The following is a 126,058-nucleotide window of genomic DNA, read 5'->3' as shown; positions in this document are numbered from 1 at the left end:
TTGATTGCAGAAGCCTATAGCTTATCGATGTAAAAGCAGCAGGAGAACACAGCAAGGACAGAAGGTAAAAGACGAGATTTAGTTTATTCAGAATGTGAAAAAGACTTAAATAAAGAAATGGTACGTTGTTTTTCGTGCTCTCCCGTCGAATTTCTCCGTGAAGCTTCTGGGCCTGAAGGGTGAATACGACAACGCGTATCTACATCGCCTACCTTTGGCCTTTATCAGTGAGGATGAATGAAGCATGACACACCACATGCTGATCAGACTCCAGCAAGGATTAAACGTGCAATACGTCTTGTATCTGCACAAGCTGTCACAAACGAAACGACTGGTGTGGGTCATGAGACGCTAAGGCATTTCCTCGAGCCCATCCTCACTTCTTGAAATAACTTGGATTATTTTCATCTTTTGCCAATGCTTTTTATTAATTTAACCAGGCTCGGACGTAGACGTAATACAAATGGACTTTGGATTACGTCAACCGGCATGTCAGAGATTGTTGGGAATCCATGAGCGCTTGGAGCGGAGCTAGCACAGCCTTGACTAGCATGCTTGTCAAAGTGAGCCATCCATGGGCATCATGCCACAGGTCTATTGCTGGAGACATGAACTCTTGGGAATGCCGGGATAAACAGTAGGTCACTGTACGATTACAGCATATGTCCCTTTTTTTCTCTGTCAGATAACGGTACCAAAAGAAGAATGGACTGAAGGAGAAGACCAGATTATGTTAAAGACTTTAAAATTGCTTCCATTTGGATTTATATTATGTTGCCAACAAACATAAATCAGTCATTTTTGTTTTCTGAAAATAAGAAGTCATGCCTTATGTGGGGAATATGGTTTTTATGCTACAATATTCAATAAACCTAATCTCCACAGATATGCTGTGGTAGGATTCATTCCGAAGCTTCACTGTCGTTAATCTGCTGATGCACTCCTGGCACTTTTACGCGTAGTTGAACAAAGTAGCCCTGTTCATTCTCCTCCCCCAAAATTAAATGTGAAGATAAATATCGGATCTGTTTGGAAAATGCACTCAGTTTGGGATTAAATCCGGAAATAAAGAAGCAGCAGAGCAGGGCTTGTTCGTTTCGGAGAAACATTGTACCTGATGCTAAGTCCCAAGTCAGTACAATCAAGGCTGTTTAAATTAATTTATGTGCTCAGTGGGATTATGTCATATTTCCTGGAACATTATAATAATTTTGTGGGGTGTTGTCTCAATGGGCTGCAGCTGAGCAGCCAACAGAGTTCAGCAAGTTTCTGCTCCCACCCTAAAAGTAGCTGTTGATAAAATAAAGAAAGGCCCATTCCAGTTTCTTTCCTTACAAAATATTCCAAGACTCACAGTTGGCAAATTTCATCTCAGTGTCATCTTGAGCTTGAACAGAGTTGAATTGTGTGCCGTCAACAAACAACATCTCAGGTCTGAACTCTGCTAAAGAGTTTGTGCCTCGGACCAGATTCATCTTTGAAGCACATGGACTATAAAACTCCTCGCCAGAATAACGAATGAGACACGGTTTTCCAGAAATAGTCAGAATAACTTCAAGTAATTTACCATAACAACAAAGAAATGTTGCACCGTGTGTGTCAGTGACGGTAACATTAGATACAAAGTTTCCACCCACCCTGCCTCCCTACAGTTACACCAACCGTGTCCACTAAATTTGAGGTTGATCTTCGCTAAACATTTTGATATTAAGTTACGTTGGTGTGTGAGTGTGTGTGTGAATGGGTGAATGTGATTAACGATCTAAAGGGATTGGGACTGCTCAAGCAGTTGAAAAGTGTTATTTACCATTTAGAATGTGGTATAAAACATCTGTTAGCATTTTTATTTTTTGATTTGCCTCAATGGACAAATTAATAGCTTTAGACAGTCATATTCCTGATTTATGTTTTGTCATAGATAGATAGATTTTAAAAGCTTAAGTTGTTCAGGTTATGTCATATTTTAAACCATTGCCTGTTTTTTTTTAGTAAACTATTGCTATGATGAGTCCTAAATTAATCACCTTAGTGTGCAGATGCTTACTTATCAGGGAGCTTCAATAAAAGACATTCGATAAGCTGCAGAGAGTTACACGTCTTTAGAGACCGTTCTGTGTGTTATGGTATCAGGATTTACCAGCAACATGTTCAGCTTTCAGCAGGCTCTTTTTATTATAAATGTGTCATTACAGGGCAGGAGGACGTGGCCTTTGGGGTGGGAAACGAGCCTCAAACACAAGGGAAAAGGCAGAAAAAGGGAAGGCCCACCACCACCTGCCTTTTAACTCAGCAGGTGTTTCTCTCCCTTGAATTTGAGGATGAATTTGCCCGTTTGTTCCTGTGATTGGCAAGGCAGAGGTGAGAGGTTTGACGGAGGCTGCGGGGCACACGCACGAGTTGGCTTGGACCCACTTGGTATGCTGCGGGCTCTCGGGGGGCAGCGAGAAAGGGACGGGGTTTCAGTCTCAGCTAATCTAGTTGGCAGATGACTGACGTCCCCCCGTCCATCAAAGTGTGACCTGGGGCATACTTTTAATGAGATCCATTCCACATGACAGGCGCCACCTCTCCCTGGGCTGTCTGTCTGATCGCCTCCTCTGTTCCAATCAGATGGCTGTCTACATGTGTTGCTGCTTTATGTACCGTCAGTGTGTCTACGTCTGTGTGTGTTTGTGTGTGTTGACGGTGTACTGTTGTCAAAGTGGAAGTGGAGACCTACGACAAAAAACTGAATTAACTTGTCAAAGTCAACTTCAACCTGTCAAGTGCTCCTGTTCACGTTTCAATTCAACACCGATTTCAGCAACGACTTACTCTTATGTCAGCTCTGTAAAACGGTGCATGCGCTCGTCATTGCAGTCAGTACAAAACTCTTACACTCGGGAGAGCTTTGAGCAATTTACATTGTGCTGCTAAAAAACGTGCCCTATGCTTTGGGGAGGCAAGTGCTTATTTTGCAGTTGAATCTGTCAGCCTTGCTTTAGAGATTGTTTTGCTAACGTGGAATTTACGTGCGCGGGCCAGCATCCATCATTCTCTCAGAGTGAAACGACTGGAAGATGCTCATTGGCCGGATTATTACTCTGCCTGTTGGTTTGCATCAGAAACACATCAAGCTGGGAGGTTGTGCAACCTCTGCCACACATCTTGAGAAAAAGAGAGGCTGAGAGGGAAAACAATGAAAAAGTACATATCTGCACAAGAGGAGAAACACATGGGGTCTGGGAGTTTGGCTCATCCAGTATTGCTCAATCGATTCCCTAACAATTATGCAGCTCACAAGCTGGTATCCATGTGGTCTGAAATAATGAAATAAATGCGTCTGTTCTGCGTGAGTTATGAGCAACAAAGGGATGAGACCTCCTTGTCTGTTAGTGACAGATATGCACAAGCTGCACGCAAATGCAGACTCAGCTATTTCCTTACAGCTGCGAACAGCAGCAAATCTGAAAACAAAAAGTCAAATTAACTGGCTGACATCTTAACGCAGAGAGGGCAATGAGGTTGGCTTACTTTGGCTCCCAACTGCTGGATAAACCTTCCGGACTGTGACTGTGGTTCTGCTTATCCAGACGTGCCCATTGCTGGCAGCCGTCTGAGGCTGCACACCGTCCCCAGTGATCCACAATAAAGCTGTCAAACACATCAGAGTTTAATAATTACAAAGAAAATGATCAAATATCTGAAATGTTTTACTGAAATTAAGAGATATTTTTTCCCAGTAGAAAATATAAGAAACGCAGTTGACTATTTTGTCTCTGGTTTGTGTCTAAAACTGAAGCAAACAAAGAAAGCTACAACCAGAGCGTAAATGACCAGTATTTTGGCATCAACTTTGCACAGAGAATATTTTGTGAAACATGTAAGAGAGACGAGTAACTTGAGTGTTTAGGGGAGTGAGCAGTATTGGGAAAGCAGACAGTGATAAGACTAAGTGACTTTCTTCTGGGATTGAGTGGGGAGCCACTGACAGTTGTGACATCCTTCCAAAAACATTTCCACAGCTAATTTAATTGCGGACTAAGCCACAGAGAAAGACACGGTTTGGAATATGCTCTTGATCTGCCACACTGTCTCCAGACAACATACTACGGGATCTTTTACATCACAACTGGTGCTGGAAATTCGTGGAACAGATGTCCAGACAGATTTGCTCTTTTTCAGCAGAGCTGGGAAAACTTCAATCTACTTCAATGTTCATTGTTCAAACACATTTTTTTATGCTTCTTATCATGACAAATTAGTGTAGTTTGAGGCACACAGTTGTGAATAATTCTCTCCTGCGTGAGCCTTCGCTGCTCCCAGCTCTTCAGTTTGGATTCTTTAGAGCCCGTGATTTGTATCAAGTTGGATTTAATTTAGTTTAATTTAATTTAGGCATGTTGTAAACAGGCGGACTGTCACGGTGGTGAGAAGAAGCAGTATGTTGTTTGCTATTCTGTTTATTTGGCCTCTCACTTTCATTGTCTGTCTTTCATGGAGATACATGCATGCATGCATGCATGCAAAAGAAAAAAAAAAGATTCGACCTCCCTGTTTTGCTCTCTCTCCCTTACTCACAACTGTTTGGTCTCCATCTCTCCTATGTCATTTTGAATTCTTGTGCCACCTGTTTCACAGCCTCATCAGAGCGAGTGATGACAGGAGGATGAGAAGGGGAGGGGTGGCAGAGGGAAGGGGTGAAGGACAAGGGACTCGCCATGGTCCAGCGAGATAAAATAAAGACAGGCATCGTAAATATATATTTAAAACTCTGTGTACGACCCTGCCTGGACACTCGCGCTCCTGTTGGCTTTCCATTCAAACGGGTAAAGGAGTCAACAGCCCTGCTTATCGCTCTATGAGGCTGGATATATTAGCTGCGAGCCAAATATTGTTTTAGCATGTTCACAACACTCAACGCAATAAAACTTGATGTGGATTTTCACCTTGATCTCTTTAGTTTAGGATGCTGAAATGGTTGATTAGATACTAGATAAATACGTTTTGACAGCGGATCCAATGCTTTTATTCTTGCAGCCCACCAGTGAAAGAAAGTCTGTGGATCCCCTTTTGTGGATTTTGGTCTTTCTGTGACGGAAGAGTCATGATTATATCTTTTGTCATGCCTTGAAAACAGTGTTCTATGTCATATACTGAGAGGGGTGTTCAGATTGTCATTGTCTTGGTCCTTCAATTAAGTAAATTCCTCGTATTTTCCAGTGATGGTTTTAGACAATTGACGACCACTGTCTTCATAAATCTCATAAGATGACTGCTGGAGCGACCGATACTAACCAAGGCTGTAGCATCAACACATCACTGGCACAAAACACATTATTATGGTTGTACAATGTCTACAATCTCAGAGCATACTGAGCAATTTTAAAGTACATAAATGCTACTGAAAAATGACTCTTGGTTACCTTCATTTATTTATCTCCAGACAACCCTGCCCGTGAAAGATATACAGAATATGCAGCATTCATGAATGTTGTTGCAGCCGTCAGCTCCAATTCCAGTGTGGCATGAAAAAAAACTCCATTTGGACTGCCTGTATTTTTTAATCCAGGTTTCGTGACTCGGTTTCTTGCCTGCCTGCAACTTGGCTAAACAGAAGACATGGAAGTAAATGGGTGAAGGAAGGGATGGCTTGGACATCCAGTACATGACAGGGCAAACACATGCACATGCTCACAATCACACAGACAATTCGCCATTTAACCTCAAATAAATGTTTCTGGACTGCAGGTGGAAATCGGACAAAAAGTACCCAGAGAAAACCCAGAAGGGGGGACATGCAAACTCCACACCAAAAAGCCTGGATTCAAATATCGTCACTGTGAGCCAAGAATGTCAACCACTACACCATCACACAGCCCCATATGTAATATCTTACATGCAAATATTTTTTGGCTTAACCTCTTTGAGATCCAGACAGTAGTGAATCAGCACTGGTGTGACTTCACTCGCACACAAGGAAGTACAACAGTAAACCTTCCATTTTAAAGGGATAAACCATGTTTTTTAATCCCTTGTAGCGTTGTAACCAAAGCGTGTTTCATTTTAAACTGCAAATGAGAACCACGTGCTCAGTCACCACAGTGTTAGATCATTCAGTAAACTGACATAAATTGAAGTTTTTAAGCTTATTAATTTAAGTTATTAAAAGAAGATTAAGGGCTAAAAAAAAATTGTTTCATGAATACTTCACGACTGCAGGCTATGCAAGGCTGACCAAAGTGACCACAGAGGAGTGTAAAACAAAAAGCATAGTCATTTCCTCAGCTTGTCTTCAGTCGCTGCCTCTGGCCAGAAACCTGTGGCTGGGTGCCGATGAGGAATAACACTGACAGACCAGACCCTCTGGACGCCCACCCCAACAGCGCAACATGGGAAAACGATTACACAATGCCCCGACAACTGACCGCAGGTGGCATGGCTGGGGCACCTTCATCCATAAAGTCATGCTAAATATAAAACCTAGTATTATTGTTTGCAGTGCTTTTTTTTTTTTTTCAAAAGAGTTGATGTAAAACAATTCATACTCTCGTATGGTTGATAGCGGCGGAGCGACTCCATCAGGAGTCCCTGTGGAGCCTGTAGAGCCTGTTAGGAAACAGCTTCAATTCATAGCAAATCATCCCACCACAGCTGCCCTCCTCCCTCTGTTCTCAAGCAGAAGACATGTGAGCCAGATACAATGAGACAAACTTGTGTCGTTTAAAAAAAGGCAGCTGTCCCATTTTTAGCCCGACAAAGCTCCAGCTGAGTCACAGTCAGCTTCACTGACAAAAGGCTGAGGAACAAATAAGAACAGAAAAATGACAATCAGCCAAACACAGCGAGATGTGCACGGGAAAAATGTGCAGGAAGAAAAGAGGGCCATCAATCTTGAGTTCAGCTCTAAAAGGATGTCATATCTGAGTTATCGAAGGGAGAAAAGTATATTTTAAACAGAACTTGCATTACAACACAGGCATCTAATTACAGATTCACCAACAAAACATAACATTATTCTCTATATTTACCAGATTTACACTGAGACTATTGTTCCAACATTCCTGACTCTTTAAATGCTTAGGTCAACATTTCAAGTCTCATGCCACACCAACAAAAATAGCAAAATTTGAAGTTATTTCTTTTTCTTTTTTTTAAAGTTTCAAGTTCACGGTTCTAGTTTTAGATCCACAAACACTCTGTGGTTTGAATGGGAGTCTTGAAACAGAAGCTGTCTCACTGGTAGGTATCGCTGTACAATAAAAATGCAAATAAAAAATAAGATATTGTTGTCTTCATTAGGAGAGAGAACAAAACGTCTGGAGCTGCTCCAAAGTCAAGAGCTTGACTTCAGAGAAGACATTTTTAGTTTGGTTTCTCAGGTTTACTTAACTTCTGTTATTGTCTCGCTGCCAAGTGCAGGAACAGAAAAAATAAGTCCTCTAATTGCCAGAAAATTACTTTTCCACTAAAGTGAAACTGAGACTTTTTACACGCTGCTGTTAGTGGCTCATGCTACTCGACTTCCACATATTACTGTCACATTATATAAATGTGGTTTTCTTGTGTAGGGTTGGGCGATACGGCCCGTTAATAATAACAAAATAATCCAGAATGTTTTTTCAATTAATATAAACACGATCCACTGCCGAAAAATTATGGAAATAAATGTGTTACTAATTTTAAAAACATGCAACTATCTCAAAATAGTTCTCACAGTATGATGGATGTGGATAAATGCTATAAAGTGAAGCTCTTTTGCTTTTAGTAGTGGAAAGATTATTCTACTGAAACCACAGCTGAATTTATCCTTCATTGTTTCACATGTAGAAGTAACGATGAAATGGTTATTTCCATACTTCACTCGGGGGATTACTTTCTACTTTAACTGACTACATTTAAAGATAAATACTGTATATGTAGTTTTTACTCTTACAATACAAAAAGGCAAAGTCAGCAGCTCTGACTTTGAAACATAACATTGGTTTAAATGGGAAAATCTCAATGCAACTATGGTAACTGTTTTCAATCAGAAAGTATAAGCAGTTCTGTATTGTTTACCTTAAGCTTGTCTTACATGTTACACTTTTTTGAACCCCACAACTTCACCTATTCCCTTTTCCATGAATCAGGTTGTGTTTTACTTACTCTAAGTTATTATGATGAAAGTTCAAACATTTTGTTATCACTCAATTCCCAAGACAACCAAACAGTTTTACAAACAATACTTATATTCTATATACATATGCAAACACACTTTTTTACTGGAAAGTAAATATAAACCACTTAATTATTATTTTTTTTGTACAATCCAGAACCCATGCGTTCTCGTTTTTATAGAAGTTTAGTAAGTTTGAAATAATATTTCTACTTTCATATGGTCTTTTTTATACTATAGTATCAATCAGTACTTATACTTGAGAGAAGAATGTGTTGACGTTGTCTGTGTCTCTGTACACATGTAACATGCATAAATAATTATATTTAACAGAATGTTGTTGGGATATCGCAGATTTTTTGTGAAATATATTATCAAAAATTGACACTTATATTTAATGATTTACGCAATAAACCGGTGATAACTGAAAAGGTTATAAGAGTAAGAATAAGAGTAAATCACAGAAAAAAACAGGCAATCACATAACTGTGTTGATGAAATGTTGCTGCGTCCTGGATGTTTATGAACAAGTTTTCAGGGTCTCGTTCAAGTTGTTCCTCTGTCTGCCAACTTAGTGACGGCGGTATAACTCTGCACACTCTCTCAGTGTTATCGTTTTCCCATTTAAATGCTAATGAGCACGCTGCCATACCAGTCAAAGTGCTGCAGAAACACTGTGAATTTTTAATATCTTATCACACCAAAAGGTAACAGCTCTCCCGGTGAGGTGGAGGGATGAGTACATGTTCCCTCATTAAATTCTACACAATCGACGTGTCCCTCGGAGAGCGCCGAGGGCCACACTGTGTGTCACGGCGCTCTCGGCTGTGCGTGTGTGTGTTGCATGAATAGTGTGCACGGTCAACTGTGTGAAGGTGTGTGTCCGTTCACATCTGTCCGTGTCATTCGGTTGTGTGCACACATGCAGATGTGCTCCGCAGTGAGCAGCCGCACTTGTTTCTTCACCCCATCAGTAATGAACAGCTGTTAATTGCCTCCCCATCATGTGGCAAAGCTGGAGGACAGAGGTTAAGGTTGTCGCAGCCTGTTAATAATTACTTTGCATCTATAATCGAGTCATTGGTGGCAAAAGGTTGGAGGGAAAGAAATGACTGAATGTAATAAAAGTCATATTAGAGAATGGCCTTTGCTCTCAAACTGTCTGGATTTGAATTCCCTACTGGCACCTGTTTCCATTAAAGTCACCTGTATAAATGTTAATGTCCTTGCAAATGATTTTCTCTCTCTTAATGCAGTATACTGCAGTGATGAAGCATTGCTATTCTATTCTTTGAACAATCCTCAGAGGCCCTGGTAAAAGCAATGACACTAATCTATGCAGCGTTGTCTTCATGTCCTCCAGGAAGAAATGTCAATATTTTAGAATAGATATGTTTAAATGGGAGTCAAACTCACTTGGCGTAGCTTTTCAAGTGCAGTTTGAATGCTTCGATAAAAACATTCAAAGTGAAAAAATTCAATAACTGTCTCTAAACTTCTCGGGGAGCGGGAGAACAAAGAGTCCCACCAACAGTGTTCAAATCCAGAGTTATAAACCTGGTTACCCTTGTACAGAACAAAAGGCTTTAACATCAGGTTTTAACAGAATCCCTCCAACAGTTTTCCTTCTGTGGTCTGGCACCCAATGGTGATCTTTGGTTTCAACATTATCTTCCGCACTTTCCTCCTCCAATGGCTGCTGCAGAACGCGAGTGGAAAAACTGGAAAGCGTGAGGGACTTTTATGAAAGCGTGCGCTCCTCAAAGCCAGGATTCAATAATTGCTTTCCTCTTGTCTCACGCTAGTGACAGATGGTGAGGCCACCGGAGGCCTGAAGATGGGAATAATATTGTTGATTAAAAAGAAATATAGGAAACAACATGCAGCTGTTGGCTACGAGACAGAGCGAGGGGAGAGAAAGAGAAAATAAGAATATATGGAGCCGGGAAACAGAGACAGGGAAGCCGTAATGACACAATTAAAGTTGGCAGGTCCGCACACACTTCTATTGGAGGCTGTTTGAACTGCTGATGGGTGAAGATTTGGGAAAGAAATTATTTCACAGATTCATTACTTGTAACTCCTGTGGGATTCGGACTTGTGTTCCAGATATTTATGAGAGATGTTATTTGTTTGGATGAGCACCGTCTGGTGCACAGACGAGGAAGCCCACCTGCATATGCCACATAGTGAGAATGTGGATTCAAGATTGTCCGAGATGCAGATGGATTGGAACGCAGCACTTTATCTGCTTTGTACTATGTGTGGGCCGTATTAGTTTCCCAGAGCCTTTTGCACGTATCCCTGGAAATTTAACACTTGGAATGGCGAATGACGACGCGTAGTACTCCTCCATTCGCTGCTATGGCAATCAAAGCACTATTTGGCCTCTTTTGCATAAACCAATGTCAAAGCTACATTCACTAAGACTTCAGAATATGAATAATCAAAAGATTTGGTATTTTATTTTTGTCTTTTTGTGATGAATCTGATGTATTCCTTTCAACAACATGACAAAAGACGTGTGTACGCGTTGCATGTGATATGATGCCCTCATGGGAATATTTCAGGTTTCAGTGAAATTATCACCAGCTTTACGCTTAGCCACTGTGTTAATGTTTTAACAATAAAGTATCAGATTCGAAACAGCGAATCGACATGATATCCAGGATTAAATGGCAATCCTTGTGTCTTTCAATTTGTTGTCTAATTTTATACAACTGTAAGGCAATTGTAATGTCACAAAGTCCACATGAAACCTAAGCTACTGTATTTATCATTTATGGAATAATAAGCATGCACATGGGGCGTCAGCTGCGTTGTGCGTTGACTGGATGAGAAGCAAAATAAGCCAGTGTGATTGGGGAGGGGATCAAGTGAGATTAAAAGATTTAAGGCTCCATTTGCCTATGAATATCTGATGCCTATCTGAGGCGAAAGCCAGTGATCCTCTATCAGGTCACCGAGGTGTCGCAGGAAATCTAGCTCATCTGAATCGGGCCATTTTTTGAACAGTTTCCTATGTGAATATACATATTCATCCTCTGTCTTCTCTCTCTAGGTCATAATGTAGTGAATGATTCATGTGTCACTCAGAAAGTCCACATGGTGAGATTTGCCAAGACAAGTAAAAAAGGAACAATCGTCTGGCTCCAAATGGACCATCGAAACCTTCTCAACACATTTTTATACTGACTCAACTAACTGGGTGTCGTATGGGAATTAAGTTGCAAAGTTCCCTCAGTCCAATTCTGATTCTTGAGTAACCATGTCGTTACAAAACAAAATAAAAAACTAAGGAAAAAAAACATATTTTGGAAAATCACAAGAATCACATCAACCATAGATAATCTATTGTGTTGGAATCTATTGCATTATGTTGGAAGGCATGTACACCCATGGGCAACTTAAGGCACACAATCAACCACAGAACAATGCTCCCACAAGCAGAACATGCAAACTCTGCACAGAAAGGCACCGAATCAAACTAGGGATCGCCCGACTGTGAGACAAGAGGGCTCGCCACTACACAGCAGTGCAGTCCAGTTGATGCAAATTCTGAAAGCAAATGTATCATCCATTTACTCTCAAGTAAAATTGGTATTATTAATAATTTGAGCACAGGAAAAAAACAGCTGTGTTTTGATAAAACAGTGAAACACTTTTCTCAACAGCATGAAATATGGAAAATGTGATATGATGATTACTCTAAATGGAAACAAAACCAGTCAGATTTGAACGGTTTCCACTTTAAAAAATTCCTAGAGTTACAGTAGAAATACACTGGAACATATCTCATGGATCGTCTGAGAAGACGACATCACCACATCCCCTTCTGCCGCTGACATGCTGTGTGCAGTTTGTCCCTTCTATTATGCAAGTTTACTTCTGAAGCCCCCTGGTGAGAGTGAAGACGCAGATCAGAATGGCATTGTGTTGAAATCTCAGGGAGGGACCGCACGCCCAGATGCAAAGGTAGGTTCCCTCCCCCATGGGTGTGTCCACCGCCGGAGACCTCAGCCTATCCACCTGCAGGAGCCGCGTCCCTGCGCTCCTCCTCACTTGAGCACCGCCGCGCAGAGCGCACTCAGCCTCCTCTCCGCCGCTCCTCTCCAGGAACAACTCTTTTGTCTGTCGCCTCCTTCTGTGGGAAATACAGAATCCGTTGATGCGATTTAGAGATCACTCCAAGTTAAAGCGGCTGCGTTGAAGTTAATGTAAATCCAAGCTTGCTTTGGGCTCTGGGATAATCGTGCGGGATCTGCGGCGGATACACTGATACTCCAGCCTGCGGACAGAGGAGCTCACAACAAATCTGTGGATGGTTTTAAATGTTGACCGGCTAAATCCCTGTGTTTTGCTGGACATAACGAGAAGGTGGGTCACAATTCAAATGATTTATCCATTTATTTAGTTATTTATTTTATATGTTTTTGCTTTGACCGATGTGTTAATAAATCAATAGAAAACCAAATATCTATCTGCGCTGCGTGTGCACGATAGAAACTGTAAGACATATTTTAAAAAAATAACAACAAAAGTTAAGTGTTTTTTGCTCTAAAAGATGGATTTTATTTATTTTTATCGACACAAGTAAGTTTGCGTCAGGATTTTCTTTATGGATTTTCAGTGCGTCTTTTACGCGCGCAAGAGGTTCGTTTTAATGAGCTGTACAGTCTCATACTGGAGGAACCAGGAGAGAAAGAGAGAGACAAAAAGAGAGCGAGAGAGAGTGTGTGTGTGTGTGTGTGTCACGGAAAGTTCGTGCGTGCGATGCCGCATCTTCACATCAGACGTCTGTCAAGTCCTCCGCTGATACTTTAAACAGTTTTAAATCCTACACGCTCTTATAAATGACACGTGGTTCATGTTCACGTCCTCATAACTCAAAGCCCGGTCCGGCTTTATTTTGGTTTACAGGCTGCTTTGGAGTTCTGCCTCCGGGGCTCAATGTGGAACTTGATCTTAAACCCGGACTGACAGTTTGACCTCAGACTCCGATCCACGTTTACAAGCGAGCGAGATCAGTGACATGCATGGATAATTGCAGCAATGCACCCTGGCTAAAACTGTTTTTTTCTAATTGTTTCCAAACCTAGTTACTTCAAGCGTCATTTATCACAGGTTGATTTTAATGCTGGGTTGTGCCACCTCGTCTCCACACTGATAACTTGGAGAGTCTCCAGATCCTTTTATTTATTTTTTTATATGAGGATATTATCTTCAGCTCTCTTTGTGGCAGATTACCGCATGTTGATGCGCCAGAGAGCTGCAAGTGTGACCAGGTTTAAGACGCAAACTCCTCCTTACTGCTGATGAAATTCAGCTCAAACTGTTAAGGAACAATCCTTAAACTAATCGTGCTTTGCAGCTTTTGCAATTGCATCTTAAATTATTGATATCATTGTGGCTTTATATTGACTGTCTTAGCTGGAAGGACACTGTCCACTCACACTGTTTCCTTTACAGCAGGCAGCAGCAAACAGCAGTAAGAACAATTGTGGGTGTTCACAACAGGCACTTCAAATGAAAGAAGAAAAAAATAAATAATGTCACCTGAATGTCCAAGATGAAAACACTTTTCTGCATTAACAGACTTTGGTCCATATTCTTCCATCTATTAGATTCGTTGGATATTGTGAGCCAGCTAAACTGATTTGATTCTCCTAAAGATATTCAAACTGTGTGTACAGAATAGAGACCATATTGGTTTCCTGTATTTTCAGCTCCCACTAACAAAAAGGCAAATATTGCACAATGTGACACTGTGTATGAAGAAACACACCGATCTATTGTAACGATTTGGTAACTGAGTGTTGGTTGCTGCAGTTGCTCTGTGAATGGAGAGGGTCTGATTACTGTTTCATGCTGGTCCCTGTGTGTCTCTCAGCTCCCGGACACTCTTTCTTCTCTAGTTAACAAACAGAGGGACAATGTGGAGGGACAAGCTGTGCTGGCTCCTGGCCCTGCTGGCCTTGTCGTCTGGGGCGCTGCCCCCTTCTAACGAGCCCCTGTCTGCTCCCAGGATCTTCTTGTCCTTTAAAGGTAAGACACTGAATGTAATACTGTGTCTTTGAGCCATGTTGTGTGGTTCTATGTCTTTCTCTTCAGACATGCAGATTTGCTTACAGGTGCAGGACTCATTTCTGTTATGACTCACAATGTCTTGGTCTTGTTTGATAACTGAAATGGGTTTACTATTAGTACCAGCTGAATACAGGTCCTGGCAGGCCTGGCATTTGTCCCCTTGGTGCTGTACAGAGTTTAATTGTGTGTTTGTGTTTGTGAGGCCTGATGAGAGGGATGAGGAGACGTGTTACTGATTGTCCTGACTATGCAGCGCTTGAAAATGTGTCTTCATGTGAAGGCCTGCCTGCTATTAGTTTTCCAAACAGGCCTTTGTGTGACCTCGGCTCCCTTCTGAAATCAAGTCAGATTTAACACTTGGCTGGGCGCGCACTCAGGGTGCAGATCCAGCATGTTATGAATGTTAGCCAGTGCCACATGAGACCCCGAGTGTGTTGAAGTGTCCTGTTAAAATAGGTCTCGGCGGTGCGGTCTCTAGTGCTTTGTCAGTTCACTGTTGGCACGGTCATTGTGCCCATGACTTTCGCTGACGTTTTACCTGTAACTAAAAAAGCTCTTGGATTCATGTTTTTTAATGAGATCATCACATGTCGGATCAAGTTAAGTCAAGCGTTAACATGTTTGAACACTAACTGGGTTCAGCAGTTTGTTTGTCATTTGAAGGATCTCACCGAGAAATAATCTATATACAACTGTAGAAAAGTTCACTTTCTGATGCCTGTTAAACAGAAAACATATAGTCGATACAGAAAATGCACAAAGACGAGAAATGCTGCGTTTGCTGGAGTTAAATGAATGTCATGCCCTTCATGCCACCCTTCAAACTGAAAATTGTTGTTGATTTGTTGTTTTATCTTTTTCCGTTTTGGATCTTTATTGTTTTTTGCTCATCTCTTTGTTTTCTGTCCTCCTGCTCTCTTCAATCCCATCTCCTCCTTTGTCTGTAATGGAGCTGGATTTCACACGCTAATGACCTCACATTTACTTGGTAGAAACCAGTTCATTTATTTTTCTACTTATTTTTAATTGAATCCCTTTTTTGTTTTAATTAGTTTTGGAGGTTACTTTATGCCTCGCAGAGCAACTTCAGATGGGTTCAGACTACAAATGCACATAAGCTGTGCATCCCCTAATTGTATTGGATTTGCAGTGTACCACTGGGAACGTTATTGTAATGTGCATTTATTTATTTAAATTGCCAAAGAACATGGATGTAGGTCCCATGCCAGTACAGTGCTGCATACAAATGTTGTTTGCAATAAAGAAACAATATCCATGTAATAAAGCTCATATTTATTAAGAATTACAATAGTGATGGAAAAAAAGAAGTGGACAAACTATAAATGAAGGTTCCCAACTGTAGGAGCAAAAACACTCGGTGGTTTTTTGCACTGTGCTGTTGAATGTGCCGTCTTTGACCCAGCGCCATGTTTATCCATAAAGGTTACACCATATCAGTTCCTGCAGATTATTAGCATTTTGAAGCTGCTCGAGAAGAATTTGCTACATCTGGCTGAAATCCAGGTTTGTTATGAATGAACCCCCACTTTCTCTTTGCCCTGCAAGCATTCGCTCTCTATCGAAGCAACAGACTCTGGGTCATATGCACATGTTTCTGTGAAGGAAATGAAACCTTATATCATGTATATAGTGTGCTCAAGATGCATGCAGAGATAGGATTGCATATTTGGATATTCCTACTTGCCTTCATACATACGCCAACAATTTATTCAACTCTTGCTCACTTCAGGAACAACCGAGGTCTCCGGTGGCTCCCACTACAACACCAATGTTAGTGTTTTAGGTTTTTTGGACTTATGACCTTACACCTAAATGACCAAACACATATTTGGTATCCTGAGTTGTTATTTAAGTAACACGAGTAAGGTTCATAAAGTAGTTACACTTAAACAAGAGATCATGTTTTATGTTAGGGTAACCACATTACCTCTGCAAATTACACATGCATCATAAACCTCCAACTCTTCTAGTGAACTTGTGCACAATATTCCCCCATTTGTTTTCATGTGGAATAGTAGCAGTTGCATTGTGGATGAGGGTGGCGGGTTTGATCCATTTACCCACCCCTGACTTTATCCTTGTGTTTTATTATACTCAACATGCTTCCTCATTTGCTCCTGTCATGATAACTGTGGCCACTAGAGGTCATCGTGGATGTAAATGTTAAGTTATGATAAACTACGCATGTGTGTGTGTCAAACTGCACAATTTAACATCACTGTGAAGTAGTGACTAAAGTTTAACTCCTGTGACGACGACTTAGAAATGCTTGTGACTCTTTGCACTATGTTGACACATTTTTGTATTTAAAGTATGAGAGAACCCAATCTTTTGCACCAATCGTGTTCAATTAAGTTTTATGCAACTTATCTTTTAAACAACAGTATACAATGTTCACCATGTCTTTTTACATGAGCTCGTCATTTAACCTAAAGCAGCTACTGAGCATGTTGTGCAGACTGATTTATGGACTGTGATAAGGACCAAGTGAGCAAAGCAGAGGCTAAGACCAAAGGAATGTCGTCTCTAAGCAGATCACGGACTCCAGTTTTTCAGCTTCAGAAAAGCTGAAAATCTGCACAGACACACTAATTTAAAAACCACCGCACGGCAATGCACCTCTCAAACTAAACTGTGTGTTTTCTAAAAAGAAGGATTAAGGCTCGTGCATTGTCCAATCCTCTGCACTATAACCAGTTTTGTTGTTAGTGCTTTGATTTAAAAATCCAGTCAAGGTGATGAAAATAAAGTTTGCATTAGTTGATCTGACGGATTTTCAGAAAAGGTCAGATCAGTGCAGTTTTGTAGCTTCATTTTATTTTTTTTCCCATGAAGACTGAACAGGACGGACTTGGATCAGTTGCTGAGAGCTCCTATATTTACTTTCAAACAAGGTCTATAATCACATGCTATTTTAGTGCGCAGGGCTCTGTAAGGTTGTGACCCTTCAAACAGAAGCTAGTTACACCCGAGGTTAACTGCCCTCAAACTGTGGGAGAATGGCCCCATATTAACAAGTAATAGCTTGTTAAGCTAATCCTCGGGCACATTTGAAAGTGGTTAACTTTGTTTTTTCTTGGGGATCTGTCCTCCACGGCGTAACACCTGGGTACAAGGTTAGTGCTGGGAAGAAAGCCTGGAGAGAAAAGACAAAGTCAGGCAGTCCTGTAATTGGACAAATTCTCGGGGACAATCTCGCGGCCGCTCCAGCCTTTTCTCCCTCCCACAGTCTTTTTGTCGCGTTTAATGGGTCGACGCTCGTCACACCTGAACAAAGACTTTGGCTATCTGCTCATCTCACCTGACAGTTTTCAGGGTTCACATCAGAAATGGTCACATCTACTTCCTCCCCATATTCTTTGAATAATTGGGAGCTGCTACTGAGTTTGAACTCTTCTACTGGTGCTATTCCTGAATCTACAACAATAGACGCCCTCCACAGATTATGTGCTATAGACAGATTTATAGTACATGAGAGGAGGCTTTTGTGTTCTACACATTATATCAGCGCGACATTCCTCTATGTAGGTGGTCCTGTGCTCTCGGCATCCTTTTGACTTCCCCGGTGAAAGAGAAAGCTTCATAGTAATAACCACCCATGAGATATCACACCTTTTCTCTGGATTATTAACGGCTCCTCACCCAACCTGCTCACTTCTTATGTAATTTTGACACTGGAGACCGAGCTAAGAGCCTCAGCCAAGCCTTGCCGGCAATCACGTCTTAGCAATCAATGATCCACTGAAAGCCTATTCACAGCTTGCACAAGATCCTCGGACACTCAGGGTGGATTTTAAGTCTGTCCAGGCAAGTCCTGACAAAACGGACAAACATGCTCACATCCCTTCCACAGACCTTCAAACCACACAGACTTCCACCACTCATTTAGACACACCTCAGCCGGCTCCTTCAATTACCCAGATGCGTCTCCTTCTGACAAAGCGGAGAGCCTGCATGATACTAACGTGTTCGATTGGTTAATCCCCAGGGTGGCTGCAAATGAATTCAGTCTGCAAGTGTGTAATTTTCATAACCCAGAAACCTTCTTGCTGTTCAGCTGCAAATCTAATGCCACTAATTAGTGGCATCATCAGATCGTATTACACATTACAGTGGATATTATTTTGTTTCATGCACCATTAGATATGTTCAATATGAAGCAACATGCAGAGAAACACATTTTGTAAATTGCTCTCTTGTTTTCCCAAGCGCTAATAGATTTCACTTTGAGCACCTTTTCAGCTTTTGACCTTCAGACACACACACACACACACACACACACACACACACACACACACACACACACACACACACACACACACACACACACACACACACACACACACACACACACACACTCAGCCTCCGTTGGGAGCAATTTGGGGGTCAGTGTCATGCTCAGGACCACTTTGACAAATGGTGAGGGTCGGCTGAGGGATCGAACCAGCAACCCTGTGATTGAATGACTCTCATACAAGATTTCGTTTTACATCTTTTATCTTTCATTAATTCTTTCTTTTTTTTTTAAATACATTGATAGTTCTCTTCCACTGCTGTCTTTACCTAATGGTTTCTTGAACTCCATTCGTTTCTTAATAATCCAAAACACGCTTTATGTTGTATATCATCAGTTTGAACAAGCAGACGTCTGGAAAGCTGTCAGAACTGTTTCTAGATTTTTGTTTATAGCCTCAAGCGATGCCAAGACTGTGTAGGATATGAATGCTTTTGGAAATAAATGGCATGCAGGAAAGGTTCTTTTTTTTTTTCCCTGTAAAAAAACAAAACACAAAACCCAAAGTGTTTATTTTGAGAGACGAGCAGGACGCCACAGAAGCTCGTCTGCTAGTTTTTCCACAGACGGAAATAATAATTGTTTTTTTGGGGGGGTCTAAAGTTTACTGTGCAGTATTTGAATTGCTCATATGCAATATTATCTAATTAATATCCTCAGCTCATACAACCGTTATGTACCCGGCAGATAAACGTCGTCGGTACTTGAGGTTAACAAGTTTGTCGCCGGACTGCCGTGACCAATGAAAACAAATCAAAACAAATTGTTAAGAGTGCAATGCTTTGAAAATGTCCTTTGGTCTTGCTCACTCATTCTATCCATTCATTCGTAGTACTTGCGTGCATAAAACTATATGGGTGCATCAACCGTGCAACATTGTACCTGTTGGCAGTTTGTCATCCCAAAATGTCTCATTTTGCTCTCGTCCCTTTTAGAGGATGCCACGACTCTGAAAATGTTTCCCGCAAACTAACGAGTGCATGGCGGCAGTCGCACGCAAGCCCCCAGCAATTTGTACAATAGTTTGCTCCTTTCTCTGATGGAGGAGGGGTGGGGTGGCGCATAACGGCAACCTATGCTCTGCAGGATGCATTCTGTCAAACTAAGAGTATTCAGGAGAGAAAAACAGAAGGCGACAGCTCCCGTGCTAAATATAGTGTCCTTCCTGGCTGTTTCTTTCTCTTTTTTATCCCCTCTGCCTCATCACCCTTCTTCTGCTCCTCTGCCTCTATGCTCACACCCTCTCTATTTGCCTGTTGGGGCGCCGGGATTGCCAGATTCAGCAGGGGTGTAGTGTTCCAACACACGCAAAAGACACAAGGGGAGGACATTCAATAAAAGGAAGGAAAATCAGTGATAACCTGTTGCCCATGTTACCTTTTTTTCTGTGGAGATTGTCCTTCCTGTGTCTGCCGATTTATTCAAGTTTCCTCCTACAATCCAACGACATGCACATTAGGTTAATTAGTGTCCCTAAATGGTTCATACTTGTCTGATGATTGTCTGTTTGTTTTCATCCTCTCAGGGCCTGGAAATAAACCCATGTTACACCCTTATCAGGTTGCCAATAATATGAATGAAGCATAGATTTAGCATCATTGAAGAAAAAATGTTTTGCTTAATATCCCAGCTGAAATGCAAGAAGTGAATGTGACTGCATTTTGTGTCACTATTTAGTCGTTGCACTGGTAATGTTTCTGCCTCTCCACTCCTAAATGTTGTCACAGTGAGCAAACCACATGTGGGTTGCTGCTACTAATAAAAGGAACAAGATTGAAAATATGTTTACTTAATTTTAATCCTTCTTGTGAGCTGGAGTGCAGACTTATTAATGCTGGAATCACCCCCCGTGGTGATAAAAATGCACAACATCCAAATGAAAATGTAATCACTCTGCTATTTATTATTCCAGCTATTAGGCATTTTAATCAAAGATTTAATTATTTTTGTGGGGGAGGAACAGATTTTATCATTATGCTTCATCAGAATGAGCCCATCTTCTCGAATAAGTTCAGACGCAGCAAAGCCCCAGATGAGCGTTCCACAGTGAAAGCAACCTGCATATTTATGGGGTGAGATTTTATGAAGATACGATGTGAACAAATCAACCACGTCTGATTAAAACAGTTCAGAACTGAAACATTTTGAGTCCGTTCCAGTCTGTCTTGGTTTTCCTGTGTGTGTGTGCACTCCACTTCTTTCTAAGTGTTTGAGCCTAAATCTAAGTCAGTTTTTGTGGTAATCTTTTTCACACTGGGATTTTGTTTGGGGGCCGTTGTGCCTTCATTACTCCCCGTCGTCCACGTGAATGGCACAGGGGCAGAATGGCAGAACAATTCGTTCCACCACTGATACACCTCTGTGTCGGCTTCAGTTGTAGCATCGAAGGAGCAACAGAAGCAAGAAGGGGCCTGTGTGAGCGGACAGGCGGCGCAACGGGTGTACACACACACACACACACACACACACACACACACACACACACACACACACACACACACACACACACACACACACACACACACACACACACACACACTAATGTGTTACACACTCTATTGCGGAAAGCGTCAAGCTGTTAAAAAAAACACACACTGGCCGATCTTGGCTTCGTTCTGTGTGAATCCGCAGAACCCAGGGACATTAAGGAAACTCTACATTGCAGTTGCAGCATCGTTATGTTATAAAGGCAAGTGGCAGTTTTAATATGACAACAAAACACATGTTTCAGACTTTTTCGTGCAGGTTACCCTCCAAGAATTTATTTCAAAGCAGAAAAATCTTCTAATTAAGGATGTTTAATCATAGTTTCTGTGATAATTTCCATGAACCATTACTGTCACTTGTTTCTCAATTATAAATACATTTTGGGGACGTATATAATAATACTAAATACGGTGGTTACTCTGTCTCTGTTTTAGCATATGTAGGGCCTGGTGATGGTGGTGGTGGTGGTGGTGGGGGGGGGCTTCGCTGTGTGGAGTTTGCATGTTCTCCCTTTGCATCTGTGTGGTTTCCCCATTTTTTTTTCTTACCGTCCAAAAGCATGTGTTTGCAGGTCATTAGTGACGGAATGGCCTGTCGGTGCTTATGTGTGTGATCTTCTATCTCTGTGTTTGCCCTGTGATGACCTGGTGACCTGTCCAGTGTGCCATTTGTAATTGTTTCTCACTGGTTTCTGAGTCAAAATATATTATCAAAATATTCAATATTTTTGTAAAAACGCTGAGTTTGATGGATGGACTGACTTAGGGTGTTTTTGCTGTGCTGCCTAGAAGCAGCTGGCTTCTCATAGGAAACAAAGCACTGAGCATTTTCTTTGCTCTCTAAGGATTTTACACACAAGCACAAAAGCTGAATTTTTCCACATTGATCAAGAAACCCAAAGTTAACTAGTCTGAAGTTTTCAACGTCAGCTTTTACTCCCCGTGTCTTCTGCATACCAACAAAACTTTGCAATTTAAATTAAAAACGCTCTCTTTGAGTTGTACTTGTTCTCCATAGGGGATGCTTTGACAGGTTCAATAAGCAGCTCTGTCAGCTCTCTGTCTGCCTTGTAAAGGGGGGCAACACTCAGCAGGGGCTGTGATGGATGTGGGTGCGTGAGTGCCGTTAAGTGAGAGACAGTGTGCACGTCCTGGTGTGTTTGCGTCTCTTGGTCCCTGCTGCAGCCAATTTTTTTTAGATCGAAGTGTGGCAGACAGGATAAAAATAGATGTGAGCCACAGCGGTGTGTCAGACCCACATCTCTTTATTCCCTCATGTTTGAGAAACATTGTTTGAGAAAAGTAGTTAGTGTTTCCTTTGTAATTGTTTTTGTTTGTGCCTCTGAGCACTAATGGAGTTCATAATTCTTGAGGCCTGATTTGAATTATTTCCAAAAGCAGGTTTTTATCCAGGCTTTGCTGAACTACTTACAGAATAGGGGCAGCTTGAGAGTTGTTGAGGTTAGAGACAGAGTAATGGCTTCTACCAGCAGTGGTTTTTTATTAAGATCCGAAGTGACATGGAGGGATGGGAGGGGGAGTCTTTCAATATTTATTTCAAGTCCATGTGGTTATGTCTGCATTGTTTGTTTGCGTGTGCATGTGCGTGTGTGGGTGCTCACATGCTTGCGGAGCTTCCTCTGTAAAGAGCTGCTATCTCTGACACTGCTTTGGTTCGGTTGCCATAGCAGCGTCTACCTGTCACTCCTCACAAACTGAATCGGGTTCAAATGACGCTCTCTGCAGAGAAGAGGCGCTGGATGCAATCACAGCTTTGTGATTATTTCCCCAGATGTCTGCTGTCTCGTCTTCTCAGAGGAAATCCTGAAGCGAGGCAGCATCGAGTCCTCTCGGCTCTGTTGACACATATTTGAAAAGGAAGTGGCTAAAACAATAGACTTTGATTAGGGTGCCGTGTGATCTTGTGAAGTTGGTGCAGAGGAATGGAGAGTACATGTACAGATTTCAGCGCAGAGCCCTCGCCCCGGTGGGTGTGCTCTCCAGATGTGATTGAGGTGTGGGAGTCCTCAGGGATTTGAAGCTCGAACTAAAATTAAGGAGGCACCAGGTCAAGGGCACATCTCTCCTTGTTTACCTTAGACAGCTATCATTCATTTTCATTCGTCTGTCAGTGCGGGGATCTTGTTACTGCAGTACCGTTGACCTCACTCGTATGTTTTGAACATTTGGTGTCTTACCTCTCTGGAAAAACGGCGTCCAAGATGGCTGTTTTTGGATGTGATTTTTTTCACATCCAGTAATTCGTCAATTTGTATGAAAACCTGAAAGCCACCTCGATCTGAAACTTGTTGATTTTAGCCTCACAGGTGTTCAAATTCTCTTATTAGGAAAAAAAATTATCTTCATATCAGCGGTTAATGATTACTTTAATGATGCATCCATTTAGTAAACAATAACATTAATCATGTACAGATACAAGCTTCTCAATTGTGACATTTTATTTCATACACAAACTGAATGATATTGACACAAACATAATGAAAATGTATTTTTCATATCCAGAAACATGAGATCCATTTGTTTGAGATATTTCTAAAGGGCGTTGTGAACTGTAATTCTACATGACGTATTCTGGCACAGATTTAGGAGTCAGCATGTGCTCTTTCAGGGATCACCTTGGGAGGTCAGCGAGCTCACCGTGGGACAAAGGTCACCGGTTTATGTTCTGTCTCCAGAGTCACAAGAACTGAGGCCGCTTTTAATAAATCTACACAATTAAACTCTGAAAATATTTTATCATTTATTAAAATGGTGAACACTAAATGGTCAATATTACAATTCCTCAATATATTAAATAAGCTATTTATTTAAAACTATTAAATAATAATAGAATATTTTTGGCATAGTACCAGGGGTGACTGGATTTTTCTTATTCAAAGATGCATTGTCTGGGTGTGACTCAATAACAAATGTTGTTTTCTTAACAAAGGTGACTGACTAACAAGTTTATTTTCCTATTGATAGGATTAAATTAAAACGGTGTTATTTGACGAGAGCTATGTGGCCCCAGGACAATACACAATAAACCAATCTTTAAAAGATAAGAAAGCAATTAAGATGAAAAAAGTGCAGGGCACGAAGGAGAGGAAAAAAGGAGAGAAGGCAAAGATACAGAAAGACAGGTCGTGTCTGATAAAGGAGTGAGAGAGAAATAAGGGTTGTCTGTAAGACACACTGAGAGGAGGAAAATGTGAAGGGAGCAATAGAGCACAGTCTGACGGGGCTCTGAGAGTACTAATGGACTGCAGGGCATCAGTGTCAGGTTTGCTATCTTAGCCAGAATGTGGATAAATGGAGGGATTTGAGAATGAAAAGGAGGAGAGGAGCGTGGGTGCGCAAAGGCACACTTGAGGGAGGGGGGGAATGAGTGTGTCTGCTCCCCATTAGTTCTGTGTAAGTGTTGGATAAGATGGTTTACTTCAGCTGGTGACTGCTGGGATGGCCTCCGCAGGTCAGTGCCGCGCCTCTGCCCTGGCAGTGACCTCACGCTGCAAGGCCCGACGTTGCACACAATGAAAAGTGCCGCCTTTATTCACACTTACATTTTGTCATACAAATTGTCCTCGAAGGAGTGTTGAGGTTTGGCACAGGGGAACATTTGGACTGAAGCCAAAACGGTTTTTTGCACTATACATCTATTCACTGACACAATGGGATGATGTGAAGCCAAATTATGAACTCGTACAAATATTTCTTTTTGCTGAGTGTTTACATGACCAAAATCTCACATGTTACCAATTTAGATGAGAAACAAATTATTTTCCTGAATGCCAGGTCAAAGTTGATTTACGGCAAGGATGGGCATGCTCAACAAACCGTTTCCTTTGTCTCAGATATTTTTCAAAGCCCTGTGTGATAATAAGGCCTAAGTATCTATCCAAGTGAGTCTTGTGTCAAATGAACCCTACAGTAGAGTCTGACCGTGATCCGAAGAGAAGTCGTAAAAGTGGTGTCCGGCTATCAGCTTGAGTAAACTTGAAGATTCCTCCCACTCCCCCTATCGGAGCTGTATTTCTTCATTTCATTACTACCTTCTCCCACCTACATATGCTCTGCATACATTCTCTGTACACGATGCACAGAGGGTGAAAACTGAGCCTCTGTCAGATACTAACATTATTATAGAAGCGGCTTTTAAAGTTTGAGCTGTGAATGCCTGGTTAAAATAGCAAAGGCTCTCTTGTCAGATTGATTTTGCCCGAATCAGATTTGTATTTCCCGTGTTCCATTAGCTGCTGTGGCTTCAGGCAAGTGATGCCTGAGTTTGAAGGTCAGACCTTGGAGTGAAATCATGCATGTGTGGGCGAGAACCCCCTGAACCCATCTCGTCCTGGAAGAACAGCAGAGGCAAGCGAGATGGAGGAGGAAGAGCAGAATGTGACGGAACATGAGGTTTCCAGGCCCTGTTTTCTGGGTTCATACACTGATGGGCTTCCTGATAATGTGATGATTGTGGCGGGGAGGAGATGGCCTCTCATCCCTAATCATTGTGGTGGTTGCATTGACGTGGTGCCAAGATTTTCTCCATGCCTGCCCAGTTCACGCCCCTTTGCCTCCGAGCTTTGTTAGTTGGTCCTGTTCTCAGGAGCCTTTTCTAGGTGTCCCTAATGGTATGTTGGCAGTCTTGCCCACCGTATCTGTGCCATATGTGTGTGTCTGTGGTAGTGCATGCATATGTATGAATGAAAAATGGGAGTAAGGGCCTCCTGTGTTGCTGTTTTTTATTGTTGTTGTTGGTGTCGACGCCTCACTCATCCCGGTGAATGGCCTGCTTGGTCTCAATAGGAGAGGGGCGTTTGTGTGGGCTGGGTCCATCATTCATTTACTTCATTCATGTCCCCGGGGAAGCGAAGGGGGAGTGGCATACAACATTGGCACGGCGTTAATGCTCAAAGCATCTTTTGCTGTCCTTTACCTCCCTCTGCTCACTCCCTCTCTGTCTCTCATCATTCTCGTCGCTCACTTTTTCTCCTCCTGGCACAAATGGAGCAGCAGTCATCACTCAAAGCTTGGCTATGATCCGGCCCTTTCATGTTCTGTTGGATTTCATGTTAGATGAATTGATGCTCCTCTGGACCTCATACTTCACCACACTACAATGATGGAAGACCACAGACAGCCTTTCAGGGGCCGTATAAGGAGCAGCACCTCTTGGCACAAACAGAGGCACAAACTTTTTCTTCATGGCTGACGGATCTCGTTTTAATGTGGTCGACTCAGCTGAGAATCGGGCAGAGGAAACAAAAAAAAGTGTCTTTTGACACTGGGAAGATCTCCAACCCAACTTAGTCTTTTTTCAGGCCTAATCACATTTGTTACATTTAAGATGCTTGGCATTCATTAGGCTATGGTTTCAATTATACCGTCATCATTAACATACAGGGTTGAGGCACACTGTGAAATGTACCTTTTCAAATCCCAAGGAGGATTACACTGTCCTATTAAACCATCTATTTATGGTTATATAGAGACAAATCTTTGAAACGGCTTGTGCATAAAAGAGACCACAAAAGCAACTGGAACTTCACATATAGTCAGTGCTCCCTTTGTGATTACGACCAATAAAGGGAGAAGATATAGCTTTTTACACAGTGCTTTTTAATTTAAATGAATACAGAGAAAACATCCTCAGACTAGTCTCACTATTTTACAGATGCAGCTCACACTGCTGTAGTTATCTGCACACATACTTGCACATTCGGATTAAGGTAAAGCTATGTCTTGATTCTCATGCGGTAAAGTTTGACTTGATCAATAAACCGTAAAAACTCAGAAAGATAATCTGGGAGGTTTTCTTTGTTTGTACTCTGAATTTAATATGTCTGCCCTATATTTATCAACTGAGAGAAAATGTCATCAGTCTGCTTAACAGCATAATCTGACACTCCTGTTGGAACTCTAGGCTTATTTAATCCAAGCAGGTCAGTCTTTTCCTTTATTATTCCTTTATATTTCACATGCAGTACATATTTGTTAATGCAGAACTGTTCCTGCAGATTCACTTAAAAAACTTTGTAACATATTTTCCATAGATAGACCTGTTTTTATGTGAAAATCAGAGAAAACCAACTATTTTGCATGTTATGTTGTCAATGATTCACTAGTTATTCAGATGATCATAACCAGACTGCTGGAAAAACTTAAAAGAAAAAAAACAATATGGCAAGCTGCAAACAAGCAAGCTCCAAGCAGAAAAAAAAAAAGAAAAAACTTGTCTCCTGTTCAGATCTGATGAATGAAAAACAGATAATGGAGATAGGAAAAGGGAGTGTGAGCAAGAGAGGCCACTCTTAAAAGAGAAAAGTCTTCCTCCATTCTTGGTGTTGAACAGTGTGTGTTTGGGCATCTTATCAGTGCAGAGCGGAGGGCTAAGCCCTGATTTATGACAAGGTATGACAGTGTGAGATAAGAGGGTTTTTAGCCTCCATGTGTCTGTGCAATCACTGGCCTCCTTCAGTGCCTCGTGTAAGGACGGATGGAGGGTGTCTGTGACCAAGATTTCCCACTGTCACGCACTTCCACCTGATAAGACTTCTACCTTCCTCTTATTTTGCTCCTTCTCTTTATGTGTCACTATCTCCTTGCCGGTCTCCAATCCAAACATGCATTTCTAGCTAATAGTTCTTTTGGTAAACGTTGATGTTTCAATGCAGACACGCAATGTGACGTGTGAGCTAAACCAAAATAACTGGATTTCGAAATGCAGAGTGGTATGCCGTTGGAGGTGTAAATGTGCTACATCAAGACAGTTTAACTGTTGGAAAGGTCACTTCAACATTTCTTATCTCGCTCCGCTGCATACTAAATCTCGCGGAGTGCCGTCGCCAACAATAACATACCGGTGAAATCATAATCATTTTCTGATTTGTTGCATCTGGAGTTTTTACTTTCACTCCGTGCACGTACTTGATAAAACCAGCAGTCTGAACAAGTGGCTTTCTCATTTGTCCATTTCATGCTGGGGTTGCAGTAATTGTCTCCCACTATTGACTTGATGGGTTTTTCTGTGAACCACAGGCTCTGGTGCGGTTTGTGGAGGTCAGATTATCTTGTGTAATGTTTTTATTGCTCAATCCATCTGTTAGCGATTCCTCACCCCAAGGAAGCTTTTCAGTTGTTACGTCTGCTTGTTTTTTATTTTTTTCTTTCTGGCAGAAGCTCACGTTTCCAAGTCACCATATCATTTTGGGAAACACATGAATATGAATTTGACACTAACTATAACTTCTCACTCATCCTCTCTCGACTGGCCCTGAGCAGACATCCTCTGCGTGCCGACCCGTATGGTCATGGGTGAGAAAAAGGCCACGGGGTCACGGAGTAGGATGTCCCGGCTGTCTATCAAACATGAAAGCCGCCAAATTAACAGGCGAGGGTGTTTTAAAAGTTAAGGGTGAGTGCGTCAGTCAGCGACAGAAGTTAAAAAAGGCCATGGATTACACAGACAGACAGTAATCTATAGGTCTGTCAGCCTGTCACTCAGCCTGACCTTGGGTAGCTTTGCTTTAATTGCAGGGTGGGATAAGAGAGTGGGGCCCACTTTCAGCAGACAATTCACATTATCCATTAAAGATGTAATGGCTGCCAACATGTTTCATCTTGAATGACATTTTTTTTGCTTTCAAAGCACATATTTATCCTATTGGAATGTAAATGATCCTTTTTCAGCCTGTAATTATTTGCTGTGAAGCCCCTTCATTTTTAAATAATTCAGCCCATTCATGTCGGGAACAATTATAACGTGCAACATTCCTCTGGTTTCATACCAAAATCTGTACCGGTTTGTCGGCGGATACTTCTAAATAAGAAATCTAGTGCTATCGCTGATGGAAATGCTGTGTTCTAACAATACTGCATATCTTTATTATGTTTCACTACAACATTGGAACTTGTGTTATGAATTAAATTAGCAAGCATCCAGTAAAATGATCATCTCATGAGTGGGCTTTAAATGAACAAAAAAAATGGCATCCTATGATCACAAAAAGATCAATCTCCAGACAATGTTGTATAGCACTTCCTGTCTGCAACCCCCTCCCCCTATTTCTGCCCCTTATCCCTTTTGCCACAATCCCCCCATTCCCACTACCACCACGTCCATCATACGACACAAAAAAAAAGAGAAATGAATGGCCTTGACTGATGGTCATCACCCCCTACTTCCTTTTCTCCCCTCGTCTCCTCCCAGTTTTGCCAAGCAGACAATCAAACAGCAAACAGGCGAGTTAACGCGGATGTTCTTTCCCTCACAGCAGCCAGTCGGCTAATTCTCACCAGTTGGTCGCCGTACTTTCTTTTCTTCCCACAGCTCTCACCAAACTTTCCTGCTGATTCTCATTGAATGTTCGTTCGAAATCCCCCTGTGCTTGCATGTATTCATGTGGCTCAGAGCCTGCATTAAACCCTTCTCATGATTGGAAATGTGCTGAAATTCAGAAAGAGATACTGCTCAAAGGGATACAAACAAAAGATGATTGATTCAAAGCAGCAGTGGTATGCTGGGCCTGCTGATAACTTCTGTAGTCTGCTGGCAAAAAAATCCGTTTGTCTGCCGTGTGCGCTCACACATACTGAGCTGTAAAACCCATCTCGCCATCAAGGAATCACTAAAGAAGCAGCTGCTGGAATTCATAAACACACAGCAAATGGATTTGAACACTCCCTGATATAGTTTGAGCCTCTGCTTTGCCTGATTGAGTGATAGAAGATACTCGTTTTAATTGGAACCCATGAAATAAAACACTAATGTAATTTTACTTGCGAGTCGCTCAACAAGACAACATAATATTGTTTCTGGGTTGTTCCCAAGTAACAGGAGCTCAGGTGTTACCTGTAATAACCTTTCATGGAATATCTGTGTGATTATTTGAGCATGTAGTCCTGAACTGTGCGAATATCCTGCTGGTTAATTTGTTATTCTTTGCCAGGCTCACAAGCCAACTTTGTTTCTCCAAGAGTAATTAGCTTCTGATTCCACTGCGGCGGTCAATGCCATATTGATTTGTTGGTTGTCCAGTGCACAGGCAGGCCACGAATGATTGTTTCTGTAAAGGAATGTCAGGTTTATCTATTTGCACAAGGAGAAAAGGTTTCTTCATGGACAGGTTTAAAAGGATTGATTACACATTTACATAGCGCTTTAGTATCTTGGTAGATGTTTGACTGAAAAAATCCATTAAGCAAGGGATGGAAAGTCCACTCAGTTTGTTCAGGTTGGACTGAGTAACGGCACATACGAGTGTGTTTTTGGAACAAATCCTTTTATCATTGGTGAGCATTCCTAAAATTTGGTTTGGTCATTTTTAACTGCTTTTTTCCCGACTAATGTGCTAACTTACTAAATGGTTGTCAGGATAAACTCACTCGACAATCAATAATGTGTTGCACCTACAAGGAGAAGGTGGTAAGGTAATAATCACTGATGTGGCAACTTTTAAAGCTTTCCAAGTCTGTTTCTGTCATTGAAGCAAATTTTGGGTCCTTTGTCTCTGGGCACAAAGACTGCTGGACAAATGAGGAAGTGCTTAAACACAACTACGCCACACTACTCAACAACCAGCTGCCTGAATGTCGAGCATTATCTGGTTGTCCCTTGCCTGTCATGTGGCATCAGTGCACAAGGCTTGACTGGGATCTGTGCTGACACGTACCTGGTTGGGGGGTGACCCTGTTATTGTCTGGTATTGACATGGGGTCAAGTGGGGGTGTGCTGCAGAAGGGTGTGCAGTATTATGTAGACAGAACAGAGGCAGATGGGCTTCTGGCACTCACCCATTAGTGGATTGTAGAACGATGAATTCACAGATGTTGGTGACCCTGGAGCTCAACTAGCTGCCTTCTCCTTATCCAACAGGGGACTGAGGAGAGGTTCATGTTCACATTACAAATCCCTAATTGACCGTCTCATTTCATACCTTGAATGGCCGAACAATGTCCTAAGAGATGCATTAATGGGGGTACTTCATTTTCCAGAGAGATTATTTAAGTGTTTTATGTGCCATCTCATCCTCTAGTTTTAGTGAACTGTTTGAATTCTATTCACAAATAATGGACAAAAAAGTTGCTGTTCCACAAGAAGCCATGTCGGACACACAGTGCTCTCCAGCCAGAGCCCTTTGTTGCTTTGCATCCGTTATTGTCCTTTTCTTCAGCATAGCTGACGAAAGCCCCACATGATGTGTTGGCATGTCATAGACACAGTCATGCATTAAGATATAAATGCCTTTGGTAGCAATAACATGCTGAAGCATGTTAAATATGTTTTGTCCTGTTGAATAGATAATCAAAAGAACATCCTGATGATGGACCCACGTTTCTTTTTCGGCACTTGCAAAGAGCTCCTCAATTCTTGCACAGCGATTGAAGAGAGATACAATCTAATTACACGTGGCATTGACGGCCCTCGTAATTCATCCGAGAGTTTGAATACTTTAATGGATGAAGAGCAATCCTGCGATTCATAGCACTATTCATTCTCACTGCTCGCACTTCCCGTATAGCCCTGCTCCTTCCACCTGTGGCATGCTGGGTGCCAAAGAAAGGAGTGAAGGAATCAGCAGAAAAAAGCCCGTTATCTCAGCGGGATGGTATGCAGACAGAATTGTGGATGCTGGCAGGACCAGACAAGCCAAGGAAAAGGAAAGGTGTCAGAGGAAGCTTGGCGATGAATGAAAATAGCATTAAACAGCCATGATTTAAGATAGGCCAGGATGTTAGAATTTTTTGGGACAAGCTCGATGCATGACCAGATCTTCAAAGAGTGAGGACGTTGATGCAGGACAGGTAAATAACCAATCAATCATCTGGAGATATTTGTTTCCTCATCACTCCTCACTGAGAGACGATTCAGTTTTATTTTGTGAAATAGAGGAGACATTTCTGAAATATTTTCTTAGTGTATGGTCCGTTTGAGTTTTTAAAAGAAAGAAAATGTTTTGGCCTGGTAAGATAGCGTTGGTCCTCCTCACGCTGTGGGGGATTGAACTGTTGCACACAAAAATGAAACTGTTTTCACCACATGTACTGTATCACCTTCTGGGAAAAGAAGAACACACTCCTGAACATACAGTTAAGTTCAGTTAATGCACACAAATGATGTATTGATGCTGCACAATTAGATGAATACAGCTTTGTGAGTCGAAAAGAGCAAAAGTGCATTGGTCTCCTGTGACCCCTCCAACACCCCCGACCTCCTTAGTCTGTGGACTTTGTGGCTTTTGAACACTGTCACTCTATTTTACTCTTCATTCCCCCAAGACGAGAGTCACAAACCCTTTAGCCACTAACCGACAAACATTTTTGTCACTTCAATGTAAACTTTGGGTCAACTACCAAAACAACAGATGCTTTTGTTTTCCTCAGGAGACAGTCTGTCCACTGTGTTGGTCATAAATGCTACATCAGCAGTCCTAATGTTTGGCCTCATTCCACTCAGGGAAATATGCCTCCAAAGTATTTGAATGAGTACCTTCAGGTTACGGTTTATTCCCTCTGAACATTCAAGTGTTCCACGCCATTAATTGTCATTTGAGCTGGATCCTAATAAGGTACATCTACACTGCACACACCAGACTATCTGTTTACAGTGTTTCATTAGTTCTGTTTTATACCATATATCATTGAACAAAGTGAAAGGTATTGCGTTCTTTGGTTCACATTTGCATGTGTGTGGGAGGGGGTCTTAATAAAAAATGGGAAAATGGTCAGCCTTTGTCGTGTTTTGGCTGGTCCCTTCCATGAAAACGACGTTGGGAGTTACTGGCAATGGCCCTTTTTGAAAGCCGGAAAATCATTCTTAGAATCTGTGTAAACAGTGAAAATGCAACTTTGCTGAAACACGTAGTACTGCACATACACACTACGGTGACAGTCAATAGTTTTTCTGCTCGTCTGCACATACATTAACAAGGATAACAATGGTAGATTCCCCAGTGTTTGTGCTGCTCACAATTTTGAATTTGATAGCACTTACTTTGTACAGCATCATCTGGTTTACATGCAGGGACTTTTTTTTTCTTACATACAGCAGATACTGAGTGGACCGATACGACTTGCATACATTAGGCCGTTCTGTGTGTGGATGCTTAACCTGACATGTAAACTACCTGAAACCAAAAAGCAAAAGCTATACAATTTTCAGATGATTGTTGTTGTGTAAACGGGGTCAAGCTGAACACTGTGCAACTTGCAACTCAACTGTTTGTCTCTGATCTTTTTCTCTAACAGCAGAGCTCTTCATCAGTATTTTTGTGTGTCTTTGGCAAGGCGTTAGTTCACCCTCGAGATTTGACTTGAGGAGCTTCATAGTGCCATTGTGAGCTTTGTTTCTTGCCGGGCAGTGAAAGGGATCTGTGCCCCTGTGGTGGCTCTACTGGGGAGCGCTCTAGAGCTCCAGGGAGAGTTTCCATGGCTCTCTCTTGCCTGCCTTGATGAATGGAAGTTCTTAGATTATCTGTCAGGCTCCTCCACCCTCTGGACTCCTGCCTCCTTTCTCACTCCTCCACCACATCATTTTGGGCCGTGGGTGAAAAATGACCACAGGGAATAGGGTTGATCCCCACTGCAGGACCGGAGAGTGGAACACCCAGAGAGGGTAGAGGTGGCTGTCGTCCCCAGTAGACCCTGAGTCAACACATGCTGTTAATGGTCTCGCCAAATTTACCTTCTAATTACCCCCTTTCTTATTGCCCCCAGCTAGCAGCACACTGGCCATGACCTTGAAACACAAGTAATCATGAAAATAGAAATATTTAATGTTCTTCTCTGGTTAAAAACTGCGAAGAGGGATGTATTGAAAACTCGTCTGTGGGAAGTTGCAGAAAGTTTCCGTGCTCCCAATAAATTCAAGAATTAGGTGAGATCTATAAATAGAAGCCGAGAGATTCCTTTGAGACAACAATGTACATCTGGCTCTGAGTTAGTGCAGCTGACAGAGTGAGAGTATTTGCATTAAGTGTCAGGTCAGAGGTCAGCCAGGGAGAGGAGGGTTTTTCACTCTTTCACACTCGCTCTGTCTCATTATTCAGCTCTTTCCATAATCCCCCACCCACCCCTCTCCAACTGCGTTGTCACCACTGACCACTGCCGCCACCCTGACCAGCCTGCTGTGAGCGACAGCACAGCTACAACAACAAACACAAACTCATCGTCATCATTACAGCGGATTGCCGCATCAGCAGAGACCCCACCCCACCTACGCATGCACACATAAACAGTTGTGAATACAATGGCCAGACAGAGCCTCAGGCTCAAGCCTTCAGCGAAGAACCAACCAGTTGTTTTTTGTTTTAATGTTCCTCAAACTCCATACATGAGTGTAGTAGAGGATAAGAGTGAAGCGGACCTGCTCACTGATCTCCCAAGAGACAGGCCTTTAAAGCGTGAACATGAATTTTTCATGTTTCTGGGCAGGAAGCAAGCAGTTTTGTTCCTGTGAAAGTTGAAGGTATGCTTGAAAATGGGCTGTATATATAGGATTTGCAATTGTGTAATAGAGTAGAATTGATTGTGAACACTTAGTGGGGTGTGAGCACTGAGAATTTCCTCACTTCAAATTGGTTTAGGTTGCAACTAATCATTATTTCACTGAGCTTTTATTACATGGATAGTTTCACATAGTGGCAAGAATTGTGCCTCTTAGTTTTCAAAAGGTAAAGACAGTGGATACAAATGTCACCTATAGACCAACTTTCCATCAGAGCTGTTTAAAATTCATACTGCAACACTAAAAACCTTTTAAATGGATTCAACACCAATAAATGGCTTCCCCAGCAGCTGTTATTATAATAATTATATTTATATATGTGTTGATTAAGTTATGTCTTAATTCAGAGTTACCATTTCTTCATCTCTCTGTGCTCCTTCTCTGTTCAAACATCCCAACATAATATCATTGTGACCACCCAGCCACGATAAGCTTTCACCTCAGACCTCTCATGTCCTTTGACCTTTCACCCCTGGCCCTGCAAGGCCGTGAAGGGCAGCTGTCCGAAGCTGCATGCACAGAGGAAAACTCGTATTCTGGTCTGAGAAATACCTCAAGCTTTCTAAATGGTGCATTGTACATTTATATTTATAATTATCCAAAACTGTGCAAAAATGCAGTTTTGTGAAAAAAGCAATTGTGGTAATCAAGAAAAACTAATAATGTTTCTATTCTGTATGAGTGCAGGAGAATAACCAGTAGAGTTACTATTGAAAGGCATATCAAAGTTTCTTCTCTGCATATAATCCTCCTGTTGCCTCTTCTGATTGCTGCATATAGCTGTAGTGGAACAAGAATATAATGAAGGTCAGATTTTCAGTCCCAAGACAGAGAATACAAGAAGTAAATGACCTTTGCTGTTATTGGAGCCAAACATCTTCTCCTTCTCTCTTGTGCTTTAATTAACCTTTCCTGTCATCTGAAGCAGCAGAAGTAGATTTGTCATAATCTCTCATTTCCACTCAGGAAGTGAACTCTCTACTTAAATCAATCTTTCCCCGCTTTCGATTCGTGCGGTGGGAGGCAGGTGTCCCTGATTTGATGTGAGGATCAGAGAGCTCTACTTCTATTTCCAACAGCACACAGACACATAAGCAGGCACACAAACACTGTGTATCAATGGCAGACAAGCGTGAAGAGCATCTGAGTGACAGCATCCGGAAGCTGAGAGATAAGACGTAATCTGGTGCCAATTATTTCTCCCTGACAGGCGCAGGTAAGCGGCAATCAGCTCCTCTGACATGTGTTCTGAGTCAATAGTCCAAAGCCCAATGGATGGTGAGGGGCTGATTACGGGGTGCTCAACGGAGGCAAATATGAAAGACAAACACTGTGACGGGTTAAGCTGATAAGGCCTCCCACCGCTGTTCAGCCCCTCTGATATCCGCAGTGACCTCTCATTCTGCAGCCTCAGATGTTTAATATTCACCAGGGAGTTGCACTCAGTAGCTTACTGACGCCTGGAGTCTTTGGTTTAACACAACCACAAAACTGAACAGATCGAACCTCTCCTGTTTCTCGTGAACAGTGATGCCCTAATAAATGCAGCTGAACATGGAGGTAGAATTTGGTCACTCAACAATGCGAGTTGGCCTCAAACTGAAAAACATAAAGCCAACTGTGTCATTCGACAAACTTATTTGGAGTTTTTAGCTTTCAGTCCTGCATAAAACATGCAAAGGTGTCCTCATATCATTCATTTCCAGTCTCATGCAATACCTATGCAACACAGTCTCAGGGGTTTGGTGGTCAGGGCATCTGATGTGTCTCTGGATGATAGGCAGTGGAGATGTAACACTTCAGATTCAACGCAGCTGAAACCCGAGAAAAGATGCCAAAGAGTCCATATTTATCTAGAATTAAAAGTTAAAATGAAAGAAAGAAAGGTTGGGTTAGAAGCCACAACTGTAACTGTACCTTTACTACTTTAACAAAAAAAAAATAAATGCAAGTGGAGCACAAAGCATGACACGTTTTGTAATCGTAAAGGTTTTATACAAATTGGGGGGAATGCCATACCTAAAATAGAGCTCTTATCCGCACACTAATCTGTTCAATCTGTGCACAAACATCAGTTTAAAAAAAAAAAAAATCAAGTTGTGGTTTTATCACTCATGTACTGTCCCATCAGCACTTTCTGCTTGTGCGCAGCAACAAGGAGCAATGAGATAATTGCATTTAATTCTAAAGTAGTTTGCGAGTTAGTTGTTTCGTCTGCTGTCAGTCGTCATTACCTGAAACTGGGGAAATCTTTGGTCATCCTCCGGAAAACATGTTGGAAAAGGTGAAGTTGTGTTGCATCTGAATCCGACTGTCCATTACACAAACAAAACATAGATGCTGATGGTGCCTTCAGTCAACATGGTGGTAATTTTAATATTAATCTGGAACTCCCTGTAAGAAAGTAAAAAAAAAACTTTTTTTCTAAGTTTTTGCAAGACCAAGGAAGAAAACAAACTATTTGTTGTTGGTGGATTGAACCAGTAAATTGTCATGATTGTCTTAATAAATAAAATGACTATCATGGACACTTCATTGCTGGCTGTGGTGCAGACAGGCTGCAGCAAGGTGGGACCGCACCTCTGCTTTATGAGAATGTGAACAAGACTAAATCCGGGAATTCAGACAACATGCCGGGGATGCCTGGGCAGGCATGTGGGATTTTCTGTTGCCTTCGCCCTCAAACCCCCTTTTCTTTCACTCGAGAGACACACACGGATTTTAACTAAGGAGCTAAGCTGATAGAGGCATGAATAGAAGTGGTAGTGACATCTTGGAGGCACATCTTTCTTCGTCTTTTTATAGATACAAAACAGGGGTCACTTAACGTTCCTTTGAGGGTGACCCGGGAAAACCACACCATGATACAAAGCCTGGCCAAAAGGGCTACATACCTTGGCTCCAGAACAGAGCTGAGAGTAGCCACAGTGCAGAGGGATCACATCATAGACTCCGGACTCAGTTTACCAGCAGATGTCATTCACATTCTTGGAGAGTTGATTGGATTTTGTTCAACAAAAAAATACCTTCAATTGACTGAAACCACTTTTACGTGGTCACATGTGAAATTAAAAAAAACAAAATAAAAAAACGAAAGATGGTTTTGCTCTGTTGACCTGCATGTGTCTGGTAATGATTAGAAAGACCTTGCTGGGAAATTGGGTGACAGACACCAGATCCTTGGTCCGTAAAGACAGACTCCGATGTCCTGTTTGTGCAGAATTTACCGGCTGGTTATAAAATTAGCCGATCATCAAGGGATCAAGGTCATGTTTTGTTTTGTGACACGAGAGCGTGGTTTCGGGCCATACGGCAACACCCAGGAATGCCTTCGAGAGGACGCATTTATGCTGACAATGGAGTGCGGTCATGCTTCGAAGTAGACTGTTATCATACTGGGTTCCTTATCTTAAAGCATTATTTTAAAGAAAGTCTTTTTTAGCAGGTCTCATCTTGTAGAGCTGTAATATTCATGTAAGAGCAAGACTGTCACATTTGCACAGATTCAATGGCAGCATATAGGCAGTAACTGTATAGGTATAGCTCTTATTTGTGATTTTATTTCAGCTGAGAATGCATGTGAAATAAAACACATGAACTAAATATGTCATCTGTTATGAATTCCGTGTAAGTGTTAGGTAGTCATATGTAATCCTGCTTGCTTTCTGAACTCTATTCCGTGAGTCATGTTTCCCCCTTTACAATCCCTACAGATCTTCTAATGCTGAGCAGTGAAACTTCTCCTGCGTACATGTGTAAACATGCATCACTCACTAATGGGCAACACACTCACAAAATACTTCCTCATTCTTTAAATCTTAAAATGCTTCTTATAAAATCGGGAAATTTGCTGTCAAACAGCCAAAATTCAGTGTGTCATTATATGGCTGCGAGAAGAAGAAAAATAGCTTTTGATTTGCTTTAAAAAAATAAAAAAAAACATTGACTAATATTCATATTGAATGGAGGACTGATGATCGTGGCTGGTAACACAGATAAGTTTACTTGTGATGCAGACATGCAGTAGGTTATCTGTCTTGTCTGGTTTGCAGTGACCTCACTGTGGGACTTGAGACGGGAGGTCACCACTTACACTCTCATTCTCAAGCCCCCGTGTGTGAATCTGAGTGTGGAGTTGATAAATGCGGGATATAAGCTGGTGAAATCTGATGTCCCGGAGGCTCCGGTGTCGCTCTGCCGCCGGGCCTGCCAGAGCAGATAGCCGGCTCAGCAGCTGGCTGAGTGTGTCGGCGACGAGCAGACAGGAACTGAAAATGAGACGGGATGTTCATTAAGAATACGTTTGTGTTGTATTCGGATGTCCTTTATTTGTGCGGGTGGGCTTATCACCTACCTGAGTATAGACGGCCAACGAGATATTCAGCAGATCAACCTCAGGCTGCACGCAGCCGTGCTGTGAGCAGACTGGCTGAAACCAGTGATATTTCAGTTACACACTGTAAGATTAAGCTGCAATTTAATAAACACGTCCGCAGTAAGCAAATTGTTGAGTAGCTGTTGATAAAGAGCAATGAAGTCAAACAACCAACATTGTTTATCATTTTAAAGTGTTGTTCCACACATTACATTGTATATGCGGCACACAATTGTTCCATAAATATTTAAGGTAACATTTTTTTTAAAAGAAGACAGAAAATGCCAGCTCTCATAGCTAATCAATTTAGTACTACTTCATGTTTTACCCGTTGGAAACTTTGTTAAATGAAACATGTCCACATGAGACCAGACAGTGAGGCTGGAATTGATGAGATAACGGCAGCGATTCCTGGAACTTCCCGAGCAAAACGAGCAGGAAATCAAAATTTCTGTACCAATTTAGTTTTTTCGTTAGGGCCTTCAAATGGAACTGAATTTCTGAGAATTAAACAGATAGTACCGTTTCACCAGAAACGATACGCTTCTACTGAACGGTTTATAATTTCCGTCCATCAGAGCAGCAACAGGGTATTAAAGCGTTTGTGTTACGAGGCAACTTACGAGAATTACGCGGCTGACAGCCATGTCTATTTCTGTTTACTACCTGCATGCCATGATGCTGCACCGTGACAGCAGCATTTTACAGCTTCTGACGGAGCTCAGCACAGCAGCAGCTGAGAAGCTTTCGAGTAGAGGATTCATGTCAGTATTTCAACATGTGCAGGTGGAGAACTTCATGCTGTCTTTCACTCTCCGTAAAGTAACTAGACTTTTTGCTTCTTTCTGGTGAAGGAACATTATTGTAGGGAGTCTTTCTCACCGCTGGTGACTCTGGGATTCAGCTACACAGAACAGAGGGGTCGTTTGTCTGGTCCCATTGAAGTGGAACATGAACAGGTCCTCCATGGGGTCCTCAAGGTTTTCCCCACAAACGGCAAACGGCACAAGTGCATGCTCAACTTTCTCAGTTTCCACTTTCCCAAGCACAGTTTGAAAGAAAGCAGGAGAAAGGGAGAAACCTTCTGTCAGACTCTCTAACAGCTCGGGAGGTAATAGGAGGTCTGGGAGAAAAGCAGATCTCCACTTATCTCCGCTCATGCCCCCAAATGTAACCTAAACCCACACATTATTGATGTGCACCCAGCAGAAAGAGAGACATTTTAGATCAGTTTAGCTTCAAAATAGCTCACATGGTGGTTCATGAGTAATACAGAGGAAAGTATGGGGCAGTGTTTTGTATTTGTAGACTAAGCTTGGGATTACACAGCATCATTTCTGCTCTTGACAGAGAATTCATGTGATTATAGTGAAGGCTACCAGCAGTCTCCTTCACAGCCTGATGGAATTGAACAAAAGGGGAATGAGTCCAAAGGTCAGGCTTCCGAACCTTTAATATTATTGGCTATACGGCTTTGTGTAATAGAAAACATGTTATGTGACTTCTTACTGCTGCCATAACCAGCACTTATGTCTGCCGCCGTTCAGTTTGGACTCCTCTGAGATTTTCTTTGAGACTCCTTGCTTTTGTCAAGCCTGTCATAATCAGATTTAGCCTGGCCATAACCTCGTAATGGTGGGGCGTAATGATGGTGCAGTGAGGGTTGGGGGGGTGGGGGGTGGGAAGGAGCAAGTAGTCTTCTGTAAATCAATTTGGAGAAGTCTGATAGTATGTTTGGCATCATTAGCATACTACCATGACATTAACATTAGCATACTCTGGGTGCTTCTGTGTGCGATCCAAAAACCAGCAGCCTACACACATTTCCTGTGACTCCGTCTGTGGGTTTGGGTTTTCCACTTCTATTGTTTTCTTTTCTACTACAGTAATTACAGGCACAGTATCAACAAACCCATTTATTTTCCTTTTCTGTTTTTGCCTCCGCGTAGAGTTAAAGTCTACTGGCACCGCTCACCACTTCTCCTTTCTGCTGAATTCGACCGACTATCGGATCCTTCGCATGGACGAGGACCACGACCGCATGTATGTGGGCAGCAAAGATTACATCCTCTCCCTGGATCTCCACGACATCAACAAGGAGCCACTCATAGTAAGAAAGGTTCCACACAAACATTAAACTGAATGAGCGCCGCAAGAGCTTTACGGCTAACCACAGGTTTGGTTGTTTTTTTCTCTGCCCCGTCAGATTCACTGGCCTGTTGCCCCCCAGAGGAAGACTGAATGTGTTTTGTCAGGAAAAGACACCAATGTAAGTATTCATAAAACAAACAAAACAAGTCTGATTATACCATAATGGTCTCGGCCTTTACAAGAACTTTTGCTTCTAGTTTCCTCAAAGATTTACTGCAGTTTGTATTCTGTTATAAGTTATTGCAATTGTAGTGTCACGTTATGCCCAAAAAGACTGTTGACATATTTTATTGACAGAACAACCGCCATATTCCGCCTGTTGAGTTCGGCATGATTATTCGTGCTGCTGCTCATATTAAAGCTTCTGCTGGTGTCTGTTGTTTCCAACAATCCATCAGTCATGAAGAAAAAAAACTACTGCTGAGCGCTGCGGGGACGCCATGGCTTCATTATTCAACACAAGTGCTGCCAGCTCACGTATTCCATCCTAAAAGAATCAAAGTTTTTCATTTGGATGATAAACTAGCTGTCTTCAAACACCCAGTTGATTGTAATCTGTGTGTTAATGAACATATAATGTGTGTGTGTGGATACATGTGTGCACCCTAGAAACACCCTAGAAAAAATAAAAAACCCTCATATCAAGCTGAGCTCCAAATTTGGCCGCCTTGTCTTATCTCGGGGTTTGTGTTACCCTGGTTTCCTTTGATAAAAAGGTCACGTGATTATTCTCTGGTGTTTTGGCACATCCTCCATAATGAAAAAAATATATATGCTGCTTACTGATTTCTGAAGCCTGTCTGCAAAAACAAAAGGGACAAATGCCAAGTGAAAAACAATACAAGAAGGAAACACTACAGTAAAATATGGCCTGCCAGCTCGCTTAAGTTTGGAGAAACAAATAAATCTAGTTTTTTGTACATATTGTACATGTACATGTACATAAAGTTTGAAAGCTGTACTAGTTTGTTTCTTGACTCGTTAGCAACAACCTACTGTATTTAGAGGATGACCTTCAAAAATATTGAATTGATGAAACTGATGTTGGTTTTGTCAACCACAAACCACTTTCAGGCATTTAACCCAAAATCCATTCATAAGAGCAGGATTGAGTGAAGGATTTTATTCAAAGTGAAAAAATGCTAAATCCCTTCTTTTTTTTTTTCTCCAGTTGTTCGTTGAAGTAACAGATGTCCACTCAGAAACAAAAACAAGGCTTTGAACCATAATCCGTTTTGGCATTTTTGGTGGTACCCCTGTGTGAAATGAAAAGCACACTTTCAGTGGGTGTTTTCTTTTTTTTTTTTGTGACACTTGCCATCTAAATGTTACACCAGGTTCAATGAGAGACTTTGTAAATCTATGAAGCTCTTACTTACTCGCGCTGCGTCCCTGATTACTGATTGCGTACAGCTGCCACCAATTAAGCCTTTAAACTTGAAACCTGCAACATTCAGTCAGGCTGGCGACATCGTACAGTATATTCCTCACGCATAAAAGTGGATATCTATTTATTTATTAATTTATTAGGGGAATCTAATTTCCTTTTCACTCAGTAATTATTTTACCCTTTGTTGTCCAGACAAGCAGACAAAATGAGCCAGCCACTGGAAGCTGTGTGAAGTGCTAATAAGATTCAGACATTCAAATGCTGCTTTCGCCTGTGCAGCCTCCTCCCACCAGGAAGAGATGGAAGCTCTTCATTGAAATTCATATTAAAAAAAAATCAAAAACAGATCTCTCTGTCTTTTGATTTTTGTTCACACATTGTGCACTCCCCTAAAACACACACACACACACACTTGCGCTGTCTCTGGCAGAGGTGAGCGCCGACAGAGTGATGAGGCTCTAGCTAATAAGCCGAGTCTCCCCTGCTGGTAGAGAGCGAAGGCTGCTGTTTATCCAACTGGAATGTTCATTTATGCGTGTATTTGGTGACCCGCGCCTCTCACCGCCTCCAGCTACATGGTATTGGCCCACGTATGTTCAATCCTGCATGTATGAGACTCTGTCTGTGTGTCAGTGTAAGAGGTGGGTTTGAAATTTCATCACCGGACTAAGAAATAAAATTGGCTACTGCGAGATATCTTGGCAGGCCGGGCCGCTCTTTAGTGAATGGCAGATGATGACAATTCAGCAGCAATTCAGAGGGGATGTCAGTTCAGGCAGGAGGTCAAAGGCAATCATCCCCACTGTGCTCTCAGTGGGGGAGCACAACTGTGTGCTGAATAAAACACACACACACACACACACACACACACACACACACACACACACACACACACATCCTCTGAAACCTCTGACTTGTGCATCTGTCGTGTTGCTAAGACCTGCCAAAATGGCTCATCCCCCATACATGTTGTTTTCTTTTCTTTTTTTGTAAATACGTGGTATATCCTTTCTTTTTCACCAGCTGTCACCAGCAGAAAACATGACAAATCCGAACAGATATCATCGGCCGGTACATTCTGTAGCTGCAGTTTTGATTTGGGTGGATTGAGACCAGGAAGGCAGACAGCTGGTCCGGCAAACAGAGATTAGAAAAGACCTGGAAAGCATAGAGCTGCTTTCATTTGCATCATGTGTTTAGTCTTGGGGGGGGAAAAAAGGAAAAAGAAACACATTAATAAATGAGATTATCATGTTAATCAGATAAACAACCCCCCCAAACAATTTATTATAAATTTGTTTTTATTTTTAATTTAATTGAAGATTTCATCCTAATTGTTTGATCTAACCGAAGCATGTTTCATTTGCCAGGACAGGACATTAAATTGAGTTTGACCTCAATCCCTGCTGAAAACACCCATCTGAACTCGGAGACATGGCCTTTCTTGGTTTCTGCCCCACAGTTAAAATGGTGTTTGGAAACATTTTGCCTCTGACAGTGTGGTCTGATCTGAATCCTGGGCCAGGCCGGTACACAGAGCCAGGCAACATGGCTGCCAAATGCAAGCCGGCCAAAAGAGGAAGTGATAGATGGGAAGATTTAAAACCAGGCAGAGGAGTTATTAACCACCAGTGGGGCATTATTTATTACGTAACATCCCACCCGGAAATTCTGTTTAACAGAAGTGTAATCTTATTGCATTTTGTTTTTTTGCCTCTCTCTCAGGGGGAATGTGGAAACTTCATCCGTCTGATCGAGCCCTGGAACCGGACCCACCTGTACGTGTGTGGAACAGGCGCATACAACCCCGTCTGCACTTACGTGGACCGAGGACGCAGGTCACAGGTAACCAAAGCCACAGCTGGGCATTTTGAGACACTCTGACCTTTCCTCTGCTTCCCCAAAGCACCATATCACTCAATCAATCTCAGGTCCAAGAACCTCTATTTGCTGCTGGCTCCTCAGTTTCATGGGCCTCTGCTTCGCTTCCATCATTTTCTGCCTCTTAGTTCCGATCGATTTGTGCTGTTTCACGCTCCGAGGGGCTTAGAGAGAAGAAAAAAAACAAAAAAGACTTGTGGCTGCTACTTCCTAGATCTTCATTGTTATTATAAAATTGCAGTTAGCTGAACTATCCGCCACTACCTGGAGATCATTGAGATCGTTTCAATCTTCTGGGAGTAGCGCATCGTCTCAATATCTATAGAAAATCGATCCGTCCGTCACCTGTTTATACACGGCAGAGCCTGCGGCCTGTCCCTCTGTCTGGCTGAGAGCCTCTGAAAGGCCATCATTACTGATGGAGCCTCTCATCCATCATCAGCCTTGTAGCTCACCCCTCCCTCCGTCGCTTCCTCCATCCCCGCCTCGCTCGCCGGCCACACAGAGCCGCGGCAGCTGCCCGCCCGGTTATAGCCGACACACTTACATTCAGCACCCGGCCTGTTTAGTCTCACCGTTCAAATGGAGGGTTCAGATTTCATTGTAAAGGTCAGTCCGCCTCTTGTCATTCAGCTTCTCCCTGAAGGCCCAAATGTTGTGTTACTTCACACTGTAAAGATTTTTTTTTGCCCACTAAGTGTTGATGTAAACAAAAACCAGTTGTTCAGAGATTCTTCACTCATTTCCGTCTCCATAGTTTCAAACTTCCTCCAACACGGAAAAACTATTTCTGTTCCTGCCCCAGTCTCGGTGCCTTTTTGATGCCGTTTCCTCTGCAGATTCTGTTTCATCTTGTGAAAATAAAGAAGATTGAGAAATTAAATGTATTAAATGTAATGTTATTCAATTTTACAATGGTGATTGCTTATAAAATAGCTGTGAAATGTTGTTTGTTTTAACTTTTCCCGCTGTCAGTTATGCTTCTATATCTAGCTTGTCCTCTATTATCAGTCATTCTACTTTTGTTTATTTGCGCTGCATGGTTTATGCATGGTGTTTACAGCTGTGTTTGCATGACACAGATTCTAATCCAACATGGTTACTGAATGAAGAATGTCACCCACTGGGCTCTCTTCTTTTTTGCCTTCCAATTGATCTCCACTTTGACAACCTTTCTTTTTGAAACGTCTTCATCTTTTTTTTTTCCAAGTCAACTTATTATTTTCAGTTTTTGCACCTACTTTCTTCTTCCTCTTCCCATTTCATGGTTATCGTCAGTTGAATTTCACTTTGATCTGGGCTGTCGAATGTCGGTAACGAGGTGGCCCACTGTGCCATGTCTCTTTTTGTAGGGGTCCCACTTCCTACAGGCACCCCAGTCAGGAGGAAGAACAAGTCGAGCTGCAGACTACAGCACTACATCAGAGCCTTTGGAGGCGAAGGTGGGCTGAAGCGAGTTTTGTAAAGTTTGGTGCCCACCTGGAGTACTTTCTTTGCGGCCATCTTGGGTCGCGGGGACATAAAGGCTCAAAATGAAGGATGGAAATGTTTTGACAGAGCTTACATTGAAAGGGCCAATCGCTGAACTCGTGAGAGTCCCAAAGAACGATCCTGAAACAATTTTTGTGTTATTTCAAGTCAGCAAAAAAAACAAAACGTCGCGACAAAGTGTTCTTGTCATGCCATCAAATGTTTTAATGTCTACAAAGATGGATGCTATTCACGTTTCACACGCAGAACCAATGAAGAAAAGAAATCTTGTGTATCATCATTAACTTGCATCCTCTAACAAGTGTCTAACGTACACACATAGAAATTACAGAAAATATTGCTTTTACATGTAAAGTTGACACACAATACCCGCAGAAACCACAATCTTAATTGAGGCTTAATTCTATTCTGTTTTGCCTCCCATATTTCTTTCCTCTCAGATGTCACTGACCAACTTTTTTTGTGCCCCTCCAGTCACAAGTAGTCACATACCCAGTGTTGACACAGATGTTCTACATGTCTTTTTGCCCCGTGGAATAATGAGGTCTTGTGAGAGCCACTAACAGTTCGACAGTGGATGAGTTGTGGATTGCTCGCCACATGTCCCGCCGTGTCTCCATGTCTTCGATAACTGCCTTTGTGTGCTTTTTGTGCCCCTCAGCAGAGCGTGTAGTCTTGGGAGACGCTCCGTTAATTCAGAGTCTATTTGTTCACTGCTCGCTTCGTTACCATCAACGTATTAGTCGACTGGTCACATTGTTAGTTTGATGTTTTCAGATTTTAACATGTAACAAATGTATTCAAGCAACAGGCCCAATTTTCTTCTAAATCCAATAATTGATGTTTTTCCAACTCTTTGCTGTTACAGGAATACATTTTCCGTCTTGAACCCGGTAAAGTGGATTCTGGGAAAGGAAAATGTCCGTATGACCCCAAACTCAACAGTGTCTCAGCTCTGATTAGTAGGTTCCTTTCTTTTTTCATCTCTTCATACGGCATGTACAGGCAACTTTGAAAACTTTGTCCTCTGGACTATAAGTCACACATTTTTCAGTTCTTTGGCTGGTCATGCAACTTATACAGTATTCACAAGCAACTTGTACGTCAATGTATACCAGTACATACCAACTGGAACACCTAGATGTCACTGTATGATAACAGAATGCTGCTATAGCGTCACCAAAAAACCATCATTCTGACTGACAGTGTGTCTTATATTCCGGAAAGTACCGTAAAAGTTATTTAATCGTAACAGTAACTTCATAACAGTGACAAACTCTTCTGTTTTGAACAATTAATTTTAAGTCTTAAGATGCTCTTTGGTTTGTTAATAGCCAAACGCAGTAAAAACTCAGTATTCAGAAATTCAGCACATGAATGGATTTGTTGACTCAGAGTGGATTTTTGGCAATTTTGCAGGTGAAAGTACAAAATTTCCCCAAGCATCATCGTATCAACAACTAAACATTTCAGCATTTAGGGTCAAGTAGCATTATTTGTTTTGTCAATAATTCACGTATTTGGTCAGGTGAGTGTGTGCTTGACAGTGGGTGTTTTTTTTTGTCGGCAGGAGTTGACAAGTGGTCAGACATGGCACACACTCACACACACACACACATACACACACACACACACTAGTGTTAGTGTGAGGAGAGACGAACAGAGAGAGCCTCTGTGTCAGCTGAGTTACAGCTGATTCAAGCAAAACATTAAAAAAATCATTAAGAAAATCGGCTTTATATTGTCTTATATTATTGACTGGCTAGTGAAATTCCACACAAAGGGAAATTGAATTTCCCTATTAGCTTTTCATCATTGCCTCTTTTTAATGAACCATCTCTCTCTTCCTACCGCAAAACAAGAATGTGCAGATTAAAAAAAAAAAAAACTCTGAGAACCCGCATTTCTTCCACGTACATATTCTTTATCTATGCGTCATGATACAGCGGAGCTTGACATGTACTGGAGTAATGATGGATTCCATTGACCTCTGACCTTCCCACCATGTTCCCAGCTGGCAAAAAAATTGCCTTTGTTGATCCAGCTGTGTTTTATATCTGCTCTGATTATATTAATGAGACTGAGTGTGATTGCAAAATGTGACGCACACACCTGTGAACTGCATTTTGGCTTAATAATGTAGAGTCGAGCAGTTCTATTCCACAGCTGCTTTATGTGTGATTGGTTGGATTTTGGGTGAACCTCCAGATAAGTGATGTAACTTTTTTCATGGAGATTCAATCAGCCTTGTTAGACAGCGTGTTTCTGTGTTTCAACCTGAAAATATTTTCATCCGCCATGACCTTGTCCATCTTTTTCCTCCGTGACTGACAGATGGAGAGCTGTATGCAGGAGTCTACATTGATTTCATGGGAACAGACTCTGCTATCTTCCGTACGCTGGGGAAGCAGACAGCCATGAGGACTGATCAGTACAACTCCAGATGGTTAAACGGTAATGTCTCCACTCACAGCTTGTTCCACGTCCAGCGTTGTTTCTTTTCACTCCCCTCTCTCTCACTGGAATATTTTTAATTTATTCCTCAGCGCCATATGAGTGTAGCTATAATGTTTCCCGCTGCCTCCCATGTGCCGCTTCAGCAGCACCCTGCACATTGTCTGCTCCTCGAGCGGCGTCTTCTAAGAATCTTGGATCTTTACCCAGTGGTCATTTGATTCAAAGCTTAAACTTCACTTTGCTAATTGCGAACTGCATGCCTGCAGAGTCTGACAGCAGGGTCGGTGGTGTAGTAGCAGGGGGGAAATGACCGAATGTCAATAATGACTTAGAGTGGCCTCCGCTCACTAATGAACCATGATTGTTATAGTGGTATAAAAGCTGGTTGGACGCTTTGGGTTGATGTTGCCAAATCAATCATGGCACCCCCCTCCCCAACCAAACCCAACCCCTCCCTCCTAGATTTTCCTCTGACCCTGTTGCCCTGACAACAGTCCCTCGGCACTGGTGCACTGAATCAGGACACCTGAGTCCTGCTAATCAGCCATGTGAAATCTGTCAGATAGTCTCCCTCCCCCATCACATAGCTTCTGGTTATCCCCGACCCCTCCTCTCGGTTTTGGTTTGTCCCCGTTTGGGACCCTGGTCTGTCACAATGGGGAGGGGCTCCCTGCGTAGCGTGCCCAGCGGTGACCCAGTGAATCAGCCAGTGGGAGCGCACTGTGATTCCATATTAAGCATTGTCACTGGGAAGAAATAAAGAGTTGAGTTTAGTGCGGTTCTGCGCCTCAGGCTGCTCGCTTAATGTAACCGAACGCTATTCAGTTCTTCTGTTTTTTTTGGGGTGCTTCCTATCATCACATCAAGTTTGTGAAGGGTTTTGTACTTGAATGCTTTGAAGCCCACGACAAAAAGATCTCTTGAGCGTTTCACTTCACGTCTGCTGCTTTCAGGGAAAATTAACTTATTTGCAATTGTCATATTAACAGAAACAACATGTTATTCCTTCCATTGACGTTTGCCAACACAAGATCCCATCCTGATTGTGTTAATACTGAAAATCAGAGCACTTGTTCGGTGCACATCTGTTTATATTCAATGGATATAATGTAGTGTTTCTGTTACAGTCACCCCACCACCACTCCTCACAGTAGACAAAGAATGCCAGAAAAGAGACATTCACCATAAACGCTGCAACTTCAAAAGATACCCATTCGATAGAGCTTAAAACACTCTTATCGATTCAGCATTACCCTTCAGTCCAAATATCACTTTTTACATACTGTCACACAATATTTACATATCGGAGACAAGCCTCTTAATGGCTAAAGTGAACAGAAGGGGTATGTATTCCTGCCAAAATGTGCTTTAATATGCAAAATTTGTGTGTGTGCTGTTGGTTGGACAATGACTTGTTGGTATTTAGAGTTAGAATTTCTTATATACCATAAAAAGCAATGGAGATTGTGGAACTTATATCAGCTATATTCCAAGCAACAATTTCGAATAATTTTTTATTTTGTTTGTTTGTTCACTCGTATGATTATATCTGCACTGACAGATTTAAGAGAGCCCAGGGGTCCACAGAAAGCCATAGCATGTCTGTCAGTGTTCATATTAACCTATGTTTAGACCAGAGATATTCAATGAGGTGTCTGCATTCATCTGGGAGCTTTAACCAGGACTTTTTGTGAGGAGCCGGCAGGTCTAAAAATAGTGGTCATTGCAAACGGCATGATTTACAACTGTAATTATTCCGAAAGAAAAAAAAAAAAAGGTGGCTTTGAATTACTTAGTACCCTTGAAGCAGCTCTCAGTTTCAAAGCGGTTGGTGACCCCTGGTCCAGACCAAAATTTGCCGCATGGCTCTTAACAAGCTCTTCATTTTCGCTCTTCTCTGCAGATCCCACATTTGTCCACGCACACCTCATCCCAGACAGCGCTGAGAAGAATGATGACAAACTCTACTTCTTCTTCCGCGAGAAAGCCTCGGAGATGGGCCAGAGTCCCATGACCCAGTCCAGGATAGGGCGGATCTGCCTTGTGAGTTATCGCACCAGCCAGCAAACCTCACGTTGACCATCAACCCGTGAAAGGTTTATATGTCTCCATAGTGGTGCCTGTTTCTGAGCCTCTTTGAGACCCAGAAGGGAAGTCTCCCATGATCGTCACCATAAACTTGCCAGGCACAAAACTATAACACACATCAATCACGAGTGAGAAAACAAAAATATTTGCTGCTTGACTCTCCAGCTACGTTTGGATCTCTTTCTGTTATTTTTGTTGCTCGGGGTGAAATGTTTGAGTGGCATAGTTTACTTTAATCCACGGCTGTATACACGCTCACGCATCGACGTCGACAGCAGAGCCAGAACTGTGTTTAATCAGTGCTGTAATAATACTGCAACGTTCAAAACGTTCAAAGCATCGCTGAATGGACTTCCAACAAAATGTCTCTCAGACCCCTGTGTTTGTAGTCCAAACAAGGTTAAAAAAGACTTCAGTTGCTGTGCTGGGAGCGCTGCGAGCTAAATGCTACCATGCATATGTTTGTGTGCGCAGGGTGGCTGATTGACATTTGTGTTGTTGCATCTTTACCTCTGGAACTGAGGAGGAAGACGTGAAAAAAGAAGAGGCCATAAGGAGCATTTCAACACACACATTTAGAGAAAAGAGGCGTCATTTCATCCCAAGTCATGTTTTCTGTGATGACAACATAACTAGACGAGCCTTTTAGCCTCCAGGTGTTGAGTGTTTTGGAGTTTGTGTTTGCACAGAAAATGTGATTCACTGTCCAGACGGGAGCCCGAGCGTCCACAGAGTGCTGCTTTCAGCAAGACGTCCTCCTGCAAGTGCAATAACATTTGACCAGTTTTGCGTCTCCTTGCAAAAAACATGGAAACAAATTGCCGGTGTGCACAACAAAGTCTTCAAACTAAATCTTTTGTGTACGGTGTTTTAACAAGATTCTAAAAGGAGGCACAAGCTTCATTTCCTCTCGTCCCACAAATCATTTGGACTTTAGAATGTGTTGCCCTGCAGGCCATGAATCATCTTCTTGGAGGATCTAGTCTCCTCTTCAGTAGTTGGAAGTTGGCTGACCTCTGGTGCAGATTAGACCAGATGAGACACAGAGCTCATCTCTATTCATGCAAATCCAGCGCAGTTGCTCTGGCCAGTTGTTTCACACAGCTGTTCGTCAGACCCTGGTCATATTCATCCTGCTGAAGGGTTCCTGGAGCAGCGTGAGGATGACTACTGTGTGTGTCTGCCTTACAGAACGATGACGGCGGACACTGCTGTCTGGTCAACAAGTGGAGCACGTTTCTGAAAGCTCGGCTCATCTGCTCAGTGCCTGGGGCGGACGGCATCGAGACACACTTTGATGAACTGAGTGAGTTGAATTATTGTTCCCTCTATGAGATTCGCCCTCCGTCCCCAACTCTTTAAAAGCATCTCGGTTGTTTCCTTTTATCTTTAGATGGTTTACACTTTGCACCAGTTACATCCTGTGTGTAACCCTTGATGTCCATTTACAGCACAAAAATTAAAATAGTGATTTCCTTTCTCTTTATACTGAGAAAAGGATATTTGGATGATGGATGGTGCTTTTTTTTTTCTTTCTTTTTTTTTTTTTTTACCAACACCACAGGAATGTCTTCACCACATTGAAAACATGAAAACATGTGTGGCCCCACAGAAACAAAACTGGCAGCGAGAAAGTGAGACTTGGTCAAACAACCACGAAAATTTCAAATTAAGATCTTGAAGATGAAAATTGTCTTTTTGTTTTTAAATTTACTCCGCATAGTTTTACAACAACGTGAATCCACATCAGCTCAGATGTTTGTGTACATTGTGTGGGGACCTGTGTGCGTTTACAGACTCGTCTCCTGGGAAGTTGTCATTCTATTAGGAACCTATATCACGTCTCCTCGAGACGAATGGTTACAACTTTAGGTGAAGACGTTTTTAGTGGTTCGCACTCTTGCCTTCACAGCAATAGTTCACGGTTCATGTTCAGGCTTCAGGGCCTTTCTCTCTCGCTACTCCGGTTTCCTGCCATAATACAAATGTGTTGTTTGAGGTTAATTTCCCATAGGGGTGAATCTCTGTGCCTCCCTCCCTCTCCCTCTCTCACTCTCTTACTCTTTGATCCTGAGTTGGATAAAGCAGCATAGAGGATGGATGGATGTTTAAGCATAAGCTTAAGAATCTAGTTACACTGAGGTTAGGGGAAAGGTTCAGCAAGTAGCAGTAATGGTTGAGTTTAGCAAAACTCTTTATGAAGATATAGGCGTGTGCGTGTGCGTGTGTCAGAGAGAGTCAGCAGCTTACCGCACAGTGGAAACGCAGGGCAGCGTTTAGCATGTGTCTTTCCTCTTATGCACGCAGAGGCTTCCCAGGAAAGCTGCAGCTTCAGATTAGTGTTTGACTTGCTCACACATGTTAATCCTGACATGTATATTCCTTTGAATGTTCTCATGTGTAAAGTAGTTACCATCCTGAAAAAAGGTTCCATCCTCCCACTGGGAGCACGTGATCGGCCAGCGTTTGAGCACCGTCAACGTTTTACATAAAATAGTAAATAAAGGCATGAGTATACAGCAATCAAAGTAATGAGCAGCTGGAATCAGTCGAACCCCCCCGTGGATCATCTTATCCTCCATTTTACATAAATGACAGGATTAAGACTAGATTTGTACTTTATTTAAAAAAAATAATAATGATAATAAAAAAAGAAAATATATATAGTTTTCATAAAGTAAGACACCATCTCTTTGGAGCTTACAGTTGAGGTGGCTTATATCACACATTCCTGCTCATTTAAATAAAACAACTGGCGCAAGATACTTAATACTTTAAAGTTGTGTACTCAAGAGCATAATCTGAAATGTACTTAAAGTAAACAGTATTACTTCAAAGGACATTTCTAATGACTGTTTTCATTCTTAAAGCCGACAACACATTTTAAAAGATGATTACTGGAATAGAGCATGCTGCAAATCTACTTTGTAATCATTGTTGTCTGGTTCTCCTGAAGCCAAAGAAGCTATCAAATATATGATATATTCAATCAGACCCTTTTGTTTGGTGCCCTGTGTGTATTGTGTATAAATAGTTTATTTTTGAGTAATTTTGATTATCTCATATTGCTGCAAAATGCTGATCATGTTCTGTCCTTTGATGAGGGGAAAGCTTCCAAGTATACAAGTTGTCAGTCCATCTTAGGACAACGAAAGACAGAGAGAGAGAAACCGATGATCAGTTTACTCAGCAGTATACCTAGTAGGTCTTGGAGTTTTTTGGGCTGTGGAAAAACACACTCACGTACATATGCGCAAAAGAGAAAATGCAAACACAACTAAGACGGGACTCAAAGTCCAACCCGGATTTAAACTGGGAACTATGTTGTTGTGAGGGAACAGTGCTGCCCACTACTCAACTCTGATGCCCACTGAGAAATAATCTGCATTCAGAAAACACATGAAACCGAATGCATTAAAGTGATTTCACACTTTCTGGTATTCCACTAATGAAATATCGCTAATAAAATATAACACCTAAATATTAAAAAGAGGCAGGTCATTCAAAGTGTTGGAAATTAACATAATTATAACATCATCATTTAGACACATTCACATAATGAAATGCAATATGTAAATTTAATCTGAGACACTTGGTATCTCCTTTAATTTCCTGTTAAAAGTTGTTCTCAGTCATAGACCCACATTTAAATTCTGCACGGGAAAGTTGTTATGTTATTTAATAATCCACCCGGCAACTGTGCATTTAAACGCAGCTGTAAGCTGAATCTATAGTAACATCGCTTATCTGTTCCGAGGAGAGGCTTTGCCAATGTTTGTTATGCATTAAGAGCCCTCGACGTGTGTGTGTGTGTGTGTGTGTGTGTGTGTGTGTGTGTGTGTGTGTGTGTGTGTGCGTGTGCGTGTGCGTGTGCGTGTGCGTGTGCGTGTGCGTGTGCGTGTGTGTGTGACAGCAAAGCACTCTTGTGTCAGCACCGTTGTACTTTCAGCCGTGTGCCCACAGAGCAGCAGGTCCGCTGCAGATGAGCGCTCGTGGTGAAGTCATTGTGAGTCCCGCGGTGGAGAGTAACATCCCACTGTGGTCGTCCTTCCCACAACCACAGACAGTCTGGTGGAAATGCTTTCTGTCTCCAGCCCCGCCGCTCCTGACGGAGCCCAGCGGAGGCATCGGAGTGGTTGCATGAGGGCCCGGGGGAGAGAGTGGAGGAGGTTCAGATGGCGAGGCGAACAGGAGAGAGAGTATTCAGCGTTTTGCCAAAGGGAAGAGGGGGAATACGAAGGCAGAGACACAGAGACGAGTGAGACATCAAAATGTCTGCCAGGGAGGAATTATTTTTACCTTTTCCGAAATGTAATGACTGGTTTTGTTATTTTTGTATTCGTGTGTCTCGTCGCCAAATCCTGAAACGTCGCCGCTCTCCATGAAGAGTCGGTGGTTCTTGTTTTTGTCATTTCAACTTCACATATTTCAGCCGCTCATCTGTTGGAGTGCATATCAAGGAGATAAATAGCATACACAGCATGTACTCATTTGACAGCCTTTCTTTTTTGTCTCCTCTGATTATTTACTGAATACATAATCCATCATCTGTTTTGTCTTTACTTTTAAAATAGCTTCTTTCTTTTCTTTTCTTTTTTTTTTTTTTTATCCCAAGTCTGCATTTTTCTCTGTGCTCGCAGCAGCTCGAGATGTTTCTCTGTCTCCACAAAGACGCCGTCTGATCTGACACATCAGAGACAAAAGTTAGAGTGATGCAACTTGTTCCAGTTCTCTGCTGATTTATTTCTTCTCTTTTTCATTGCGCTCCGTCTATAGCCAGGAGGTCTGTCAAACTGGCGTCAGATGGGTTATGAATTCCTTCTTTGTTTGCCAGAAGTTAATTTTTGCTTTTGTGAGCTGCCATTACCTGTCATTTTCATACCTTGGCATGCACGTTTTTTTTTTCTTTCTTTTTTTTTTTTTTTTTAATGCTGAAAAGATTTCAAAACTCATGATCAAAGGACATTTGTTTACTTTGCAACTCTGCAGAGTCAGGAAAGACATTTTTGTGCGATCCACGTGAAGTTAAGCTTCCTCGTGTTTGTCTAATGCATGTCGGAGACGAAGGATCAAAACTGCGTGCTGTTCCATTCACCTTCAGGTTCATTTGTATAAATGTGCTCCAGCATTTGTTGCTTCTCCATGTTGAGTCCGTGCATGCGGGTCCACGTCCCTATTACGTCTGGGATAAATGTCTGGCTTTTAGCCTCAAAGACAACCATGAAAAGGATTTCTATTTATAAAAGAAAGGGTTGGATTTCTTGTCTCGTCACTGAAATTGCCGAAGTCTGTGTTTTCTTAAGATTTTTGGACGATCTGGTCTTCATTGTCTTAACTTTTCGAGGTCGTTTCAAACAACTGATCATAGCGCCGCCCCCCCCCCCCCCCCCCCCCCCATCAGTCCAGAAGATTAAATGAAAATATATTGTAGGTGGAGTGTTATTCTGCTCACCTTGTCTACTGAGAACTAATTTCAGTTTGGTTCTTTTATTGTTTTTCTTTTCATTTTTGTCTCATTTAACTACCAGAGGATACGCAGGCCTCACAAATGCCTCAGCTCCATGGTCACTGGATCCATATGGCTCCTATTAAAGTCATGTTTTGACCATGATCTCTGTTTCACTGATATTCCCCGCTGAGACTCGGGAACTGTAGTTTGAGCTCTGGAAGCGTTTGGGTTTAGGATCTCATTGAGGCTCGAGTGACCACAATTCACGAGGAACTGACCCTTTAAATCCTCCGCAAGGGAAGCAAAAAGTCTCCATTTGTGACAATTACAATTATTCTGGTTTGGACCCAGGTGGGATCGAAATGTCCGACAATTATACAATGAAAATATATTCATTTCGTTTAAAATTTGACAACGATCTATAAGGCGAGGCCTTCCTACTTCTATCCAACTGAAGTGACGTTGGATATTCATAATCTTTTGTTGCCTGAACAGTTCAAATTTAATGTCATACAAAAATTATGATAAAAACACCAAACCATTTCATTAGAATAAAAATAAATATAATGTGTTAGTATTTCAGCATTAAAATCAAAGGGTTGGTAATAACTCTGAAATGACGAGAGTAAAATCAAGATGAGTTTAGTATTTCCAATGTTCAAGATTTTGACGCTTTTCTAACATTTTAATTTAATTCTTGGTAATTTGATGTTATTCTTTTTTTTTTGCCTAATAATGCTAAATGCTTATTTTTGTCCATAAAGAGACCCAAAAAGGAAGTTGGGGAGAGGAAAGAAGAAAGTGTACAGACTCATTCATCATCATGAGTTAACCGCTAACCGTTGAGTTTTAATCTTTTTCACCAACTTTCATTATTTTGACTCCAATAACCTGCATCTTCTAAACCGCTTCACCCTGTTGACGGCAGCGGGAGTCGATCCCAGCTAACTATAATGAGGGAATGATACACCTATGAGCTATTATATTGAATCTTTTGTGTATTTTTATGACTGAAGACGTGAAATAGAGAAAAAACTAAATGCAACTTCAGGAGAAATTATGAAGTAAATCAACCATTAGGCTGACGGCTCAGCTAAAATGTATTAAAATCTTAACTAAGAGACAATTAAAAATAATACTACAGTCCCATGATAAAGTACCTGCTTCTGACTGAAGTAATTAGTAACTGTGATCAAGAACAAAATTCTGTTGACTTCCGTTGTCAGTATTGAATGGTTCATGTGACTAATGACTATAAATATCTTTCAGGGGATGTTTACATCCAGCCAACTCAAGACACCAAGAATCCTGTCATCTATGGAGTCTTCTCCGTCTCGGGGTGAGTGACGGCTTAAAACGAGCTTCCTAACTTTGTTGCAGGATGTATTTTGGGTTCCTCCTGCAGTTCCTTCTCGTTTTCACTCAGCCTGAAGGTGTCGGCGCACTCTGATGTTGAAATGCCGCGTTGGCCCGTCACTTTCTGGTTACGCAGACAAAGACACAGAGTGAACGTGGAGCCCGGGGGGAGTCTCACTTCTCTCACAGGCTGACTGAGAATATAGTTGCACGTAGGTCAGCTTTGATAGCAGGTTGTCATTCACTGCACGGCATTAAAATTCAAGACAACCGAGCAGGGGGTGTAAACCGAGATCCCGACGGCACACGAGTAGGACGAGGTTCCCACAGAGTCATAATAAACGTGTCTTGATTAATGTATTTGAGAAACAAATGCCAGTATTGTTTCCATCGTCTCTCCGGGCTCCAGGTACGTTTAAACTCAGTTGATAAAAACACATGCAAGGCTAATGATAGGGGCCCGTGACAGGAGCTACAAACACTGCACACCCACCACACGGCAGCGAGAGCCTGTACACTGGCGATTCTCTGCAGTCCGTGGGTGTTTGTGTGTCAGTGTGTCAGACAGCTTGACTCTACTTGAGTCGGGTTTGTCAGACTGTGGATCACAGTGCTTCTGTGCGTTCCTGCAAAATACCGACCGAGTACGTGGGAAGGATGAATATCCTAGCGGTGTCGGAGGGCACTCGCAGTAATTATCTCTGGGAGTGAGTCGATCTGAATCCTCCAGCTTGCCTGTCTGTGTGGGTTCACCTTCCGTTTCTGCCCTGCTCTCCTCCAGAGCCGTCTTTAAAGGCTCGGCTGTGTGCGTCTACTCCATGGCCGACATCCGTATGGTGTTCAACGGTCCATTCGCCCACAAGGAAGGGCCCAACTACCAGTGGGTTGCGTACACAGGGAAGATCCCCTACCCTCGACCAGGCACTGTGAGTTAATGAAGAAAAATAAAAAAAAAACTAAAAATACTGACTATGTTTTCACCTCAGAATATTACTGCATGAAAACAGGCTTTGACATGCAGATTTTCATTCATCCACAGTGTCCTGGAGGAACTTTCACCCCAAACATGAAATCCACCAAGGATTACCCAGATGAGGTTATCAACTTCATGAGAAACCACCCCACCATGCACAACGCCGTATACCCAGTGCACAAGCGCCCCCTGGTGGTGAGAACCAACGTGGACTATGAATTCACTACTATTGCTGTGGACCAAGTGACGGCTGCTGATGGGAGCTATGAGGTGCTTTTCTTGGGCACAGGTCAGTATTGTGAATTTTGATACTCTGGAAGCTCTGCTGTTTGACGTTTTTCGTCAAATTTAAGTCAAACAAACTGACTTTCTCCACATGGATTCATCAGATTGTTGAATATTGTGATTTTGTTGATACTTAGAGTAACAATAAACTGAAAATCTACATATTAGGAAGCCAAGGGGAGTTTTTTTGTGGCTCAATAACTCAGCAGCTTGATTAAAGCCAAATATCTCTTGGATCTTTCAGATCGGGGAACAGTTCAGAAAGTGATTGTCCTGCCAAGAGATGACTTGCTGACGGAGGAGCTGGTGTTGGAGGAAGTGGAGGTTTTCAAGGTCAGTATTGCAGTTTTAGTAATATTTTCTGTCGCTTCTTCCGCCATCAATTTTCACTTTGTTTATCCTCTGAGGTACAAAGAGCTTTTGATAATCCTTATGATGCTCATTTAACATTGGTATTTTCTGTTTTATTGCAGGTTCCCACATCGATTACAACTATGAAGATTTCATCAAAACGGGTAAGAAAGCAATCAAAAAACACAATTTCTATATAATGAGGCACAACTCAAAATATGTAGTTTTTTTTTTTTTTATTTTACCAAAGGATCACTATATATCTGGAAAACAACAACATGACTTTTTTACCTTTACCTTTATATTTACCCGTCTTTGCTGTGTGGAAAGATTACAAGTTGAATCACTACTATCAAGAACTTAACTGAGGCAGAGCGAGAACATTAGTTTGTAAGATATTGTTTTTTATAGGGGATGTTAATTCGGTGTAGGGCTTGACATTTTACACCAGATCTAGATCTTAAAGTGCCTGCCACACATTGTCATGCTTCCATGCATCATTGCACACTCACCAAATTATTTTGATTTAAAAATGAAGCTAATCGTCCAGTCATAATTTATTTATCTTCTAACAGCAACAACTGTATGTGGGATCGGTCCTGGGTGTGACCCACCTGGCTCTGCATCGCTGCGATGTGTATGGTGAGGTCTGCGCCGACTGCTGTCTGGCCCGGGATCCGTACTGCGCCTGGGACGGCAAATCCTGCTCCAGATACTCCGCCTCACAGAAGAGGTGAGGCTCATGATAGTACAAGCAGGCCTACTTGGGTACAGCCAACAGAATCCTGTGGTTATCCTCCATGTTTTAAAGTTTGTTGGAAGCTAATCTTTTTATTTGCGGCTGTTGATCTGACCCCTTTAGACGGAGTCGCCGGCAGGATGTAAAGTATGGAAACCCAATCCGTCAATGCAGAGGCTATAACTCTAACAGTAAGTACACTTTACTGTGAAACCACATTGTTTGTGGTATTTGTTTTATGTATTTATTTTTTCCACAATGAGATTTTAAATCCAAAAAAGCAAATAGAAAAAAAATAAATAAATAAAAAATTTTAATCCATGTGGTGTAATGTTTCACAGCCAACAAGAACACTCTGGAGACCGTTCAATACGGCGTGGAAGGAAGCACCACTTTCTTGGAGTGCCAAGCCAGATCTCCTCATGTCTCTCTGAAGTGGCACCTGCAGAAGGAAAACAGCGACCGGAGGAAAGAGGTGAGCTGAGGTCCAACTGTCACACACTTGGTCAGTATTCTCACTTTCTAATCGTGGGATGAAGTCAAAAGTATAATTATAATTAAGTTGCGGAGGCAATAGAAGTAGATATTATTACCATCATCAGCTTGACCATTATGTTGAAAAAAAAACCCATCAATATCATAACTTTCATTCACTTTCATAACAAGTTTTGTTTATTGTGAACAATTCAATTTCTCATTCGCATCATGACATGGTCAAAGAGTCATGACAACATCACATGTATTTTTAGATACTTTTTAATCTATTAACCCCAAATGTCAAAGCTTTAACGGTTTCACGACAGAACTTTTCAAAATAAACCTTTGAGACAGAAGCAAAAACCTAAAAGCTTTGATTCATTTAAGTGATCCCTTTCACTGTCCTGTTCTTTCCAGATACGCTCAGAGGGACGCATCCTGAAAACGGATCAGGGTCTTCTAATCCGCTCGCTTCAGTCTTCAGACGGCGGCATCTACCAGTGTACGTCAACAGAGAAAAACTTCAAGCACACTCTTGTAAAACTGCAGCTAGTGGTCCTCTCCAGCCGCACCGTCAACAATGTGTTGGTGGAGACTGGCAGCCCGGCCCTCCCTCCGCTTCAGTCCAGTGCCTGGACTCCCAGCGCCGGTCAGTACAAGGACCTGCTGACCATCCTCAGCCAGCCGGAGATGGGGCTGATCAACCAGTACTGCCAGGATTACTGGCAGCTTGGAGACGGCAGCCTCGGAGACGGCAAAGCCAAGAGCCTGAAGGAGCTGAAAGAGCAGAAGAAGCCTCGCAACCGCCGGCATCACGATGAGCAGACAACCCCAGCCGAGACATGAGGAGCCGGACATGTACATCCCATCGTATTCAAAACACCCTCCTGTCCACCGTTTCACAGAACCTCTGAAAACACTGCAACCCTCGTTTTCGGGGAGTGACTCTACTCAGATTCTATAAATATGAAATTATCACAAGGAACAATACAGACAGTGCAACAGCATCAAACAGTTTCTACTGTTGGGGGGGGAAAAATACACAATATTTATTGTAGGTTGTAAAAAGTAATTTCTTTGTACCTATCTAGAAAACATGTTTTTTGTGAATAGATAAAACTGTGCAAATATTGTTGTTATTATATTAATATTGTTAGTGTTATTGTTTATTACAATGTGTTATTACGTTGAGAATATCTTTATGTTTGTTGTTAATGAGACACGGCAACAAAAACCAATGACATTGGGAGCATCCGCACATGGAAAGAGAAGGACGGACATGTAATCATGAACTGTTGGAAGAACCGTGTCGGATCATTTGACTGCTGGCAGTATTCAGTGTCTGAGCTGAAAATCAGGTAAAAAAAAAAACAACAACAACAAAAAAAAACGCTTCCCTGGACTTCTATCTACTGTATATCTGTTTTTCCTTTCCTTTTTTTTTTTTTTTTTTTTTTTACCACAAACTACAAGTTGTTGACAGAAACATGACTAAAAGGGCATTTTACTGGACATAGATGGACTGGATGAGAGAAATGCTCTCAGCCTGTCGCTGTGACCACATGTCCCAGTGAGGCGTCTTCTCCTTCGTGATGCGGTCCAGCCGGGCCTCGAGTAATGATGTTACGTCGCTCACCCAACTTCTTCCGAACATCAGTTGCTGCCAAGTGTTTGTTTTGTTTATACGTGAATATCACATCTCAATGTTGTATTTTTAACAAACGTGATCTTTGTGATAAGCTGTTTTTTGTTTGTTTTTTTGGGGTTTCTTTCGGGGGGGGGAAGAGTCTTTTAATGACTCCAAAACTGAAAACATGACATTGCCTTCTCTTTTCTCTTTTCTGAGATAAGATATTCCAGCAGGCAGCTATATGTGAGTTTGTGACAGTTTGTGATTTTGAAAACATTAGAGCACCTTTTGTTGCCTAATTGGTGATTTTGCCACATAGTACATATTTCACTCGCATTTGTGGTACAAGTGTACACGTACAGTACACATCAAGGCGATGCATGAAGTTTCTAGGCTGAAATTAGTTTCTCATTTAATCCAAAGTTTGCATTCCTAACACAAGTTTCACAAAATTAAAATGGCCGGTGCAATCAGTCGTCTCAAATGTACTCATTTGCAGTGTTCGGGAATATTAGGCCTATTTGAGAAAAAAAAAAGGTGCTTTCAGTATCGACCCATCTCTCAACAGAACTGGCTAATAGTCGGTGCTCGCGCAGCATCGTCCTGCATCATGTGTGCCACATATTTCACACTAAACTATGGTGCTGAGCAACCTCTGCACAGTTTTAAAGAAACGAGTCACATGTACAGCACCGTGAAACCTGAAGACAAAAACATGAGCAAAATCTTCAGAGGGTGGCTTTTCATTGTGCATGGCATGTACAGTGTATGTTTATGGTATTTGTCTAAAATGGTACGTTTCTGTGGATGTCCGTGAATGTCTTTCTTGTTGTGGGAAATGGAAATAACTGCTAATGAAAGATAGGTGGTGTTCACACCTTTTTATGGTGGGAAATGCTGAAAGGTAAACTTGTGAACTCTCTCTCTCTCTCTCTCGCTCTCTCTCTCTCTCTAATTTGCATATATTTTAAACGTGCATCTATTTCCTTTTCTCTGTTTGGCAGACTACCCCGGGTCATTGAGGTCAAGTAATGTATGATATGCACAGTTGGTGGTATTGTAATGACTTGTAAAAAAAGTTACTATCTTTTCTTCCTCGTCAATGTTGCTAACTAATAAATGAAAGCTCTATATTTTATAATAACACGTGTTCTCTTCTGTTCGACGGTTGGTGGGCAAGGATATACTTTGGTCCTGGTTTTGTAGAGCAGCCGGATTGGAGGAGCTTGACTCATTTAGCGAATGACAAGAAGGAACTACTACGCAGTACAAAGATCCTGAGTAAAGTTTTAAAGCATGTTGGTGCTGAATCCAGTATTGCATGTGTGTACTAATCAGTTCTGCAGTAAAGGGTAAATTACTCATGACTAATGTTAAAGTCTACGTGGAGAAGTTTCAACCAAAATGTGAGTGTGAAGTGACCTGAAAATGTGTAGAGAAATGTAGTCCGGTGGTCAAACATGCATAAACATAATTGGAAGTGAGAAGATTAGGATCCTTAACCAGCTTCAGATTGAGGTCAATAAGATCTGTCAGGTGAAACTGCAAATCTCTTTAAGCACATCAGCGTTCACTCAGTCTGCAGTATCCGCAAAGACATGCCCGTGTGTCTTTCTTCATGTTCAGAATGAAAGTTTGAGGTCTGACTTTTACATGTCATTGGCATAATTAGCTGACTGTTGTCGTGGATGCACTACAAGGAGCTGTATCTTTTTCTTTCTTTTTTATTAACAGATGGCGAAACTTAATCTCACCACGTCGCCCCTCAAAACACCAAAACACTGGATATTGCAGTGATCGTCACACAGATTTGATGTGTATCGTGATCTTGGTGAGAAATAGATTTGGGTAACCAAGTTCTCAGCCTTATAAAGCACCAAGGACCAAACAATTTCATGCATCTCTTTTAAACACACCCTGAGAGCAGCGTAGGGAGATAAGTACTTGAGCCGATGTTCATCTTCCGCTGAGCACAGCAAAGTCCCCCTAAAGGTTGGATCACTCCTCCAACTGATGCATGTCTGCCTCTCCTCACACCTATTGCTCTGCCCTGAAACATCCCTGTCCTTGTTCTCCATTGGCCACCGCTGGTCAGGTGGGGAGACGGCGCCCAAAATCCTTTCCTAAGACAGGAAAATACCCAAACCTTCTTCAGTGTGAGCTGCAGGCAGTTGACTCATCAGCTGCGTGGTCGACGGCAACAGTTGGACGGCGTAGGCAAGCAGCTAGGACCCGCTTCCATTTATTTATTTTAAGCAGAGGGGTCCAAGCCGGGGGAAGCAGGATGGGAGCTGGAGCTAGTGCTGAGGAGAAACGCTCCAGAGAGCTGGAGAAGAAGTTGAAGGAGGACGCCGACAAGGATGCAAGAACGGTCAAGCTGCTGCTGCTAGGTAAAGCTAGATGAGCTGGGCTGATGGAGAACAGAGGGCCGATGTGGCTAAGGCCCTGTAAGACTAAACTTCATCATTTGACAATGTAGAATCAAGGACCCTTTTAATTTGTTACGAATTTAAAATATAAAATGCATAATTTATCAACAAATATTGTTAATATTATCAAGAAAAGAGAATAAATGGGGATTCATAAAACTACTATATGATCAAACAAGTAAAAGGTCTTTTTTTTAATGTTTTAAACACTCAAATGTATTCTATACTAAGTAATCATACAAACAGGCTGTTGAGTAAAGTGTTTCGACCTCATTAATTTCATGAGGCCTGACGAATGGGGGGGGGAAACTTATTTGAATAAAGTAAAGGGTTCATAATTTGTGTCTCTCTATTGCTGAAACATTTTGATAATCACTCAAGACAATCCTCTGTTAATCCTGAGATAGAAGCTCGTCCGGCACAATGAGCTTAACCATGAAGGTCACAACATAATAACCCAAACAGATAACATGGCTGTGCCGCGCTAATGTGTCATCATCATTACAACAAAGCGATTATTGTATTATTTTGTAAATTAGGATTCTCGTCATTGTTAATTTTTTGGGATGAAATATATATCCAGGAATAGTTGTGTTTACTGAAGGTTAAATTAAAAGGTTTTAAGTAAATCAATATGCTTAAAAGTTAAAAGATTCTACTTTCATAGAATTTATCTAAGGCTTTGAAAAGATGTCATGTTACAGATTATATTTCATTCTCTGATTCATCATTTCACTTCAAATGTAGGTCACGGACAGTAAAAAGGATTAGGCTTGAAGTAAGATGTATAATGAGCTGGTGGGATTCAGTGCAGATCATTTATGTAAAACATGAAAACACAGAAATTATTTCACATATACTTTTCATAAATAGTAGAAAGTTTGAGTTTGATTATAAACACGGTTCTATCATTATATTTTTGGATTCAAGTGGGTTTTTTTCCTTCAATGCAGGTGCTGGAGAATCGGGCAAGAGCACTATTGTCAAACAGATGAAGTAAGACAACGGCACTTGAGCATCGCATCTGCTCTTGAATTGAGAAACTACATTGTAATGCTACTTATTTCCACTCATCAGGATTATCCACAAAGATGGTTACTCGCTTGAAGAGTGCTTGGAGTTCATCACCATCATCTACAGCAACACCCTGCAGTCCATCATGGCCATCGTCAAGGCTATGACCACACTCAACATGAACTATGGCCATACCGATCAGCAGGTAACAACCACAAACGCTTAATGGGCTGAACTTCTCTTTCCCGGGGAATTGATCTAAACCCGGCTTCTCTTGAATCGTACCCCGCAGGACGATGCCAGGAAGCTCATGCATCTTGCAGACACCATCGAGGAAGGCACCATGCCTAAAGAAATGTCAGACATCATCTTGCGCCTGTGGAAGGATTCCGGGATCCAGGCCTGCTTTGACAGAGCCTCAGAGTATCAACTCAACGACTCTGCTGGATAGTAAGAAGAAAAAAAAGATGATTTCGAGTGAAAGCGATCCCAATATTGGAAGAAAAAATTATTTATTGAATTTTTGAATGTTTTATTTATCCACAGCTACCTGAATGACTTGGAGCGACTGGTCCAACCAGGTTACGTACCAACCGAGCAGGACGTGCTGCGATCAAGAGTGAAGACCACTGGTATCATTGAGACCCAGTTTTCCTTCAAAGATCTCAATTTCAGGTGAGGTGGTGGGATGTTTCTTATGTGGATAAGACCAATAAATCAGTAAGTGGGTCTGCACTGGTCAAGAGGGGAACCCCCCCCCACACCCACCGTCCCCAATGAAAACATGTTTCTGTTTCCATGCAGAATGTTTGATGTGGGAGGTCAGAGGTCAGAGAGGAAGAAGTGGATCCATTGTTTTGAAGGCGTCACCTGTATCATCTTCATTGCGGCTCTGAGCGCCTATGACATGGTGCTGGTGGAGGATGATGAAGTGGTACGACAACTTCAAATATCGTTTTCTTCTTCAGCAGCAGCTGCCGTACCCGAACGTGTTTTCACTGGAATCTGAATTGACTTCTCTTTCAGAATCGAATGCATGAGAGTCTGCACTTGTTCAACAGTATCTGCAACCACCGCTACTTTGCCGCCACCTCCATTGTACTCTTCCTCAACAAGAAGGACGTCTTCATCGAGAAGATCAAGAAAGCTCATCTCAGCATGTGCTTCCCTGAATACGACGGTCAGCTCCCATGATTTAATTTGAGGAATATAATAAAAGCGACAAGCTGAGTCGATTAATCAAAATTCTCTGCACTGTCTTGCTCAGGACCCAACACCTACGAGGATGCTGGTAACTACATCAAGATGCAGTTCTTGGATCTGAACCTGCGCCGGGACATCAAAGAAATCTACTCCCACATGACCTGCGCCACAGACACGGAGAACGTCAAGTTTGTGTTCGACGCCGTAACCGACATCATCATCAAAGAAAACCTGAAGGATTGTGGTCTCTTCTAAGAGCCGTGCCCAGAGACCAAGTAAAGGTGGGCAAAGCGAGCATTAGAAGTCACGAGGGAGCTGAAGAAATGGACGATTTAACCAGTGTCTGTCGTTTCCAGGGTGCTGGTGATGCCCCGACTCACTCCTGCAATCGATCCGCGGACTGAAGATGAAGAGTGTCCCCTTGAACAGCCGTCTTCAAACCAGCGAACGCATAAAATCTCAATTTGTTGTGTTCATAACTAAATTTTACCAAAGACCTTTTTTTTTGCCAGTCGACACTAGAAGACACATTCTTTGTCAGAAAACGCAGGTTTCAGATGAAGTTTAGTCAAGCTAACTTTTCCTCTCTCGAGCCTTTTGAACTCATCTTTGGAGGGCCGGCCAATCTGTAGGTAAGACATCAAAGCTTCTGTCGGCATTAAGTGATTTCTTCTCACATATGTACATGTGAATAGATCTCAGGCTAATGCATTGGCTCTATGCTCCAGTAAATGATCAGTATTCAGGCAAAGAGCCAACAAGATTGCCTCATCACCTGCATATGCACTTCAATCTCCGTCGATTAGAAAACTTATCCTTATGCAATAGTTGAAAATGAGCCGATGTATATAATGAAACTGACCTTGTATTGGTTCTTGTATTGTGGCGATATCATGTTGATCCGGAACGTTGTTAAGTAGATGTATTTAACACCCATTTGAAATACTTAAGGCCTTTGAGCCGACATTATTGTACAGAAACACCTTGATTAATGTTATTAAAGCTTCTGTAGAAAAAAACAGTTCTCTTCCATTTTTCACATATTAAAAGCAACACTGCAATGTCTTGTTCATCTTCTCTCATTTATTATTTTCACAGAATTTTACAGGTTCCTTTTAACAGTTAAAACCCGTTAAGAAAGTTTAGTTTTGCACAGATTAATTGATCATTCTCAAGGTTTCTTTCCCCGGGTTTCTTACACAGAGTTAGAAAAGAAATAAATAATAAGCTACCATCAGCAGCTGATTAGTTTCCCTTTGCAGAAAAACAGCAAGTCTGGCTTAGTTCAAATTTGATCAACATTTAATCTGCCTTAAAACAAATCTCTAGGTTTTTGTTATAAGTTTTTCTCAGATGATTTTTGCCGTCTTTAGACGAAGCCATGCTTGATGCTCCGCTGTGGCGCTAAACGGCTGCTGACAGTACATTTGTAAACAGTATAGTGGCCCCTTTTAGACAAACTGCAGCATAACTTTCACTGTTCGCCAACAACTTCACACACAGTATAAAAACATCATACTTTAAAGTCCAGGAATAAAGGTGAAGTCCTGTCAGACTTCTGGTGCTGCCATTTGCGTTCCGTATGCAAGTATTGCACAGAAAGTCCAGGATGATCGTTTTTGCATTTGACTCCAAAAAAGAATGTGAACGTCCCAAAATGTCCAACTACTCCTTTGAACAAAAGAAAAAAAATGTGATTGTGGTACTACGGTGGCTCAGAAACTTCAGATATGTACTGAAACAATTACAACAGCACTTGAGAAAATAACTAACAGTCTCCCCACAGCCAAGGAAAGGTCTTTGTTTGGATGCGATTGATAGTATTTGATAGTAATTACATTTATATTCAGCATGTTTGGCAAGAGACAAAATTCACCTCAGTCGAAGAGAGTCCAAGAGGTAATGGGATTTTAGTTTTCTGTTCGTGTGGACTAATAGTTATTATTCACAGTAGCAGTGTACATCAGTGTAGCTATTATCTGACTGCAGACAACCAAGTTGTGACGTTTACAACATAAATACCTAATGATATTCTAAGACATTATAGGCGACAACATTTTTTTAAAAGGTTCATTTTGATTCTTGTGTTTGTTATTAACCCCTGAGTTCTCACCACGTGACAGGTAATAGTTAAGATGTGCACTTAAGAGAAGCAACAACCAACTATTTCTGTCTAAACAATAAACAAAATACTATGCTAGATGTCTAGCAGAGACATGATGGTGATAAAAACACATTAAGACAAAAAAAATGTATGGCTTGGTTTCATAATGTTTAAAACAAAAAGTGTATGCTGTCATAATCAGTGTCAAAGTGTTCTTATATATGGAATGACGCTTTTGTTTTTGTTTTTTTGCAATAACAACAATGGAAACAGTTGCCATGTCGTTCACACTAATATGAACTGCACAGCATCCAGAGAGGCTGGAAGGATCCAAAGGCACTTTATACAAGTCATCCTGAAACTGTCTCTCCCACAGTCAGCCACATCCATTTGCCCATGAAAAGACATAATTCAACTAGAAGCCTGAGAGGTTAACACAGTCTGATCAAACGTGTGTTAGCAGGCAGGAAGCAGTTGCTTTCGCTCGATGAAATGTGCAAAACAAAACCAAGACTGGTGCTGATCGGACTTTGTTAAAATGAAGGCTAGTATTGCTATTTAACAAAAAAATTCAAATGTTCTGACTGAGAGTGTCTACATGATTCCTAAAAACCAAAAGATGAGGATTTATCTACAGGCACGATGTAATACATGTTCAGGAGGAGGTTTTGCAAGTGTGTGCAAAGTGTGTGTGTGTGTGTATATACCTGCAGCCCTTGTATAAAAGTACTGATCAACTCACGTGAATCCACTGCAAAGAGGCACTAATCACGTTCAGACAGAATTGTAGAGGTGAGCATTTTTGTAAGTTACTACTTTTTACATGTGTGACTAGATGGCACTGTTTCCAGAAACATTACTATGAGTTACAGCTCAGCTGTACCTTTTCAATACGTAACCACTCAAACCCATACATGCAATGTAAAACAAACTAACACACAAAAGATACTTTTTTTTTTGTTCCACATGAACTCAATAATTGTAAAACCACCAAAAACAATCTCATTTTGTCACCAGCGGAAAAACATTTATGCGGCATGACGCAGAAGTTTGTCGACTACATTTCCTCCCACCAGAAAGCAAAAATACCCAATATAACGTCTCAATTTAACACAGCAAAGTGTTTTCAGAATTCACTTAGCACCTGTTTCCTGTCTGGATCCCGAGCAGCAAAGCAAGTGGCACAAGGGTTTCCGCCTCCGGCGGATCTGTGGTCACCGAATCCGCACATGTGGAGGTGCACTGACGGCTTGTTGAGCCTGGCTTCAGCAGCCCCGTGCTGTTACTCAAAAAAGCCCCACCATGTGATCAATCTGCCTCATGTAGACGCTCTTTAATGGTAGCGTGAAGCGTCGCTCCTCTGGGATCCTGTCGCACTGCAAAGAGGACACAAAGGAAGACGTGAATGTGACTGACGGTTCAGCGTTATCGTTCAACTACAAGCAATAATGAGAAGAAGGAGTTGAGATGGAGCCGAGAGCCTTACATTGCTGATGTTCCTGGGGGCGAGCTGGCTGTTCGGCTCTCTCTCGGCCAGCGCTCCCTCCTCACATGGAAAGAAGTCGCTCCACTGTTTCTCCCTGAAGCGCTTGTCTATAGGCACGACGTGGCCCTCGGTAGTGAAGATGTACTTGTTATCAGATTTATGGAGCGGGTTGTCCTCATCAAACAGCTGCAATGCATTAAAGAGTTGTTTATATACATAACAGCATATATAGATAAAGACTCTGGCAGCAGCTGGCGACAAAGTGTGATAAGCTTGGACAGCTTACGTTTCAAAACCAATTACTGTTGCTAAGTTTTGGAACTTTCTGCATCTTAACTTGTTATATCATGTTATAAAAATCTTGATAAGTCTGATGATTTTGTCTCCGGGGGCAAAGGAAAATATTTCAACTCCAATTTGATAAAAGTAAATATCAAAAATGTTGTGTTCCACAGGCCACTGGTGTTTCATTTCACATTGCATGATTTTATCAGTTTATTCTTATGAAGAACAAAAAGCAAAGCATTCCAGATAAATGGAAAAATAATATAAAATGTGCAGCAATTGAATTCTGCAAGTGCATAGAGACAAATGTGTTCTGAAAGGGAAGTTTTATAAAGAAAACAAATGCTAAAATGTGACTTCTCAGAAGTTCTCAGACTATAAATGAACAAAGGTAGCGCTGATACCAAGCTTTAGATGCTGCTACAAATTCTGCTTTCATGTAGTAATTTTCAAGAAATGTAAAGAAAACAAGTCAATTTATAGATATTTCTTCAAGTCTGTGAGATTAGACGCATTTTCACAATTTTAAATTGTAATGCAAATACTAATTTAGCCAAAGCAACAACTGAAACAATGTGAGATCATTGAAATGGATTCCTATTGAACAGTTTAATCGCCTTGTGTAATTTTGATTGTTGTAGTAATCAACAACAGCTTGTTGTTGCATACCAAATCTCATGTTATTATTACTTCCAGAACACAACTTGCGTTTTCAACAAGTTTCAGACAGACTGCAACTCACCAAGTAAAGGTATTTGCAAGTTTCGCTGAGGAAAAAGCTCTCCATGCGATCCTCTTTGGATTTGTCCACCACGTGGTGGAGAGTGGCATACCCACATCTGCAATAAACACAGCTCAGGTCAGCCCAAAGTGAACCAAAAAAGCTTCTACGAAATCTAAAGGGGGCCATATTTTTTTGTTTTCTCTGTAAATGGAAAATATGAAATGTGAATGATCAGCACCTGACTTTGGCATTTTTCTCAAGGCTTTGAAGGATATCCATTCCAACATGCAGGTAGAAAGGATTTTTGGTTGCCTGTTAAGAGTAACAAAGAAATAAACGACTTGTGTGCATTCACAGAAAATTAATGGTAGTCCCGTTTTAAAAACAGGGAAGTGCTGTCACCTGGTACAGCAAGTAAGTGGACTCCACCAGCTCCGGCCTCAGAGGGTAGAAAAGCACGTCGGGAGCCTGAAGCTGCCAGTTGTATCTCTCCGGCAGAGCCCCGAAGCGCTTCCAGATGGCATAGTAGAAGGCATGCAGGCAAATGGCGTTATCGACATCGCCATTCAGCACCTTTCAGGCAGAAGAGCACGGCGTCACTTTACATTTTTCACACTTTTACATTCAACACTCAGAGCTGAGAGTGAGTAATCTCACCTGCAGCCCAGGAAAAAAGGCCTGAAGTGAGTCGATCCACGTGTTCACTATCTCACCGCTGAACATGTTCACATTAACGTAGAGAGGCGGGTCACCCTCTCCTTCATTGCACGACTCTCTCCTGGAGGCACACAGAAAAAACAAAACAGAACTGGTTTAAAGCAGAGTGTCTGCTGGCAGCGCTCTCCTCATTAACTTCAAACACTGATGCAAACACAGTGGATCTGTTTAGTGCCTTGCTTAAAGTTTACTTATGAGGAAGAAAGTCTTTTCTTTGTGGTTGAGACTTACCAACAGACGTCACATGGCTGAGTCAAGTACGATAAACTGATCATTTACATACATGACTAAGAAAATAATACCACAAACAATTTTAGTTCCTCTTCATACCAACCCGGTAAGAACTAAAGTGACCAGCATGCTAAACTCTGCTAAACTCAGTCTACAGCTGAACCGTGACCCTTTTAAATTAGATTGTCTTATGGAAGTTCTACCAGATTAAACATGTTTTGAATTTTCGAAATACTGGCATTAGTACACGTGGTAAAATCATGTCGCACTCAACTCTGCATTCACGTCATCCTTCAGGCCTTCAAAGGTAACGGACACAAAATCTACTGCAACCGCTTTTTTCATTGTGCAACTCACCCTCTTCTCAGGTGGTTCTGTATGCTCTCGTAAGCAGCCTGAAACATCCTGTAATCCTCTTTTTCCCCAAACAGGATGTATGATTTCAGCAAATACTCATAAAATGAGTCCATACCAGCGCCGAGGCCGCTCTGTTTGCCAACCCACTGGCCTGTTTGGATATTAACTACATTCCCTAAAGAAAGAAAAACAAAAAGGTTCAATAAAAGTCTGCAAGTTTTCCCTTCCATTCAACCCAGCATGGGAGGGACAATGAGAGAAAATCACGCCGCTTGTTCTTACCCAACAAACCGGTTTGATTGCTCCTGAGGCTCCACAGAGCTCGGACTGCCCGTCGAGCGACCCACTCAAATGTGGAATCTCCAATCAAGCGGCTCAAAATCCCGAACTCCACCAGCAAGGAGCCGGCGCCTGCAGTACAAGTCTCATTGATGCTGTCAGCGGGAACGCCGGTCTTCAGATTCACCTGTGGTCAAGACACAGAGCAAAAGCTGCCGACTGGAATTTCACCTGACCGAATGATTCAAATCTGCTCCTAACTTGTCTCCGCCACAGACTCACGCACCCTGGGGTAAGGGATGCCGGTGCTGGTGTTCTCGAAGGCCGGCAGCAAGCGGACGGCCAGATCGTGAGCCAGGTGCAGCAGCTCATTATCGTAACCTTCAAAGCCCACCTTCCCAAACGGATGTTTGGGGTCTGTCAGCAGAATGTGAGCCGAGATGAGGCTGCCCAAGATCCTTCAAAGTACAGTTTTTGTTAGCAAGCATATCAATAAAACTCCAGAAAACATCGTCAAAGAAAAATTATATGATTAATTGGTTTTACGAGTTATTTTTTTTAATTTCTTGTGATTATATTCTTCACAGTTAACGACAATATGCAAACATTCTTTCGCTTTGTTTTTACTTTATTTTCCCCTTTCTATGCCACATTTGTAAGGAAAATGCATTTAAGGAGGAAGGCCGAGTGTGTGAGTGACAGATGGCATCATGGGAAGATCGTAACAGTGTGCGAGGAGGCCGGTGAGCAGCGTGAGTAGGAGGCGCAGGCCTGTTGTGGCTCTACATGATTCTCCCACCTGCTACTCGGCTCCCATTTGTTACATGAACACATTGTGTCTCGGCGCTCGGCGCTCCTCCCACAAATGCATGTGCCTGACAAATGTAGCACCAAGAAAAAAAAAAAAAAAGAAAAGAGGGATGTGACCTGCTTTTCACAGAATATAACACTTATTTCCAAGAAGCATCGTTACAACAGAGAAATAATCTACCAAACACAAAATTCCTAAATTAGGTACTGAGTAACCATTTCCAATGTATCAGGAAAATAAAATGTGTAAAATAAAAGTGAAAGACAAAGATTCTAAGCTACCCGGATTTTAATAAATGGTTAAAGCTTTTTGTAATTGTAGAAAAATAATCAAATGGGAAAATGCAATTCAGCAGTTCATACCTGCACGCTTGTGATTTCAATACTTAACCAAATAGATTATCAGCTTGTTTTTACTCCATTCGACTCTAAATCAGTACCTGATATTTGCCTCAAAGACTTGCACAGTGGAGTCCTTGTCAAAAGATACAGTATCTATAACCAGCTTCACCGCTTTCTGGAACTCGGTCACATTTCCAAGTACCTGGTGTAGTTGGAAAAAAAAAAAGAAAATCAACAAGATTGTTGGCACTTTATCTGTTAGTATAACACTTAATGCTGCACAGGAGGTTCTATGTGAAACCTTGTTTCTGTCGCAAATGAAACTGTGTCAGCTTTGAAGGGCATCACTGTGTGATAAAATACACAACGTTTTAGAAAAAATACTCACCAGTAGCGTGTCCAAGGTGTCAATGAGTGTCAGTGAGTAGTTGCCCAAGACATCGTTTATGTTGATGTTTGACCTGCGTCATGCACAAATGGACAAAATAAAAATCCAGCAACAAGCTGAAGTGATAATGTGATCTTAATATGTCATGCAGAGGAGACGGAAAGAACAACAGTCTTTTTATGAACTGTCCGATTTAAAACCACAAACGCCTGAGAGATCCCATTGAAACAAACCTGTCGCTCTCCATTAAGAAATCATTATCAGAACATGCTCAGAAATATTTTCATAGTTAGAAAATCCCCAAGCTGTTTCTCTAATAACCAATCAATGTTAACCTTAATCTCACATTTAAATCAATGAAAGCCTCCTCCCTACAGACTAGAAAAAAAACACACAGAGCCAAGAGACTGACACATTTTCTGACAAGGTAATATTCAGTTCGAGTTGCAGCACCGTTTTTGAAGTTTCAGCAAGAGCAGACGAGAAAGAACAAATTGTTTTAACAGTAGACATACTGTTTAATAATTTTGTTCAATTGAAAGCTGTTGTGTTACTTCATCTTCTGCCAAAGAGCTACAGAACATCTGAATAAGACTCCAGTTCATTTTCCATCTCACCAACAAAGAGTTTGAGTAGCTGACCTCACGAGAAGCAATCATCATTTTGTGTAGCGCAAGAAGATTTCCCATGCAGATTAAAGTTTCCCGGGGGTCACACAAACCATATGACAAAAAACATACAGAAATTGAACAATAAGAAAAGGCAGTGAAAGATTTCATCAAGTTTCTACACAAAAAGATTGCAAATGAATCAGAATAATAGTTTAGCTTGCATGTTCGCACATTGCAAGAAAATTCTACTATTTTTCAGGTCCATTATACCACCATGGATAATAAGTCAGCCTAAATGTGTGTTTGTACTGCTATAAAACACACGGTTGTTTTGTGTACGCTGCACAGACTTTTGGAATATTAAAAAAAAAAGTTTAGAGACTGAAAACAAAGACGAGTTCCTTTTATAATTTGAGAGTACTAAACTTTTGATAAAATAGAAATAAAGATCTCACGAAATCTTCCATGTACATGTGTATGAGTATGTGAGGTGAATTTGTGAAATATTAACCTTTAATCTGGCAAGTTTTTCCATGACGCCATTATCATGTAGTGTTAACGATTATCAAAGGTTTTTGAGGCCACCCAATGACAATTTATCCACGTAAAGACATTTATTTTTACTTGACAAGACCTGAGAAGAAACCGTGGCATTAAATGGAAACCTTGGAGGGCTTAGGAATATATTTTTTAGAATTGTGCCGCCCTAATGTACTAGTTTATTTTATGGTGATTTCCTATTCTATATAAATTTTCTTCTAAAAATAAATATGAAGAAGCAGTTTAGACATATCTTTACTACTCCTGCCTCACACAGAGCCGGTTCTTGGTTCAAATGAGGGCTTAAACGCCATACTGTGCAGAGTTTGCATATTCTCCCTGCACACGGTCCAGAAACATGCTCTTGAGGTTCTTCAGTGACTCTAAAAACTGCATGTAGGTGTGAAGGTTTGTGTCTCGGTCTCTGTTTGCTCAGTGATGGACTGCTGACCTGTGCAGGGTGTCTCTTCAGTTGGGAGTAACTATTTCCTGCAACCCTACGTTGGATAAAGTGATAATAAAGATGCATGAATACTACCAAGTCATCATTAAAAAATAAATAAATAAATAAAACTGCTGCTGACAAAATGCGTTGTTCTGTGAGGGAGTTTTTGGTAAATCTGTATCTGAATCACATCACCAGTGCAGCGATGACAGAAGCAGCTTTAAGGTTCATTTGTTTGCGAACTGTATGCAAATGCACGTGTCGCACGGGACAGTTGGGTGAGCGCGTGTCACACCGGACAGTTGGGTGAGCGCGTGTCCGCTCGCCGGTGCGACTCCGCAGCAGGTGCGGCAGTTTCTCAGTGACTCACGGGTTCAGCACGTCTGGTCCCCTTCCTTCACAGAGTATGGGGTTGAGCTCGTCCTCGGGGAACGCGTACTTCATGTAATTGTCATATCCGAAATAGAACATGTCTTTGGCCATGCCTTTCATTTTCGTTTTGAGCGTGTCCGGGAAGGAGCTGTATCTGCGGACGTACTCGTCCTTGTTGCCGTCGAAGAAGCTCCGGTAGGAGCCCTTGTGGGACCCCCGTCCCACCGGCGGGCAGGCGGTCGCCGTCTCTTCATACTTGGGGTTCTGGATGCGCTGGGTCCACGAGTTGCCCCTCGGGTCGGTGTCCTTCTCCTCCCCGAAAAGAAGGTCTAATTTGTGCAGATTAAATCCGAGGTGGAAGTTGAAGCCCCAGCTGACATTAGGTCCCAATCCGAAGGCGAGCCACAGCACACAGCTGACAGACACTCTCAAGACCACCAGACCAACTACTATCGACCTCCATTGCATCTTTGCCTCGGGTCGATCTGAAAAAGCATAATTCACGTCCACATACTTCCGAGACGAGAGACAAAAGTGAAAGATTGCCGTTTTGTCAGAATTAAACTACAGGAGGCTGAGGCGGTAGCGAGTCCGCTTCACGCACTTCCTGTCAACAAACCAGCCCCTCCCCGGTCCTGCACTCTGATTGGTCGTTTTGTGTGTCGTCACAGCGAAGAGAGGCGGACTCGTCTGATGATTGGACAAGCAGCTGTCAATCCTCTGGTTACGTTTCGTGGCATTTCGGACGTGTCTTAGTTTATTTGAGTTGTTGCCCAATAGAAAACAGCCACAAGAATGAAAGAGAGAAGCAGGCAAAGGGGAAAAAAAATAAGAATTTTAAGTATCATTGTAATGTAAAATAATAATCCCCATCGTTCATACGATTGACAGTTTATTGCTAGTTTATAACAATCTAGGCACCAAATTCATTGTTAAAATCTAAACGTCATTGATGGTGTGGAAGTCCCTGTGTTAACGTTATGTTTTTCGTCATGTTTTATTTTTGTTATAGGAAAGAAGGACATTCAGGCTGATATGCAGTGACTAATTACTCAAGTTGATGTACATATATTTGGTCGTGAATGTCAATTAATAAAAGTAAATAAGAGTTTGGAAGTACATTAAATAAATATACCAAAAGAAAAGGGAAAAAAAATGTTACATAACATCAGAAAATGTTTTAAATATTTGATATCAAACTCGTTTTGAAGGACGTCGGTGTACATGTTTGATGTCTTCCTCTAAAACTCTAAAAGGGCAAAAGCGTATGCACCTGTACATAAATAGAAATCTGTAAGATTAAATAGGTCAGCCAAGGCTTCACATAAACACCTAATCATTTATGTCAAGTGCTAACATGAGGTCATGTGTAAATAACAAGACAACAAAAATAACAGGGCAGCAAGTGAATCTCCAGTTCCTAAAATTGCTTCAAAATAAAAGGCTGGGCTATATCTTCATACATGTCAGATCGCCTGCCGCACAGTTTGTGTGAGTACAACATGTACCCTCTGAAACAAACCTTTCATATTGCTTTAAGAACAGGTTCAGTGCCTTCATGCCGGGACTATTTAAAGACCTGTACAGGTGCATTCATTTTATCTGATAAAGGCTCTTATCAGGACTGCGTGGGTGTATACAGTTGGACCCGATTCAAACGTCCTGTTGTGATCGTCAATATTGCTCAGCAGAGGTCAAAGCAGCCAGGTCCGCAGTAGCATGACATACTACTACCTCAATGTTTACTACATTGTGCAAAACAATACAGAATGATGCAGTGGAAATGTGGAGGTAGACAAATACTCAAAACATTTTAAATTAAAAAGCATGCCTTTTTATTTTTTTTTAATATATGGACTTGGTGGTTTTTGTTTTTTTCTTTCTTTCTCTCTACCCAGGTAGGCACACCTTGCATGCTGCCTTGCTTCATAGGTGAGAGACGCTGCACAAGGCACTTTAAATTCTGCCACTCTCTCAGCTTTGAAGGCAGCACAAAAGACATCATTCCACGGAGGCTACTTACAAACGGAGGCCACTATGATCCGCACATCCCCAAGCAGTTTTACTTTTTGTACATTCAGACTTTTAAATAGAATCATATATTCATATACACACGTCCCACACTGGTAAAAATTATACTAGCTTGATATTTATACAGACCTGCCTAAATTGACTATGTCAAACCCACAATTTTCTAAAACAACAAACACATCTTTGAAAGAAGGGAAAGAAACCTGATCGAGCAAAGAGCGACAGTCGAAGACAATCAGAGTTTGACAGTACTTTGAAAACCTGCACGTTCACATCAGCGGCAGCTCGCTCATCTCTGGGGAACATTTGTCATCATGGGGCCTGTTTGACACAAACTCTCCCACAAGGGGGCGGTATTGTATGTCTAATAACTGTTACAAAGATCTGGGCCGTATAAAACCAGATAATGCCTGAATATTAAAAGGGACACCAGAAAGTAGTTTCTTCCTCCATGTTAATGCAAAGCTTCACAAAGAAGTATAATGCCGGTTACATAGTTTAAATTTGGTACCAGAATTGAATCTTAGAGTAGTGCGTCATCGGGACTTAAGACTAAATTACAAAGTGAAGCGAAGGGAAAACAAATTTGAGTGACACAAGTAGAACAGTGCAGCACGTGAGGTACACCAGAGAAGAGTGAAGAGGGTGTGGCGTGACAGTAACATGGCAAATACAGTTGGGAGGGGAAAAAAAACACAAAAAAAAACCCACTCCTGTATTTTCAGCTCCTGCGGGTTTTTGAATGCTGGATGAGCCACTGAAGTGTGATATCTGAAGTCAAAGAAACATGATGGAAGAGTCAGTACGAGAATCACAACCAAGTAATTTCTTATACAACTGGATGAAATGATGTTTTTTTTTTTTTTTTTTACTCAATAACATTTTAGCGACTCGTATATTTGGTGCATGCCAAACAAACATCCGTCTTGCCTACAAAGTTAAACGTTTTTTACGCAGCCACAAACTACATGTCAATGTGATTTCAATAAAAATGCCACTTGCCAATATTGTCTTTCTCTTTGCAGGAAATGGAGTAGCAGCATATCTCTCTGTCCTGAATAGCTGCCAGATTCCTAAAAAAAAAGGTGCATAAATCAATCAATGAGTAATGTATCATCATCATCTGTTCTATTCACTGTTGGTTAAAAGTATGACACAGCTATAAGATCGACAGTAGAGGGTGTCGTTGAGATTGCAGTAGTGTAGTAGTAGTGTTTCATACTTACATTTTCTCAATCAGCTGCTTTTCATCGAGCGCAGCGGGGAGATCCCTTTTGTTACCAAGAACCAAAATCTACAAAAACACAGATACTTTAGAAACTGCAGGAGCGCAGGAAAAACCCACGCTTGGATCAACATGACCACGGCAGACATTCTCAAAATTTCAGTGGAAACACTCACTGGAATTCCTTGTAACTGAGGTTTGTCTAATAAATTATGAAGCTCATTTCGCGATGCCTCCACCTTTTCTGGATCTGCTGCGTCAACCATGTACCTACAAAGTAATTGACAAATATCCGTCACTCTCCAGTTCGCAGTGTTTTTTTTCCTGGGGATTCTCTCTCATACATTTGACACGTTTCAACAGGTAGACGTCATATACTCACACGATGGCATTTACTCCCCGACAGTACCGCTCCCACATGCTCCTGAATCTTGGCTGTCCTCCGATATCCCAGATCTGGGGGGGGGGGGGGGGGGGGGACACACACACCATCAATAAAAGTCATGTATGTCACGAATCAAAGTCTCCAGTGATTGATAAACTCAAACCAAACCTTGATGGTGACGTTTCCTTTAGTGACCTTCCTCATGTTGAACCCGACTGTGGGGATCATGTCTTCACTGAAATGCCCCGACTGGAAACACACAAATGTCTTCTTAGGAAACGGAGGCTTCCCTTTGCAGAAAACACAACTTTCGGCTACATTTTTATTACAAAGTGCATCTTTACATAATCACTGAGCCCATAGAGACTAGAGAAAATATATAATGTACTTTGGAAACATTCATACCACATTATCAGGTGTGTTTCAGCACAACAACAGAGACAAATGTATTCATGAGAGGTCATGCAGATGTATAATAGATTCATATTACAGTATAAAAAAAAGCCTAAAACTGAGAAAACTGTTTTTTTCATAAAGGAAAACTACAAATTGCTGAAAGAGTTTTCTGGTACTTTTATAGATTAGATAATGTACATTTATTCTATACTCAAACATCAAACGGGCTCGTACTAAAAGTAAATAGAAAAAGGTGCATGAAAAATAAAGTGAACATTTAACATTAAGGTTTAACATCCTAAAATAAAACATTATTAAATTCAAAGCAGAGTATTTCATGTTTTTGAATCAATCACAAGTAAAGTTTTAAGGGGAACGTTATTGCTTCAGATGAGATTAACACACTAGTTTACAGAATATATCACTCACTCTAAATCTGTGGAGACAAAAGAGAAGAAAAGCTCACGTTAAACTAAATTCATCAAACACAGACGGAACAAAACTGACAAACGTCCCAAGCTGTGTATGCTCTCTCTGCACTCCCTTCTTTGTAAAGCTGCTGTGTGGTTTACACACACTTCCCAGCACATGACTGGTTGGAGTCACATGATGAAGTGGAAATGAGTACGGCCGTCTCATGACTGAAGGAGGAGGAACCGCCCACTGCACAACCATTCACGTTGCCAAAACTTCGTGTCGGTTTGGCAGCGAGGACAGATTCCTTCTCGAGTGTGAAGGAAGGACTTATGTCCCAACACCAACTTCTCTCTCTGACAAGACTCGTGTCTCTCAACGCCTCGTCTGTTGGGAAATCTGATTTCACAAACTGAATATTTCTTCTTTTGTAGAGTCGGCATTCAAACTCCTCACTCATGATTTGATTCTGCTGCGTTTGTTAAAGGAGAAGTGTTGGCCCGCATGACATAAATACACCCATTAAGTCTACTGTGTTAAAGTAATGCTCATTCGAATAATTACTCCAAAACTGCTTGACCTGTGCAGATTAGAGTTGCTGTGACCAACATGTACTTTCATCAACAAGTAATCCATGATAGCTTCAAAAACATCAGAAATACCAGTCGCATTATTCTGAAGCCTGATGTCTACAAATCGCGTCTTTGTATTTGTAGCATTGATTCCCTGAAAACAGATCGCATTAAAATACAAAATTGAATTGAAAACTGACATTTCTGAAGTCATGACGGGTGTCAAAAGTTCAAAACATTCTTGACATAACCCCCTCGTGCAGCATGTCCACTTAATATACTGGTAACTCTTTGGCTTTAAGTAAACCGAGTTCAGATTTGTACCTGATGTCTACTCTGCATCACAAATGTGTTGACATGATTTATAGGCTTTGCTTCTTCTATCCTCCACCTGTGTTTTATTACTTCATCATATAAATGAGTTGCAAATTATACAGTTCCAGAATCAAATTGACTCAAAAATGTCCAAGATTCTAAATGATCAGTACGTCTCTGAAATGCATTTCAAATACAAAATATACCATATCAAACAAAGCACAGTTCCTGGAAAGTTTGACTATGGGGGGGGGGGGGGGGAGCAGAATGTGTGTAAACTGAGAGAGATGGATTAAGGGAAGTGTTTTTCACAATGTGCCTTTGTAATCTTGTCGTTGAACGATGCAAATTGCTTCACTCCAAAGCAGCAGTTTATTGAGAAACACACGCTGCCCAGCAAAGCCGATATGTCTCTTCACATTTATCACAATATGCAACTAAACTTGTGTTTGTAATTAAGCAAATAAAACAAAGAAGGAGTTCGTCTAATACAGGGGTGGGTAACGAATGTATCCCCAGGGTCCACATGAAAAGTTGGCTCTACCATGGAGGACCGAGACATTAGTCGACTTGAGTTTCGCTCAATTAGAAGATTATCTCTTGATATAAAGTCGTTTGTCACTAACTAATGAGCTACTGTTGCTCTATGTAATTTTTTCTGTCTTTCTGAGTCTTTTGTCTTGGAGTTGCGATTCCTTTCCTCCAAGTGTTTGTGTTGAGTAAAAAAACAAAACTGTTTTTTTCCCCACAGTGAATTACCAGATTTGCGAGGTGACTGTTTGTTCTGCTGGCTAAGGTGCGAGACACCATGCGGCGAACCGATGACGCATCAATGGCCAATAACGTGGAGGGGGGAAAAAAAGAACAATTTAAATGTAATAAATTACTACATGTATCATGCATACTAACGTTCATCAGATTTACAATTTCCCAGTGACACACTGGGGGCCAGTCAAGCACATCCAAAGGGGCCAGGTATGGCCCCAGAGCCTTATGTTGCTCCATTAGCATTTCTAGTAATCTCCAATAGACCTAATGCATTCATATGATAATTCTCAGCTGCTTTAAATCAGTTGTGTGAGTCTATGTGAGGGAAGAAGTCAGCCCTGTTGCAGGGGACACTGCAGTCATCCACTTTCAATGTTGTTTTCTCCAATTTAGCTGGAGCCAATCCCAGCTGAATATGTGTGAAGGCAATTTAGAAATATCGACCATTCTCGAATGGATGCCTTTGGATTGTGTGAGGAAACAGAAGAACCCGGTCAAAACGCATGAAAGCTCAGGGAGAACATGCAAAACTCCACACAGTGACGCCCAGACTCCAAGCTGTGGAGGTCTGGGAATGAGCGATCCACCTGGCTTGGTTGCACCTCACACTGTTGTTGTTGTTCACCTGTTTTCAAACGATCCCACTGCTGTGAGATTAGAGACGGTAGTCTGGATTACTTGACTGTTTACCGCTCGTGCCAAACAATCACAACCGAGACGCGGTTAGCTGAGCTGACAACCTGCCTGAGCTGCAGGTGTGTTTTCCGGATGCTGCGACGCTACAACGTGAACCAGACAGTGTGAGTAGCCTCCCCCCCCCCCCACCCCGTTACCCGTCTCCCCCATTATTAGCTCTTTAGCGGCTAACAGCACCGCGTTAGCCCGGCGGCTAGCAGCAGGTGAAGACTTACAGCGATCACGTTTACAAATGTCGTTTTCCCAGAGTACTGCAGGCCAACCAGCGTCAGCTCCATCTCCTCCTTCCAAAACAGGGACTTGAACCAGTCCAAAAGCCGGTTTATTAGTGCCAGCATCTCGTGCTTCGTGTCTGCTTCTCTCCCTCCCTGTCAGATGTGGCGTTGCCCTGCGAGGAAGAGGGGAAGTGGGACACCAGCCGGTCATATGACAGGTCAGCCGTGTGGTGCTCTGCAGCGCCCCGACTGGAAAGTTCGGGGAACTGCACCCACCGATGAAACACGTGCTTTTGGCACAAAGGATTGAAGGTCAATGAAATGGCATAAGCAGGAATTTATCTATTTTTTCAATTTCATTTCGTTTAAAAACAAAATTCATTTTTTCTTTGATTAATTGATCATTTATTCATTCCACATGTGTCAAAACAAAACATATATGGTCCGAAATACATGCAAAAGAAAACAATGTACAATCTACACAACATAAATAATCTATATCCAAGTATACACACACATATCTAGGAATATATTCTGATATACATATACATATATAACACATTCTAATACATTTTAGAGTTCTAAAATATGATTTGATCCAACCCCCTCACATACTTCACAATGGATAGATCCATTTTACCACTTGATGCAATGGGGCAGTAGTTAGTTCTTTCACATCACAGAGAAGGTCATGGTCTCAAATACCAACAACGTCTTTCTTTGTGGAGTTCCCATGTTCTTCCCAGGTGTGCGGGGGTTTCCTTCCTCTCACAGTCCGAAAACATGCATGCAAGGTAACCCTGAATTGTCCCAATGTGTGAAAGTGAGTGTTTGTGGTTGTGTCTGTTTCTGTTTCTGTGTATTTGCCTTGTGATGAACTGGCGGCCTGTCTCGGGTGTATCCTGCCTTTGCCCCAAGCAAGCTTGGATCGGCCCCGGCACCCCTGTGACCCTGAATATGATCAGCTGTATAGAAGATGGATGGATGGATGGATGTAACGCTAATATTTCTAAAGTAATTATTAATTATTTTACCCTTCTGATTTTAGTTTCAAGTATGTTGTTGAAATGTAGATAATAATGAGTCCCTTTTGCAGGTTATATCACTGAATTAACTTCAGTTGCACAAAATATCAGCTCAAAACACGTCAAAAGAATGGAATAAGATTTTATTGTCATTGAAAACAAAGTATACTACAAAAAGTGGAGTTTAAAAAAAAGATTGCCACAAAGAATTCCACACAAACACATTTCTTTAATTTCATTATCCTATCAAGTAACTCATAGATTAGTTAATAAATATGAATGGAGCAAATTCCAGTATATCAGATTTCACTCAAAAGAAATGGCACTTTAGGTTACTGATATTAGGATGAGTTATCATTTCTCAAAGCAATCAGTATCAGTAAAACACTTGTGATTTAGCACATAATAACACAAACAAACAAATCTATGATTTCATCAACTCATATGAACTTATAATTTCATTTGAAAGAACAAACCAAAAGTTTTCTCTTTTTTTAAATTCCCTCTATAAAGTCAAGTACAATCAGATTATCAAATAATAAAGTCTTGATGAAACTTCCCTTGTAATTAAAGGGATGTGATTTAATCTGCACTATACCCAGTTCAGTATCTTCATGTCTATTAACAGGTTTGTAGCTTTGACTTCAGAAACCTGTTACTCACATATGAGCAGCATTTTACAATAAGCCCGTTTACAATAATTGAATTAAATGTATTTTACAATTGTTATTAAATAACTCTAGAAAATAGAAGTAGGACCTTTGGAAATACTAAAAGACTTCAAATAGTTGAAGATTTGCATGACTAATGTTCTCCCTTGCCTTGTTTTACTGTAACAGAGCTTCGAGTTGCAGTGATATCACATTTATTAGGGATCTTTTTCCAAACATTTGTTGCATTAAAAAATGTACGGTCTTTCCTATATTTAGCTGATGCCCTGTGTGGCAGGAAGCATTCTCCATACAGACAGCCTGAGAGGTCTGTGTGGTTTAGTAGCTCTGCTGTAACAGAAGCTATAGCACTTTAGGATGTAAACATCCGCGCTTGTGTTATCTCCATCCCACCGAGTGGATGTTAAACTGTCAACTCCGTCTTATAACACGTTTATAGAAGGGCCCGACCGATTAATCGGCCGACATGTATCCAGCCGATTATAGTTATTTGAGAATAATAGTTAATCGGCCAAATGCTGGCCGATTGATGCCGATGTTCACACTAAATTTTCCACAATTAATTTTCACTAACAGAAAAGTAAGTGTGGACATTTTTCTGATGTACTTGTGTTTCGTATCCAGTACACTCCAACTCCAACTCCTTTCATGTCATGCTCCAGCTAGCCATTGCAGAGTGAAGTAGTGAACAGTGAAAAGCCGAGTGTAAACTATCCTGTGGCGATACAGCGACTTTGGCGCTTTGAGGCTTAGTAAGGCCTTGACTGGCAAGGAAAATTATTGGAACTGTTTACAGACGTCCATGCTTTTATCTCTGCTGTGACGTCGGCCAGATGTCATCATGCGTCAACGTACATCATTACCAATTAACGTATTTACGTCAACACGTCACCCCAGCACTAGAAAATTTAATCGGCCACTATATCGGTTATCAAATTTTTTTTATTCCCTAAAGCTGGAATTGGCATCGGCACGGGCTAGAGCTTTACAACATGTACATGCATGCTGAGATAGAACAGAAATGAATAAAATATTTTTCTTTAAAAAGACTATACTCCATCGACAGATTGATTCATCCTTTTATCCGGACTGGGCTCTTAGGGTCTGGAATCCAACCGAGCCGACACTGCGACAAGAGTAGAGTAGAGCCTGTTCAACTAATCATAAGACTAACTCAGAGAGACAAAGAACCACCTAGAACCAACGACTTACACCTCCAGCTATCGTAGTCACCAATGAAACAAATACATTGGATTGTGTAAGAAAACTATCGGACGAGAACCCAAACTGGCACACGGAGGAACCGCCGTCAGAAATCGACCCCAGCCTGTCTTGCTGAGAGACACCAGTGGTAACCACCACAGCAGTGGCACCCACAGTCTGGTGAACTACATCAATGTAGTTGTAGTCATTTTAACTGGCACACTGATCATGTCATCCTTAGCTGGTCAGTAAACACTTTTGCTGTCTTCACATTCATTTTGGACGATGAACAGGTGTCCACTCTCCTCCTTTGACAGCTGGAAGTCATCGGTGATAGCAGCAACCACCACCGTAGGGACTTTATCTACAGCAGACACAGATTAAATCAATGGTTTTAGTAGCAGCACCACAAAAGTTAACCACATAATAATAAAACTACACGTAGTCCCCAGTTCCACTGCGACATCTTTTGCCATAATGTGAGATACTGAGAGGATTTCCTAATTTTCGGACTATTGGACGGCCAAGATACTACAATAGAAACTCCTCTCAAAATAAAGTAGCCCGGCTCAACATCAAAGAAGGGAAGAATGACTGTGGCTATTGATTGTGTGAACATGGAGCATTTTACCTGACAATACAGTGTTTAGTCGCACTCAGTGAAACAAATGTAAAAAGAAAAGGAGTAGAAAAAATTACATTTGTAGATAAAACTAAATTTCAGGACTTTACTTCTACAGTGTGCTGATGATAAAACAGTTTGTTGAACAGACGAAATATCTTGATTTTTGAAAGAAATTATTTTGGGAAATAATGTTCTGAAACAGTTGTAACCGCTGAAAGTGCAAGTTTGGTGAAGACTGTGAAAACCGAGCTGAAGTGACAATAACAAAAGGTTTTTTTTTTTTTTTTTTCCTGTGAATTTACTTACTTGCTCTGCGCTTTCTCACCCTCTTCACACCTTGGTAAGACAGAAACAGCAAGGTGACAGACAAGAAAATACATCCGAGACCAAGAAAGATGTGAATGGAGTCCCAACCTCCTCTCTGTGTCTCTGTTAAAAAGGCAAATCACAGTTAAGTTCATTCAATCGTGTTGCCATCAAGCATGGTGGATGGAATCAGGACGACTTTACTGTAAAAATAGCTGAACATGGTTTGGTTTGGTTGTGACCTGTACATACCGGGTTTATCACAAACCGAGTTGTGAGTTTCGTTCCCTGGAAACCGTTCAGCGAGTCCAAGTTCACTACACCTGGTGAACACAAATCATTTAGGTTGCTGTTGTTTGGTACGTCAATATTTCACTCTTAATTCACAATATTACACTCACACACAATATTTCACTCAGTCATTGTGACTCATCTTGTTCTAATGGATCTTACTGTGTCCGAAGCTTGCAGGTGCCCGCATCAACAAAATTATTTTCAGGGCAGAAAGGCTCACACTCGTATGAATATTCTTCCAACCGTTCAGTTGAGGAAATTACTGCAAACATTGATAGATGAATGGAGATGAGGACGGACAAGACAGACTTGTAGAGAATTTGACCTGTTTTTCTTGCAGCTAATTACATCTGACCAGCATTTATTTCCACTAGCAATATTAGAATACTGAAAACTTCTGAAAGTAACGTCACAATCTTCAAAATCTTCAAACTCACCCTTCTTCTTCAGTTTATAGCCCCTGGCGCATTTGTTTTCCACACAATCCGAACATTTACTGTTGGAGCACAGGAAACCGGGGCGACAACCACACTTTGCATTTGTGGTCCGTGTGCAATTCTTAGTATATACTGTGGACAGACGGAAATGTTAACCACAGGACTTGTAGCCGACACACACTCATCTGTCTTCATCCGCCGTGCTTAATGCATTGTTAGCATCATAGATGTGTGTTACCTTGCTGACATGACTGGCATTCTTCACATCTGTCCAAACTGTGGTAGTTATCTGAGAAAAATCCTGGGGCACAGGGGTCACAAATGGTTTTCTGACCCCGAGAGCAGAATTTCGTCAAATGAGTACCTTTAAAAAGAGAAACAGTGTAAATCAGTTTCTTTTTTCCAGATTATTGATGCAATACATTAAGTACAAACTGTCACCGATGCCGTGAACACATTAAACAATATCTAAATCAACATGAACTATAAGACAGTTATATTATCTTTTTCAGTTTGTATTACCGGGCGGACACATGTCGCAGCATTCCCCATTGTCTTTTATCTGGTTAAGTCCACAGCCACTGACGAGTCCTATAATCCAAAAGGTCAGAGCACATACGGGCACATTTGCCACGGAGCGGTTCAGGCAAGACATCACGACCAGTGTTTTGTTTCCGTGGCTCATACTCAGGGTATTTATGTAGCCTGTTTGCTCACGTCAGAGCATGTGGTGTGTGCGACGTTTGCTCAGGAAGTGAAAGACCACGACTGAACAATGAACAGCTCTCAGGTAGTGGGAGGTCTTAATCACAAATTACAGTTATATTCACAATATGGCCCCTCGAACCACATATTGATGCCTCATTTTTATCCAAAATGATCAGAATAAATGTAAGAAGTCACGTCAATTTATACTTCTATATTGCTCTGTGGAGTTTAGGGCAGTGGTGGCCTGGAGGTTAGAGAAGTCACACTGAAGTTTCTGTTGCAAAGTTTACTGGCGCAAATCCCACTGCTGGATCACCATTGTAGGTTAATGAGCAAGGCTAATCTTTCACACTACACTCCTCCTCCTCTATATAGTTTAAAAAAGGACAGACTCTGAGAGAAAGACATTTACCTTCACCGCTATGGGCAATCTGGAGTCACCTAGCCTTTTTGGACCACTTGTGGAAACTCCTGCATGGCCGCCTCATGTAAACAAACTCCACACAGAAAAGCCCCAAGATATCCTCACTGCGAGGCCAGAATGCTACCAAACCTTGACAGAATGGTGTTTGTTGTGATTTAGATGGAGTCGGTGTGAAACATTGCCCAGAGAGCCGAAACAGCCCAACAGAGAAAAAGTATAAAAGTGACCAAAGAAAGTTTTCACTTAAAATAACCCTTTTTCTTTATTTACTGTAATAATCATAGTTTCAGTATGAATAGTATTTCTCTTATCGTTTGTGGAGGGGCATGTAAGGATAAATCTGTAAAAGCAAAAAATAAACATGCATGTTGAAGGCTTTTTGTCAAAACTTCCAATAAAGAATATGCACCGCAGACATTAGACATGTTTTTTTTTTTTTTGACATTTCACTAGTTTTTACACCCAGAAGCATGGCTGATAATGGCATGATGTTGATATTGTACTTATTCTCTTTGTAAATTTAAACTTTGTCAAGATGTGCTATATCAGATGTACTGATATTGAATTCAGTTTCCATGTGCCCGTGGGTCTCTGCACTGAGATAAAGTGAAAATAGGGTTTGGGGTTTGAATTACTCTCAAGCACTCTTCATCACTTCTCACTTTGTCACTCATTCAACCACAACTGCATTTTCAAAACCTCTCTTTGGTTGTGACGTTGTCAATGACGTTTTTGCACGAGGCTCGAGACCGCCGCCACAGTGAATAGTCATTGTAAAGCCACAGACAGTGACGTTGAGATACATGGCATATGGAAGATCCTTTGCCACTGTAATTTGGTAGCGTATTGACTTTTATAGTCTGGCATTTGCTACTAAAGCCGTATTGTCAAGCAAAGGATTTAGGAGAATACATGTTGTTATACATAAAGTAAGAGAAAAATTGCCCAATACAACTATATTCTTTCTATGTTGTCTACAATACACACCACTAAAATAAATAAATAATAATGCAAAATGTGAAAAACACAATAGCTTATCCAACCCAGGTGAATATGGGTAAACTTAGGGTACGGAATGAACAGGACATCACTCCATCACAGAGAAAAACCAAGAGATAACCAACCACACACACTCTCATACAAGCAACTTAGAATTACTGCAGAGCCTCAAATACTTTTCGGATGACTAAGAAACTGGTCTGAAACGTGCCAATTAAATGCAGAATGCCCCCCAAGCCCAACACAATTCAATATAAACTGTGCCAAAATGTTACGATATAAAGAAGAAAAGTAAGGATACAGGAGGACACGCTATGCAAGCTTGTTCTTCTGTTTTATGTTTTGGCTTCTGCCCTTTTAGGAGTAACTAAATCATCATGTGGTGTTTATGAAAACTTGTTGTAAAGTATGTAATTTTCTTCTCCTAAATGTTGTGTTTTGTCAGAGTCTATGGTTTTAGAAAGAACTTTTTACAGTTTGACGAATTGAGAGTTTGTGTCTTGATCTCACATCAGACCTAGAATATGAATTTAAAATGTGATTTGACATGGAAGACGCTGAAGCAGTAGCTGCTTCTCATTCCTGGGGCTTGTGGCTTCAACACGCCTGACGTTCACACACACACACACACACACACACACACCTGTATGTAAATGTAGGGGATGAGATACATTGAAGATAAATGCGTGACGTTAAAGATTTAGGAAATGCAAGATCTAGTTTAATCCACTTCAAAATCCAGGTTAAAACTGTTTTAACATGCAGTTAAAATTTTTGTAAAAATGTCTGGATCTCCTGCACAGTTTAACCATTTGTTCTTTATGTCAGGTCACAGAACAACAACTCTTTATATATTAAAATGAAAAGAAAACTGTAAATTTAAAACGGCTGTAAATGCATAAATGATTACGAAAAGTAATTAGTTCATTAATTAAAAAAAAAAAAAAAGAGGACACACGTAGTTGTAAAGTGACAAAAGCCCCGGAAAGAATTTCAACAGCTTTATTAGAAAATATGATCACACAGAAATAAACACAAACATATATCATCACATGACAAAAAACAATAAAAGGATATTTCCTGTCAGTTGCTTCTCATACAACCTTATGTAGATTTGGTACACACTCTGTGTATTTCTTTGAAACCACAAACCAGCTTCCTGCGTGACTGACATTTACGTCTGCACGAACGGGTCGCCGCTCGTCAAACTCATCGGTTTAGTCACACAAAAGACTTCACCTTGATCAGCTAATGTTGCTGACATGTGCCCCATATTAATGATTCAACGTGGGGAAACTTTTAATTTCCTTTAAACAAGTACTGATAGCGGTTCTGCGCTCTTTCTTGAATTGAGAGCTGAACTGAAATTATACTCATTGTTGCAGTTTTGGTTTGTTAGTGAAACAGAAGTGAGGAGGAATACTGGGGACATCGTACTGACTGGGGAAGAAGAAACTCCTCCAGTGAAGCATAAGCAGCATGAAAGTCCTCACATTTACAACGTCAGTCTTTCCAAAGGGCTCAACAAAAACATGCGAGGCAGCATTTCTCTGTAGGAGAAAAAAAAAAAAAAAGGCAGCACATTTAAGTCCATGTGGGAACTCCCCACCTCCACACACCACCGAAAGCATGTTTTTAATCATATCGATAGTCTAAGAGACCTTTTACCAGTGGAACAAAGTCAGTCAGCAAAACACACAAATACAAAAAAAAAAAAAATACAAATCTTTAGGATCTATGGCAATTCCCTAAACCTATTATTAATTTGTAAACAGCATCAGTTTGTTTCTCAGACTTTATACAGGCTCCAACAATACATAAAACAAGAAGGATATAAAAATGTTCAGAACAAAATGTGCAAGGAGACCTTTTCAAGGCATGAGGTAATGTCAACTCTCAGGTGTTTAACAGGTGAACGAGGAAAGAAAAAAAACACTCCATAAATTCTCAGTTTAAAAGTGAGGTATGATATGAACATTTTTTTTTTATTATTATTTATTGTTATTTTGCTGATAATTATATTGCAACAGAACAGATGAAAGTTTAACCGCATCCACTGAAGAGGAGGAGGCACAAGTCTGTATATACAAATTCATTATTCCTCATATGGCCTCATGTACATAAATATGAAATCCAGAAAACTTTGTCAGCTCACTTAAACAAGATTTGTATGTTGGTTGAATGACAGGTTCCCCACAGAACATGACCTTGTCCATTAGGTTCTGACTTCAGGGCTCTTCTGGATTTTGTTTGAGAGACAACTCGCTGCCATCGCCACTTTCCTCGACGGGCCTCCGACATGTCGAATCTTTAGCTGCCAACGGGAATTGAAGCTCGATCAGTAAAATGAGCACAATGAAAATCAACAAAACTCTTTAAGTCGTTCATCTGAAGATGAACGTGAGCACCTTGTGAACCCTGTAAAACCTTTTTTGTTTTTTTTTTAAATAACACATCCTTCAATAATAACAATGTCGATTTAAAAGTGGATCTTAAGTGACCACACATCCGTCTGTGATGGTCTGGGGGGGAAAAGGGAATGTTGTGTGTTGCTTCAACACATTAAAGATGTTTGGAGCAATAAACTATTGCTGTAGGAAATACATTCATTTACCGTTTGACTGCCGACACTAACATACACAAATCACAAATGTCTGTTTATTTGTCTTTTAATCTAGGACCTTTCTGTGTGAGGTTGCTTGTTCTCCGGGTACTCGGACTCCTTCAAATATCCCAAAAACTTGCCTGGTAAGATTTAATTGAGGAATAAATCTGATGGATGTCGAGATCAAGGCTTAAAACCTTTTGAGTTAAAAATGTCAGATTTTGTCCAGATGACCCAAACGAAGCAAAGAGTGTTGAATACACATTAAGAATCATACACAGTTTTTAAAATACGTCAACTATAAGTTAGAATATCAATTAGGATGGGAGAACATAATTTAATATTGTAGTTTATATTTAATCAAAAGTTTTTTGTTTGTTTTTTTTAACCGAAAATAAAGTAAATATTAGTCGTGATCAGAAAACATGTGTACTAAAACTATTGTCTTGGTTGTTTATATCCTGCAATCATGAGCATAAAGAATTCTTAGATGAAACTTTGTAGGAAAAAGGCCATTATTACCTTCCGTATTTCGAGTGCAGTGAGTCTTTGTGGTAAATTAACCTAATAACAAAATATAGATAATACTTCATATGTGGTTTTTTTTTTTGTACATTTGTATACACCAGAGGTCAATGTCCAAAAGAGGAGATCAGTTCTACTTGCTTCATACTTTGTAAGCCGCCTGTTTGTTTCCTCTGCCAGTAGGGAATGATGTGCAGCTTGCAGGTGACAGCAGTCAGGATGACCAGTAGTACAGCAATTCCCAGTATGAGAAAGTTCCAACCTGCAGAAACAACACAAGCGGGCCATGGTTGAATTTATTTATTTATTTATTTATTTATTCTAATTGTGTGTCACAAGAGACAAGTGCAAGTGCTTTACCACTATGGTTTCCTGTGTTTGAGGGTTGGATGGGCTGCATGCTCTCTTTCTCAGTGGTCCACCGTGGAGCATGCCTGGTGGTGTGGACAGTGATCGTACTCGGAGTTTGGGCCCCCTCATGTGGACGCTGGTTTGTCAAACTTGTAACAGGCACACTTGTGGTGGGTGTAGCGACGTCAGAGTCACTCTTCAGCTCAGGATTGCAGGTGACATCTGAGATTGCGGTTCCATTAATTTGCACCCCGGCTGATTTACAGCTTATGAAAAATGAGGGATAGGGCCGTGAGCTCAGGTGGCGAAACGTTACCTTTTAAAAAATATGAACACGCGTGTAATGTTAAACTAGTAAATAGGAGTGTACTCACTTTTTCCATTTTTTACAGGGAGTGTTGATCCTTGTGCTGAAGTATCCCTCTTCACATTTTGAACATTTTGCCAGTGTGGAGGGTTTGCTTTCACTCAGTCCAAATCCAATGTCACACTTACAAGTGGAATGATCGTGGTCCCAGGCCACAAACCCCTCACGACACTGGCATATTGTGTTGGTCTCTACGGTGCATTTCTGTTTGATTTCGCTCCCGGAAACTACAAAGAAAAAGTAGTTGGAACAGGTAAGTTGACACTATGAAACACAGAAATGTTTTTGTATTGTCACGGCACGGCTTTTTATCCAAGTTTAAAAACTTGCCCCCGTCACATGGTGTACATGGCATGCACTCTTGAGAATCATTGTCTTCAGGCTGGTAGTATCCTTCAGAGCAGGATACACAACTATGAGGTCCACGTTTGTTGAAGACGACTTTTGAACCTTGACGTATTTGACAGTGTCAGAATAAAACAACTTTTGAAAATTACACAGATGAATCTTTACAAATAAGAAGACAAAAGACAGAATAGCCACAAAATTTTAAAAAAAGATTGCAATAACGTGATGCTGAATGGAGGAAAGAGAGGCACAAGAAAGACATACTTTACCTTTGGTGCACAAAGCATCCAAACCGACAACATTTAACATCAAAATCAAAACGAGCAGTTTGAGAAGAACCATGTTGGCACCGTGAGAGTGAACAAGTGTCTCTGAGGGTTTCCTCTTCAAAGCAGCACAGAGTGTGACGCATGGAAACTCCTCCGACTGTTCATCATCACCGCCATATGAGGACAGCAGAGAAAAAACCCCATGTTCCTCTGTCACAATGAATAACATGTACCCCCTTAATGTTTTCACTTCACCCAAAGTACTGCGAAAATTAGAGTATAAAAAGGGAAATTTAATTTTGATCAAAAATTACAGGTTAGAGGCAAACTTTCGTTGATTATCTTTTCAACATCTGAAATATGATTTTTTTTTCACTTATTCGTTTAATAATTCATATATTAATTGCTCCTTGCAAATTGAAAAAGAAACAAAAAATTGATGTTTGAACTTGTAATTCTAAATATCTAATGTTTTGTATGAATTGTGGTTTTCAAAATGCTTTTTAAATGTTCTCACCAATATCTATGGAGCGCCTTTATGTAGAAGACGTGTGGGACAGTTTAGAGAGAAAATAAAACCTTTATGTGATAAGCTGGTAATACTTTTCAGTCATGATACCAGATATCGAACATTCAAATGGTGAGTAGTTTTTACATCAAAAAGAATATTTGACTATAATAATATTTTTTGACTATGCTTTGATTTGTCTTAGGAAAATCAAAAATGTCTTTTTTTTCCCCCCATATTATTATGTTTTTATGAAAACAGGTTATCTTGTATGACATACAGCTTTAGGGTTGTTTTCATGTTATCAGCCTTTGTCTTGACTTTTTTTTTTTTTTTTTTTTCAGGAATACAAAAGGTAACCGCTCTGTGGTTTCATTATCGGAAACGATTGCATATTTGCAACGTTTTGCCAGTAAGAACATGACATTGTAGTTCGCAATTGGAGCCAGACAGCAGGTGGAAACGACCACAGTTTCTTGGTTAATATGCAAAATACAACCACACAAAAGCCGCGCTTCGTGAAAACGGATGTTGAAAACAAGCCCACACCCTGGCTTTCATTTAAAAACATGATTTTTTTTTTTTTACAGAAAGCATTGTGACACTTCTAATCATCATATCCATCATGAAGGACTTAATCATTATCGTAAATAAATGTAACAATTTGAAGAAATGAACGGTAATCTCTGATAATTGGTAGTCACTGGTGGGATGACTCAGAGTGAGGCATCATTGCCTTTCTGAGAGAAGTGAGATGACAAACACGTCTGGAGGACAGGAGCCTGTTTTTTCTCTCTTTCCGACACAATGAGAACCATCAAGTGACATAACTTAATGATTTATTGTCTGAATAAAGTTTGTTCCACAACATAGTGCACTGATTTCTCTTATTGCGCATATACAGTATGTTGTTGTTGTTGTTGTTGTTGTTGAAATTCTTTATTTCATTCAAAAGTAAAAAATGTAATTAAAATAAACAGTCTTAGCAACAAAACTTCCAACTCAACACGTTTTGAATGAAAAGAAGGAGAAGAGACGATCACTCTTATAATATCTGCCCCTTAGTGTCCTTTCAGTCGCTTAAATCAGTCTGTTCGTGTTCAACATTCTAAATATTTACAGATTTACAGATATTTTTATACCATGTTATGTGCAGTATTTACAATATACAAATAGAAAATAAAAAAATAAAAAATATATTTCCATAAATGTAACATGGAGTTCACTGAGCAGGTTGTCTCAAATAAATCATCCTCAATGGAGTTTTTCACAATTACCATAGGAAATCTGTATAGTGCCTACTTTAATAGAGTTGCCAATATACTTTTAAGACTATACTGTATCATGCTGACATTAGATCATACAGTGAATTAGCATGGTGTTCCGTGTCAACGTGTTCTGTTTTGTTTGGTTTTGTAAATGAGTTTTCAGGATTGGTATCTAGCATTGATGTTACTATAGTCAATTCTATTCAATTCAGTTCTATTTATATAGCTCTGAGCACAGCACAATTATTTTAAGGCACTTTAAGAGAAAATCATTTCCACATGAGCAAGCATCGGCGATGGCAGAACGGAAAAACTCCCTTTTCTTTCTTTCTATATTCATTTCAATCATGTTATTTTCTTTTTCTCAGATTTCATTCCATTGAATGTTTACATAATTAAAAAGGAGCACAGAGGGGATAAACTTTTGGTAGTCGCCCTTTTCTTCAAACACAATAACAGAAAAATAAATCATACAAAATGGAATTTACTGAATATTCAAATCAGTCACACAGACACCAATCATGGAATCTCAACAGGTTCAAATCAAGGTTGCATGTAACTTATTTTAGCTCACTGCAAAATCATATTTCAGCAAAATCAATGTGTCATTGAACTTAATTATTGTGGCTCATAGGATTTGATTGTTGTCCATTTGAATTGTCTTTTAAATCGGTGCACAGGAAGGAACCTGCAGAATCTGACTCAGACGTGAAGAAAATATGCTGTTCTGATTGAAGTTAGAAGACAGAAGGACGGGAAAGGAAATAACAGAAAAAGAGAGCAACAAGCAAACAGACATAAATCCACTCACGACTGACGTAATCGGGGCAGAAGGCTCAGACCACATAATCCAGAGATAACTAACTGGAAAAGAAAATCAGGGTCATTTCTAAGGACAGCACACACCCGGCATTCTGTGTTCTCACCCATTCTCCCGTGAAAAAGGTATAGGACAAATAAAAAAAACAAAAAACAAATAGACTGTAGCACAGCTTCTACCCCCATGCTGTAACCTCCATCAAGTCCAGTATCAAACTTTTTTAACAACTAACATTTGACTGGCCGTTATACACAACCTGTGATTGGTATATACAACCAGAGTTTGTACCCCCCCCCCCCCCCCCCCCCCCCCCCACACACACACACACTTGAATGTATATATGTCCAAATATTGATATAGTAATGTTGTGTTCAACACAAATGTGAATGAGAACTGTGTGACTGTGATTTCTTAATGTTTCCCTGGTACTAGTGTATTTTCTTAATCTTTTCAATTTCTCTCAATGTGATTCCTGTGCATGTTGTCTACTGGGGGTTTAATTAATTAATGACACATCTAATTTATGTACCGGTATTTCTTTTATTTATTTGAAAAGCTTCAATGTATTTCTTTAATTTCTTTGTAAAGCACTGTAAATTGCCTTGTATCAGAATGGTGCTCTATGAATAATCTTGCCTTGACTTGACTTAAATGTTCTTATTACTGTGGAAAGGTAGAACTGCTAAACTATATTCTTTGTTTTAAAGAGATGACAATTAAGAAAAACGTCTTCTTCTTCTTCTTCTTCTTCTTCTTCTTCTTCTTCTTCTTCTTCTTCTTCTTCTTCTTCTTCTTCTTCTTCTTCTTCTTCTTCTTCTTCTTCTTCTTCTTCTTCTTCTTCTATAAAAGTGTTGTTGACCTATTTCTGCGTGTACGTAGTGATCAGAGTCTCCAGGAGAGGGCGCTGACGGCGCTCGGTACCCTCGTCACGACAGCTCGCCCTGTAATACGGCACGTCGTGCAGCAGGCTGAATGAGATGCAATACTTGTTTTGTTGTTGTTAAAAGAGAAACTGTCCCACCAGGCTCCTTCGCACCAACACCACAGCAGACACGGGTCTTAGGTGTGCTTTCACTTTCGCTCTCCGCGTGCTCTCTGTCCTGACAGCCCCCTCACGTTGAGAGTAAATCTGCGGATAGTGGTCGGATTTCTCTCCCTCCGGTGATCTTGTCCCAGAAAAAGCGATGCTGGTCACTGTTTTCTGCGCGCCGAGGGATCGCCCAGAAACCACCTTCGCCCTCGACGTGTCCCCCGAGCTGGAGCTGAGAGACTTTGTAGCACTTTGCGAGCTGGAATCGGGAATCCCAGCCGGGGAGATTCAGGTAAAAAAAAAAAAAAAAAAAAAAAAACCCACCGCGAACACGCAGCCGTAAAGCTAGCGCAGCTAACGGCTAAGCGAGCTAGCTGCTAGCGTGAATCAGACTTTTCACATTTCGAAACTTCTCTTATCAACAACACGCACATTGTCCTCACTCCTTCTCCGTTTGGAAGCAATTACACGCGCCGTTACTGTGCTTTAACGAGATAAACTTGCCCCCAGGGTCGAACTGAACGTTCGCGAGAATGTAAATATGTTAGTGCACTTTAACTTATAAAGTCAATTCGGGGTTTAATAGAGCTCAGCTCTGTCTACCGAGAAACTAAAGATTTACAACTAAATGTCAGTGAAATTACCACAAACTGATGTTAAAATCCCCACTGTAGATACTGATGGGAGGGAGGGCTAACTGTGTCCATTAACACAAATGCGTTTTAGTTGTGATGAAGGCTCAGATGTCAAGTGTTGTCTAAATGGTATTTAGGTTATCATCGTGTAGATGTATAGATCTTTAAAAAGAAAAGTTGATGTGTTTTTTCAGTCAGATAGCTGGTGCAGCTGGAATAGAATAGCGATACTTAAATAAAAAAAAAACAAATGGGACAAGATGAAATATAAGTGATTATATTAAATGTCAATATGTACAGGCTTTATGTTAACTCCTATAACCATAGAAAGGATGGCGTTAACAGAAAACACAGCGAACACTGTTTAAACGGAGGAGTCATAGAGTCTGATGGCCACAGGAAGAATCGATCTCCTGCTGTGACTCTGTAGAGCACTTTGGATGAATGAGTGTTTTACTGAAGGTGCTCCTGCTGATGACCAGGACATCATGGAGAGGTGAGAGACGTTGTTCAGGATGGACCTCAGTCTCGGTTTGGACCGGATCCTCCTCTGTGAGACCTGGACTGAGTTCTTCTCCACCCACGCCACGTCACTGGCCTTTCTGATGACTCTGTTTAGCCTGTTGGCGTCGGCCGCCCTCCGCCAGCTGCCTGAGCCTGCAACAGTAAAGATGATAGTGTTCGTCACCAGACTCATAGAACACCTTCAGCAATAGTGCATTTTGAAGGACCTCTGCTGCAAACCCCCCTTTAAAGGGCTTCCGTGTTCTTCACCCAATCCAGTTTATTGTCTAAGCGATATCTGTACTCCTAATACATTGTACTATAATGAATTTGCATGAAAATAAAGTAGGGTTCCCTTAAAATGTATTTGAGGTGTGGGAGTGTTGCACACATATCCTCATGTCACTTTTGAACCTTCAATTAAGGAATCTTTGGATCCTTTAAATGGGTTGAAGGATATATCTCCCAAGCAAACTTCCATACAAAAACAGTAGTTACTGTTGGATTAAGACAAGCTAAATCAATACAAGCACTAGCAGAGCTGTGGGCTGGCACTCTCTGATGAATCCTCCAGATCTTGTGGGCGGGACAGCAGCCAATTGCTTTTTTAGCTGGAAGTCATCATGAGCATGCTCTTTAGCTGAAATGCTTTCAACTTTCATTTTGCCCACAATCAACTGAAGATAATTGATCTGTAAATGCCACTGCTCTGTCTGCTTTGATTCTTGTTCCATGCTGTGCACTAAAGCGTGGAGCTCGGTGTGTGTGTGTGTGTGTGTGTGTGTGTGTGTGTGTGTGTGTGTGTGTGTGTGTGTGTGTGTGTGTGTGTGTGTGTGTGTGTGTGTGTGTGTGTGTGTGTGTGTGTGTGTGTGTGTGTGTGTGTGTGTGTGTGTGTGTGTGTGTGTGTGTGTGTGTGTGTGTGTGTGTGTGTCCTTTTTCTACCAACCACGTTGGAAAATTCACATCATGTCAACAAGTCATTAATTGTCACATGAGCAACAGTGAGGAGGAAATGTTCTCCTTTTCGCAGGAACAATGTCAAACTGGTTTTGGTGAAGCAATAATGGCCAAACAAAGGGAAATGAGTATAAATAATCACACACTGAGCTGGTTGGTGTGAGTGCAGATAACGTGGAAGAGAGGAAGTGTATCTCTGATAATAAGTCATGGATGGAGCTAATAAGTAACCGTGTTGCAGTGGAAGGTCATTTACCTTGTTTGACTTGCTTTAATTATGTGACAGCAATATCTTTGACCAGTGACTGAACAGAAAAAGACATTTGTTGATGTTTAGACTCTTATTTTGTTTGTATACATGCTGTGATTTTCATAACTATCAAGGAATGTGATCAATACATTGATTTCTTGTTTTGAAATATACTTTTGATATCACGTACAGACTTGCAGGGCCTCCAAATGAAGCTTTTTTTGTCATGCTTGATGTAAGTCAGGTAAGAAAGATGCTGATAAGTGTAAATAAAAATTGCAGTGATGCATTTCAATATGGCATCAGCCGGGTTGATAGAAATTTTATCAGGCCGCTCCCATTTCAACTTCACTGTTGTTTTTTCTCGCAGAATAAAGCCTAAGTTATTACGTTGTTGTAATTTGGTTTCCTGAAATCTGGCACTTACCATTTGTATGGTTTTCTTGAACCGCTCTGTAATTGTTTAACGTAAAAAAAAAAAATCATGTTTTTAATTGTTTGTTTTGGCTTTCTGTGTCCAGATAACTTATGTAGAACAGCCCCTCAAAGACCCGACTCGTGCCTTGGGGAACTATGGTGTTAAGGATGGAGATGTGGTGGTCCTCCGGCAAGCTGACAGAAGACCACCACCAACCCAACCTGCCTTCCCAGGTACTAACCTGTCTACTTTATGAGGAAGAACTTCTCATGTTTTGGCGAGTGCCAGATAGGCTCGGTTTTGCAGCGTCGTAACCGTTTGTCCTCTGCTTTCCAGGACTGCCCCATATCGACTTTCGTTCCATCACAGTCCCGAGCACGTCTTCTGCAAGCAATCAGCGCAGTGCGGTACGACCGCAGGCAAATCCGGCTCCTCCGCAGGCACAGCCGCCGCAGCAGCAGCAGCCGCCGCCGCCCCCGCAGGAGCAGCAGCAGCCACCGGCGCCGCCGCCGCCACAGCGCCCCGCACAGCCTTCCACACCAACGGCCTTCCGTGGCACGTCTCCTCAGGGGCTGGACGACCCCGCCTTACTTCAGCAGATGCTATTATCTAATCCGCACGAACTGTCTCTCCTCAAAGAGAGAAACCCCCCGCTTGCCGAGGCCCTGCTGAGCGGAGACTTAGGTGGTCATCAACAGAGTCAATGATCTGATGTTTCCTTGCGGTCTTTTCACCAAGTACTAATCAGTCGCTTTTGACGTGACCGTGTGCCTCCAGAGCGTTTCACCAAAGTGCTGCTGGAACAACAGCAGGATCGAGCCAAACGGGAGCAAGAGAGGATCCGACTTCTGACTGCTGATCCGTTTGATCTGGAAGCGCAGGCTAAGATTGAAGAGGACATCAGGTGTGTCATTCATTAACTCATAGTTGCTTTCTCAGGAACATACTTCATAACACATAGCAGCTCTTATATATTATAACCATAATATATTGGTGGGTTTATTTTTTCTACACATGACTGAACTTTGGTTGTTAAATCATCATTTCTGAATAGGAAGCAACTTGGTTTCTACCTATAAATTGCATGCAGTGATTTCTGTCTTTCATTCTTTTCTTTTCTTTTCTTTTTTTGTTTTGTTTTGTAACCACCCCAGGCAGCACAATGTGGAAGAAAACATGACCATTGCGATGGAGGAGGCCCCAGAAAGCTTTGGACAGGTGGTTATGCTGTACATTAACTGCAAAGTCAATGGCCATCCTGTGAAAGCTTTTGTTGACTCAGGTAATGAACATTAAATCCTGATACATGTACCGTTGTAGCTACAGACTTTTGGGGCAAGGACCAGAATGATACCAAAATGTTGGGATACTAGGTACTACAATCCAGTTTTCTTCTGTTTCAGTTCAACAGATATTAGGTTAGTATCAGCATCAGGCATTATTATGCAGCCTAAAGTGCATTTCTTCTGTCTCACTTTTAGTGACAGTCTGTATGTCAGATAGAAAGTGATTTGTTGCTCCGTTTATTTAGTTGCACTATTTGTCAAGTTGAAAATTTAAAAACAAGGTTTCCTTGCTCATATAGTGTACTCATTTGTACTGTTTTGCTAAAATTGCTCGAGCATGAAAGTCATTTTTCCATATTTTGTTTGGTCATTTTCCCTAAAATTATTATTATTATTTTTTAGGTGATTAAATATTTATTTATGACACATTTTAATGCAGTTCACTTAGAAACTTTATATTTTTTACATACGCTTTAAGGACATAATACATTCTTGTCCCTTGATTTGTAAACTTCTACCTGCTCCCTGTTAAATTATTGTACGGTAATATACAAGGCACGGAACTGGATAAGTAGTACAGCTCGGCTTGCTTCATTCAAGCAGTTATATACGACAGTAGTGACGCATGCGTAACATATAAACTAGTAAGAACCCGTTTTTATCCCAATATCTTGTCCTAATCATGTCTAAGTATCTCCAGTCAGTGAAATGATAAACGTGCTGCTCAGTAATTAGACACGTCTGTTAAAATATAAAACCATGTTAGAATGTGAGATCTGCACCCCGGCTGAGTGAACCTGTGACGCCAGTCACAAAATACATCTCGGCCTCTTATATGTGTGATTTGTCTTATTTTCTTTCTTGTTCTGATCTGAATGCGGTGGGGTGTTGATTGATATATTTTGTATATTTGATGGATGTACACAAGCCGCATGGCACCACAGAGAAAAAAAACAAATGTTGATGTCTTTACTTCCAGGGGCGCAGATGACCATCATGAGCCAAGCGTGTGCAGAACGCTGTAACATCATGCGTCTGGTGGACCGACGCTGGGCCGGGATCGCCAAAGGGGTGGGAACCCAGAAGATCATTGGCAGAGTCCATTTGGGTTGGTTTCAGGGTTTTTCCTTGTATAAGCAGCATATGGGAACATGTTGCTCAGCGTACCTGTTTTTCCAGAGACGTTATTGAAGGTGTTTGTGTCTCCTGCTTATCCAGCTCAGGTTCAGATAGAGGGAGACTTCCTGCCTTGCTCTTTCTCCATCTTGGAGGACCAGCCAATGGACATGCTGCTCGGTCTGGATATGCTGAAGCGACATCAGGTGCGAGATATTTTGCAGGTTCTTTGAGGAAATGCCCTTTAAAACCAAAAAAATAAAGTTAGTTTTAGACTAAATGCACGGAGAAGCTTCAGATGGACTGAGAGCATTAATTGTCCCGAATTTCTTGCAGTGTTCAATCGACCTGAAGAAGAGCGTGCTGCTAATAGGCACCACAGGGACAGAGACCCGCTTCCTGTCTGAGGCGGAGCTGCCGGAGTGCGCCAGGCTGGCGTACGGAGCAGAAGGCCGCGAAGACGCCCGTCCAGATGAGATAGCCGACAGAGAACTGGCAGAGGCTCTTCAGAGGTCCATACAAGAAAGCGGTAAGAACCTAGACCCCATCTCTACACGTCAGTCTGGTGGTTGTTTTTTTTTCATTGAGCCTTTTTTTTTCCAGCTCATTTGAAACGACATTTGCATGTGCCACTTAAAGCTTCTTACTCTCGACCCTCATTATATGCAGTCATCTGAATTTTCAGTCTCATGATCACTTCATGTCATCACTTTTGGCAAATTACAAGTGCTTACGGAGGAGGAGAGGTCAACAAATATTAAAAAAAAGAAAAATCTGTGAGGCAAAGAAAATCATGAGCACGATAAGAGATCTCAGAAAACATTTCAGCCTTGAAGGGAAACAGTCATGAGGCATCAACAGTCCCAGTGATTTTATTCATGCTGTCATATTCTGATGTGGACAACAGTGCAGATGGATCTCTGAGAAGTGTGTGAGCAGCTCTCTAAACCTCCTACGTGCACAACTGAGAGGAACATGTCGTGCTAACAGAAGCGTAGGCGGTTATTTATATGAAGCACAATATCTTACACAAGAATAATAAAATAACCAACCTGCTGTCCAGGTTTGATTTTACATCCATTACCGGAGCACACAGATGCTGAAATGGCCGCAGAGTGTTAACACTCTAATATTTTCAGGAACTTGCAAGTGTTTCATCCAAACACTATAGCTCGTGAAATAAAGCTGTTTGTGAGACAGTTTTATTATCACAGTGTGCTCAGGATGCTGAATATGAATATGAACCGGTGTTACAGTGGAGTTCATATCCACATTTCTCACTCTTGCTGTGGTATAAAAAAATACAAGTCACAGGTCACCTGAAAGTGGAAAAGTGTGTTTTGTACCAGCACTTAAATGCGTGTAATATCCAGCACTGTGTCAACGTTCTCATCACATAATCGAGGCTCGCCGGGTTATTTGTGCGACGGCCACATTCAGTTTCCACCGGTCTAATCTGGTACTGACTGCAGACGGCTAATGGAAGTCAGATAAAGGGCAGCAATGCTGACACCGTGTAGTCGTGGTTGGTTACATCTCTACCTAATGTCTCTCTGGAACGTCTTCCCGTTCGCCCTCGTAGGATTTAGTGTCCGGTTACACTGTGACTGTCAGGATTTAAGGCTCAAATTGTTTTTGGATGTCACTTTTCACGCCGGTGCGTGTGAAAAGGTCGATGCGTTGGTGCATGCCCTGTGTGTGACTGCTAACTTTCTCCGTCCCTTCGCATGATGTGTGTGGTGTGTGCCCTAACCCCTGAGCAGGACAGCACTGATGCATTTGGAGACAGCTGGAGAGGGCCCTACCAACCAGGTACTGCAACTTCACCAGTCCATTGCCAGTGCTAAGTCCATTGCTGTTGATTTCTTTCATTTTGCTGCCGGGTCAGTTAATGATGGCTGATGTTTTTTCTTTTTGTTTACCATGTATTTTCTTTGGAAACATAATTGTTAAAACGCAAATGATAAATTATATGTGCAGGTGATATTCTAGGCCAGAGGTCAGCAACCTGCGACTATGGAGTCACATGTGGCTCTTTTGGCCCTTTTGCATTGGCTCCCTGAAGCTTTAAGTTATACCTAAATAAACATTTGATCTTGTTTTCATTTTATTGACACACCAGAGTCACGTTCAAGATTAAAAAAGGCACAATAACTTAAATGGGAAAATAGCTCAAATGACTGCATTTTTTAAAAGAAAAAAAAGCTTTAAATTGGAGGGGGAAAGGGTTAGAATAGTTAAAATAACAAAAATCTCCTTTGTTCCTGTGGTCAAAAGACGATAACTCCTCCCTATAAATAGAGTTTGCTGTGTTTTAGATCATTTCATCCTTTCTGAGCTTATATTAATGTTATGTTATGTTTCATCCTGTCTTATTTTATGTCCGATTTTCTTTCTATTTATTCTGTGTGTAGTAATGCTCAAAGGAATTTTCCTCTGGGATTGATAAAGTATTTCTATTCTAGTATAAAATGTCAAAATTGTCAGAAAATTGCTGGAAAAGACGAATGAATCCACTAAAATCAGGTACAAAAACAAATGTAATGAAATGTTGAGCAACCTATATTGTAATAGAAACTTCATAAATGTAAGATACAGTTTTTGTACGTGTTTCAAAACGACTGTAATTATGAAACTTTAGAAGCAGTGTCAAAAGGTTCAACATGTTTTACGGCTCCAGGAAAATTTGATTTGGTGGAAAATCACAAAAACGTCTCTTTTGGTCATGAAGGTTGCAGTCCTCTGTTCTAGACCTCCGATAGGGAGTTTGTGCTTTGTGGTGTTACTGAAGCAGTTGAATGTAAATTATTCAGTGTTAAGCTCCCTACAGAAGTTCATGCACATGCCAGCTGGTTAATTCTCAGTTAATATTTTCTCTCACAATAGACACTGCAGATGGACAAACTACCTCGCCGCAGCCCCAACCATTCACATTACCCAGATCCTTAGACCAAATGTCCTCTACCGCCCCCCCCTCCCAAAGCCCCTCCTCTGGTCAGCCCCAGAACCCAACCCTGGATCGCTCTCAGTCCGCCCCGGCCGCCATGGCGCAGCCCCTAACGCCAGGGCAGCATCAGGCCCGTCCCAGCTTACAAGAACTTCCCACATCTCTGTCCCTGGCAACGGATGAGGCTTCTACATCCCGCCATAGCAACTCCAAAGTTTCCCCGGCACCCAGCTCCTCAACAGACGTCCTCCATACGTGTCCTCCTCCTGCAGACGTGACGACGATGTCCCAGGATCCCGGAGGCGAGGTTCAGCCCAGAGTCACAGAGGAGGACACGGAATCAGGCGAGGTGGTGAACAGCTCGGAGGAGGTCTCCCCCACCCAGCCCATGGAGCAGGAGGCGACTGAGCCCGACGGCGCAGACACCACGGCGCTCTGTCCGAGCGCTCCGAGTCAGCCCGGCTCTGTCGAGATGGTGTCTCCTGCCGTCGCATCCAACGAGCGCGACCAGCCTGACGGAGACCGCTGCTCCGGCTCCGACAGCATTCCCTCGCTGGCGGCTGCTCTGATGGAGCTGCACGAGCTGCTGGTGTCCAATAACCGCGCTCAGTCTCAAAACCGCAGCAGCTCCTGCTCCCCGTCGCAGCCGTTCAGTCAGGACACAGACCGAGCGTCCCCCGAGGCATGCCCCCCGGCTCCCGACGGCGCCCTGCCCACCCCCTCCACTGCCATCACAGCCGTCGCAGACGACGCCGATGCCAAAGCAAATCATGCTGCTGCTGCTGCGTCTGATGAGGAGCCATCCCAGAATCGTGTCCCCAACGTCTCCGCCCGAGATGAGCTCATCCCGGGCGGCGACCCGGCAGGAAGTGGCGAGAGCAACGGACCGCCGCAGTGTCCGGATAGTTCCATGGACACCAGGCCAGATAAACGTGGGCGAGGCGAGGTGAGCGATGTCAGCACTTCTCAGTCTGAGCCGGAGGCGCCGACTGCCCCTGCCGTGGACCCCGAGTCCAGGGAGCCCCCCGAGGGGCAGCACAGCAGGGGGGTTGCAGACGGACAGGCTTCTGGCAGCAACAGCGAGGGCTCTCTCCAGACTGAGCACACCTTCCTCAGCCCCGCGTCGATGACGGCGGGCTCGCGGGAAGACGTTTCAAGCACCTTGTCCTCTCTTTCTCAGGCCCCCAAGCCTCCATCTCCAGCCCCTCTTCTTCCTCCTCCTCCTCCTCCACGTCCCTTTACTGAACAGTTCCCAGCTGAGCACATCCAGAGAATCCAGGCAGCGGGTTTCTCCGCCAGGGAGGCTGTGGAGGCGCTGGAACGCGCCCACGGGGTCGTGGAGCTCGCTCTGCTGGCACTATTAGCCCGCAGCATCACTGTGCCGACTTAGACTCTAAACCAATCAAACGAGTCCTCCCAGCCTCCCGACTCGGCATCTGTCTTATTTATACCTTGTTACTGATCCAGATGTTTAAGCCCCTTCTCAGCAGGGAGCGCCCGTGAAAGCCGCGGGCCGACGCTGTCTCTTGGGTTCGTCGTACAGGATATCCCAGAACAAACGGGACAACCGGTGATACTTTTATGGCTAAAAACCGATATGTGAGGTGTGTTTGCATGCAGATGTTTTGGGTGCCCAACCCCCCCCCCCCCCCCCCCCAATTTCATTGGTTTCTTTAAACCAGCATAGATTGATTTTATTATCGTTTTGTTGTCCAAGATTGACATATTAGTAAATGGCCATTATATGATTGATTATTAAACCAACAAATACTATAATTTCCCCATCTGATGAGTCATAATACTATTGTGTAATAGTTTATTTGTCCATCATCTCAGCAGGGTAGCGTTACTCCTCCTCCCCATCCAGAGATCTGGCAAGCTTGCCCATTAATCAGCACAAATATGGATATTTGAATGTGATTCAAATTGAGTATTACGCAGAGTTTTCTGGTCATGGTTCCTTGTATTTTCCAATCAAGCCAAGGACGATATATCTGTTGTTGGAACTGCTTCAGGTGCGAAGGGTTGATCGAGTTTACATGTGATCTCCACTATGGAGTGGAAAACCCCTAAATTCAGTCTGTCTTACTTTGAAAACACGAATCTGTTTGCTGCAGCGTGATCACGGACTTGGTATGTCTGGAACAGGAGGTATCTCGTACTGTACGTCCCCCTCTTCTTCTCAGTTTTTAAAGCTTTGTCATGTGTTGATTACAAAACTCTTTGTAGTTCATGTTCCGAGGAAAAAGCTCATATTTTGTGTCAAATCATCCTGGTGTATGTGGTTCATACTCAGAAAGATTTCTCATTTCGTAATTCGTTGGGATATGTCCGCTCATGGACATGTTCATATGTTTTGTCCGTACGTCCGATATCAAGGATTTGAATGGCTTTATTTGAGTCATATACCAACAATGTTAAGGCAGAATGAATTATTTACTTTTATCTTGTATTGAATTTTAAAATGCAAATAAAATGAAACTAGTATTTGTACAGGTTGTGGGTCGTTATTCAGACGGATTAAATCCGACTTCTAAAACTTTTTTTTTTTTTCTTTTATCTTAAATTAAAATGTTTATTTCCAGATTGTTGACGATGGCTGAGCTCATGACCTGGAGCTTCTCTGATGTTCTAATGATGATGAAGTTTCCATCATTTCTAAAAAATCAATTAAACACAACATGAGACACATTCCAATCACCTGGGAGGAGGGAGGTCGTCTATTTCCACCTCGAAGCGATTAAAGCTACATCACCAGGAGGACAAAACACTTCAAACATATTATACACATTTTAAAATCTACATGTAAAGCAGAGTTGTCACTTTTCATACATTGAGAGTAAAGTACATTTTGGTTTAATGCCGGACTTCCTATATTTTCCCCTAAAACTATTATTTGTGGGGCGGCACAGCTCGGTTGGTAGAGTGGTCGTCTCCTAATCGGAATGTTGCAGGCTCAATTCCCATCTCTGCCATCTCTGCCTGCCTACATGCTGAAGTGCCCTTGGGCGAGATACTGAACCCCAAAACTGCCCCATTGGAGTGACGGCGCCTTGCATGGCTGCAGCCTCCAATGGTGTGTGAATGTGTGTGTCAATGGGTGAACGTGATGAGCTATGTAAAGCACTTTGGGTCACTGTTGTCAGTGAAAAGGTGCTATATTAGTAAGTCCATTTCTCATTATTATGTGGTTATCATCCATAACAATCATTTGTCTTAAATTCAATCAACAACCTGTGATGTGCCTGTAAAAATGTATTATGTTTTACTTTACTACTTCACATTAAACATAAACGTCGACTAAAAAGCGTGTCAAACATAAGGCCCGTGGTTTTATGACATTCTAAACATGTTCATCACAAACTCTGCACCACAACAAAGAAAAACTTAATTTAAAGGTTATTATGGCACTATTTTACCGGTCCGGCGCACTCGAGGTGAAGTTGCATGTGGGCCTTGAACTAAAATGCGTTTCACATGCCAGTACTAAAACATCACGTTCAGTGTCGTGTTTCAATCAATTATTTACTTGTGCTTTTTATGTTTATGTCCGTCTATCTAGCCTTTATCCAAATTAGGTTTGAGTCACGGCTGTTTATGGGCGAAAGGTGAATTTGGACTTCACTCATTCATCACGGGACAAACGCAAAGCGATCGTCACACGTGTTTTTGGACTGGAGGAGGAAACCTTTGGAAATAAATGCAAACTTCAATCTTGAACTCAAACAGTATAATCCCACTGTGACACCAGAGGATTAGCCACTACATCAGCATGTGTCCTCGCATTTTCATCTTTTGCCTTCAAGTTCTGCAGATAGAAACTGGAAAATGTTGCCTGCCGTCTTAATAGGTGAAGAGACCATTGACAGATGAATTAATAATGAATATTAGGAGTTATTGAGGCTATAATCCGCCGTGTGTTCAGTGACTGAAAGCGTTCCTCGAGGAGGAACCACACCTGCTCCTTGTTCTTCTGATTGCTGCTCGAAGCACAGGCTGCATGGAGCTCCCACCAGTTAGTCCAGATTTCAACCTGATGCCATTCACAGTTGTACCGTGTGCTCGGTTTGAAATAAGTCTTGGCTGCAGCTTTGCGAGAGAGAAAAAATTTAAATCAAAGTGTTATGGATCAATTTGACTGCAGAGAACAGAACAGCTCCACTTGCGGCTTTACAGCTGATCCGCAGTCCTACCGTGGAGTTGAAGATCTGGGATTAGAAATGCCGGCCGTGGAGACGTCGGAGCAGATTTGTTCAGTTTTTCATGCTGTGGAAAACCCGAGTTCGCAGCAGACTGCAGAGCGTGACGGGAGCAGTGACTCACTGCATCTGGAGGATTACAGGTAAAAAGCCTACTGCTGCCAAAACATGTCATTTAAAAAGAAACACCCAGTCTCTCTTCACCATTGGGTGTCGAGGATGAAACCTGTCCGTCCCTCCCCAGTCCCTTCTCGGGCATCTCCTCAGCTCTCAGGTCGGTGGCCTTGATGGACACATGGGACGTGAACAAATTTCACCGTCCGCTGCCCAAACTGGCCTCTGCACCCGGAGTCCAAACCGTCGGCTCGGCTTCAGCCTCGCCGGATGACCGAGATGCACGTTTCGCCCGGTAAGACAAAATGTTTATCGTCAAACTTCAGAAAATGTCTCACAAATATTCAACATGGTAATTTGTCAAAATCCAGTGAAGTGGATCCGGCTGAGGACGAAGTGCCAAGTATTTCATTCCAGTCAAAGTATATGCATATTTGTAAGTATTTTTTCTATGATTCTGTTGGAAAGTTGTAATTCAAAGTAAAACTCTCTTCTTTCTTTCTTGCAGTTCCTCTTTATCAGGACTACTGTCTGCAGGACGTTAGAGACGACGTGCACAGACTGAAGGAGAGCTTGGTGCCTGAACTGATCAGCCCTCGGTACCTGCAGGGCCTGCCGTCCCGCCTCGGTCCTCGCCGCCACTCGGAGGCCGGCGTTACTCGGTCAAGCTCTCCGTCTTTGTCCTCTCCTCTTCCTCAGCCAGTGAGGGTGACGCCCTGTACCCTCTGGCAAGACCTGGAGGAGGTGAAGGCGTCCGGCCTGCTCGGCAGCTTGACCGCCGGGGAGATTCGTCTTCAGGAGGTGTGTTCGACGCATGTTTCACGACACGCTGCTCGCGTCTCATTGTTCTGAAAGTTTGTTTTAAAAAGCGTTGGTTGTGTGTCCTTGATGTACCAGAGAATCTCCTGTCTGGTCTCTGTATTTGGACTTTTCTTCCTTTTTGGTATCATAAGTTTTCTTCTGAAACGATCTTGAAATCTTTTCAAGTCATCATCACCAGGATACAAAATCTAAGCGCATGATTTCACGTTTTTAATTACAATATGCAGATGTAGCAGAAACTACTATCTTGTATTTAAAATAACTTTTGGGGAAAAAATTAAAATAGTATAATTAAAAAAAAAAAAAGAAGTGACGTTTAGAATTTTCACATCAGTCAGACTAATAAAATAGGACAAAATTCTTATTAAAAAGAATCATGTTATGTTGCTGCTTTACAAGAGAACAAACATGTTGTCAGATTAGAGCGTTTTCTTAAAGGAGCGGCAAAAATATGTGCTTGATGTGTCGAGTATTTGTGACAAAAACACAACATGGTTTTAAATCAAGTCACGTATCACAACCTAGTAAAATCACAGAAATGTTATTGTCTGTTTCACCTTGATGTGCGAGAATGTTGGTTTGAGCCCGTTACTGGATTCAAGCACCTTTTAATGTCAACAGACTTGTTATGTGTGTGTTAATCAGGTTCATTACCGACATTGAATCTCTGGGAAGAAAGGCTGTTGCCCTCTGGATTTTGTATATTTGCTTCATAAGTTTTACATTTTACAACAGGCATCTAGCGCTGTGCAAAAGTCTGAGGTACTTTAGCTGCATTATACTATCTGATCAGCCTAAATTCATTCAGGACATTAAAGGCAGAACAAAGAGTCCAGCAACAGATTACACAATCCCCACAAAGCTCTGATCTTGAGTCGTTCCAGGATTATGTCAGGAGACCCCGACAGCCTCCAAGTAAATCCAAAGTACCAGATGCAGGTTTCTTCCTGTTCAAGACAAACCGCACTGTGTTTAACGGCTGATGCACTATGAACCATCTACAAGGTTTTCCAGATGAGATTTTCTTCCCAACAATCCAACCGTGGACACTCCCTGCTCTCTCTGTCTCCCCCTGAAGTCCATGTTTGAGTTGATTGCCTCTGAAGCGTCGTACCTGCGGAGTCTCTCGGTGGCCGTCAATCATTTCTATGCATCGAAGGCACTGAAACGGACCCTGTCTCAGCGGGAGCATCACATTTTGTTCTCCAACATTCGACATGTGATGGCAGCCAGTGAAAAGTGAGTGTAGCTCTTGTGTCGAGGGCGTCCCCGTGGAGTTTCGTCTGACGGATTTGCTTCTGCAGGTTTCTCATTGATCTGGAGAAACGACTGGGAGAGAGCGTGTTCATGTCGGAGGTTGGCGACGTCGTGCTCGAGCACTGCAAAGGATTTCGTGGCCTCTATGTGCCTTACGTGACCAACATGATGTATCAAGAGACTCTCATCAAGCAGCAACTGTAAGTACTTTTAATTCTCTCAATTTTACCCTCAACCTCCCCTACAATGCCGAATCAGTCATATTTTGTTTCTTTATCTCAAGGCAGCAGAACAGACACTTTACGTATGTGCTCAGGACGCTTGAGAGTGACCTGGTGTGTCAAAGACAGACCCTCAAGTCCTTCCTCGTCCTTCCCTTCCAGAGAATAACTCGAATTAAACTACTGCTGGAGGTGAACCTCTTTCACTTTCAATAAATGTCACATCTTTGGTTAATTATTAGTAAAATGTTAGATTTGTGGCGTCGTTGGTCGTCTGTGATTTTTTTCCCTTCAGACCATCCTGAAACTGACGGAACCGAACTCTGACTCATTTTCAAACCTTGAGAAAGCGAGAGCTGCAGTTCATCAGGTAAATGATTTACTGTCATGAGACTACGGGTCTTATTCCAGAAGTGGTTGAATTTGTCTTTGAACCTTTTTTTATCCTGTGCAGATGTGCCAGATTTCAAAAACTCCTCCTTTATGTTTTTATATTGAGCAGATAGTGGTGGAGTGTGACAGAGGGGTCTGGAAAATGAAGCGAATTGAGCAGCTGGTTTGTCTGGAGATGCTGTTGGATTTCAGCGGAGTGAAGGTGTAAACTTTTGAAAACGCAATCTTTTCAACGTCCTTTTGAGAAACTGATTAACACGGAGCCTTTTCCTCCTTCCAGGCTCTTCCCATCATCAAGAGCAGCCGTTTCCTGGTGCACCAAGGAGCCCTGAAACAGCTGATGGTGTTGAGCTCGTCCAACCCGAGAACGTCCTTCATCAGCGTCTACCTCCATCTCTTCAATGACCTTTTGATTGTCTCCTTAAAAAAGTATTGCAGTACTTCTACTTCCACTCCTTTTCTGATTATATAGCAAAAAGCTATATGAAAGGTTTTTTTTTAAGTTGAAAAACTTTTCCTTTTTTAATTGGATCTTTTATTCTGCGTCACATCCAGGGACCAGCGGTTTGTGGTGGTGGATCACGCCAAATTCATCACGCATGTGAAGGTTGAGAATCTCAAGACCGAAATCCTGGGTCTTCCCCCAAACGCCTTTCTGTTGCACCTCGCCGAGAGTCAGACGGGACAGCCGACCGCTCTGATACTCGTGGCACAAACGAAGTAAGAGCAGACGTCATGTTGGATATAAAATAAACTCTCCGCAGACATTTACGTAACTGATCCCTTGCATATTGTGTTTTTTTTTTTTTTGCAGGACAGAAAAAGAGTCGTGGTTGAAGTTATTGTCTGCTGAAGTCTCAAGTCTGCACAATTCTTGATTTGACGGATTTAAGCTCCAGAGTCGTTCCTTTAAGCTTGTACAATTTAAATACTTCTATCTTGATCTTTTATCACAATCTCACAACTAGAAAATCTTCCATCGTTTCGTTTTGCACTTTTCACTGTTCTTAAAAGTGTTGCACTCGATGTTTCCAACCATGCGCTGAACTTATCAAACCAAAGTGAGTGCTTTGTGGGAATGTTCATTTGTTGTTGTTTTATGAAATACTGGATTCTTTTATCATTCTGCTATTTTTACTCAAATAAAATAAAGGCCTTTCTTTCCACACAGTGTTTTAATGAGCACGAAGCCAGAAAACGTGATGGAATATTTGATGTTTTAATTGTGAAATGTTAACAATATTCAGCACAACTTAAAAAAAGGAAAAGGTCTTTTGGATGCATGGATCATGTGAATACACAAGATCAAAAGTTACAATGACAATATGGAAGCCTTCCAAGCTTTACTTGAGGAAAGCAGTGGAAGCACAAAATGGCCACAGCAGTGGCCCGTGGTTGGAGCACCAGAGCTCCGTTCACTCCAGTCATTTTTTTGTTTTCAAAAGCGGTTAAGGTGAAGTCGTCGTGTCCCGCTGCGGTCGGTTGCACAGCGATCCGGCCAGAACGCAGTCTTGATGCCACAGGTTCTCCGAGAGGCAGCTGAGGAGCGGCGCCACGTCGCCGAGAACGTCGACGACCTCTCCGCCTGTACGCAACACTGGTAAGCGCCATTTCTCCTGGAAGTCCCTGACGTCTCTGTCGGACACGTCACAGTGCATGTAAAGGTCAAATCTGAATTACATATTAAGGTAAAATAAAATTAGTGAATAACTGCAAATATTTTACTGAGAAGTTATTAAAATCTTTTTATCATATTCTGCTTTCACAGAGGATTATAATGCAAATACATAACGGAGATAGATGCCATGTACTATATAAAGGACCGTAAAAGGATATTTGGTGCCAACCACCAACTTAACAATACAACCAGCAGATGGTTCGGGCCACTTGGAAAGCTGATTTGACAGATCGTCAAACGACGTCCTGTCGGTGAAGGAGAACAGGAAGAGGACGGCGTCCACCTGCTCCTTACAGGACTGGAAAGAACAGAAAGAAATAGAGCTCTTATCAGTTTCACGTTATTTCTTTAGTCTGTGTAATGAAAATTGTTGGAAACACGTGCTCCGTACTGGGAGCAAATGGTCGAATCTGCGCAAGGCGTTCTCTCCACAGTCCCACAGCTGCAGGCGAAAGAAGAGCACCCGACCACTTTCTCTCAGCTTCGCCGGCCAGTACACCACGGTCGTCTCGATGCCTCCAAGAGCCAAAGAAAGATTGTGTGACTAGAACATGTGGCTGTTATTCTCTCTGTGCACAGAGTTACTGGTTAAACTTGCTGCACGTGGTGGGAAACCAATTGTTATTGATGCACCGACTTCACAGTAGAAAACCCTACAGCGTGAGGAAACTACCTGTGGTTTCGTGATGCACGTTGGGAATATTCAAGCCGGCAAGACGTGCAGCAAGAGCCGTTTTCCCAACACCACTTTTGCCAGAGAGGAAGATCTTATAATGGACTGTATCCACAGCAGCATGCGGCGGCATCACCGGTGACTCCAACAGGCCTGAAAATGAAAGAGCCATTAAAACGATCTGTGGACAATTTGGGACTTAATGTGACATCATTTCCAGCAGGAGAGGAGATGAGCAAGTACTTCGGAACAGAGCTGGTGTCAACCTAGAAGCTGAATGAGAAATGAATGAAGAAAGATTCACGTTCACCTTTGAAAAGGATCAGAGTGACTTTCAGCTTTTTTTATTTATAATTTCGATATGACGTGAACTTTACACTAAATCTTTTTGGAAAACCACGTCACTGCTGTTTGAAATTCAATCTTGAAGCTCCTCTGTTGGAGCCATAAACATTGTGTTTTCAAGATATGTTTGATTTTATTTGGGGGGGATTATAGCTCCGCGTTACTCTAATCAAAAGTGTGTAGTAGTCGGCAGTTTCAAACAGAGGCAGGTTTGACTTCAGGGTTTCTTACCACAGGCCAAAATAAATGTGCAAGTTCAGTTAACATGTAACTCTAAATAGTCTGTAGGTGAAACTGTGAGTGTGTGTGTGAATGCGATGGACTGGTGATCTGTCCAGGATGTACCCTGCCTTCACCTGCAGTCAGCATGACACAATAAATCCAAAAGGAACATTAGTTGTATCCTCATTTATTACACTGATAATGGACATTTCGTTTCAAGTGATCCCTCTTCATTTATAACTAGGCATGGACACAAATCAAAAAAGTAAATACACTTGTGATTGAATGAACATACAGTATAAACCTGTAAGAGAAAAATGAAGTTATGTAATAATTCCGTCGCCTTATTTCTAATGATCTGATGATTTGTAACCGGCTCAGAGACGTCTGAAAATATTGGTTCAGTGTAACAGAAACTGCTCAATCTGTAGTTACCAAAGCGCCTGCGTCGCTTCTTGTGGAGGATTTTGCTGAAATATTCTTTGCTGTCCTGACACCGGTGCCAGTCAGAGACCACCAGGGATCCGGGAGGAGGAACCCGGGCCATGGTGGTGGGTCTCCGGTTATGAAGCCCCCGTCAGAAAGAGTCCATTTTTACCAAAACACACATCAACAGATTGCTCTTTGTGGCAACACTGGATACGTGGTTTTTTTTTAAGTCGGTGAAATTATTTAACACTACAAACCAACTTGTCCATCATTGGGCAACATTTTTGAGGTCTCACAAGTCCTACATAGAACCGCCGAGAAAAGCACTTCCGTCAACAGAAACGTCACTTGACAACCACTGTCGTCACTTCCGCTGTAATTCAGTGTTGCGTTCAAGGGTTCTTAAAACTCGTAATCTTTACATGTCTTCGTCAACTCTGTTCATTCCATTAAATAGACGTGCTTCTAATCACACACAATATCATTATTTTAACAAACTGTAGACTTTTTAAACTGCATATCCTTGTAATTGCCCTAACGGCAAACAATCATGAAACTTGTTTTAGCATTTATTTACCTAGTCTCAGGCTTTTTGTACCGGTTGAACCTCACATAAGTCAATTATTATTAGTAGTAGTAGTAGAAGTAGTAGTACACATTTCTTAAAACGGCATTTTTTTGACTCCAAGTACAGTGAAGCGGTGCTGCTCCTTTTTCCGACAGTTCATGAATGCCACATCTTTGCCATCAGTGACCACCAGAGGTCACCAAACTCCGTCAGTCAGCTGCAGTTACATCTGGAGAAACACAATCAACCAATAAAATCATCATCGGGTTTTTTTGCGTTTTTTTTTTTCTTTTTCTTTTCAGTTCAACATCTTGGATGAACCCAATGAGAAATGAACTACCCTGTGGGCTGTGACAGTCAGGACCCCATCGCTCCCCACAAACATGCTCACAGATAAGGGGTCCACATCTGCTGGAAGTTTGCATCGGTGGAAAAAAGTATTTGTGACAGTGCCATCTTCACCCAGCTGCATGGCAAGAATAGAAATCACAGTGAGATTAAATCATCAGAAGCATATATTTGATTACCTACTTTAACAACCAAGACTGCAAATCCATGAACTCAAAGTGTCCAAACCAAGCCCACAATACTTTCATTCATTTAAATGTCTATGGTCAGCAGCTCCTGTGCAGATTATGGAGGAAACCAAAAAACGTTTTTCAATAAACAAAGAAGATTAAGTCATCAATATAGTACGTGTATTGTTTTACAATTAGGCTTCTTTCCGTCTTACCTTCTCGGCGTGGACTTCAAGCAGGTTGTTGGAGGAGGTGACAATGACCTCCTCTGGAGAAAACTCACTGACATCAACAGTGAACTGAAACATGTCTCCAATCACCTGGATCTTTCCTGTTGGAAATGAGTGACCTAAAACAATCATTTATTAAAGATGGTAAAATTGCATTAAATCCACAACTTTCTAAGCACTTGCCCATTCCATTTATTTTTCTTTCTTTCTTATTGTGTGCTTGGGGCTTTCAGCATTCATAAGAAGGCCGCCAACTTCGGTGTTTGTTCAGCTGACCTTTGAATTTGTGATCTTTGGGGCTTCGCTGAGGTGGTGATCCTGAATCTTTCTCCATAGAGGCCGAGGAAGTGGTTTGTCTATCTATGCCCTACTGACTGGATCTAATGTATAGGTGTCTGCCGTCCAACAGAGCCGCTCTCATCATGTTCATTCTCTCCTGTCTACACCCTGTATGAGTCTTTTATAGGCCACAGGGAAATGGTGGTTGCCACTGGGTGTGGGTGTGAATGTGGTTTGGTCCCTGGATGATTCAGCTGAACTGGAACATGACACGGACTGTAGACATTTAATGTGTCAGAACTGTTGTTGGACTGTTGTCAAGGGGTCCAACATTAGCCGCCACACCCCTGCCCTGGAGCATGTGGATCTTTTGTGTTTGCGTGTGAGAAAAAGGTGCAGGGATATTATTTGTGCGTAAAAGAATACGCTATAATTACCAGGCAGTTGCATATTGCGAGTAGTCCGATCTCAGATTCCAGCCAAAACGTCGCCATGTCACCCACGTAGCCAACACAACTTATAATGCAACTGGATTGATTGATGGACGGGCCAGGATCATTTGTCGGACAAATGACGCCATGCCAATGAATCTGTGGTGAAAACCACTGGCGGGAGCAACGAGTGTCGGTCAGAGGCCTTAATGGAGCAGAGTCGTGTGTCGGTGTGAGATTCTGCTTCACTTTGACAAAATCACAGAGGCTGATCAGGTCCAGCTGGATGACAGGGGTCAACAAACAAGCCCTCTGAAGCCACGTAAACTATAGGTTGAAGCAGAGAGTCTGTGTTTACTTTCTATTTTAAGCCTTTTGAAAGGTCATTCATGTCTCATCTCTCATAGGGTGTGAGTTTAAAATTGACCATTGGAGATATAAGAGATACCGTCGATCTTATATTCTCACAAGACCCGAGCGTAAAATCTCCAGTGGGTGATATTTAGCGGCATCTTTCTAATTGGAAAAGAACCCAGCCCACCTAATCCTATAATTCGATGACATAATCTGTGCTGGGGCACAAAGTGCACAAAAACAAAACCAAACAAAAAAAAAAGGACAAAAGCCCTTTGCTGACATACAATTTGCTCTTTACGAACACAGAGGTGCATAATGATTGGGTTTGGAGAAAAGGGGTCGTTGGAGTGGTGACCCGGGCTTTGTTCAGCCATTAGACCACATTTGGTTGTTTCTGATTGGACCAGAGAGAGAAATAATGACGAAGCTAATAATCCTACTTATTTTACTGCTTCTTCTGATTTTCATCATGAAGCTTTCTGTCTTAATTTTTTTTCAATGTTCAAAAGCTTGTTTAGTTACTACATCTATTTTACGACATCGAGACTGATGGGGAATTAAGAGTTTTTACTGAGGCGTGGCCCTTTAAGTACTCGTTTGACGAAGTTAAATGTGAAGCTTATTTTGTTAAGAGCAGATTGATGTGCTCAAGGACTAAAATGTAACGCATCATTACCGGACAAAAAAAAACCCCAGACACACTGGGATTTGAGGCCGATGCAGAGCAGGTAAGGTGACTTATTAATCATTTTAATAACTGCTCTCTGTTGTGATTTATGTTGAATACACCTGAAGACAGCATATGACTCAGGCCTTCACCGTCGTCCCAGAGAACTAGTTGACCCATGAAGATTATTGGCTCAGAGTAATAAAAATGCTTTTTTGTAATGTAACTATACTGAACAGGCCTACGCTGTTGTTAACTCATCTTTTTTTGGGGGGGGGGGTTAAAGTAGCAGGATTCAGTCATGTGTTTTACATCTATTGATAGTCTTTAATGGTGTGCTGGTTCAATTCGAAGCTCTCTGAACCACGAGTGAACTCTGTTGACCTGCAGCTAAACTGGCTTTTACCTTCCACTGCCCAGAGAATCACGGTTTCACAACACGGCGACGCACGGTAACTCTCGCTTATTTGTGGATTAGACGCAATCCGTGTTTCCATTGTCTTATTAGTGTGCTCACGTTCGTCCAAAATCCACGCGAGGATGACGAAAGTGTAATCACCTTAATGTTATGTGGTCCGACGGGCAGTTCAGGATGATGGAACGCAATGAAAAATACACAATGACTGAACGTCTGCACGGGAGCGAGAAAACAAAAACACCGAGACTTTTCCATCATGACCACAAATGTTGGCGTGTTGGCTTTAAAAAGTTAACGATTACGAAAACTGGTGACGTGTAATGTTCATATACTTGTGTTTTTTTTTTTAAGATATTTCCACATTTTCTTATTTCTGTACACATCCCAAACACACTCTCACACATACCAGCCATTTAGTCATCGATTAATCATCGGGTGTGTTCCACGACGACATTTTCTTTCCTTTTTCCCCCCAAATAAGCAAAATCTATGATTTTAAGTCAAATATATGTTGCTGATTGCATGTCTACAGTCATTCAGATGAAATATTCAAACAGTGTTTACACACACAGTCACTCCTGCAAAAGTTTTTTATTCCAAAAAAAACAACAACAACAAAATGCGCCGCCTGGCAAACATGCGCCAGCTCTGAATTATCCGTCACGTAACAAAAGGACATAAATATAAAATAAATATTAAATAAAAATGGACAGTTGTAGTAAGACATCATGTAAACGAAGAAAAGTTGCGTTGCGATAAAGAGACTAACTAGAATGTGATTCTTCACCCTGAGTGGAAAAGGAAACTCTCCCAAAAATTTAAAAGTAAGTCTCACAGATCACAGAGAAACAAAACAAAACAAAAAAAAAAACGTTTCGATTTCAGAATCCAGAAACATCGGCAGGAAGAAACGCGGCCCTCGATCACGAAGAGCCTTTCAGTCTTTCAGTGAATATAAAGCCAAGCACTCTCATACAGTCTCACATTCTTCATTTGTTTCTTTTCAAATAGTTTCATTTACTACATCACATAAGTTGTTTATGTTCAACATATACATTTTTATTTTTTTCATATAAAGATAAATAATTTTCTTTTCTTTTTTTAATTGTAATGTTCATAAAAGTATTGATGTCCATCCTGAGTGGCCTGGAGGGTCGTTTTCAGTCGCGCCACCAGAATGAAAAAAGAGAAACCGTCCAGCTCGGTGTAGCTCTGCCCTCCCACCCCCCCACCCCGACCCCCCCACCCCCCACCCCCCCGGTCGTCCGTGAGTTGAAATGGCACGGTCGCTCAGTGCTCTTTGATTTAGAGGAATGCTTAGATCACACTGCAAACACGCTGAGGGAGCTGGTCTCGTCTTTCAGGCCCAGGATGCTGTACGCTATCCTCTTCATGTGGCCGGGCAGCCGCACGCCGATGTTCCTGATGTCTCTAAAAGGAGAAGAGAAATGACTCCATTTAACTCAACACAATATAGACTCTGCGTTACACTGAGAGGCGACGGCTCGCGGCACACACACACACACACACACACACACACACACACACACACACACACACACACACACACACACACACACACACACACACACACACACACACACTCAGGTCTCTTCTATTTAAACTCGTCTCAACTCCTCTAAAATAGGGTTTTATTACTAAGTTTATCTGTATAAATCTTGGGGCCTGTTAAGTTGTAAAAGACAATTAATGGTGCTGATGTAGTCGTTAACATTTTTAACTGATTTACTTTCATTTCGCTTTTTATTTCAACTTATTTTGTTTGTTTGTTCATGTGAATCTCCTCTGGCAAGTTTTGTAAATACTAGTAAACGGTTCATAAAATGGGTTAAAAAGTTCAAATTGTAAAAAAAACCAAAACGTGTGTGTGTGAACTTTTAAGCACTATAAACCGAATGCTCATTCATTCATTAGTCGATCTGTAAATGGTTCATGATGTGGTCTGGAACTACTGCTGCAGGAGTTATGCTGCGGAGAATGAGAGGAATGGCCTGGGCAGCGCCAGATCGGAGAGTTCCCGCATTCAGAAACGTGGACAGCAAATGTCCCGGCTGAGAGCTCAATACTTCCTCTGTGTTACTGCGAAATGTGGCGCGGTGCCGGATCACATGTGCGCAGCCCGGCGGCGCTGCACCTGTGCCATCATGTGTGCACTTACTCATGCCTCAAAGCCAGCACCTGCTCCATGGTCGTTACCCCCGCCCGGGCGAAGCTCTCGTTGTACTGACTCATTTTGATGGAGTCCAGCCACTCGGGCACCGACCTGAACACGGTGCCGTCACAGCCGCTGGTGCTGGGCAGGCGGATGGACACGCTGTGAGGAGCAACGAGGGTTTAGATTACTCGTCATTCACAGACAGGAGAGAGAGAGAGAGAGAGTTTCCAAACATGTTCTTCTCGACCAAACAAATAAAAGTTTGCGCATACCGCGGGTCAAAGTCAGCAATTGTCTTCAAAGACTCGGGGCTTCGAAGAAGTTTGTCCAGGATGTTGACGATGTCCGAGAAGCGCGGCCGCTTTGAGCGGTCGTGCTGCCAACACTGGAGCATGAGCTGGTAGACGGTGGACGGACAGTCCATGGGGGCGGGGAGCCTGAAGGCCTCGTTGATCGCCTTCATGACCTGAGTGGGGGGGGAGAAGACCAGGAGAGGCTGGAGTCAGCGCCTACGTTCATGGTATATTTCTGACTGCAGCGACAGGCGGTTTGAACGGACGGCCGTCCAATAACGCGCTGCGATCGTATGTTGACATTAACAGTAGATTTGAAGTGGTCGGTGGGAAACTACGCTTGGCGTCAGGCTCCTCTCCCTCGCCGCCGCCTCACCCTGCACCAACTCTCCGCGGTGACATACATTATAGTTTTCACTGCACAGGCCAACGCAGTCAGTCATCTTAGTCATCAGAGCAGCGACGGACGAAACATACCTCATGGTTGCTCATGTCCCAGTAGGGCCGTTCTCCGAATGCCATGACCTCCCACATGACGATGCCGAAGCTCCACACGTCGCTGGCTGAAGTGAACTTCCTGTAGGCGATGGCCTCTGGGGCCGTCCAGCGGATTGGGATTTTGCCTCCCTGACAGAGGAGAATAATTATCCAATCATTCTCCATGTGTGAGGGAGTGGAAACACCAGGTGCTGACAGAACATCACTTTAATTGTGCACGAGAGAATTTGAAGCACAATTAACAATCCGGCTCTTATTTCGAGAAAGAAAAAAAAACAAAAAACGCCAGTTTTATTATTTTAACTGAGCGTCAAGGCTGCACAGTACGGCTAGTAGACTCACTCTGGTTGTGTAGGTGCCCTCGGCATCGTCTTCCAACACGCGCGACAAGCCAAAATCGGACACTTTGCACTCCAGGTCACTTGTGACCAGAACGTTTCTCGCTGCCAGGTCTCGGTGGACGTAGCTCATGTCAGAAAGGTATTTCATCCCTGCTGCTATTCCATGCAGCATTCCCACCAGCTGGTACGGAGGAATCTCTCCGTCACGGCCCTGAAGAAGACAAAAATTAACATTTTACTTATTTCTTTAATAAGAAATTTAATTTAATTTGCTGTGTGAACAATTGAATATGCTCTGTAAGAATATTGTTATTAAGTGTGATTACCTTCAGATATGTATCGAGAGCTCCATTCTCCATGTACTCTGTCACTATCATGGCATGCTTAACTGTGAATTTAAACAGAAGTCATGGTTATTGAAAGAAAAGCCTTCCAGAAGCTGATTAAAGAATAAATGATTATTGTTGAACGAGGTAATCGACTCACATTTGGTGACAACCCCCTCCAGCCGGATGATGTTTGGGTGTGAGAACTGCCCCATGATGCTGGCCTCGCTCAAGAAATCCTGCCTCTGTTTCTCTGAGTAGCCCGGCTTCAGGGTCTTGATGGCGACGGTCACCTCGCCTCGCCCGGGAGTCTTCATCACACCGCGGAACACTTCCCCAAACTCTCCTGATGAGCGGATGAACAGCCGGAGGGAAAAGTTAGATCGTGCAAAAAAAAAAAAAAAACCTAAAAAAAAACTTAAGCTGGAAGAGGAGTGACGAGGAAACACTGACCCACACCGATGACTTTTTGTTTGCTGATTGCACTTGAGTCAATTTCTGTGACAAACTTCTGGATGGCGATGTTGGGATCCTCGTACATATGTGGGTCAACGTATGTCTTCAGAGGCTTCAGCTGATCTGAGGGGAAATGATGATTAAGATATTAGTCAATCGTTCATTTGGATGAATATTCCTGCCGGAGCGGATGCAACTGTGGTTACCTGTTGAGAAGTAGGGATCCTCGGGTCCTCCTCTGCCACGAGAGCTCAATCTCCTGAGAGGAAAAACAAAATTAATCCCCGTTGGACTTAACGGTATACAGACCAGCCTTTCAGTAATTGCAGGGCAGCTTCTAGTATTGAATAGCAGGGTGTATTTAATAGCAGGGCCAGCCATTACTTCTAAACTCTCCTTGAGCTGGCACACTACAATGTCTTTAATTTAGTGGAGCCGGAGGCTCATGATCACACCGTTTGGAGCTCCGCGGATAATATTTATCTGAATGACACACGAGTTGGAAGTAGATACAAAGTGTGCTGTTACCAACCGTTTACGCAGCAGCAGGACGGCGACCACAACAAGCAGGATGACCGCCACTCCGACGACGGCGCCCAGCACCATCGTGGAGTTGTTCTGGATCTGAGACTCGGCTGAGCGAAGCACAGAAAACACAAACAGCTCGAGTTGAGACTTTTTGAGGGAAAAACCAAAGAAAAAAAACAGGCTTAATTTTGAGGAGATTTTAAAGATGCTGGTACCGATTGGTGAAGTGTGAAACTCGTGCTCCACGCTGTAGCTGCCAGGGTTCCCGTCGGGACCGAGAGCCTGAACTCTGAACAGATAAGTGGTGTCCGGCGTGAGGTCGTTAATCTGGACCGAGCTTTTCTCCAAAATGAGGACTGTGTATGTGGTCACATCCCGCTCGCCATCATCATCCTGCAACTACAACAACAACAACAACAACAACAACAACAATTGAATGAAACAGATAAGAAGATTAATTTCTGCTTTAACATTAATCTTGATTATAATTTGAAATGAACAATCTTGGTTTTGTATTTAGAAAAAAAACAAACAAAGGACACCAAAGCACTTTGTCTTACTTTTCTGCGGTACATAATCTCGTAGCGGTGATTGATGTGGGCTGGAGGTCTGCGAGACAGACTCCAGGACAAAGACAGAGTGGTGGGGCCGCGATCATCCAGATGGATCAACGTCACCTTGGGGGGATCTAACGGTCGGCGAGAGACGGAAAACAAAACAATGGTTAGTGACTAATCATAGTCCTTGGAGAGGACATTTTGAAATGAAAGGGATTCAGGGGTCAGACACAATTCCTCTCTGGAGGTTCATCTGTGTGGTGGAGGTGTTTACATTCGCAGTAAGGAAAGTGTTTTATCAACACCCGTCTCTAAAATTCACAAAGCTGAGGCAACTTTCGGGAGAGTTTATTTTCCACCGGACAGAAGCGGTTTGGTTTGAGGTTAGAAGGGAGAAGTAGAAGACGCTTAAGACACTGCGAACACTGACCTGTGTAGTCCAGAGCGGTGGTGATGGACGCTGTGGGCCTCTCAGTGCCAAACTGGGACACGCCGCTGTGCGTCTCCACCGTGAACGTGTAGTTGAGGTGAGAATCCAGGTCGCCGACGACGACTGCGGTGTCCCGCAGGTCCGTCGGTCCCGTCTCGAAACGGATCTTCTCACTGCAGGGGACACAGGAGGCCCCGTCACAGCGTTCACACACCACGCTGTAGGCGATGTCACTGCGGCCCCCGGTCACCAGCGGTGGGCTCCAGGACAGCTGCAGCCTGCCGTCTGCCGACAGGGTGGTGGAGGTAAGGTCGCGAGGAGCACCGGGGGGAGCTTCGGGAAGGAAGTGAGACGACAGAGGAAAATCAGAACAAGAATCCTTCGCAGTAATTAACCAGAAAGCTGGCTTCAAAAGAGAAACCGAGTGGGGTTATTACCGGAGCAGGCTGCGGTAGGAGGGTCCGAGGGGGAGCGGTAGAAACCGTCCTCGCACAGACACTCGGTGGCGCCGGCCGCAGAGGGCTTGGTGTGATCAGGACAAACGTGACATAACTCGCTCGACACCGTCGGCTTGAAGTAGCCCGGTTTGCAAACTGTGAGAAAGAAAAAAAAGAAAATAGGTGCGAGTTAGTTTAAGATGAATTACAAAGGAAGGAATGACTGATCAAAATGCAAACAATAAGGCTATCTCTGTAATACCAGCATGCTTCCACCCACAGGAAGCGTTTGTTGTGAGTAACCTATAATCACAGAGTCTTTG

General features: G+C 42.0%; 11 protein-coding genes across 19 annotated transcripts in view; 4 read left to right on the top strand and 7 right to left on the bottom strand.

Moving 5' to 3' along the window:
• Positions 1 to 12,201: 12,201 nt before the first annotated feature.
• Positions 12,202 to 62,755, top strand: LOC308108729 (semaphorin-3F-like). Its single transcript, XM_080461909.1, has 19 exons — positions 12,202 to 12,514; positions 14,028 to 14,182; positions 40,854 to 41,014; positions 41,111 to 41,173; positions 44,171 to 44,290; positions 45,679 to 45,768; positions 46,686 to 46,779; positions 48,152 to 48,271; positions 50,178 to 50,317; positions 51,554 to 51,668; positions 57,081 to 57,150; positions 57,949 to 58,093; positions 58,207 to 58,429; positions 58,670 to 58,758; positions 58,899 to 58,940; positions 59,352 to 59,509; positions 59,639 to 59,706; positions 59,857 to 59,990; positions 60,410 to 62,755. Exons 2-19 carry the CDS (start codon positions 14,071 to 14,073, stop codon positions 60,836 to 60,838), a joined length of 2,373 nt encoding a protein of 790 aa, XP_080318035.1. The 5' UTR covers positions 12,202 to 12,514; positions 14,028 to 14,070; the 3' UTR covers positions 60,839 to 62,755.
• A 435-nt stretch (positions 62,756 to 63,190) lies between these two features.
• On the top strand, positions 63,191 to 67,345 carry gnat1 (guanine nucleotide binding protein (G protein), alpha transducing activity polypeptide 1). The gene is made up of 9 exons (XM_080462337.1): positions 63,191 to 64,012; positions 65,005 to 65,047; positions 65,129 to 65,270; positions 65,358 to 65,515; positions 65,612 to 65,740; positions 65,870 to 65,999; positions 66,092 to 66,245; positions 66,333 to 66,549; positions 66,625 to 67,345. Exons 1-8 carry the CDS (start codon positions 63,640 to 63,642, stop codon positions 66,521 to 66,523), a joined length of 1,320 nt encoding a protein of 439 aa, XP_080318463.1. The 5' UTR covers positions 63,191 to 63,639; the 3' UTR covers positions 66,524 to 66,549; positions 66,625 to 67,345.
• edem1 (ER degradation enhancer, mannosidase alpha-like 1) lies at positions 67,331 to 76,574 on the bottom strand. Of its 2 annotated transcripts, XR_013935308.1 has the most exons (13): positions 75,958 to 76,574; positions 73,992 to 74,064; positions 73,702 to 73,805; positions 72,738 to 72,909; positions 72,455 to 72,638; positions 72,173 to 72,347; positions 71,525 to 71,645; positions 71,270 to 71,440; positions 71,106 to 71,179; positions 70,886 to 70,982; positions 69,859 to 70,044; positions 69,517 to 69,748; positions 67,339 to 67,939 (listed from the first exon to the last, which is right to left on the bottom strand). XR_013935308.1 is itself a non-coding variant. In XM_080462333.1 (12 exons), exons 1-12 carry the CDS (start codon positions 76,425 to 76,427, stop codon positions 69,659 to 69,661), a joined length of 1,917 nt encoding a protein of 638 aa, XP_080318459.1. In that variant the 5' UTR covers positions 76,428 to 76,574; the 3' UTR covers positions 67,331 to 69,658. The 2 variants fall into 2 exon arrangements, 1 of the variants encoding a protein (XP_080318459.1); XM_080462333.1 differs by having other exon boundaries at positions 67,331 to 69,748.
• Positions 76,575 to 76,839: 265 nt separating this feature from the next.
• Positions 76,840 to 83,169, bottom strand: arl8ba (ADP-ribosylation factor-like 8Ba). Its single transcript, XM_080461756.1, has 7 exons — positions 82,977 to 83,169; positions 79,769 to 79,849; positions 79,598 to 79,671; positions 79,392 to 79,485; positions 79,217 to 79,284; positions 78,993 to 79,063; positions 76,840 to 78,761 (listed from the first exon to the last, which is right to left on the bottom strand). The coding sequence occupies exons 1-7, from the start codon at positions 83,097 to 83,099 to the stop codon at positions 78,712 to 78,714; spliced, it is 561 nt and encodes a 186-aa protein (XP_080317882.1). The 5' UTR covers positions 83,100 to 83,169; the 3' UTR covers positions 76,840 to 78,711.
• Positions 83,170 to 84,124: 955 nt separating this feature from the next.
• tnfrsf18 (tumor necrosis factor receptor superfamily, member 18) lies at positions 84,125 to 88,204 on the bottom strand. The gene is made up of 7 exons (XM_080461870.1): positions 88,060 to 88,204; positions 87,776 to 87,901; positions 87,538 to 87,669; positions 87,260 to 87,362; positions 87,059 to 87,129; positions 86,807 to 86,929; positions 84,125 to 86,239 (listed from the first exon to the last, which is right to left on the bottom strand). Exons 1-7 carry the CDS (start codon positions 88,190 to 88,192, stop codon positions 86,121 to 86,123), a joined length of 807 nt encoding a protein of 268 aa, XP_080317996.1. The 5' UTR covers positions 88,193 to 88,204; the 3' UTR covers positions 84,125 to 86,120.
• Positions 88,205 to 90,654: 2,450 nt separating this feature from the next.
• Positions 90,655 to 94,249, bottom strand: LOC308108485 (uncharacterized protein). Of its 4 annotated transcripts, XR_013935280.1 has the most exons (7): positions 94,134 to 94,231; positions 93,847 to 93,966; positions 93,524 to 93,743; positions 93,159 to 93,415; positions 92,947 to 93,060; positions 91,824 to 91,982; positions 90,656 to 91,218 (listed from the first exon to the last, which is right to left on the bottom strand). XR_013935280.1 is itself a non-coding variant. In XM_080461462.1 (6 exons), exons 1-6 carry the CDS (start codon positions 94,204 to 94,206, stop codon positions 91,897 to 91,899), a joined length of 870 nt encoding a protein of 289 aa, XP_080317588.1. In that variant the 5' UTR covers positions 94,207 to 94,249; the 3' UTR covers positions 90,655 to 91,896. The 4 variants fall into 4 exon arrangements, 3 of the variants coding, with proteins under 3 accessions (XP_080317588.1, XP_080317589.1, XP_080317590.1); XM_080461462.1 differs by having other exon boundaries at positions 90,655 to 91,982; positions 94,134 to 94,249; XM_080461463.1 differs by having other exon boundaries at positions 90,655 to 91,982; positions 93,847 to 93,909.
• Positions 94,250 to 97,657: 3,408 nt separating this feature from the next.
• ddi2 (DNA-damage inducible protein 2) lies at positions 97,658 to 108,364 on the top strand. Of its 3 annotated transcripts, XM_080461340.1 has the most exons (10): positions 97,683 to 98,051; positions 100,627 to 100,756; positions 100,860 to 101,207; positions 101,301 to 101,427; positions 101,678 to 101,805; positions 102,789 to 102,917; positions 103,028 to 103,131; positions 103,262 to 103,454; positions 104,689 to 104,737; positions 105,812 to 108,364. In XM_080461340.1, exons 1-9 carry the CDS (start codon positions 97,914 to 97,916, stop codon positions 104,697 to 104,699), a joined length of 1,308 nt encoding a protein of 435 aa, XP_080317466.1. In that variant the 5' UTR covers positions 97,683 to 97,913; the 3' UTR covers positions 104,700 to 104,737; positions 105,812 to 108,364. The 3 variants fall into 3 exon arrangements, with proteins under 3 accessions (XP_080317465.1, XP_080317466.1, XP_080317464.1); XM_080461339.1 differs by lacking the exons at positions 104,689 to 104,737; positions 105,812 to 108,364 and having other exon boundaries at positions 97,658 to 98,051; positions 103,262 to 103,684; XM_080461338.1 differs by lacking the exons at positions 97,683 to 98,051; positions 100,627 to 100,756; positions 100,860 to 101,207; ... (2 more) ...; positions 102,789 to 102,917; positions 103,028 to 103,131 and having other exon boundaries at positions 103,368 to 103,454; positions 105,812 to 108,360.
• Positions 108,365 to 109,749: 1,385 nt separating this feature from the next.
• LOC308108664 (rho guanine nucleotide exchange factor 19) lies at positions 109,750 to 115,969 on the top strand. The gene is made up of 13 exons (XM_080461805.1): positions 109,750 to 110,214; positions 110,316 to 110,480; positions 110,557 to 110,621; positions 110,694 to 110,986; positions 112,086 to 112,246; positions 112,312 to 112,464; positions 112,548 to 112,677; positions 112,781 to 112,855; positions 112,988 to 113,080; positions 113,159 to 113,307; positions 113,434 to 113,598; positions 113,693 to 114,478; positions 114,647 to 115,969. Exons 1-12 carry the CDS (start codon positions 109,997 to 109,999, stop codon positions 113,754 to 113,756), a joined length of 1,731 nt encoding a protein of 576 aa, XP_080317931.1. The 5' UTR covers positions 109,750 to 109,996; the 3' UTR covers positions 113,757 to 114,478; positions 114,647 to 115,969.
• On the bottom strand, positions 114,042 to 116,578 carry cplane2 (ciliogenesis and planar polarity effector 2; the record flags this gene model as incomplete). Of its 2 annotated transcripts, none has more annotated exons than XM_080461806.1 (5): positions 116,232 to 116,578; positions 115,230 to 115,382; positions 114,948 to 115,072; positions 114,746 to 114,854; positions 114,042 to 114,513 (listed from the first exon to the last, which is right to left on the bottom strand). In XM_080461806.1, exons 1-5 carry the CDS (start codon positions 116,341 to 116,343, stop codon positions 114,317 to 114,319), a joined length of 696 nt encoding a protein of 231 aa, XP_080317932.1. In that variant the 5' UTR covers positions 116,344 to 116,578. The 2 variants fall into 2 exon arrangements, with proteins under 2 accessions (XP_080317932.1, XP_080317933.1); XM_080461807.1 differs by having other exon boundaries at positions 114,327 to 114,549; positions 114,715 to 114,854.
• LOC308108666 (heat shock protein beta-7-like) lies at positions 115,970 to 117,994 on the bottom strand. 2 transcript variants are annotated; one of them, XM_080461809.1, is made up of 4 exons: positions 117,818 to 117,994; positions 117,527 to 117,642; positions 117,134 to 117,259; positions 115,970 to 117,022 (listed from the first exon to the last, which is right to left on the bottom strand). In XM_080461809.1, exons 1-4 carry the CDS (start codon positions 117,873 to 117,875, stop codon positions 117,017 to 117,019), a joined length of 306 nt encoding a protein of 101 aa, XP_080317935.1. In that variant the 5' UTR covers positions 117,876 to 117,994; the 3' UTR covers positions 115,970 to 117,016. The 2 variants fall into 2 exon arrangements, with proteins under 2 accessions (XP_080317935.1, XP_080317934.1); XM_080461808.1 differs by having other exon boundaries at positions 117,527 to 117,660; positions 117,818 to 117,977.
• Positions 117,995 to 120,796: 2,802 nt separating this feature from the next.
• Positions 120,797 to 126,058, bottom strand: part of epha2a (eph receptor A2 a) — a 12,338-nt gene continuing 7,076 nt past the window's right edge. The window contains exons 4-17 of the mRNA XM_080460885.1: positions 125,736 to 125,891; positions 125,299 to 125,631; positions 124,872 to 124,999; positions 124,527 to 124,710; positions 124,316 to 124,418; positions 123,990 to 124,042; positions 123,781 to 123,906; positions 123,488 to 123,673; positions 123,328 to 123,389; positions 123,003 to 123,212; positions 122,640 to 122,789; positions 122,142 to 122,335; positions 121,873 to 122,028; positions 120,797 to 121,124 (exon numbers count right to left, since the gene is read on the bottom strand). Of these exons, the coding sequence (XP_080317011.1) occupies positions 121,016 to 121,124; positions 121,873 to 122,028; positions 122,142 to 122,335; positions 122,640 to 122,789; positions 123,003 to 123,212; positions 123,328 to 123,389; positions 123,488 to 123,673; positions 123,781 to 123,906; positions 123,990 to 124,042; positions 124,316 to 124,418; positions 124,527 to 124,710; positions 124,872 to 124,999; positions 125,299 to 125,631; positions 125,736 to 125,891 (2,150 nt within the window). The 3' untranslated portion in view covers positions 120,797 to 121,015. The remainder of the gene's footprint in view (positions 121,125 to 121,872; positions 122,029 to 122,141; positions 122,336 to 122,639; positions 122,790 to 123,002; positions 123,213 to 123,327; positions 123,390 to 123,487; positions 123,674 to 123,780; positions 123,907 to 123,989; positions 124,043 to 124,315; positions 124,419 to 124,526; positions 124,711 to 124,871; positions 125,000 to 125,298; positions 125,632 to 125,735; positions 125,892 to 126,058) is intronic.

This window comes from Lipophrys pholis (assembly GCF_963383615.2).
Source record: "Lipophrys pholis genome assembly, chromosome: 4".
Classification (NCBI taxonomy): Eukaryota; Metazoa; Chordata; class Actinopteri; order Blenniiformes; family Blenniidae; genus Lipophrys; species Lipophrys pholis.
The sequence above is the reverse complement of the archived record's forward strand: the minus strand, read 5'-3'. Positions and strand labels throughout refer to the sequence as shown.

What these genes read in the sequence shown, in the direction of transcription:
- LOC308108666 (XM_080461808.1), bottom strand. Translation starts at nt 117,875, where the DNA reads ATGGAGAAAGATTCAGGATCACCACCTCAGCGAAGCCCCAAAGATCAC. An exon ending in CAAAGATCACAAATTCAAAG is followed by an intron (nt 117,661 to 117,817) that starts GTCAGCTGAACA and finishes TGATTGTTTTAG; the next exon opens with GTCACTCATTTCCAACAGGA. An exon ending in TTGAAGTCCACGCCGAGAAG is followed by an intron (nt 117,260 to 117,526) that starts GTAAGACGGAAA and finishes CTTGCCATGCAG; the next exon opens with CTGGGTGAAGATGGCACTGT.
- tnfrsf18 (XM_080461870.1), bottom strand. Translation starts at nt 88,192, where the DNA reads ATGTCTTGCCTGAACCGCTCCGTGGCAAATGTGCCCGTATGTGCTCTG. An exon ending in CTATAAACTGAAGAAGAAGG is followed by an intron (nt 87,363 to 87,537) that starts GTGAGTTTGAAG and finishes CAATGTTTGCAG; the next exon opens with TAATTTCCTCAACTGAACGG. An exon ending in ACCTGCAAGCTTCGGACACA is followed by an intron (nt 87,130 to 87,259) that starts GTAAGATCCATT and finishes TGTGTTCACCAG; the next exon opens with GTGTAGTGAACTTGGACTCG.
- arl8ba (XM_080461756.1), bottom strand. Translation starts at nt 83,099, where the DNA reads ATGCTGGCACTAATAAACCGGCTTTTGGACTGGTTCAAGTCCCTGTTT. An exon ending in CGGGGAGTAAATGCCATCGT is followed by an intron (nt 79,486 to 79,597) that starts GTGAGTATATGA and finishes ATTACTTTGTAG; the next exon opens with GTACATGGTTGACGCAGCAG. An exon ending in CTCAGTTACAAGGAATTCCA is followed by an intron (nt 79,285 to 79,391) that starts GTGAGTGTTTCC and finishes GTGTTTTTGTAG; the next exon opens with ATTTTGGTTCTTGGTAACAA.
- LOC308108485 (XM_080461462.1), bottom strand. Translation starts at nt 94,206, where the DNA reads ATGGTTCTTCTCAAACTGCTCGTTTTGATTTTGATGTTAAATGTTGTC. An exon ending in GGATGCTTTGTGCACCAAAG is followed by an intron (nt 93,967 to 94,133) that starts GTAAAGTATGTC and finishes AAATACGTCAAG; the next exon opens with GTTCAAAAGTCGTCTTCAAC. An exon ending in ATGTACACCATGTGACGGGG is followed by an intron (nt 93,744 to 93,846) that starts GCAAGTTTTTAA and finishes TTTTCTTTGTAG; the next exon opens with TTTCCGGGAGCGAAATCAAA.
- edem1 (XM_080462333.1), bottom strand. Translation starts at nt 76,427, where the DNA reads ATGCAATGGAGGTCGATAGTAGTTGGTCTGGTGGTCTTGAGAGTGTCT. An exon ending in CCGGCATCCCTTACCCCAGG is followed by an intron (nt 72,639 to 72,737) that starts GTGCGTGAGTCT and finishes TCTTGACCACAG; the next exon opens with GTGAATCTGAAGACCGGCGT. An exon ending in CCTTTTTTCCTGGGCTGCAG is followed by an intron (nt 71,441 to 71,524) that starts GTGAGATTACTC and finishes TCTGCCTGAAAG; the next exon opens with GTGCTGAATGGCGATGTCGA.
- gnat1 (XM_080462337.1), top strand. Translation starts at nt 63,640, where the DNA reads ATGTCTGCCTCTCCTCACACCTATTGCTCTGCCCTGAAACATCCCTGT. An exon ending in ACTATTGTCAAACAGATGAA is followed by an intron (nt 65,048 to 65,128) that starts GTAAGACAACGG and finishes TCCACTCATCAG; the next exon opens with GATTATCCACAAAGATGGTT. An exon ending in TGGTGGAGGATGATGAAGTG is followed by an intron (nt 66,000 to 66,091) that starts GTACGACAACTT and finishes CTTCTCTTTCAG; the next exon opens with AATCGAATGCATGAGAGTCT.
- LOC308108664 (XM_080461805.1), top strand. Translation starts at nt 109,997, where the DNA reads ATGGATCAATTTGACTGCAGAGAACAGAACAGCTCCACTTGCGGCTTT. An exon ending in GTGATGGCAGCCAGTGAAAA is followed by an intron (nt 112,247 to 112,311) that starts GTGAGTGTAGCT and finishes TTGCTTCTGCAG; the next exon opens with GTTTCTCATTGATCTGGAGA. An exon ending in TTGATTGTCTCCTTAAAAAA is followed by an intron (nt 113,308 to 113,433) that starts GTATTGCAGTAC and finishes CGTCACATCCAG; the next exon opens with GGACCAGCGGTTTGTGGTGG.
- LOC308108729 (XM_080461909.1), top strand. Translation starts at nt 14,071, where the DNA reads ATGTGGAGGGACAAGCTGTGCTGGCTCCTGGCCCTGCTGGCCTTGTCG. An exon ending in TGTCAGGAAAAGACACCAAT is followed by an intron (nt 41,174 to 44,170) that starts GTAAGTATTCAT and finishes CCTCTCTCTCAG; the next exon opens with GGGGAATGTGGAAACTTCAT. An exon ending in GACACACTTTGATGAACTGA is followed by an intron (nt 51,669 to 57,080) that starts GTGAGTTGAATT and finishes AATATCTTTCAG; the next exon opens with GGGATGTTTACATCCAGCCA.
- ddi2 (XM_080461338.1), top strand. Translation starts at nt 105,880, where the DNA reads ATGTCCTCTACCGCCCCCCCCTCCCAAAGCCCCTCCTCTGGTCAGCCC.